A 144,179-nucleotide genomic window follows, 5' to 3' on the forward strand; every position below is an offset into this window, starting at 1 on the left:
AAAAGAAGAAGGGGGTAAGGGGAATTGAATGTGAATATGAAATGAGAGAGTAGGGTGGAAAAAGTTTCTGAGGGAGAGAGGAATGTGGGAAAAAGAGGGGAAAAAAATAATATATATATATATATATAAATATAAGATAAAATAAAATAAACAAAAATATGGAACGTAGGGGTAGGAGACAGGTGTATATAACCAAATGTTTCTGCTGTGAGTACAAATGGCATATGATGAAATATGTTTTGTGGATGGTAACTCCTATTTTATTTTATTTATGTTTTATTTGGCGTGATACTTGCATGCCGTTGCCACTGGGGTCTGGGCTCCTGAATAGGCGATTTCAACGCCAGGTATGAAGGGTGGGTTCCTCACGGGAGGGTGTGGGAAGGGTCATAGTGGGGTTAGGAAATTTGTGACATTGTCCTAGTATTTTGCAAGATTGCTTTTTCGCGTTAATTGCTATAGATGTTTGGTAAGATCAGTATTGTATGAGTGGATCAGTTAGCATAAAATTTCTCTCCTGGAACGTCAATGGTTTAGGATGCAGCAGGAAACAATGGAGGGTCTGTGAGTATTTAAGGAGTACGGAAGCCCATCTCATTTTGGTACAGGAAACACATTTAGAGGCAAAATTATGTGAACAAGCCTTCCGTACATTGGGGTGGGTTCAGGATGTATTATGTTCACATCAGACAGGTTGCACCAGAGGTGTTGCCATAATCATTAGATCGAACAAAGGAATTAAGGTCCAGAAATGGGAAACAGACAATTCAGGTAGATGGCTAGTGGCGGCTCTCTCTATAGCTGGTTTGGCCTTTACGTGTGCAGTGTATTACGGCCCGAATGAGGATGATTCAGGTCCCATTTTAAAATTGAATGCATGCCTCTTACAGTACCCTGCCCCGGTTATCTTAGGGGGAGATTTTAATTTGGTTTTTGATGGGCAGGTAGATCGGACCTCAAGGGCTAAATATTGTGTTCCAACTAAAACTTTAATATCATTGAAGAATATTATGAAGGATTATAATCTATTGGATATCTGGAGAGTGAAAAATCCAGTTCAAAGAGAGTATTCCTTCTACAGTAAGAAATATAAGCAGTTTTCAAGAATTGTTTTTTATTTGGGTGGATCAATCCTTGCTTTCCAATACTGTCTCTGCCGCTTATACCTTGGTGGGCCTTTCCGAACATTCAGTGGTCGGACTTGTTCTTAGTTTAAGACTTACGAATACAGTAACTAGATGGGCACTCGATAGATCACTCCTCACGGATGACAAAGTGAAGGTCCTAGTAAATGCGGGAATAACTGATTTTTTTCATTTTAATCTTGGTTCCGCCACAGTACAAATGGTTTGGGAGTCGTTCAAAGCTTATTTAAGAGGCCTGTTAGGCTCGCAAATGTCATACAGGAGGAAAATTCGTAAGAGAGAAGAAATAGATGATATTAAAGCTATAAAAGATAAAGAATTAGATTTACAAAGGGCTGCTTTGGTAGATAGGGAGAGGATTCCCAAACTTGAGAGAGAACTGCTGGAATTACAAGCAGCGTTTAGCGCGAGGTGCGATAAGATTAATATAGAAAAATGGGAGGCCAGCAGGCTGAAAAATTTTGAGTATGGAGAAAAGTGTGGAGCTCTCCTAGCCTGGAAATCGAGGGTGGATAGGGTTAGGAATAATATAAAGGGTGTAGTACAAAGGGAATCTGGCTTATTAACTTCAGAGGATGAATTGATTAGAGATGAGGCCATGGGTTTATGTCTACTATATATCAAGAGGATACTAGAGTTGGATTGGGCGAGGTAGATGAATGGCTCAATTTGGGTAATCTGCCTCAACTGACAGAGACAGAGAAAATATATTTAGCCAGCGAAATTAAAGAGGGCGAAATACAGGAACAATTAAAGAAAATGAGCAGAGGGAAGCCGCTGGCCCAGATGGGCTCCCGATAGAAATGTATTCTGATAATCCTGAAACGGTTGTTCCCGTCCTTAAGACACTTTTTAATAGTATCCTTTTACAAGGAGAGCCTATCCCCCCATCTTGGTCGGAGGCTACTATAACCTTGCTAGTTAAACCAAACAAAGACCCCAAAAAAATGGAGTCGTAGAGACCAATTTCGTTGTTAAATTCGGATCTAAAACTTTTCTCTGGGATACTGGCTACTAGATTGGCGAGATCCATTAAAACAATTGTACACCCTGACCAGAGAGGGTTTATACCAGGAAGGCAGCTCAACGAACTCACGTTTCAGGCTTTAGGAGCAATAGATTATGCTGAAGTGAAAGGGCTGCCGCTGGCCATTATAGCAATAGATGCAGCCAAGGCCTTCGATCGGGTCAATTGGGGGTACCTTTGGGCCTCTTTGAGGAAGTTCGGCTACCCTCTATTTTTTATAGAGGCGATTAAATCCTTATACTCTGGACCTCGTGCAAAAGTCTTAGTGAATGGGGGGCTGTCGGACTGGTTCAATATCACTGGAGGTACAAGGCAGGGTTGCCCCTTATTCCCATTATTGTTTAATGTTTATTTTGAGCCTTTTGTTTGTACACTTAGAAGAGATAATACAATCATTCCTTTTAAAATCGGCAAACTGGAGTTGAAAACCGCACTGTATGCTGATGATCTTTTATTATATACCTCTAATCATGTCGAGGCAATCCCGCAGCTTTTTGAACTAGCGGAGGGATTCGGAAGAGTCTCGGGATATAAAGTTAATAAGGAAAAAACGGATATAATGGGTTGGAACAATTTAATCCCGATAGATGGGGCCAAACAAAAAATCAGATACTTAGGAATATTTTTAACTCAGAAATTAGCTGATATTTCTAAAACTAGTTGGTTGCAGGTTGTCAAGGAAGCTTGTAAGCTAATGTTGAGATGGGGAAGTATCCCGCTTAATATCTACGGGAGAGTAAATCTCATTAAAATGATTATCCTCCCAAAAATCACATTTCTTTTTAATTCTATCCCATTACTATTTAACTATAAGGATATCGCCTCTCTTCAAGGAAAGATAAGTTCGTTTATAATGGCCACTAAATCGCCCAGGATAGCGTGGAAGAAATTGAGGAGGGGTATGAATGTAGGGGGACTGGCTCTACCAGACTTGCTAATATACTGCCATGCCTTTCACTTTAAGAATTTTAGAATTCTAGTTAACAAATTGGACTCTTCCTCACAAGGGCGCCTTTTTCAAGCTCTATTACATGATCAACCACAGGGTCTCGAGTGTTTCCTTCTTAAATTTGGAGGCCAAAAATTCTTTGAAAAGGTCCGCCTTAAGATTTTACAAACAGCACTTAAGAATTGGGGATTTATTCGGAAAACTCTCGGGATCCCTTATTTCAATCTACACGCCCCAATCTGGGATTCCCCAGGCACTTCTGAATGTCTCCTAGATCAACTATCTCAGCCTCTTAAATTAGCGGGGGTCAAAATATGGGGAGACTTGTGTTGTGAGTCCAGGCTTATGGATTGGGAGTCTCTAGCAAATCTAACGAAATCTAACAAATGGATCCCTAACTAGGTTTAAGTTTTACCAACTGTCTGCGTGGTGGGTTAGACAATCTTGGGGATCGACAGTGGATTTCTCAATCTTGGATTCTATTTGTAGGGTGGGAGGCTGGGAACGGGAAGTCTCTTTTTGGTATCAAACACTGGTTGGTTTTGGGGACAGTTTAACTTTAGAGGTAGAGAAACTTTGGGGCAATGGCTTAATAGGGAATACGGAGGAGATACAAAAAATTTGGAGAGACTCGTTTTTTATGTCTCAGAGAATCATTAAACCCACTAATTTGAGGAGAAACCATCTGTTTACAGCTTATAGGGTTTATTGGACTCCGGCTAAACTGTCCAGGGTATCATCAGACAGTTTTTTTTGTCCAAGATGTAAATTTCCGGCAGCAGATGATACCCATATGTTTTTGGATTGTCCTAAGATCTCCTGTTATTGGGGGCCCGTTTGCCGTTTTCTTGAAGAGCTCTAATGTGTACCAATTACCTGTTGTCCCAGACTGATCTTTTTTGGTGTTTTACCAGGATATAATACGAATATTGCTGCACAACTCGTGTTTTATGTGATTGTCATTGCCAGGAGAGAAATCTGTAGACAATGGAAGTCTGAGATCCCTCCTAAATTTGCCGACTGTTTGAGAAATATTATGTGGATTAGCCAGTCAGATATTGCGTGTGATCAAAGGAGTACGGAGACGTTTTGGTATCCACTTTTGGCTTGGTTAAAGAAAGATTAATGGGTCCAATGATTAAGCCAGGGGTTTGTGGTCCATCCTTTGCTAGCACCAACGGGATTCCCAGTGGTAAACGGAAATGGGTAAGGAGACAGCCCTTCTCTGGGGGAATCCAGTGGCTGCACATAGGCCCCGAGGGCAGGAAACGAGATGGCCGGTGTGGAGGGCCTGGATAGTTCCCATCTAGAGCAATCACTATCTGGCGTATGTATGAGGACAAAAAAAAGCCTGGAAGAATGAAAAGGGAACAGCTATATAGGTATGCAATGGTTTTCTCTTTGTTTAGACAATTTAGCCCAGTAAATAAAATTGTCCAACTTTTACACGCAGGGCAGAAAACTACCTATTATCATTACTAGAAGTACACTCCATTGGGAGAAATGACAGCAAAGCTCATGTTCCAAGATACTGAGGGCCGCATGTACGACCGTCAGGCTTTGCGATTCCTAAATTGCGATTTTTAGTGACTTTCAATTTGCTAAACCTGATGTATACCAGTGTCTCGGACCCTGATTGCGATTCCCAAATGGTTCGCAAGGGATCTGCCTCTTTAATATTAATGAGGTAGGTTGCAATTGGTGACCCATTAAGAATTGCCAGCACTCACAGGGATGGTGACCTGCTGGGTTCAGCAGACCACCATGTCTGTGACTGCTTTCTAAATAAAGCAGTTTTTTTTAAACACAGCGCATTTTCCTTAAAGTAAAACGGAATGCATTTAAAAAAGAAAAATTAAACGTCTCAGTTTCATTTTATTAACAGGAGGCAGTGGCCCTTGGGACCACTGCCTGCTCGTAAAAAAACATTTTTGCTACCATTCACAAAGGGGAATGTAGTGCCTATACAATTAAACCAGTAAAATCAGTATGTCATCTGCCACGTAATGAAAATCAAAGTCTTTTTTATCTCTATTATGAAGAGATAAAGAAAATAAACTAGTCAATAATAAAAGTACTAGTAAATGCAGTCTCAATTGAGAAATAATGTGAGTCATAGTGAAAATGTAGATAAATCCATCATGTCAATCTCAGTAATCATAGTGCACAAAGATTCTAAAAACATTTTAAGTCTTCATGCCACAGCTACAGAAAGAGAACAGCATTAAATAAAGAAAATTAATTATGCAAAGACTGTTAACAAGGTTGATTATAAGGTAACCTCAATGTGAATGTATCCATAAATATACTAAAGCAAAATTTTCTAAATTCCATTTAAACATTCCTCAATAACTAAATGTAGGAAATGACCAACGTTTGTGTGGTGTACCCCCAGATCCTTGCTTGTTTTTGCTGCCTGTAGAACTCTGCTCTTTATCTATGCTAACTAGTGATACAATAATTGTGCGCCTCCTTTTAACATGATGAAATTGATATACACATAATTGACATATTCAACTTACCTATAAGTCCCTAGTACATGGTACAAAGTGTACCCATGGCTTGTAAGTTAAAAGTCCGTTGTGGATTGCAGTACCCAGTTTATCATCCAGTGCAGTGACAGACTGAAACATGCCTAGCAATTAATCCTGACTAAAGCATCTTTTAAACTGCAATTTAACCTGCTGAGATAAACCGTTTTAAAAGGTTTAAATCTTATCCTTTTTTTTAAACTTTATCATTTTTCAACATATACAAAGCAATGCCAATTACACAGTTGTTCCTACACAATCATGTTACAGTATGAACGTTGGGTACGATCGTGCCATAATATACACAGAAACATATGACGAAGCAACACAAAACTATACAGTGTCTGACCAGTACATTTTAGTCATCTTGTTACACATCATCCCAGGGTTCGGGTGTATCCATCTCCAGAACATACCTGAAAACATATAAACAATACGGTCCAACTGCCAACCTTTCAACCCACGCCAGTTGGAAGTATGCCGTTGGGAGTGTGACTAGGGGCAACAGGATCCAAGTTCTGTAAATATGTCTTAAGCGGATCCCAGATATCTTTCGGTTGGGACTTGGGTGGGAGCAACGTGGCATACAGTTTCCAGTTTATGTTGCAATATGTGAGACTAGCAAGCCATGCACCTGTTGTAGGAAGTCGTTTGCTACCCCATCTAAGATTATCTAGTGTTTAGCCAAAAGCAGCGCTAGTGCGATACATTTGAGTAGCTTCTTGGGGATATTATGAACTTATCCCAGGAGTGCGACCTCGGGGAGGAGGCTATTGCCAACAGAGTCATCTGGGATATTATGTCGAAAATGGCTACCCAGAACTCCACAATCTTGAGGCAAGTCCATGTCAAATGGGGAAAATCAGCATCAGGGCTACCACACTTTTGGCAATTGTGAGGCCAGGACGGGTCAATAGCGTGTTGTTTGGCCGGCGTCATATACGCTCTCCATAGGTATTTAAAATGTATTAGCGCTCCCAGGCTGTTCGTACCTTAGTATTGTGGCTCGGGATAAAAGTTATGGTGGGCTTGTATAACCTAGAAATCAATTGAGTCCCATCAGAGTTAGATATTAAAAGGGATAGAGGTTCGAAGGACTGCATTTCAAGTGGATATTCCGATATTTTAGCACGCAGAGCCCTGAGCACCCTGCTGAAATTAAACTGATCCATAAAGGTCAGTCTGGCTCCCGGATCACCCCCAAAATTATCGAATACATGCCCGTCTGGGAACATGTCGCCAATCTTAATCATGGAATGGAATTTAAGTACTCGCACAACTAACTTCTCTTCTGTGATAGAGAGCCACGGATTGTATGCTCTGGGAATTTCAGAAGAATACAGGGACCCGCTCCCAATCACTCGCGATAGTTTGCTCCACGCTCAGCTCGAGGTAGACACTGTCTGAATGTCTCTAGGGTCACGAGGAAAACCCTGGGGTAAAATGGCATGAAGTGGAGTTGGGAGTACCAGGTCTGATTCAGGCTCACTGTAGGGAATACGCGCATCTGGGTGGTACCATGAATGGGCAAAACTGCTCTGTGCCACTAGGTGATACATTCTGAAGTCTGGGGCCCGCAGCCCTCCCCTTTCTTAAGATAAAGTTGTGGTTTCCCATCGAATCTTAGGTCTTTTGCCGCCCCACGTGAGCCTCATAAGATGTGATCTAAGGTTCTTGAAAAAACTGTTAGGGAGCGGAATGGGGATATTATGAAACATATATAGAAACTTTGGGAGAACTATCATCTTCATGCGTGCCATTCTGCCAGACATAGAAAGTGGTAGCCCTATCCATCGTTCTACCTGCGCCTCAAGTTTGTGTACAGCTGGACCATAGTTCAGCCGCACCATCTGGTCCGCCTCTTTACGAATCTGGATACCCAAATACCTGACCGGATCATGACACCATTTCAGTGGGAATTCACACTCTCATTCAACGGTGCCTGTCATTAAAGGGAGTAGCTCGGACTTACTCCAGATTATTCCCAGTCCCGAATATCCACTAAAGCAAAGAATCTCTCTAATAAGTGGATCCAGATTGTCCTATGGTCGTCAGAGATACAACACAATGTCATCCGCATAAAGCAAGGCAAGGAGTGGGCCTGCATTGAACTGGATACCTCTATGGAGATGTTTCTCCTGAAAGTGGCGGACCTAAGGGTCAAGAGCCAGGATGAAAAGTGAGGGAGATAAAGGGCAACCCTGCCTGATACCACATGTGAGAATGAAGGGGTGGACAAAGTGCCATTCAAGCGGAGTCTAGCCGTGGGCAAGGCGTAAAGCAATGCCATAAAGTCTATAAAACCTTTGGTGATGCCTAATTTACTCATCTCGGCCCATATAAAAGGCCATTCCAAGGAGTTGAACGCCTTTTCTGAATCAAGTAGGACCGCCGCAGCCAGAACCTTCGACGCAATTCTGTGAAGCACTGCAAACAATGTACGCAAGTTTAGCGCCGTAGACCTATGGGGAACGAAGCCAGACTGCACTGGGGATATGATGTGATCCAGGAGCAACACCAGCCTCAAAGCAATCATTTTAGCAAGGATTTTATAGTCCAAATTCAAAACTGATAGCGGTTTATAACTGCCGCAGCTCGATGAGTCCTTGCCAGGTTTGGGCAGCTAGACAATTACCGCCTCACAGAGCATGGGAGGTAATAATTTATTTTCCAGGGCTTCACTATAGACCTCAAGAAGGTACGGGCGAGTATGTCTTTATAATGCTTGTAAAATATGCCTGTAAAGCCATCGAGCCTTGCCGCTGTAGAACCATTTAAAGCATCTATGGCGCTGACAATGTCTCCCTTAGAAAATGGCTCTGCTAAAAACTTCTGCATGTATTCCTCTAACCATACCATAGCAATCTCATTTAAGTATGTCCTGCAGTCTTCATCGTCATGCATTGCGCGTGTGGTATATAAATTTGTGTAATATCGACGGAATTCATCCCTAATCTCAGTTGTGTCTGTGTGAATCTGCCCATCATCAGAGCGGATGAAATGTAGGCTTTTCCTACGCAAGGCCCCAACAGTTGCACCAGCGTGCATCCCCGTCTGTCCCCTTCGCCATATCGCCTGGCGGTTGCATATTTCCCCAGAAAATGTATTCCGCTGTCAGCGGCTTCCCTGAACTCAGTCAGCAACAGCAAGTGACTGGCCTACATAGCCAGGTCTGGGTGCTTAGGTTGTTCTTCGTCCAAGACCCTTAGACAGTCCTCTACGCAAGCAATTTTACTCTGCAGTGATTTGAGTAACCCAGCATGCTTACCAATGCATTCCCCCCTTATATACACCTTGAATGCCTCCCACACAGTTGTCCATGTACTGATGGAGCCCACATTTAGGTCAAAGTATAAGTATGTCACTATTGACTTCCGAATCTCTGCCGAGAAAACCGTATCGTTTAAAGCCTGTCCCGGGAACCTCCTCTGTCTTTCATTGTTCTCTGGTCTGGATAGTCAGATATGCATGAGGACCGGTGAATGGTCAGAGTATGTTCGAGGCAAATGGGTCATGGATCGGAACCAAGGGGCCATTGTATGAGAAACCAGCCAGTAGTCCAGACATGTCCAAGTATTGTGGGGGGCCGAATAGTGAGTGTATGCAGCATCGGTGGGAAAACGCCTGCGCCTTATGTCCGCTAGACCGATAGAGTCACAAATGTCAGTCACCAAGCACCCCACGGGCTCGGGGTTTCATGGTGGGGTAATCTGCATTACTATCAATTTCAGGTTGCAGAAGAAGGTTAAAATCCCCCCCTAAGCAAATGTAATCAGCTCCTAAGGGAAGCAACAGGGCATGCAAAGAGTGAAAGAGTGAAAAAAATTAATCTGGGTCATCCACATTCAGTGCATAAACACACATTAAAGCAATGTTATAACCCATAAGCTTCCCTGTTAACAAAGTGAAACAACCTGCATTATCAGTATGTACGTGATTTAGTTGGAAGCGCAACGACTTGTGTATAAGTATGGCAGTTCCCCTGGAATAAGTGCTGTAGTTCGCAAAGTAGCGGTGCATCCCCCAGCTAGAGGCATACGGTGTGTGGGCAATAGGGGATAAATGTGTCTCCTATAAAAAAACAATGTCAGCCTTGTGGCGCTGTAAATAGTTTAAACATGTTTCCCCTTCCTAGTATTGTTCAAACCCCACACATTCCATGTAAGGATGTTAATGTCAGAGACAGTGGATAGCCTACCCTCCATCATCACAAGTGGTCAGAGCAACAAAAAACATGACTGCGTCAATATTAGCACGTGGAACGTCATGGCAAACAAGGTATGTCAGGATTAAATGATACCCTATAACTATGAAACCCCCGCCTACCCATCCCCTAGTTGAAAGGAAATATCACTATTACCAAGTATAAACATAGCAAAATTGTACGCACGCACGGGGGGAGAGGCAATGCCTCGCCTTGTCCCCGGAACATTTAAACATGCAATAAAAAGTTCAGTGTGGCCAGAGTCCAAAACCTGAACTATCTTGAAATGGAAGAAACAGTGGAAAAATTAAACAAATACACTCAATACTTATTAATCGTTTAGTAGTCTGGGCCGAGCCATCCTCCAAGTCCAAGATTCTACCCTCAGCTGTGTCAAGTCTCTTGTCATGCTGATCTAGTCTGGCCCCCATTTTGTCGAGCCATTTGTCAAGTACATCAAAGCGAGTGTCCAGAGCTCGAAAGCCCGCCTTGAGTTCTGCTATGAGTGCCTCATTGCCCTGCACATGGGGCTGCTGTGGGGCTGCAGTCTGATCTCCTCCCTCCGCCATCGTGCTAGTCGTTAAATCAGAGCCTCTGCCTGCCTTTTCTAAAAGGAACAGCCCAATGTTGTTGTTCTACAATTGCCCCGTCAAGGATTAGATAGTTACAAATACAGTGATCCGACTAATGCATCTCCCACTTCCTTCGTACGCAGTAGCCCCCAATCTTGTCATCCGGCCGTTACTAGCAGAGACCACCTGGCTGTCTCCAGCACAATTCGAGGATCACTCCGCAGTTATGGCCACACAGTGCGGGGGGTCGTCTTCAATCAGGCATATGTACGAGGAAGCGTAGGCGCACAGACAGTGTAGGCACACTAAGTGCCTCCAAGCTTTCCCTTGCTAATCAGTAGTGGCGGGGGGTGTTGCGGCAATTTTGGCAATGGTGGGAGCCCAGTCTAGCAGGCTGGAGGCGCTCCTCAGTCTGGCCCACTAGGAACGTTTTACAGCCTCTGTGGGAGGGCGCAATATGTCCTGGGTCATGGGAGAGATATGCAAGCTAACCCTCTTCCCAATCTGGGAGCCCGCTATGTCCCGAAATGCCCCATAGTGTTTGCAGCAGTAAGGTGCAGCAAGCCTGCAACATGCGCCTCACCGTCATTCCTCACAGTCAGGTCACGGGTGTGCCGAGGTCATGGGGAGCGCCGCCCTCTGATTCCTGACAGTGCGTGAGCCGCAATTGAAGCCGCGGCTCAACGGCAACATGCAGGCCACAGCACGCACATCCATGGTGCTGCGGCTCACGACCCCCAATTGGCGGTAGAGAGGTGTTGCTGTAGTCCGGGTGCCATGCAGAGGTCAGTCGCACCAACGCTGTGTTGTTTTTCAGCGCGTGGACTCTGGGATGGCCGTTTGCTCCAAGGAGTACGGTGCGGCTCTGAAACTACGCAGCCATCTTGGTCAGCGGTTCGGCCACGCCCCCCAACAGGTTTAAATTTTTCATTCAAATATGAATAACCCACCCCTAAGTAGGGCTCACTGCCAATATGTCTTGATGCATGGTAATTAAAAGTAGTTCAGTGAAGAAAGGTCAGGTTAAACACGTCCTTACAGTGAAAAGCTGCAAAAGTTACTTTTACTGTGGCAATGCAGGCTGTTTCAGAGGAAAATATAATAAGTTTATCTCTGGCTAGGAAACATGTAGAACAGTGGCTCTTAACCTGTGGTTCAGTGACCCCCTGGGGGTCCAAAAAGCCTATTTAGGTGGTCTGCGACTGCTTAGAAAATTAAATAATATTCACAGATTAATAAAGCGCATATAAATAAACTAGAAAAGTGTACAATTGACACCTTTAAAACATTCTGTAAATGTGACAGAGTTAGGAATTGGAGCCTAAAAATTTACTACTGCCATATTGATTCATGGGAGCAGTGCACGTACATCAATCAGAATACAGAATGGATGATAATTGGCCACAATTGAATTTAGAAAAGCTCCACCCTTTTTATTAAAATTAACAGTGTGTTTTATTTTTATATTTTTGGTTGAATTAAATAAAATATTTATTCATTTGTGTATTTGTTTGATTAATGGTTCCTTCTGTATATTTTGTGTATTGTTTTACAGTTTAAATAATCAAAAATGCTTAGGCAAGAGTCCCTGGCTACCAGTAATGACTCAGTGAAGGTCCCTGGATTCCAATACTGATTAAGTGGGATACCTGGGTCACAGTAAGGATTAAATATGAGTCTCCAGAAGTGAAAGGGTTAAGAAACACTGAGCTAGAAATTTCATTCTTCTACTCTGTTTTTTTTATTACCAGCCCAGATAATTGGTGGTTAGATTTTTAATAAATATTAATGAAAGGGGACTTTTAGAAAATGACCTTTCCCTGCCTAAACCCTCTGCAGGCTAAACTGCATTAATATCCAGCTGCAGCCCCTGAGTGCTCAGTCCTGCATGAGGTGTGGAAACTACTCCCAGAGAGGGAGACAAAGGTTTGGGTGTGGGAGGGGTTTCTGTTCCTCTGGTAGGATTACCAGGAACCTACCCTGTCACAGGCAGATGTCAGAGCAGTGGCGGTTCCTCTTCGGGTACCCCCCTACTGAGTGCTGCTAGCCACAAGCATACCATTTTGAATAGATTCCAGACTCAGTCCTTGATGCTTCATGAGAGCAAACTCAGGATTAGTTATGCCATTGCTGTTTAATTTGAGTTCGCATTCTGTTATCTGTTGGTAATTTAGAACTATATTTGATGTGGAACATGACTCGTTATCAGCTAAACTTATTGACTTATTTTAGGCTGAATCTAATTATGCGTGTAGTCTTTTCTAATCTTGATTTTTTTAAGGATTCGGAAATGCCCCTATGTTACTGTGACAATGTCTCGGTCAATGACACCTTGCACATTGATTTGCTCTAAATATAATACTCTACAATATACGTTTTTGTGACCAATTTTAAAATTAATCAATTTCACTCAAGTTAGGCCGGCCTCACTGTATTTACAGTTTTTAAATTCACCCACAGTTTGTTTCTTTCTTGTATATTATCTCTCTGGGGTTTTAAAGCAAGTGGGATTATTTGGGTGTTAATTTCTGGTTTTTTAACTGATATGTGTTTTATGATTTTATTTTTAAAATCGAATAAAGATTATGAATGAATAAAATGAGTTAGCATTCCAGAAATTCAAACCTTCGGTATTCTATCCTGCAGATGGAAAGCCGGAGGCCGGTGCTATGGTGCAGTTCTCAGAAGAGTCCATGACTGCCTGTGCACCCACGCCTCCTCCCAGGCCCCAGGACCCTGCTGCTGTCCACGACCTGCTGGGCAGGGCTCAGCCCTTGTAGGATCAAAGCCACCGCTGTTAGGGCCACAATGCCTGCAGGGGGGACGAAGGAGAAGAGTTCAGAGGTTCTCCGGGGCTTGTCCCTTCTGCAGGGCTTTTACTAGCTCTTCGCCAAGGGCTACATCTTGCGCACCCACGAGCTACAGGTCAGGTCCGACACATTCATGTATTTTTATAGCACACCGAAAAACGGCACCCAACGCAAATGGTGCATAGAGCATACAATACGTTTGTGTTAATGCCCAGCGTGGTATGCCTTCCGGCTGGAGTTTGTGGTGCATGGGGTCATTAGTGACACAAACCACCCCATTGTCAAATTAAAGACATTTACATAATAGCAGTACACTTCCAAAATACCTATGTGCATCCTTGTACTAAGTGCACCTAGAAGCCATGCTACCACTTGTAGTGTACAATTTCTTCACATGCAAGTGACATTTCTAAGCTTATTTGTCAACTGACTTGAGTTCAAGTGTCAGACATGTTTTATACGAGAGAAAGTAAGAATAAAGTTGAGAAATTACATTTTCTCGTACAAAACTGTAAATCTCCCTCCTATCCTGGAACATGTATGCAAATCCTTACTACCACTGGTTTGTCGCAAAAAAGAAATGGACGTCAGTGGAACAGGCTTGCTTCAGACCAGAATATTGTTTCTGCGATTCCATGTCTTGTTTGTAACTACGATACATCTGAAAAAGTCTGAAGCACACCTTGGTTTGCCTAAGTTCTCATTTGTAATCCTTTTGTCATGTTTAGCGTGCATTCACTCTTTATGCGCTCTGTTCCAAATGCGCAAAAGGTAAGAATTCATACCGAAGTTGAAACACACGAAATTCATGCCCCAGAAGAGTTGCACAGCTGGATACACATTTGTGAGACGATTTTACACGTACTCCATAGTGTTGCCAAAGTTCATCCAATTTTATTTCCATTTTTAACCATTTAATCCATCACGTCAAAGAAAGGAAGTTCAAATATTTTGCATTTAAATTACACAGGAATTGCCTTTCCGGGCCTATTCACAGGTACGTAAGAGAACTCCAGCCTTCCATACATGTTGATTCACCCAATGCATTTCGGTCAAATTTCGACCTTCTTCAGGGGTATCTACAATGATTAAAAAATGTACATCAATCACACACAATCAACTGAAATTAATAACAACCCGTGTCCTGTCTGCATAACAATATCTGTACACCATACTACTTCAATGAGTAAACATATATATCCTCAATCATAGTGCTTGTAACCACGCCATGACTGTCTGCGCAATGTTTTTTTTTTCATACATAGTTTGGGAAAGCTCATGATTTTCACCCTCAGCCAGGCTTTTGCAAAGGTTTCCCACCTTTCCTTCACCTGTGTGTTTTTTCCCCTCATATAATAGAACCAGTCATGCTAAACATACGGTGGTGGCTGGCAGGAAACGGGGGGCTGGGAAGGAGGCGAAGGGGGAACAAAACATTACGAAAACAAAAAACACTTACCTCCTCATGGCCGCCTCCGTTTTTCCTCCGTCGTTGCTGACGAGTCCAGGAAGCACACAGGCTCCCCTAAGCCAATCATGGTCTAAGCCACGGTTCTGAGCTCAAACGGGGACAGGGAGCCTAAGCATGTTCCCCACCATGCTGTGTACAGCCTGGTGGGGAGCATGCAAAGTGTACATGACAGTTTGGCCGGACCAAGACGGCGGTGTGTGCCTGAACCTCTCCTCCAAGGCTCCGACACCAGCCTCGCCCTAACACAACCCTGTAGTGAATGAAGAAAATAAAATGATGATAAAGAGGTTATTACCAGGGCCGGACTGGCCGTAGCGTGCACCGGGCAATCCCCCGGTGCGCCGCACGGGTGGGGGCCGGTTTGGGGCGATTTTGTTACTGGGCCGTTTTTGCAGCTGCAAAATCGGCCCTGTAACGAAAACCGGCCCTGGAAAAGAGCTCGGCGGCACCCCCAAGCCCCCGGGGGGGGCTGCCGTGCACTTTGCCAGGGCTGGTTTTGGTTCCCAGTCTGGCCCTGGTTATTACCAATTCATTTTTATTTTTTCTGCTCTGAGCAGTGGGGCGACGCTCCTGTGTTACTGGGATATGTGTATCATAATTCAGTGCTCAAAATATCTGCTGACCTTTCTTCATAGCAGCATTGGAGGACAAGCACAGTAAGACCCTTATTTCATTTTTTCTATTTTATAGAGTTTTATATAGCGCGAACTTGACCCAAATCGGGTATCAGAGCGCTTTACATAGCACCAGTTGCATTACATGGTCACCAGAATTACCTGACTGCCTTTACACATGGCAAGGCCCACCCACACAAGCAGCTTATTCCGCTGCTACCTTTTCCCGTTCACGAGTCCGAATGCCCTTTGGTCCCTCACGCTCTCTCGCTTACGCCATAAAACTCATCCCCAAATTTTACGGCTCACCACTTTCAAATGTCACCAGCCACCACTGATCTCCAGCCAACGTTATTCACCTATTTAAGTGTCGTGACGGTTTTAATGAGCCTGTAGAACCATTAGCATCTCGGGGAAGATTCGCTTTCTTGTTTTCCATGAATATTTCGGATGTTTACTGTCATTCTGTTCAGGCGCCGTGCCGCGTGGGTACCAGGAGTCCCGCGCTGCGGCTGCAGCAGGGGACAGCCCACAAAGTCACGCTGATCTTGTTTTTCCCGGTGGTTATTAAATTCGACCTTGAATAAAATGGCATCCTCACTTTTTGCTGCAGATTCAGCAACATGCCATTTCCGTGTTCTGCACTTTACTGCGAATATCCATTTAGGGCTAATTATTCTCTTCACGGCGTTCCAAAGGCAGCGGTAATGAACGGGAACCGAGACACGGCATTTGTTACCGCTTCCTGAGTGGAGACAATTGTCGTGAATCCGTAGGACGGCGCTGAATGCTAACGAGCACACACGTTCATTAGCAATTATTTCAGGAGCCCTCGAGCTGCAGTGCGATTTTTGCTAAGTATATGTCTTGGAAGGAAAACAAAAAAATTGAGTTAAAAAGATACCTTCTGGGGGTGGTGGTGGCTAGAGAGTCGGAGCGCTGGAGCTCACCTTTCCCTGGAGAATGCGGAAGGTCCGATTTGCAAAGTTCCAAATGACAAATTAAAACATGACTTGCCATTGGCTATTGGCTTACTCCTAGATTTGGAGCTGATTTCACAACTGTATCCACTGATAATTGACGACATTGTACCTTGCGTAATACCTTGTACAAAATTATAAAACTCTGAACCTGCAAAAGGATGCTTTAATGTGCATGTGAACACCTAACATTTTTCTCAAAAGAGAGAAATATTGTTCCCTGTCGAGAGGCCCCTTCTTTGCACTCAGAATAAATATGGGAATGTTCCCTCCCCATTCCCACCTTGGAAAGGCAAGAGCAGTCCTGCATGCATTTCCAAATTGCGAAACTGTCAACATGGCTGACAAACCTACCAGTGTGTGGATCACCAAAAAGCCATACCGCCATAACAGCCAGGTTAGTAAATATAACTTACCGACATACAATCCCACCACTCTTGGTTCCATGAATCAAAAGGTGAAGTTATAGCAGAGTCTTAATGTTATGAGCATTAGGATCCTCCCGGCAGTGGCGTAACAATAGCCCCCCGCAGAGCAGGGGGAGGGGCTCGAGCTCCAAGGGGCCCCATCTGGCACTGTGAATGGGCGGCGAGCACCGGCTCTTGACTGGGTCTGGAGCGTGGGGGCCCTCTCCATGTACTTTGCAGTGTGCCTCCCAGTTCTGAGAGGACCTCAGACAGGAATTATGTAAGATGCTGGGAGGTGTTAAGGTGTGGTTATTAAATCATGAAGTAATTCATACCATTAGGGAGTTGTGTGATTGTATGCTGGGCAGAGGAGTTGGCCTTTACAGCTAGGGCGGTCGACCTCGAATCTGGGGAACGGGGTCCGAGTCGCGGCAATGATTCTGAACATCCCGTGATTGTAGGCAAATCACTTAATCTCCCCGTGCCTAACAAAAAAATGAATGTGTCCTCATGTAACCAACTGGTGCTATGTAAAGTGCTCAGATACCTTCGGGTCAAGTTCGCGCTATATAAGAATAAAGACGTCTGGAATAGAGCTACATGTGTGGCGTGTTACATTTACGTGCTTCTGGGCTGGGAGGATGAAACAGTTATGTTCACTACATTCTTTTTTACGGCTAAGTAAAGCTTAACCCCTTCGACGCGCATGACGGAACGATTCCGTCATGCACGTCGGTTGCGCTGTGCGCATGACGGAACCGTTCCGTCATGGCCCCGCCCGCGCACGGAATCTTCAGCGTGGCGCGGAAATCCGCGCCGCGCTGAAGAGGTTAAGGCATCAATATCTATGAACCAGGATATACACAATTTTAAATGAACGGAAGCATTATGTTTTTGTTACTTTAAAGATTCCTATTGGCATGCCACAATATATAGCATCTCTATGTGCGGTGACAAAATGGTGAACGTAATAAAGGAATTTGGTATGATTGCAATTAGTTGGTATAATTTGCACAACACTGGCATTGACAATAGATCATGTCACAAAGTTCCAGTGAAGCACTCACGCTGCACTTCTCACTCTGCACTGCCTGCAGTGGAGCTCTCTTACTCAATTGATGCCAGCACAGAACTCGCCCTGGACTCCTCATCCTGTGCTCAAGCATCTGTTACAAGCTTCCAGTACGGCCTTGATTGCCTTGATTCCTCCTTTGTTCAGTCCTGCTTGCTTTTTCAAAGGGAACTTTACTTGGGCATTGTGCACAGAGCATTGTGCAGTCGGTGCACAGTGTGAATGTTCTTCAAATGTACACCGTTTGACAATAATTCAATTCATTGGGGGAGGTCAGATTTCTCATTTAGGTTTTTGGAAATTCACTGCGATAGGGCCTGATTACGATGTTGGTCGGAAACTAAACCGATTATGATGCTTCACAACACCGTTCAGAAGGACTCCCATTGAGTTAAATGGGTGCCTGTGTTCTGACCGACAACACAGGCTCCTATGGGGAAAATGGGTGTCCACTGAAAACCTTGCACCCTGTTGCGGGCACCCCATGGGGCCTGCCACACTGGGCATGGTTTTACAGGGGGTCCCTTGGGTACTCCCTTGGCACCAAACCGGAGGATTCTGGATGAAGGGGGGCCTACTAGAGGCCCCCAAAGTCAGTTTGCAACAGCCTTTTCGTGTCGGACAGACCAAGTCGGAAAGGCTGAAGGAATCCGATATTGTAATTGGCCGGTCTGAGCCTATTCGTACAGCTCAACGGACAGCGTTTCCGAGGGACTCGGAGCCCCTTCTGACCACGAGCATCGTAATCAGTCAGTCGGAATTGTTTTTGACCGAGTCGGGCAGATGGGTTCCGACACAGTCTAGGGGAATCCAAATGTCGGTCAGAGGCTTTCCGACTGATATCGTAATCAGGCCCTATATTATTGTAAATTATATTTTATTTTCAATATTTGGGGAGAGGAGTTGGCCTAACGGCTAGGGCGGTCGATCTCGAATCTGGGGAACCAGATTCGAGTCTCAGCAATGACGCTGAACATCCTGTGATTCTGGGCAAATCACTTAATCTCCCCGTGCCTAACAAAAAAAATGAATGTGTCATCATGTAACGCAACTGGTGCTATGTAAAGCGCTCTAATACCCGATTCGGGTCAAGTTCGTGCTATATAAAACTCTGTAAAATAAATAAATACATATTTTTGTACTTACCTCTTTAAGTATAGCAAGTCGATATTTTTGTATCTTATATTTTTCCCTCAATATTTTTTTACCTCGATATTTTATAGGTCAATATTCTGTCAGTGAACCCCTAGCTGCCTCTGCCTCGCCTGTGCTCCCATTATTGTGTCTTGATTTGCTTTTCACTCTATACTTTTGTCTTTAGTTGCCCTTATTGTGCATTGACTCGTTTCCTGTTCTGCATTTGTCTTTCTGTTGTCCTTATTGTGCCTTACTAAATTTTGTTCAAACTTTTTTATTTTTGTTGCCCTTATTGTTCCTTGATTCACTTTCGTTCTGCCTTTGTCTTTCTATTGCCCTTATTGTGCCTTGCCTTCTGTCGCCCTTATTGTGCAAGTGGTGCTCTGTTGTGTCCATTTCAGCCTTACCCTTAGTCATTTTGTTTTCTGACCGTTCTGCTGTCTTTTCTGCCCTGCCGCCCCTCGCTTTATCTGCCGGTGCTGCAGTTTTTTCCCTCCCGTCTCTGCTAACCCCACCCAGTGCCTCTCCCTCCTCCCAGGACCTACTTAATGGTCTTCGCAGCACTACCCCATTGAGCAGGTCTCCATGTCAGCTCCCTGCTGCCTTGCTTGTGCTCCCATTATTGTGTCGTGCATTTGTCTTTCTGTGCCCTTATTGTGCCTTATTCGTTTTTGTTCTGCATTTGCCTTTCTGTTGCCCATATTGTGCCTTCATTCATTTTCCTCCTGTATTTGTCTTTCTGTTGACCCTTATGTTCCCTGCCTTTTGTTGCCCTAATTGTGCTAGAGTTGCTCTGTTGTGTCGATTTCAGCCGTAGCTATCTTGTTTTATGACTGTTCTGCTGTCTTGGCTGCCTCCGCATCCGCTAGCTTTTCCCACCATTGCAGCTATTTTTCTCCTCCTACTTCCCACCTCTGCTAACCCCACCCAGTGTCCCTCCAAGGACCTACTGAATAGAGGCCACACTGTCATGCCAAAGGCAAGCCTGCTTGCGCACGTCCATGCCTGGACCACACCTAGGGCCAGTAACCCCAGATCTCCCGTCACACGCCGCTACACCAACAGCGAGCTAGCACCCTTGGAACCCAGACTATGCAACAATAACTGCTGCCACACTTCTCCACATTCAACAATACGACATTCATCATCCCACCACTGTCTCTTCTACTGCAAAGCCAGAGCATCCGCGCACACAATTGCCACCACCACGCCTTCCATGACTTTGCCTGAACAACTCCACTGCCTCCTGCTCAAAGCCTGATCACTTTGCAAACATGTCACCAAGATCTGGGGCACCATCCCCTCCCTGACACCGAAATCATCTTCCTCATCGAGACCTGGCTCGACCCTGCATCCACTCCCGAAATTGCCACAGCCACACTCAGCGGCTACAAGATAGCACGCCGGGACCTTATTAACAAACACAGAGATGGAATCAGCATCATCCACAAAGAAACCATCCAATGCATTTCTGCCTTAGGTGACACCACCTCGATCATGAAACACCTCAACTTCCAACTCCAAACAGATGGGAAAACCAGCATCAGAGGCCCCTTCACCTACAGACCTCCAGGACCCCGGCCCAGCTTCCATGACGCCATCTAAGAGTTCAATGCACCACAAGCCATCGACACTGAGCACTGCATCTTCCTCGGAGACTTCAACTTTCACCTTGAAGACCCGAATTACGCCAACACAGCCAAATTCCTCAAAAGCATGAACAACATCGGCCTCACCCATCTAGTTACCAACCTCACACACAATTGAGGACACACGCTTGACCTTATTTTCACTGCCAGCAGCAGAGTCAACTTAGCCATGTCACTAAACTCACCTGTATGGACCACTCTATTGTCCAAATCACCATCACAGCAGCCTCCAGCACTGCCACCAAGCTGCCCAGCACTTTACCTCGCAGCTGGAACAAAGTATCTGAAAACCAATGGACCGACACCAATGGACTGGCATCAACCTCTAACAGGCTTTCAAGAACTGCACTGCCTGGATCACCAACTGTGCCGCCAGAGCCGGCCCCATAAAGCACACCAAACTTAAGAAAGCCACCAAACACGCCAGCTGGTACCCCCCGAAACTGAGAACCACAAGAAACTAGAATAGAAATGGTGCACAAGCAAGGAACCCACAGACTGCACCACTACAAGACATTATTCAACTACTCCTACCAACTCCTGAAAGAGATAAAAATGAATGCCCTAGCTGACCACATCGGAGTTAGCTCCAACCACAGCAAAGAACTCTTCAGCATCGTCAATGAGGTCTCCAACCAAAAACATAATCACTCCTTCCCAAGAACTCTGTGACACACTGGCAGACTTTTTCCACAACAAGATCTCCACCATATACCAACACTTTGTACCCCAACCCACCGTCTCTGACATCCTCAGTCTCCTTGCCCCCACAGATGCAAATCCCGACTGCCATATCACCACTTAGAACCGGCTTACCATGAAAAGCACTACCGCCATCATGCACTACATCCACTCAGGAGCACCCATGGACCCCTGTCCCCACCACATGTTCAAACTCGGAAACAGGACAATCAATCAATCAATCAATCAATCAATCAATCAATCAATCAATCAATTAGGAGCTTGTAAAGCACAGCTACTCATCCGTGAGTGTCTCAAGGCACTGGGGGTGGGGGGGGGGTGCTGGTCCCTTTGTGTGGAGGATCATTCAAAGAGCCAGGTCTTGAGTTCCTTCTTGAATTGGGTAAAAGGCGCGGATTGCTTGAGGTGGAGTGGCAGGGTGTTCCAGGTCTTGCGACGAGGTAAGAGAATTAACTTTCTTCGGTTCTGGTCTTGTGGATCCTGGGGACGGAGGATAGGGTGAGTTGAGTGGAACGGAGTTGTCTGGCGAGGATATGGAATGCAAGGCAGTGATTCAGGTATGCTGGTCCTTTATCGTGGAGAGCTTTGTAGGCATGTGTGAGGAGCTTGAAGGTGATTCTCTTGTTGACTGGGAGCCAGTGTAGTTGTTGGAGGTGTTGCGTGATGTGGCTGCAGTGGGGGATGTCGAGGACCAGTCTGGCTGCAGAGTTTTGAACGTTCTGTAGTTTCTTGAGCTGTTTCTGGGTGACGCTGGTGTACGTTGCCAACATACATTGCCGTAGTCGAGTCAGCAATGCACTCACAGCCATCAAAACATCCATCACCTTCTCTGAAGAATGGAAACACCCTGCAGTCAAACAACCCCTTCAGAAACCGTCCACGACCCCAACGAGTCCAAGAACTACCAGCCCATCCCTCTGCTCCCCTTTCCCGCCAAAGCCCTCAAAAAAAGACCATCAACCGCCAACTCATGAAATACCTGTAGAACAAAGATCTTCCGGACACAGGCACTGATGGCATCAGAGCCCTCCTAGACCGGGGATAAAAGGCCGTCCTAATTTTCCTCGTCCTCTCAGTGGCCTTCAAAACAATTTTGCACAACACCCTGATCAAGAGGCTTCCTCAGATCGGAATCCAAGAAGATTCCCTCAAACGGATTGTATACTTCCACACCGGAAGATGCCAGAGAATTTGCCTACCACCTTTCACCTTGGAACCCAAGAACGTAATCTGCGGCATCCCTCAAGGCTCATTCCCACTCTGTTTAAAGACTACATGAGCCCCTGGCCAGCATAGTCAGAACCCAAGGACTGAACATCATATCCTACGCAGAAGATACCCAGCTCATCCTCTCTCTATCAGAAGATCCATCCACCACGAGAGCCAACTTCCTCCTGTGCATGACCAGTGTCGCCATCTGGATGCAAAACAACTGCCTCAATCTCAACACAGACAAAATAGAACTAATAATCTTTTAGAACAACACCTCTCTGTGGAACTACTCCTGGTGGCCCACTGAACTAGGACCCTCACCTACTCCTACAGACCAAGCCCGTAACCTCAGCATAATCCTGGGCAGCAAACTCACCATGAAAAACAAGAGAAACAAAGTCTCCTCTGCCTGCTTCCGCATGCTTTGCATGCTCCGAAAGATCTTCAAATGGCTCCCCGTCAGCACTAGATCTACCATCACGCAAGCCGTCCTCACTAGCTGTTTGAATTACAAAAACGCGTTCTACACAGGAATCACCACATACCTCCTGAAGAGACTGCAGACCATACAGAACTCAGCAGCCAGACACATCCCTGACCTCCCCAGATAGGACAACATCACTCCCCACTCCATTAAACTCCACTAGCTCCCTGTCCACAAGAGATGTTAATTCAGGATGCTGACCTATGCCTACAAAGCTCTGCACAATCAAGGTCCGGTATACATCAACCACCACATGAGCTTCCACCAACCCACCAGACATCTGTGCACTGCATCCCTCACCCTCGCTCACACGCCCACACATCCATCATAGCAACAGTGGAGGATGCTCCTTCTCCTTCCTAGCCGTGAAGTCTTGGAATGGCCTCCAGGTCTGGACCTCACCATCTCTTCAGGAATTCAGAATGAGACTCAAGACCTGATTGTTCAGGTGATTCCTTCCGAGCAGATTGGGTCTCAGGTCCTGGATCGCCCTGTGGGGATTAGGAGCACTTCAAAAATCCTATTTAATTGATTGATAACAAAAATCTAATGTTGCATGATGTAAATACTACATATATGACTATTAATGGAGTAAGCCTCTTATGAGATCCTTCCAGAGGCTCATATCTAAATCATAATAAGTCAATATTCTAAAAGAAAGGAAGCCTATTCTTTATCAATTCAATGAGAAAGTGCATAAAATAAAGGGTGAGACAGTTACATTTTTACCACTGGTCTCACTACCACTGGGGAAAGTGCAGAAATTTGAGGGAGGAACTGTACTTTTGTAAATCCAGTCTTAGTAGCATGCCAGAAAGTGCAGGAGTAAAAGAGGGCAGATTTACTATTTTAACTCTAATCTCTCAAACTTTGATGAAATGCATGATTGGAGAGATCTGAAATTAATTCTACATACTGTAGTGTAACAAACATTATTTACATTTTAGGAAATGGAAGGAGATATTGTTGAAATATTATATCACAGAACCCCTCCAGAGGAGAGAACATTGAGGAAGCAAGCAACATCAAGGAAGTTTGTCTTTCCAAAGGTCTCTATTAAGGGAACAATAATGCATTTCCGACTCAAAAACAATTACATTCACTTTCAATTTGCTTGAGTCAGAGTTTATAAAAAACAAGGCTATCAGCACTAATGACGGACAAAACAGCAATGCATTAAAAATACCCAAGTGCATCAAAAAAGAGTGATAGTTACATAATCAAACATGCAGATATGGATAATTCATTACTGTCCAAAATCAATCTACAAGATTAAACTATACTAAGTCTACTTAAACAGGAAAATTAAATTGAATCATTTTGCAATTGCAATGCCCTTGAAATCTAACAATCCTCATTTTTATAAAAAGAAATAGAAAAAAGACTATGAATGTTGATACTACCTTGCTAGATTGATTGCATTTAACACAACAAAGAAAATGAAGCAACTCTCACCACCTTATTAACAATTACATTCTGTGGACAAATAAGCTGACATCAAGAAAAAATACATCTGTTTGATTGTTTTATACAATATAAATCAATAGCATCCAAAAACATGCATAAACCTAACTATGTAATCACATTTTTTGATAGTTAATAGTAAATCAATATATGTCTATATCCGCAGTAGCGTATAGTTAGTGTTCAATCAGTGAGATCGTAGTCAGTGCGGCTCACTTCCTCGACGGGTTTCTGTGATATTAGGAGTGGGTGTCTGGACTGCACATCATTGCCCCTCCATCCCGCTTGCGGGACATTTCTTCCAGCATCTCAGTGGAACTTGAAATAAAAAATATATATATATATGTGTATATATATATATTCAATGAAAAAACCAAAGGTTTCACACATGTTATAGTTAGCTGGACATTTCACTCGTAAAAAACCATTGAAATTCCCCCGTTATAGTTAGTTCAGCTAACTATAACTCGCGCGCCCGCAATGCACTACTGATGACGTCACATATTACATCACTCATGACATGGTCAGTGACATCACTCATGACATCACTGATGACATCTCAAATGACATCACTGATGACATCATCCAGTGAATGTGTGTTTTTCTGAAAATTAAATATGTTTAATATATGTATATCTCAAGGTCGATGGAAGAATAAATGGGTATATAAGTGTCTAAATGGATGATTTGTTTTTGAAAAATTGATTGTATTACTGACTGATTAAGTGTATCTTTTTGAATACATGGCTGTTAGAAATGGGATTTCTGGTTGGCTAGGGCTTGCGCCAAAGTCAGGCAGAAACCACCACTCTAGTCAGGGCAAGGAAGTTACACGCCAAAGATAACCCCTGCTCACCCCCTTGGTAGCTTGGCACGAGCAGTCAGGCTTATCTCTGAGGCGATGTGTAAAGCGTTTGCGCGCGCACCCAGCAACAACACCCAAGGCCCACCACAAAGGAAACTCCACACAAGGTATTCTATAAAAATAGCCTTTGTATTATACACAACACATTAGATAAAAACACACACTTTACAATGTGCCAACAGGCACGGGCAGAATTTACAAGGGATTATATATACAGGGGACAGGGCCACATGGACCACTGTCAGGAATTAGCACTCTTTAGAAATAGCACTTAGAATGTAGGAATAATATTTTAGCACATAGCACATACAATCACTGTAGCACTAAAAATAGAACATATAGCACACAACCAGTAACTACTGGTAACCAGAAAGTACCACCTACGCAACCCTAACCACCTTTAGGAATATCACGCAGGGAACTAGGACCTTACTAGTACCACCTGTACTAAGGAGAAAACAACCACCTAAGTATCACTCTACCTGTAGGGGTCTAAGCACATAAACACAGGATGCATAAAATACATTTAGAGGTGTAAGAAAATAAAACACATGATGCATAAAAACATTTCAGGTGCAAACACAAGGCACATGACGCATAAAAGCACAACCTACACTAGGAAAGACCTTCCCCTACGCATAGGTACAGCTAGCAATCAACATAGCATAAGGGCATTGCGCAGGCGCAAAAGTACATATGTAAACATCAACAGGTACCCTAGGTGAGGGCACGACACAGCAAAACTGTCCCCAGGCCAACTGGCCTCTCAGGGGTGCAGAAATGACCAATAGCCGATAATGTCAGGCGCGACTGCGCAGGCTGCGCAAGCCAGGCGCACAATGCACAACCTAAACGTTGCAGCTGCCCACTAAGTGCTGGGCAGCTGGAGAACATGAGCGTGGGCACTAAACAAACAATGTGCCCCGTCGTGGGAGCCTTCTAGACTCTAAACAAATATGCCCCCAATGATGGAGTCTCGTGGGCTCGAGACAAGAAATGCCCCAACGTTGGAGCGACTCGCGCTCAAGAAATAATGCCCCCGCATGTGGTGGAGCCTCGTGGGCTCTCAAAGAATGCCCTCGCAACGTTGGAGCCCTCACGGCTCTTTATCCACGAAGAACAATGCCCCCAAACGTTTAGAGCCTCCAAGCGCTCTACAGTAGAGACTGCCGACACCACGGAGCCCCCAGGGCCCTACCCTACTCACCGGGCTGCTCGCAGGGGGACTCCGTTCCTCTCGCTGCCGGTCTGCTTCGTGTAGGGAGCCTCCGGCGCTCCCGTCACACCGGACTCTTTCACCGGGGCAGTGCGAGGCGGCACCAGAGAGCTCCCGCTCCTCGGGGCTCTCTCGCTCTCTCTCGGGTTCTTCCTGCTTTGCCCGGGACAGCGCGGGGTAGGCTCCCGGCTGCTTCCGGGTCAAGTCCCGCCCACGTCTCAGCGAAGGCTGCCTGACTTCCGGGATTTCGGCCCGGGCTGCAGCGGTGATTATCTCTACGGCGATAATGAGGGGTGGGCTCCCTCAATAAAAACGGCCATAAGCGGGGTGGGCACCCGCGCCAGAAATACTTGATTATGCGGTGTGGGCACCCGCCGATGTCCACGGCAATGTCCCTGGCAGGGTGGGCACCTGCCAGGAGACCCTAGAATCGGCAGAAACGGGGCAAATGCCGGGTGGGCACCGGCTAGCAGAAATACAGCGCTCCTAGCGCTAGGGATCAAAAGTGAAAGCGCTCTCAGCGCTAAAGCATAAAAAGCACCACAAGTCCAGCAAGTTCTTCCCTGCATGCAGCAGGGTAGGGGTGGGGGGCAAGGCTGGACCCAGAGCCAGCTCACTGGGCCTCCAGGCAGGGAGGTAGTCCAGGTGGCGGTCCTCTGGTCCAGCAGCAGCAGCAGCCCCCCTCAGGTAAGATCCTGGCAGAGAACAGTTTCTGTGGGGACACAGCCCCATTTTTATACACTGAAACCCTTTGTTCTTGATTCAGGGTGAGGGGGAAAACCAGTCGCAGCTGGTTGGGGAGCACCCTTGATGTGCTCAGCCACTCACTCTATTCATTGGCAGGGCTAGGGTCGTCAGTCGCACCGCAGGTGGCGGAGCCAGCATTGTGTGTGGAAATCCCTGCCCTATTCAGGACCCAGGTGTACTCCTCCCACCCATCTAGCTGCTGATCTCCCCATTCACCACTGGGTGACTCATCCTGACTCGGGGGAATCCCTAGCCCGTCACATGACATGACCAGCCAATCACGCGACAGACACACTGCACACAGAAGTGCCCACTTCTAGAAGTGGCACTTCCACACTAGGTACATGCACGCCGCACACATCATCGCGCAGCATTCACTCCCACGAGTCCGCACATACCAAACTCGGGCCTGCACACCCCACGCATCAGGAACTACTAGGGACACATACATTCCCCATGCATTCCTATGGGAGGGCAGGCCTATCTCACCACATGCACTCAGAGCACGCACGCACTTTACCCTGGGACACAGGGAAAGTGCGCAGGAAACCAAAAAATTACCACACCAAGTCATCAGTAAAAAGAAAAAAAGTTCAGGGGTGAACCTGCCAGAAGGGCCAAGTCCAACACAACCCCCTTCCAGCCAAAACGCAGGGCAGCCCAATCACCACCGTGATGGACTTCCCTGCTTGGGGCGATAGAACACGGACGCGGGCCCGCAACTGCAGGGACACCCTCCGGTTCTACGCCACGGTGAACCCATGGAACTCTTTCTAACACCACTGTCTGGACCAACTGGGCTACCCCACTGGTACTCCCAAGCTGTCCGCGGCCAAGACCAGGCCCTAGGCCACCCAGGTGCCACTGGTCTTTGCCTAACCACAGAGTGGGGGGTAGTAACCCCTGGCACATAGCGGCCATTCTCCACTCTTCCTCTCTGAAAGACAGGACTAGACTGCCACTGGTTCTCCAGCCTAGGGTCTACCCCCTCAGGCGGACCAGGAGTCTCAGGGAAGGCTCTCCTCCCCCTACCTCTTCTCCTAGGGTTCCTCCTCCTCTGGCGAGGGGTACACCTAGAACGCCATTCCAACCCAGGGTTTAACCCCTCAGGTTGTACCGGGGGCAGAGGTGGGCTCTCCCACCCTCTGCACCCCCTTCCAGAACCCTGCTCCCTACCAACTGGGGCGGTACCTCTGGAAGAAGAACTGGTCGGGACGCTGATTACAGACGTCCCACCCTTCAGGTCAGGCTGATCCCGAACCTGGCCTTCCAACCTCCGGCCTAGAACCTTTGGTGGAATAATTGCCTGGCACTCCAGGACTTCTGGGGATCTCCACTCCATCCCCCTGAGGCTATCAAATGACACGTATGTCGAGCGACTGTCTGTCTGGCGCTGATCTCCCGTCCCCTGTCCACCTGACAGTGCGCGGAGATCCCCCAGAACAGAAGTGGTGTCACCCTGGTCACTACACGGGAACCTAGCCCAACTGGGAAGTCCCTGACCCACCGGCTCTTCCACTGGGGAACTCATCCCCCAATCACTCACGCTGGACTCCTGTACCCTCCCTACCGGAGCGGTACCGCCAGACTCCAGAACCACAGGAGCCCTGGTTACAGGTGCCCCAGGTCCTCCACTCACTAAGAGATCTTCCTCAAGTGGACTAAAATGGACAGCCTAGGTCCCCAACTTGGTGTTCCCTCATGAAACCATCCAAGTCCTGAGGCAGGGTTTCGGGCGTCTGGGGACCCTCGGTCACCCCCTCACTCCTGCTCCACTGAGCCAGGCAGCGAGCCCCTACACCCTCCTCGCTATCCTGGGACCTAGCTGGGCTACACTGAGCCTCCTCCACCACGCTGGGCTGGAGGATCTCTGACCCACTATTGTTGGAATCACTCACTAATGACACTAGAGAACCTCTGGCCCTTTCCCAGCGGTCTGCTTCCTCTGCAAGTTCAAATGGACAAAAAGAGTTATACCTCAACAGGTGTTGGCGCAACCCTGGAGAACAACTACTGAGCATCTGCTCCTTGATAATCATATTTAGTACTCCATCCAAATCCTGCTCCGGGTTAAACACCAACCAGTCCACCAGGGCATCATGACATTCCTCCACAGCCTCCTCCCAAGACTGGTGAGACAGCTTCTTACTGCCCCTGAACTTCAACCTACATTCCTCCTCTCGGGAACAAGGTACCACACTCGGGGAACTGGGACTGGGACTCTCTATACTGCACTTTATATTGCTGCCCCCCCTGGACTCCACCCTCACTGGGGAATCCAGAAAACTACCACTGCGCTCAGGGGACAGGGAAAGGGATGAGGCGCCATCTTCTACGCTGGACCCAGCAAGGGACTCCCTACCTACGGGGTCCTCACTCTCTACTGGCGTCCAGGTACTGTCATCTTCTTCTGAGTCTTCAGGGCTCCCCACAGACCCACCACCCTCCAGGTGCGAGGCCCGGGCCCTGTCTTCCTCACTGCGCTCACGTTTCCATTCATCTGCTTGCCATCCAATCATGTAGTTCCTCAATTCGTACACAGTGTCTGACTCTCTCACCCCTATGTTTCTCTCTCTACAGAACTTTTCCAACTCCTGCATACTGTAATAAACTAGATCACTGAGATCAAAAGCAGGCTCCATTCTGGCAGACGTTCTAGAGAAAAGATCACACAGGGAACCTAGGGGTCTGAGTTTAACAGGAGTACACAATTCACAAAAAGATTCAGCAAGCTCTCTAACCCAGAGAACTCACACTCACTTGCCTAGTGCCACTCACCACTCATCCACACACAACCCTCCCCTCGGACTGGTAAGGCAGTTTCTACCACCCCTGATTCCTCAACCTGACCACCACGTGACACAGGTACCAACTCTGGGCGCAGGGCGGGGGACAAATGTACAGGACACTATTACGCTGCCACCACTGGATCCCACCCTCTGGTGAATCCAGAAAACACAATGCACTAAGGGGGATGATCTACCCTCCCGAGCTAGGGACACCTAACTCACAGTGCACAAAAACACATTTCCAAGGAAATGACAATTAAAACAATTTTAAAACAATAATCCCTATACCACGTGATTTATCTAAATGCAGAGTTTTGTAGTGCGGCCAGTTGCCGCTGTGGTACAGCGCAAACGCAAGTCCAAATCCCACCGCTGATCACCAATGTTAGAAATGGGATTTCTGGTTGGCTAAGGCTTGCGCCAAAGTCAGGCAGAAACCACCACTCTAGTCAGGGCAAGGAAGTTACACGCCAAAGATAACCCCTGCTCACCCCCTTGGTAGCTTGGCACGAGCAGTCAGGCTTATCTCTGAGGCGATGTGTAAAGCGTTTGCGCGCGCACCCAGCAACAACACCCAAGGCCCACCACAAAGGAAACTCCACACAAGGTATTCTATAAAAATAGCCTTTGTATTATACACAACACATTAGATAAAAACACACACTTTACAATGTGCCAACAGGCACGGGCAGAATTTACAAGGGATTATATATACAGGGGACAGGGCCACATGGACCACTGTCAGGAATTAGCACTCTTTAGAAATAGCACTTAGAATGTAGGAATAATATTTTAGCACATAGCACATACAATCACTGTAGCACTAAAAATAGAACATATAGCACACAACCAGTAACTACTGGTAACCAGAAAGTACCACCTACGCAACCCTAACCACCTTTAGGAATATCACGCAGGGAACTAGGACCTTACTAGTACCACCTGTACTAAGGAGAAAACAACCACCTAAGTATCACTCTACCTGTAGGGGTCTAAGCACATAAACACAGGATGCATAAAATACATTTAGAGGTGTAAGAAAATAAAACACATGATGCATAAAAACATTTCAGGTGCAAACACAAGGCACATGACGCATAAAAGCACAACCTACACTAGGAAAGACCTTCCCCTACGCATAGGTACAGCTAGCAATCAACATAGCATAAGGGCATTGCGCAGGCGCAAAAGTACATATGTAAACATCAACAGGTACCCTAGGTGAGGGCACGACACAGCAAAACTGTCCCCAGGCCAACTGGCCTCTCAGGGGTGCAGAAATGACCAATAGCCGATAATGTCAGGGCGCGACTGCGCAGGCTGCGCAAGCCAGGCGCACAATGCACAACCTAAACGTTGCAGCTGCCCACTAAGTGCTGGGCAGCTGGAGAACATGAGCGTGGGCACTAAACAAACAATGTGCCCCGTCGTGGGAGCCTTCTAGACTCTAAACAAATATGCCCCCAATGATGGAGTCTCGTGGGCTCGAGACAAGAAATGCCCCAACGTTGGAGCGACTCGCGCTCAAGAAATAATGCCCCCGCATGTGGTGGAGCCTCGTGGGCTCTCAAAGAATGCCCTCGCAACGTTGGAGCCCTCACGGCTCTTTATCCACGAAGAACAATGCCCCCAAACGTTTAGAGCCTCCAAGCGCTCTACAGTAGAGACTGCCGACACCACGGAGCCCCCAGGGCCCTCCCCTACTCACCGGGCTGCTCGCAGGGGGACTCCGTTCCTCTTGCTGCCGGTCTGCTTCGTGTAGGGAGCCTCCGGCGCTCCCGTCACACCGGACTCTTTCACCGGGGCAGTGCGAGGCGGCACCAGAGAGCTCCCGCTCCTCGGGGCTCTCTCGCTCTCTCTCGGGTTCTTCCTGCTTTGCCCGGGACAGCGCGGGGTAGGCTCCCGGCTGCTTCCGGGTCAAGTCCCGCCCACGTCTCAGCGAAGGCTGCCTGACTTCCGGGATTTCGGCCCGGGCTGCAGCGGTGATTATCTCTACGGCGATAATGAGGGGTGGGCTCCCTCAATAAAAACGGCCATAAGCGGGGTGGGCACCCGCGCCAGAAATACTTGATTATGCGGGGTGGGCCCCCGCCGATGTCCACGGCAATGTCCCTGGCAGGGTGGGCACCTGCCAGGAGACCCTAGAATCGGCAGAAACGGGGCAAACGCCGGGTGGGCACCGGCTAGCAGAAATACAGCGCTCCTAGCGCTAGGGATCAAAAGTGAAAGCGCTCTCAGCGCTAAAGCATAAAAAGCACCACAAGTCCAGCAAGTTCTTCCCTGCATGCAGCAGGGTAGGGGTGGGGGGCAAGGCTGGACCCAGAGCCAGCTCACTGGGCCTCCAGGCAGGGAGGTAGTCCAGGTGGCGGTCCTCTGGTCCAGCAGCAGCAGCAGCCCCCCTCAGGTAAGATCCTGGCAGAGAACAGTTTCTGTGGGGATACAGCCCCATTTTTATACACTGAAACCCTTTGTTCTTGATTCAGGGTGAGGGGGAAAACCAGTCGCAGCTGGTTGGGGAGCACCCTTGATGTGCTCAGCCCCTCACTCTATTCATTGGCAGGGCTAGGGTCGTCAGTCGCACCGCAGGTGGCGGAGCCAGCATTGTGTGTGGAAATCCCTGCCCTATTCAGGACCCAGGTGTACTCCTCCCACCCATCTAGCTGCTGATCTCCCCATTCACCACTGGGTGACTCATCCTGACTCGGGGGAATCCCTAGCCCGTCACATGACATGACCAGCCAATCACGCGACAGACACACTGCACACAGAAGTGCCGACTTCTAGAAGTGGCACTTCCACACTAGGTACATGCACGCCGCACACATCATCGCGCAGCATTCACTCCCACGAGTCCGCACATACCAAACTCGGGCCTGCACACCCCACGCATCAGGAACTACTAGGGACACATACATTCCCCATGCATTCCTATGGGAGGGCAGGCCTATCTCACCACATGCACTCAGAGCACGCACGCACTTTACCCTGGGACACAGGGAAAGTGCGCAGGAAACCAAAAAATTACCACACCAAGTCATCAGTAAAAAGAAAAAAAGTTCAGGGGTGAACCTGCCAGAAGGGCCAAGTCCAACAATGGCTAAGTGAGTAATGTTTAAATGTGTAAATACCTGTATCAGTCTCTCACTTTGTGTATAAGTGGCTGCATGGGTTGGTGAGTAGCTACATGGGTGTTTATATAGGTTATTATTTGGTTTTTTGAGTCTCAGTATGAGTGTCTGAGTGTCTTCATGGTGCGGTGGGGGGTATTACGTAGTGCATAGATGCATGAATGAGTGACTCACTGTTTGTATGTGTTGAAGACAGCATGTGTGCAGGACTGTATGGGTAGATGAGTGTGTGCATGGATGTGTTAGTGAGTGAATGACTGTCTCAATAGTGTCTTCATAAGTAACTACATATGTTTTAAACTAGTATATGTGACTATTGGTGTTTATAAGTGAGTATATGTGAGAGTGAGAGATTGGAAGAGTTCCTGTATGAATAAGTATGTGTTTCTATAAGTGATTGTTTAAAAGACTAAGTATGTGTAAGTTTCTGTAAAAGTAAGTGTGGTGGTGTGTGTATAACTGTATATGCAAGTAAATGGATGTTTGATTCTTTATTAGCATGAGTGACTATGTGTGAGTAACTCTATGGATGAGTGGCATTGTGTTACAGGATGTTTAGGTGTATGAGTACATATGATGTGTGAGTACATGTATGAGTGACTGTATAGGACTGTTGGTGGATGAGTGGATGTGTATGTGGATCTTAGAATTACTGAATAGGTTGTTGTAACTGGTATTGGTATGGCCATTTTTTTGAAAATTTCAGTCTCTTTTTTTGAATGTTTGTATCAAAGGTTATATTAGGGTGAGAGGAGGTCTACCACTCTGTCACAAGGATGATGTCATCAGTGATGTCATTTGAGATGTCATCAGTGATGTCATGAGTGATGTCACTGACCATGTCATGAGTGATGTAATATGTGACGTCATCAGTAGTGCATTGCGGGCGCGCGAGTTATAGTTAGCTGAACTAACTATAACGGGGGAATTTCAATGGTTTTTTACGAGTGAAATGTCCAGCTAACTATAACATGTGTGAAACCTTTGGTTTTTTCATTGAATTTCTAAGGTTTTTTAAATGCTAATTCCTAACTATAACGTGTGTGAAACCCATGGTTTTTTCAGTGAATTTGCAAGGTTTTTTAAATGCTAATTCCTAACTATAATGTGAGTGAAACCCATGGTTTTTTCAGTGAATTTGCAAGGTTTTTTAAATGCTAATTTTTTTTTTTTTCTTCTTTTTTTTTACATATTTTTATTTTAATTGTCTATCCTTTTTTAAAGACTATGGTTAAATTTTAAAAATTCTACAATAAGTTTTTATTTTACCATTTTTTTAAAATAAACAGGTAAAATTTATTAGTATTACATATTTTTTTTTTTTTCCTTTTTTTTTTTTTTTTACCGTGCGCGTACGGTAAGCGCACGTCTTGCTGTAATTCCGTTAGATTTCTACGCTGTTTGCATTCATTTACGCAATTTGCGTAGACGCACGTCACGCGCGCACAGCGCGTAACGCGTACGCTGCAAGCGCACGTTACGCGGAAGTGAAGGGGCGTGCCTGTTTTGCGCATGCGCGCGTGCGCGTGTCTTTTTTACGCGCATGCGTACTTTTGCCTTAAGCGCACCGTAAGCGCACCGTAAGCGTACGGTGGGTCATGTGATCATGAAACACAACTTTTGATTGGTTGAAACTACTTTCAGTTCTAGAACTCTCCTACACCACACCCATTCCCCTCATTTCTGCTTGTGATCCCTTAGGAGAAGGAGCTGGGTTGTCTTTGTGATACGATGGCATAACAGCAGAGCCCTTCTGAGAGTGAGGCTAGCAGCACTACCTTGAGGCAGAGAGCGAGGAAACAAAAGACCTCTTTCATATGGGAGTATTTTTCTTTTCCAGAGGGCCAGCAAAAGGTAAATGCACCCTTAGTGACTTGTAAGCTGTGTGGCCGTGTACTTTCAAGAGGGAATCCCGACAGGAAGTATTCCTTTGGGAATCACACCATGTTGAGACACCTTAAGGATGTACACAGAAGGACACATGCTCGACTTACTGAAGGTAACCCTTCAGTAAATCAACCAAGCACATCCACAGCAGCTCAGCCTGGACCATCATCTGCAGTGCCGAGTCCTTCTTCTGCAGGTCAGGTGAGCCCTTCATCTGTGGGGGGAGCATCTCCTTTTTCTTCTCCTCAGGAAATTAACCCTCGGTTTCTGAGGGTTGAAATACGGTGCGCCACTTGTCATGATCTAATTTGTTATAGGGAGACCAGTATTTCCCTAGTGAACAATAAAATAGATCAGCACACTTGTCGTACCGTCTAATATTCCCATTCTTTCTTTCCTCTGTCCCTGCATGAACACAACGGCTCTTTTAAGAGCCAACCTTACCTTTCATCTATTTTTTATATATGTTTTTAAAACTTTTTTTGGGTTTTTTTTTTACCGTACGCGTACGGTACGCGTAATTTTTTTTTTTTTTTAAAAAAACACTAAAAATAAATTATCACATTACAAGGTCCTTGAGAGACTACAATGAAAAACTGAAAATGTGATTGTGGAGAAGTGGAAAAAAGGGACCATGATATTTTTGACTTACCATACCCACTCAAAAAAATATTTATTCATTTAAATTTTTTTTTAATTGCTTTAAAAATGGTTCTAGTTTTCGAAAATTTTCTATCTCAATCTGAAAAAAAAGAAAAAGTATTAATATTTAATAAAACATTTTATAATACAGTACACATATTTACATATTTTTCCAAAAAAAAATTTGCCTTTTTTTTGCTGTTTTCAGAATATATTGCATTTCACTATAAATTGTGAAAGCAATTGCATTCATCATTTAACAGCGGGCAAAAAAAAAATTAACAATCTCAAAGATTGTTTTAAAAAGCCCACAATCTCTTTTTGCATAAACATAACTTTATAGAAATGCATAATATTCTTAAAAAATATCATCTAATATCAATACTTATTTCTTTAAAATACCGTCTGATATTTTTGTTTCAGAAGTATAATCACAAAAATATATCTCACATAACTCCACAATACATCTGGTTCCATTTCCTTTAGGCCAAATAGTAATTTTAAAATTCTTTTTTGATTAAATTTCCAATGTTAATCCAATAAAAATCTAAAGTTTAAATTGTACAGATCTCACCGATTCTCTGTAACATTTTGGTTTCCGAAAGATTTATTAATAATTAAATAAGTCCACAATCGAATTGTTTACCTTTCCGCATGGCCAAATAGTAATTTTAAAAATCTTTTTTGAATAAATTTCCAATGGCAATCCAATAACATTCTAAAATTTAAATTGTGCAGATGTTACCGATTTTTTCAAAATTATTGTTTTTCCAAAGTTTCATTTAAAATTGAAAAAGTCCACATTACAATTGGTTACCTTTCCATTAGGCCAAATGGTAATTTGTAAAATCATTTTTTTTTTAAATTCCACTGGTAATCCTATAAAATGGTAAAATTTTGTGTCCAGATGTTGCCAAATCTCTCTAAAATTTAGGTTTCAGGAAGATTAGATAGGAATTTGCTAAATCACAAGGCAAACGTTGCTTAAAAATCAATTGGGAATCATTACACAGTGTCCAGCCTTTTTCACATTTAAGATAAACTGTGTAATGTCCAGAAGTTACAGTAGGTCCATCATGGAAAATTATTGCAACTGTTACAAAAGTTTTTCCTGAAATTGATAATTGCTGTCCTGTAAACTTCTTTATTAAAGTATCTAATTTTGAACCATCAGCTTTACAGCGTTGCATCAATAAAATTACATACTGTCCGTATTCCTTTAAAATTAACGTTGAAAACATGTCAGATTGACACTCACTGCATTCCATGCTATGATTAGCATCTTTAACTAATTTAGCAAAAGTGACTGTTTTACTTTCTGGCAATGTTAAATAAATAAACCTTTCAGAATCAACATTAGAGCCACATATATTATAACAGTTTTCACAACTATGTTCCCATTTATAAGAGAGACCAAATAAATTTTCAATGGGAACCCCTTCTTCTTCCAGTACCTGAAGAAAAAACATCAAGAATTCCTGTGCGTCTTGCTGTACATTTTGAGATAAAACTGTGTTCGTCCTGAACATACATCTAAAAGTTTTCTAATTTCAGTAGCACTTTCTATTTGAGTTTTATCATTACTCAGCTTTTGAAAAAGGAGACTCAACTCAGAACAGAATCTTTTTCCCTGATTTACTATTATCTGCTCTTGCACACTTTCCAGATAAAATGCAACATTCAGCACTACATTAGCGTAGCAGTTGACACCAGAGCTATTTTCAAAATGACATCCTACAACCTGTTCTTCATTTTCCTTTTTCTTTTTGCTTGCAATTACATCACTCCTCTTTTTTTTCCTCCTCTCTACATCTTCATTAGAGATATTCTCATTTCTCCTTTTACGAGAAACTACACGTTTCTCCAACACAGGATACTGACCTAAATGAGGAGCATAGCTTCTTCTTAATCTATTATACTCTTTTACACAATTTGCATCAGCACTAACTTTTGAGTCATCAAAGTCTATCATGAATAAACCTGATAATGTTTTCACTCGTGACAAAGCAACATATGCCATACCTTCTTTGAACACAGTTGAACCAATGTTCACAAATGCACAATCTACAGTCAATCCTTGAGACTTGTGAATAGTTACAGCATATGCTAGAGAAAACGGAAACTGCTTCCTACGTATATATAAATCTTTCACAAGCATGAAACGAACTGAACAATGACAAATGTCTTTAACTTCTTCTATCTGATCAAATTTTATTTTTAAACATTCAATTCCATATTTTTTCTGATAATTAATAAAACCCACAACTCTTCCCATAGCTCCATTAACTAAACCTTTTTCAACATCCAAATTTCTCCTTAAAAATACTCTACAGTTCATGCAAACATATAGATTTTTTTCTAATCCAGCTGTTTTGGAAATGTTCTTCTCTAGTGAATCCAATTTATTTTTCAGTGTGCCTGTTAATGTGACAGTAATTCTTCCATCCTCAATTTTGTCCACTGCTTCCAATTTCCTGATATCTTCCTTTTCCAATTTCAAAAGCTCCTCATTGAATATTGAGCATTCACGTAGAGTTGGCATTAAGCAGATGACACTTTTCTTTTCTGCAATGTTCTTGTATATCTTCTCTGCAACTATTTCTTCCTTTGGAAATAAATTATGTAGCAGCCGACTCTGTAATGCTTTTTTGCCAGCTTCAGTGAGTAGTCCAATTCTGATATCTTTCAGAATACTTCCATATTCTTCATCGTTTGCTTGCCTCATATTAGTAGTAAGTTCCTTGTACTCAAAGAAGGACCAAATATTTGCATTACCGATGCTTCCCAATGACTTCTTTGTGTCTTCATGTGTCACAGTATTAAACACTGGTTGTCCTTTAACTGGAGTAAGTTGCAAAAGATCTCCAAAAACTATGACGTGATTTCCTCCAAATAACACGTCATAGTCTGTCTTCAGAATTTGCTGCATTCTTAAATGCACAAAGGCAAGCATTAAGTTTGATACCATGCTCACCTCATCAATAATGAGAACTTGCATCTTCTTCAATACTCTTGAAACTTCCAAGCATGCTTCTCCAGTTACCTTGTTGTATTGTATTTTGTTCTCATGCTCCACTGGTAACATTAGCAAACGATGTAAAGTGATTCCTTTTATGTTATATGCTGCTAACCCAGTTGGAGCAGTAACCACACAAGACAAAGTAGAATCCGTTTTTTGCTGTAGGTAGCTTCTGATGACTTTTATAAGGAAACTTTTTCCAGTTCCAGCTTGTCCGCTTACATACATCCTGATTGGATGAAATGATGTGCATGAGCACTCTTTTTTTTCATGTAGAAATCCGTGATCAATTTTGTTTCTGATCTCTTCATAAATTTGTTGCTGCTCTTCGTTCAGTTGTCTTTCCAAATTTTGTAAGTCTATAAATTCTTCTTCAGCTTGATTCATAGCTGTTTCCACTTCATTCATGGCTATTGATGCTTCATTTTCAACGATTGGTTGTCCTAGGGGATCTTGACTGAGTGTTCCTGAACTTTGGCTGTCCTGAGAACTGTCTCTAGCTATTTCTGCTGCAATTGTAGTTTCCTGTTCAATTTCTTCATTTAACATTTGCAGATAAGTTGAGAATGTACTGCATTGTATGCTGTCTTTGCAAGCATTAAAAGAATCTTCATAGCTTTGAAATTCTCCCAGTAGTTCATCCTCTGTACGCCATGGTTTAAACAGCTGTAAAAGAGCCAAGTAGTAAAATTCCTTTTTGTCAGTAGTGTCGCAACTCAGCTTCCTGTGATTTATCAAACTTCCTTTTGTTTGCTTCACCAAACATCCTTCCTCACCAATAACTTTATATTTTCCATTGTTGATGTCTTCTGTGGCTTTCCGTGAATAAATGTAGTTCTGCAGCACTTCATAGAGACACATGTTCTCCAGATGATGACTTCTCTTGGGATAATATGTGTCCAACATGTTTGATTTCAAAATATCTGTACTTTCTGGGTCATTCTCGGCCAAATATTCAATTTCTCCAACAAATTTCAGTACCCGATTTCTCATTGCTGCAAGGCCTAAACTTGCTCAAATTATTCTTCTTGATTTCGAGTAGAGACTTGAAGAAGATAACCTATCTGAACATTCGTAGGATCCAATTTCTCGATGCGATAACATCTTCAAACTGAAACTGTACAGCTTCTTACTGACAGTCTTCTCGTGAGAAATCTCTTCCCACATTTCCTTCAATTCTGTTTTTTCTGATTTCGTAATGTAAGACGTTACATATCGAGCAACAGCAATGGAATTGTCAGCTACATACTGTATATCCATGTTAGCATTCCACATGGATAAAATGACTGGGTTGTAGTCATTTATATTTTTTGATTCATCTTTTCTTTTAAGGTTGTAGGTATTCTTAGGTGATTTTCTTGTGATAGTATGTCTCACAGATGACATAAAACTGTTTACTCTTCCATTTGAAAGAACAGGTCTAGGAAATCCAAATCGACATTTAGTGTAGTATTTATCTTTGCTCTTGTATTTCCGTCGACACTATTTTCCACACCGATGACTTTGGAAACGTAAAACTTGCTCCTTTAACTTTTTATCTTCTGTGCTTTTTGGTATAGCACATGTTGCATATTCTTCAATGTAAGATAACACTGCTTCATCAGCATCTGTTCCAAACTTTGGGGCATCCTTGATCCACAACAGCATATGAATATGAGGAGCACCTCTTGCCTGGTACTCTTTTCTCCAAAAGAAATCCACTACTTCTCCTAGAGGTGGAATTTTTTTATTGCAGATGAACGACATCATAGCCTCAAATCTATGATTGAAATATCTGCAAACATTAACCGGATCCAATGAGCACAGTTCTCCTGCTGTCTTGTATTCGATGTTTTTAATGTTTGAATTTGCCTCTCGTAGAAAATCCAGTAAATCATCCCAAGCGTACTCAGCACAGCTTAGGGTAACGAACCATGTTGGTGTTCCTAAATTCCGTAACATGCATTTTAATTCACCATGACGTCGGTACCAATATTCATTTGTCCCACGCTGACAAGCCATCAGATTGATCAGTTGTGTTTCCAAATGATCATCTCGGTGCTGCACTTTCTCCATAAAATCCTTAGCAGACACATTTTGTAAATGTACTCCACTTTTTAAAATGTGATTTACTGCATAAGACAGTGCAGACAAGTCGCTTTCAAATAAAAGATGGAACAAATAAGGAATACTTTGTCGAAATCTGGGATCTTCAGCATATAGTCTTGTAGTCCGATACTCAGAAGCTGGAATCTGTTCCGGACGTTCATCGTATCGTCCTCCTTTTCCTGTAGGAAACAGCTGGGGAAAACATCGAGCTTCCAAGCTCTCCTCCCATACACTCACGGGAGTTCCTTTTGCTTTCTTCATCTGAAACAGATCAATATTGTCTCCCATAACTTCTTTTGAATGAAGAGGATGTATACTAAAATGTTCATAAATTTCTTCTTCCTTTGACTTGTCCACTTTTTCAATTTGTCCAGTTGGTGTTTCTGTGTCTTCTTGTAAATCTTCTTCTTCTTCTTCTTCTATATAAATTGATTCATACCATTTGTTATTCCTTTTCAAATACAAATTTGCTCTTTGTACTTTCCGTACATCTACCAGCTCCTGCCAAATCTTCTTATTCTTTGTAGGTACACCATTAACCAGAATAATTAATGGTTCAGTTTCCAAAGTATCCGCATCAATAGTTTCCATATTTTTTTTCAAATCCAAGGGCAAATACACCACTCTACCTTTTAAACCTCTCAGTAAATCTGAAGGAGGTAATTTACCAGTTTTGGGCTCCATACGTACTATGGTCTGGAACGGATGAACACATTGAATGAGTATAGACTCATATGTATTTAATTCAGAAAGTTCAGCAGGAATTGCATCCAATTCTAAATTATTATGTACAGCTCTGGTCGGCATTCTATTTTCTTCTAACTTATTATAACAGTATCTACAAATACGCTGAACTTCACCCAATTCAAAACAATTTTCAAGAAATATATTTGTGGCAAAATCCTTCCACTTATAATTATCTTCATTTTCACTTTTTCTATAGAGATCAACATACCTGGTTTGTTTTCTATAATGAGTTCTGCGGCAACAAATACAAGTAATATTTGGTCTTTCATTAGAGATTATTGCAAATTTTGTTATGTGATCATTAAATGTCTTACTTACAGAGGGTTCTACATTCTCTTCCACTTCTTCCTCATTTACTGTGTCCTTTTCTGCACTGTTTTGTTCAGGACCAAAGTAACAAAACTGAATTTCATCAACAACCTTCTCTACATCTGATACCGATCCACGGAACAGAGCCCTATTCAATTCATCTAACTTTATTGCTGGACTTTTAGCAAAATACAACCGTCTCACAAACTTTCTCATTTCAGTATGATGAACAGCCAGCATCCTAAAATGATGGAAAACACTATTACACACTTTTCTAGATAGACAAGCCAGAGAATGACCCTGCAAACCAGTATTCTCTCTCACTCTGCATGGATCCAGACTTTGAAGCACCTTAATCTTCTGTTTTACACTTTTTTTTACTATATTCTCTTAGAAACTCACGAAATTTATCAATAGATTCCTGACGCACAGTGCAAATACTACTACAATTCCAAGTGTACACTGGGGCTTTAGGACGTCTCCCCATAGCCTCATCCGCCATCACTTGTACCTCATCTCTTGGAACCATTATCTCCTTCTCCATTATGCAACCATTTTTCACTTCGTAAGCACGACCTCTGGTGTCAACTGCATGCAGCAAACTATTACTTTGAAAATAGCTCTCTTCATTAAAAAAAGGTTCACTACTTGAACTATGCATCCATTTTCCTAAAAACACTTTACAAAAGTTTGTTCTGTTCACTACTCTTTTCCTTTTGCTTTGTGATTTCAGTACATTAACCATTTTATCTAATGTACGCATCCTATTCAAAATTAAAATGAATAGTTTCCTTTTTAATTCTAATGCCTTTGCTGCAATGGCTTCAATTTCTTTTTTTCTCTTATAAAACTTAGCCTTTTGCTTATATTTCTTCACATCCTTTATCAAATTGGACATAACTCTTCTCTGAAACATTTTTCTACGTATCTCTTTAAACGCTGTTTTTCTGTTTAAGTTTATCTTTTAGTTGCAGAAGGTATATTTGCATTAACTAAATGCTCAATTTTTTCCTCTCCTTTTCTATTGAAAACATTTTTTCCAGTACAGACATTTTGTACATTTTTCCTTTTTTTGAATATGTTCTTTAAAAAATCTTTTGTTTGCTTACCAGAAGAATTTTTCTTTTTCCCAACATGAGCATCTCCAACTAACTTAGGTCCTCCAGTTGTCTTCAAATATAGGTTTTTTTGTGGTCTTTCTTTACTCTGGATTTTGTAGGCATCTTAAATTTTGTTCACTGCTCTTCAGCAATACCTGAAAAAAAATAAAAAAAAATTCCTTTATTTTATTTAAATATATTACTACATTTTTTATGTTCTTTAGAAATCTTAAAATACTATAAACCCCTTTCCTATAAATGAAAATCACAATAACACCTTCACAAATTAAATTTCTAAAAATAATTCCTGTGTGCACACAGAGTCATGCTTTGAAATTAGGCAGAAAACGATGGTTTTCTTACTACTCTTTTTTTTGGCAAGTGATAAACACTTTTACAGACTGACACATTATGAATCCACTTTTCAGATTCTTAAAAAAGCACATGTCCAAACTGCTTTTTCAGACCAGCACCATGTGTAACCTGGGTAACTGCCTACACTCCAGCAAGGGCAACCAGCCTTAGTGATGCTGAATGTATTTGCATTACTGACTGAAACCTCAAACCCCACTCGCTTGTGAATACTGTGCATGATTCCACAGGGTAAGCAGCTGGGTGTGTGCTAAGAGTCTGCTTCTGCACCAAAAAATGGCTCCCCCTTTCCATCTAATGCAACTGTGAAATCACCAGAGCAATACGCAATAAATCTCTGCCTGTAATTCCTATATGCACACAGAGTCATGTTTTCACATTAGTCACAAAACGAAATTTCTTTGCCATTTTGAAAGCACACTTACTACTCTTTTTTTTGGCAAGTGATAAACACTTTTACAGTCTGTCACATTTTGAATCCACTTTTCAGATTCTTAAAAAAGCACATGTCCAAACTGCTTTTTCAGACCAGCACCATGTGTAACCTGGGTAACTGCCTACACTCCAGCAAGGGCAACCAGCCTTAGTGATGCTGAATGTATTTGCATTACTGACTGAAACCTCAAACCCCACTCGCTTGTGAATACTGTGCATGATTCCACAGGGTAAGCAGCTGGGTGTGTGCTAAGAGTCTGCTTCTGCACCAAAAAATGGCTCCCCCTTTCCATCTAATGCAACTATGAAATCACCAGAGCAATACGCAATAAATCTCTGCCTGTAATTCCTATATGCACACAGACTCATGTTTTCACATTAGTCACAAAACGAAATTTCTTTGCCATTTTGAAAGCACACTTACTACTCTTTTTTTTGGCAAGTGATAAACACTTTTACAGTCTGTCACATTTTGAATCCACTTTTCAGATTCTTAAAAAAGCACATGTCCAAACTGCTTTTTCAGACCAGCACCATGTGTAACCTGGGTAACTGCCTACACTCAAGCAAGGGCAACCAGCCTTAGTGATGCTGAATGTATTTGCATTACTGACTGAAACCTCAAACCCCACTCGCTTGTGAATACTGTGCATCATTCCACAGGGTAAGCAGCTGGGTGTGTGCTAAGGGTCTGCTTCTGCACCAAAAAATGGCTCCCCCTTTCCATCTAATGCAACTGTGAAATCACCAGAGCAATACGCAATAAATCTCTGCCTGTAATTCCTATATGCACACAGAGTCATGTTTTCACATTAGTCACAAAACGAAATTTCTTTGCCATTTTGAAAGCACACTTACTACTCTTTTTTTTGGCAAGTGATAAACACTTTTACAGTCTGTCACATTTTGAATCCACTTTTCAGATTCTTAAAAAAGCACATGTCCAAACTGCTTTTTCAGACCAGCACCATGTGTAACCTGGGTAACTGCCTACACTCAAGCAAGGGCAACCAGCCTTAGTGATGCTGAATGTATTTGCATTACTGACTGAAATCTCAAACCCCACTCGCTTGTGAATACTGTGCATGATTCCACAGGGTAAGCAGCTGGGTGTGTGCTAAGAGTCTGCTTCTGCACCAAAAAATGGCTCCCCCTTTCCATCTAATGCAACTGTGAAATCACCAGAGCAATACGCAATAAATCTCTGCCTGTAATTCCTATATGCACACAGAGTCATGTTTTCACATTAGTCACAAAACGAAATTTCTTTGCCATTTTGAAAGCACACTTACTACTCTTTTTTTTGGCAAGTGATAAACACTTTTACAGTCTGTCACATTTTGAATCCACTTTTCAGATTCTTAAAAAAGCACATGTCCAAACTGCTTTTTCAGACCAGCACCATGTGTAACCTGGGTAACTGCCTACACTCCAGCAAGGGAAACCAGCCTTAGTGATGCTGAATGTATTTGCATTACTGACTGAAACCTCAAACCCCACTCGCTTGTGAATACTGTGCATGATTCCACAGGGTAAGCAGCTGGGTGTGTGCTAAGAGTCTGCTTCTGCAATTCCAAGTGTACACTGGGGCTTTAGGACGTCTCCCCATAGCCTCATCCGCCATCACTTGTACCTCATCTCTTGGAACCATTATCTCCTTCTCCATTATGCAACCATTTTTCACTTCGTAAGCACGACCTCTGGTGTCAACTGCATGCAGCAAACTATTACTTTGAAAATAGCTCTCTTCATTAAAAAAAGGTTCACTACTTGAACTATGCATCCATTTTCCTAAAAACACTTTACAAAAGTTTGTTCTGTTCACTACTCTTTTCCTTTTGCTTTGTGATTTCAGTACATTAACCATTTTATCTAATGTACGCATCCTATTCAAAATTAAAATGAATAGTTTCCTTTTTAATTCTAATGCCTTTGCTGCAATGGCTTCAATTTCTTTTTTTCTCTTATAAAACTTAGCCTTTTGCTTATATTTCTTCACATCCTTTATCAAATTGGACATAACTCTTCTCTGAAACATTTTTCTACGTATCTCTTTAAACGCTGTTTTTCTGTTTAAGTTTATCTTTTAGTTGCAGAAGGTATATTTGCATTAACTAAATGCTCAATTTTTTCCTCTCCTTTTCTATTGAAAACATTTTTTCCAGTACAGACATTTTGTACATTTTTCCTTTTTTTGAATATGTTCTTTAAAAAATCTTTTGTTTGCTTACCAGAAGAATTTTTCTTTTTCCCAACATGAGCATCTCCAACTAACTTAGGTCCTCCAGTTGTCTTCAAATATAGGTTTTTTTTGTGGTCTTTCTTTACCCTGGATTTTGTAGGCATCTTAAATTTTGTTCACTGCTCTTCAGCAATACCTGAAAAAAAATAAAAAAAAATTCCTTTATTTTATTTAAATATATTACTACATTTTTTATGTTCTTTAGAAATCTTAAAATACTATAAACCCCTTTCCTATAAATGAAAATCACAATAACACCTTCACAAATTAAATTTCTAAAAATAATTCCTGTGTGCACACAGAGTCATGCTTTGAAATTAGGCAGAAAACGATGGTTTTCTTACTACTCTTTTTTTTGGCAAGTGATAAACACTTTTACAGACTGACACATTATGAATCCACTTTTCAGATTCTTAAAAAAGCACATGTCCAAACTGCTTTTTCAGACCAGCACCATGTGTAACCTGGGTAACTGCCTACACTCCAGCAAGGGCAACCAGCCTTAGTGATGCTGAATGTATTTGCATTACTGACTGAAACCTCAAACCCCACTCGCTTGTGAATACTGTGCATGATTCCACAGGGTAAGCAGCTGGGTGTGTGCTAAGAGTCTGCTTCTGCACCAAAAAATGGCTCCCCCTTTCCATCTAATGCAACTGTGAAATCACCAGAGCAATACGCAATAAATCTCTGCCTGTAATTCCTATATGCACACAGAGTCATGTTTTCACATTAGTCACAAAACGAAATTTCTTTGCCATTTTGAAAGCACACTTACTACTCTTTTTTTTGGCAAGTGATAAACACTTTTACAGTCTGTCACATTTTGAATCCACTTTTCAGATTCTTAAAAAAGCACATGTCCAAACTGCTTTTTCAGACCAGCACCATGTGTAACCTGGGTAACTGCCTACACTCCAGCAAGGGCAACCAGCCTTAGTGATGCTGAATGTATTTGCATTACTGACTGAAACCTCAAACCCCACTCGCTTGTGAATACTGTGCATGATTCCACAGGGTAAGCAGCTGGGTGTGTGCTAAGAGTCTGCTTCTGCACCAAAAAATGGCTCCCCCTTTCCATCTAATGCAACTATGAAATCACCAGAGCAATACGCAATAAATCTCTGCCTGTAATTCCTATATGCACACAGACTCATGTTTTCACATTAGTCACAAAACGAAATTTCTTTGCCATTTTGAAAGCACACTTACTACTCTTTTTTTTGGCAAGTGATAAACACTTTTACAGTCTGTCACATTTTGAATCCACTTTTCAGATTCTTAAAAAAGCACATGTCCAAACTGCTTTTTCAGACCAGCACCATGTGTAACCTGGGTAACTGCCTACACTCAAGCAAGGGCAACCAGCCTTAGTGATGCTGAATGTATTTGCATTACTGACTGAAACCTCAAACCCCACTCGCTTGTGAATGCTGTGCATCATTCCACAGGGTAAGCAGCTGGGTGTGTGCTAAGGGTCTGCTTCTGCACCAAAAAATGGCTCCCCCTTTCCATCTAATGCAACTGTGAAATCACCAGAGCAATACGCAATAAATCTCTGCCTGTAATTCCTATATGCACACAGAGTCATGTTTTCACATTAGTCACAAAACGAAATTTCTTTGCCATTTTGAAAGCACACTTACTACTCTTTTTTTTGGCAAGTGATAAACACTTTTACAGTCTGTCACATTTTGAATCCACTTTTCAGATTCTTAAAAAAGCACATGTCCAAACTGCTTTTTCAGACCAGCACCATGTGTAACCTGGGTAACTGCCTACACTCCAGCAAGGGCAACCAGCCTTAGTGATGCTGAATGTATTTGCATTACTGACTGAAACCTCAAACCCCACTCGCTTGTGAATACTGTGCATGATTCCACAGGGTAAGCAGCTGGGTGTGTGCTAAGAGTCTGCTTCTGCACCAAAAAATGGCTCCCCCTTTCCATCTAATGCAACTGTGAAATCACCAGAGCAATACGCAATAAATCTCTGCCTGTAATTCCTATTTGCACACAGATTCATGTTTTCACATTAGTCACAAAACGAAATTTCTTTGCCAATTTGAAAGCACACTTACTACTCTTTTTTTTGGCAAGTGATAAACACTTTTACAGACTGACACATTATAAATCCACTTTTCAGATTCTTAAAAAAGCACATGTCCAAACTGCTTTTTCAGACCAGCACCATGTGTAACCTGGGTAACTGCCTACACTCAAGCAAGGGCAACCAGCCTTACTGATGCTGTATGTATTTGCATTACTGAGTCCAACCTCAAACCCTTAAAGTATTCTTTATTTTTACCAGTACACCTTAATTTATGGTGAAAACATAGTACATATTATTTTACATGTTCTCACATTTAAATTTCTCCCAAAACAGAAAATAATAAACACAACTTCAACAAAAGGAATTCCATTTCTATTATTCATTTCTTAATTTACCATATACATCCCCTCTCAAACTCTAAACTCACCTTTAAAATTAGTTAGCTGTGAAAGAAATGTGGCACTCAAACAGCAGATTATCAGAGCCAGGATCTCTGTTCTTTACACCTCTCTCCTCTCAGCAGAACCAGATAATGGCAAAGTTTCCCTCTCTTTTTCCACACATATACATGTAAGTTTCAAATCTCAGTGCTTCCCCCTTTTTTTCAAATGTAATCACACATTTCTATTGGTTGAAAACCAACCCTTTTCCAAAAGTACCCTTCCCCCAACTTGACTTCTGCCTAGTACCCTTCCCCCAACTTGACTTCTGCCTGCTACCATAGCAACAGCTCATGGAACACTGCTGTGTGGAGTTAGGTCAGAAGTTCACCAAACAATGTTTCAATTCCACAGAGCAAGAGTGCTTGACTTTTCAAACCTAACAGCAAATCCATAGTACTGTTCTTTGGTAACACATTTTTCTGTACCAATACAAAACATGCTTCTATTAATTTACACATACAGCCTAGTTTTTATTCTAGAATGGTATGAAACAGCCAATCAGTTCTTTTTTTTATGAAAAAAATATGTATGCCTCCATTTCCAAACTGTCTTTCATTTCTTTTTACCATTCTACTGCATTACACCTCCTGAGTGTATCCAGTTCTCCTTTGAAGATGTTCACAGTGTGGATTGTAGGGCACAGCTATGTCTTCTGGAGTGAAAAGTATGCAGAGAAAACAGGTATGGTGAGAGACCTTGCTTTACCAAATGTAGACATTAAATGGATTGGTCAGAGAGGGTTAAAGTGGCACCAATTGATGCCATTGGTGAAATCCTTCATGCAAATCCAACACCCTGACCTCATAAAAGTGCACTGTGGTGGCAATGACCTAGGCACTTTCACTGGGGTAGGTCTGGAAATGCTTATGAAGGAGACCTTTGCACAACTGTTTTCACTTTTCCCAAAAACTGCCTTTGTGTTTTCTAACATATGCCAAAGGCAAAAATGGAACTGGTCCAATCATTTCTGTCCGCAGATTGACAAAGCAAGAAAGCACGTCAACAAATCTGTTTCTGCTTTCCTCCGTGACTATGGTATGGGTTCCATTTACCACAACAACTTGCGTTACGACATGCAAGACATTTATAGAGGAGATGGTGTGCACTTCAATGATGAAGGGAACAGAGTCTTCCTCTTGAACCTTAGACTCTGCATCGGTACTTACTTGTAGGTACCACTAAAAAATCACTTCATAAACACAGCGGGCCCGATTCACAGAACTAACTTAAGACAAAATCCTAAACTTACTACCATTTTGGTATTCACAGAAGGCACTTACTCATTTTGGTATTCACAGAAGACACTTAGGTGCCTATCACGATCCGGCAAAAACCGGGTACGAACCGTCGGACGGAGCATAATCTCCGCCCGACGCGTACCCGGTCGTCAATTTTTACAAACAAGGAATTACGATTCGCACGGGTACACCATTACCGTACGATTCGTAAAAAAGCCCGACCGAACAAAAAACACCTACCAATGCGATCCGGGAAAGCGCCGACCTGACGTCGGGACGCTCGCAGCCAGCCATTCACGACCCAGGAATCACGATTCGCACCGACGTCACCCCGCACGGTGAATATTTTGCGGCAGCCAAAAACTGCTGGGAAATCAGGACGACGCGAACAAGGACCACCAGTACGCGACGGACAGACGACGCCGCGAACAAGGAGGACCAGTACGCGATGGACAGACATGGACCCGAACCTACGAGTCATCCCTGCCCTCATAGCAGTACACCTCCTCTACAGGTTACGACGCAGACGCCGCAGAAGGTCAGAATAACTAAGGGAGGGGGGAAAGTGGGGTGGGGTGGGGGTGGCACGACCAGGGCAGGCCACAAAACAACCACATAAGTCACACACCACACATGGCCTGGACATACCTGACTCCCATGTCCTGGTCACCACGAGGGGGTGGGGGCGTGTCCTGATAAGCCAGCGACCGCCACAACGGAAGTCCGTCACCACGCGAACCGGCAACACAACCAGACAGGTACGTCCCGTACCCACGCCTGAAGAGCGTGGGTACGAGTCGGACCACGCCCACACACGTCACCCCAACAATGGCGGGACGGATCGCACCCACGTGGCAAAGGCCTGGGTACGGGCCGCACAAACATCACATAGCGTGGGGACGGATATGTACGGACCCTACCCCCACCCCGTATGCAAGGAGCGTACCCCCAGCCCAACAGTGCAAGTACGACCCGTACCCCCACCCGCGTATGCATCGAGCGTACCCCCACCCCAACAGTGTAAGTTCGACCCGTACCCTCACCCGCGTATGCATGCAGCGTACCCCCCATGCCAACAGTGTAAGTACGACTCGAACCCCCACCCACGAATGCAAGGAGCGTACCCCCCATGCCAACAGTGTAAGTACGACCCGTACCCCCACCCGCGTATGCAAGGAGCGTACCCCCCATGCCAACAGTGTCAGTACGACCCGTACCCCCACCCGCGGACGTACGGAGCGTACCCCCACCCCAACAGTGTAAGTTCGACCCGTACCCTCACCCGCGTATGCATGGAGCGTACCCCCCATGCCAACAGTGTAAGTACGACTCGAACCCCCACCCACGAATGCAAGGAGCGTACCCCCCAGCCCAACAGTGTAAGTACGACCCGTACCCCCACCCGCAAATGCAAGGAGCGTACCCCCCAGCCCAACAGTGTAAGTACGACCCGTACCCCCACCCGCGAATGCAAGGAGCGTACCCCCCAGCCCAACAGTGTAAGTACGACCCGTACCCCCACCCGCAAATGCAAGGAGCGTACCCCCCAGCCCAACAGTGTAAGTACAACCCGTACCCCCACCCGCGAATGCAAGGAGCATACCCCCCAGCCCAACAGTGTAAGTACGACCCGTACCCCCACCCGCGAATGCAAGGAGCGTACCCCCCAGCCCAACAGTGCAAGTACGACCCGTACCCCCACCCGCGTATGCAAGGAGCGTACCCCCCATGCCAACAGTGTCAGTACGACCCGTACCCCCACCCGCGGACGTACGGAGCGTACCCCCACCCCAACAGTGTAAGTTCGACCCGTACCCTCACCCGCGTATGCATGGAGCGTACCCCCCATGCCAACAGTGTAAGTACGACTCGAACCCCCACCCACGAATGCAAGGAGCGTACCCCCCAGCCCAACAGTGTAAGTACGACCCGTACCCCCACCCGCAAATGCAAGGAGCGTACCCCCCAGCCCAACAGTGTAAGTACGACCCGTACCCCCACCCGCGAATGCAAGGAGCGTACCCCCCATGCCAACAGTGTAAGTACGACCCGTACCCACACCCGCGAATGCAAGGAGCGTACCCCCCAGCCCAACAGTGTAAGTACGACCCGTACCCACACCCGCGGACGTACGGAGCGTACCCCCACCACACCAGTGTCAGTAGACTCGTACCCTCACCTCGAATGCATTGTGCGTACCCCCACCGTGTATGTGCCAAGCGCACATATCCTGAAATCGGAGGTGTGTGTGCAGAGTCCACCCAGCAGTGCCCTGAGACAGGAGGGGTGGGTGTGGAGTCCTCCCAGCAGTGCCCTGAGACAGGAGGGGTGGGTGCCTATCACTCCCAGCAGTGCCCTGAGACAGGAGGGGTGGGTGTGGAGTCCTCCCAGCAGTGCCCTGACACAGGAGGGGTGGGTGCAGAGTCCTCCCAGCAGTGCCCTGAGACAGGAGGGGTGGGTGTGGAGTCCTCCCAGCAGTGCCCTGACACAGGAGGGGTGGGTGTGGAGTCCTCCCAGCAGTGCCCTGAGACAGGAGGGGTGGGTGCAGAGTCCTCCCAGCAGTGCCCTGAGACAGGAGGGGTGGGTGCCTATCACTCCCAGCAGTGCCCTGAGACAGGAGGGGTGTGTGCAGAGTCCTCCCAGCAGTGCCCTGAGACAGGAGGGGTGGGTGCCCATCACTCCCAGCAGTGCCCTGAGACAGGAGGGGTGTAACACATGTGTGTGAGGCCAGAATTATCCACATGCATACTGGCTACAAGGGAACATGTCCCCATGAACTCATGTCAACAGACTCCACACACAAGTACAGTGATCACCAAGGATGCCACGATTGTCGCAGGTGGAGACATGGCCCTGCATGCATGGCCAAAGTAGAAGGGCTCCGTCACACACACAGCTCATGTAGACACAGCTCTGCGCTAAACATTGGGAACACCCTGCAGGGAAGAAAGCTGGGTACACAGAGGAAGGAATACACCCTGGGACAAGTGCACCATGCAGTAACTGCTTACATGAACAAAGAAAGTTAGCCAACACCTTGTGATGGCACACAGATCACAGGGTCCCACCAATGAGCAGTACACTACTACATATCCCACACACCCAAACCCTTACACACCACCCAAAACCATGTAGCAGCCCCACCAACACCAATACCAGCATAGCAGTAGTGTGATAATGAAAACAAAATTAAGCTTTATTCAGCATGAGCACAATGTCCGTGGATCGCAGGCAGTTCAATCTTCACAAAGCCCATAGGGCAGTCAATGATTCTCAGCTGGATGGGGGACACAGTGGGATGCGTGTCCCCTACCTTGCCTGCACAGTCAAATGGCATCGTCTTCCACACTGGTGAGGGCATCAGGGGGGGGGGAAGCAACAGGCACCGCAGGGACATCAGGGCAAAGGGGCGGCGTTGTGGGTGCAGGGATGGAGGACTCCACCACAGGGGGTGGGTCAGTGCCAAAGGCGGAGGCCAGGATGGCACTACACACCTTTGCAAGGTCCTCCAGGGAGTCCCCTGCACCCGAAGGGACCTCAGGCCCCAAGGAGGGGGGGGGTCAGAGGGATGGGTCGCAGCGCCACCGGGGGAGGGTGGAGACAGGGGGGGAGACTCAACCACCCTGACCGGGGACCTCCTTGACCGCTTGCGTGGTGGTGTAACTGTGGGGCTCAGGGACAGAGCGGCCATGAAGGAGTCCTTGGGGGAGATGTGGCCAGGAGAGCTGAGGGGAGGGGATTTGGAGGGAGTGGACTGGGTGGAATGCGGACTCCCACTATGGCTGCGTGTCACACGTTTGCCCCCCGACCCAGTGGGTGTGCCTACCTCACCCTGTGTGTGCGTGTCAGGAGGAGTGCGGTGGACCTTCCCTGCTGGTGTGGTGCCCGTGTCCGTTGATGTGGGTGCATGCCGACGTCTGGGTGTACGTGTGACAGGCATGGGAGTGGGAAGTGTGGATGGGGCAGGGGTAGGTGGGGGGAGGTCGCGCTGCAGGAGACCCACTGCTGCAGTCAGTGTGGAGTCGATGGACCTCAGCAAGTTGCGTTGGTCAGCCTGCGATGAATGAATGCCCTCCAAGAAAGCCTCGATGTTGGTGAGGGTTTTGCCGTGGGCATGGAGGACATTAAGGATCGCAGCCTGACCAACCTGCAGTTGCCGCTGGATGTCCACAGACTCTGCATTGGCGGCAGCAGTGGAGACAGGGGCAGGGGGTGCGGTGCCTGGCAGGAAGGAGACATGCTGTGACCGGGCACGCTGGGAAGGGACACGAGCAAGTGGGAGGCGGCTGGTGGAAACTGAGGGGGCGGTGCGAGGTGTTGTTCCGCTGTCAGCTGCTGGTGCAGCCTCCGCCCACTCGGAGACATCGTCCCCGGACCTGTCAGCTTCGTAGTCTGATGTGCCAGTCGACAGGTCCTCGGCCACACTCTCCTCCGCCTCTGTCCCACTCGATGTGCCAGACCCGATGTCACGGCTGGCACTGGTGCTCGGTCCCTCCGCCTGGTCTGTGTCCATGTCTCCCTCTGTGTCCCCCGACGATGCTGTGGGCAGGGTGGAGAGACAGAAATTAATCAGACACCTGTACACATCTGTCACATGAGTCCAATCTACATAGGTAACATTGCATGGCCTGAAAAGGAAGATCCCTAACATCTACTGAACAGGGTACCGATGTAGGGCATGAAACACACAGTTGGTTGAGCCACCATGCCACTGAAATACCATGGAGAGCATGAGACAATAGCTAAACACAGGAAAAGGAGTCTGACATAGCACCCAGGCCCTGGGAACAATCCAGCACTGCATCTGCACCACACAGCGTTGGCGAAAATACCGATGACCAGGGACCATATCCATGAACTTGAGACACATGCTGCATAGGTAATGCTGAAAACATGCACAACATGACTCGGTCACTGCACATTGCGTGTGTGTCCAGACACATCACACACTGCCCAGACCCAGCAAGTGGTAATCAGGATTTAACACATAGGCATTGCCCGCCCCAACAAGACCCTACACGAGGCAAATTGTTGAGACACAGGTGGCACCAACATCTCATAGTCTGGGTGATACACACAGGGGCAGGCAAAAAGCAAGATTGGACGCCAAACAGCCAAGGTGCGCCTGTACAAATAATGAGGTACCAGTGCCCATCCTCAGATGAGTATAACAAGACACACAGGCACTGGCAACTGTGAGTATGAAGAAGGACAATCAGGTCAGGCTGCACAGTGGACACCTGTACAAAATAGCACGTCTATATACATGGTGACAGGGGACAATGGCACAGAGCACAACTTACGCTGTAGACACTGACAGTGGCCACGTTTATGATGACACATACACCACTGAGGAAAAGGTGCCCCAGGGGACAGTAGTGGGCACGCAACTACATGCTACTGAATGGTAATGACTGCAACACACGTCACCATCCCTGCACTATGTGTATCGCACACTCATGCACATCATGTCACAGGCCACTACATGGGACATGCGCGCTGTAAGGCATGACACATGAGAGACCAACTCCCATGTCTGGAGTCAGCATCAGTGCCAACTGACATGGAACCCACATGCAGTGAACTTGACAGTGCACAGGCAAGGTCCCACAACCTGTTACACACCACCCCCACACATGATGCTACAGACATTGTTCCCGTGGACAAAGCGCCAGCCTACATTACCCTGTGAAGGAGTGACTACACACAGACCAGGGAACACATTGCAAGGAGGGGAAGGGTGGCAGGGGCACAGCGCTATACTGGGGCAAACAGGATCTGCACAGCACCTTTAAACCCTGCCAGTGAATTCATGCTACTGTGCCCTTACAAATGCCGGTGACACACAACAAACACACATGTACCTACCCCCTTCCGGCTGCTGCATCGCCTGTAAGCGCCTCTCCAGGTCTGGAAAGACCACCGGCAGCACACGCCTGTGGAGGTGGCTCAGACGGCGGCGGCCGCGGTTCTTGTGGCTCTCAGGTGAGTCCCCCAGCAGGAGCCGTGCAATCCTCCGCGTCCAGCACCGGATATCCTGCCAGCGTTTCCTCACCTGGGGCAGGCTCCGCCTCCGACCATCCACACCCCTCACGGCACTGACGGCGGTCAGCCAGATCTGCTCCTTGGCAGTGGCGCCTACCTGTGAGGAGGAACAAGTGACACCACATCAATACACCAGCCACATGTCACAGAGAGACATATGGGTACAAATTAGCTGGTTACAACAAGGCATGTCATGCAGCCAACGCATTGCACCTTTGTCATAGGGACATCATCCCCTGGTGAGGGAAAAAGCACTACGTGCCACAGTGGGTACACAGGTGGAATGATGGCAATGTCACAATCAATGATCAAGGCTCACACTGTGCATCACTCCACCCCTCCTGTCTCAGGGCACTGCTGTGAGTGATAGGCCCCCACCCCTCCTGTCTCAGGGCACTGCTGTGAGTGATAGGCCCCCACCCCTCCTGTCTCAGGGCACTGCTGTGAGTGATAGGCCCCCACCCCTCCTGTCTCAGGGCACTGCTGGGAGGACTCTGCACACACCCCTCCTGGCTCAGGGCACTGCTGTGAGTGATAGGCCCCCACCCCTCCTGTCTCAGGGCACTGCTGTGAGTGATAGGCCCCCACCCCTCCTGTCTCAGGGCACTGCTGTGAGTGATAGGCCCCCACCCCTCCTGTCTCAGGGCACTGCTGTGAGTGATAGGCCCCCACCCCTCCTGTCTCAGGGCACTGCTGGGAGGACTCTGCACACACCCCTCCTGGCTCAGGGCACTGCTGTGAGTTATAGGCCCCCACCCCTCCTGTCTCAGGGCACTGCTGTGAGTGATAGGCCCCCACCCCTCCTGTCTCAGGGCACTGCTGTGAGTGATAGGCCCCCACCCCTCCTGTCTCAGGGCACTGCTGTGAGTGATAGTCCCCCACCCCTCCTGTCTCAGGGCACTGCTGGGAGACATCAGGCACCCCCCCCCTGGGACCCCCCCGACAGTACATGGCATGTGTGTTACACCTGGACGCAATGGCAGAAGTCACAGTCACCACATAGGGACAGTCTGTGGCAGTGGCCTATGCACTCACCTGATACCCTGGTCGCCCATACAGCATGGAGTACTGTGGGAGGATCACATCCAGCAGAGCCATGTTCTCCTCCAGGGTGAATGGCTGTGTCCTCTCCACAGCCCTTGACATGGTTCCAGGGAATCAGTAGCAGCAGCTGGGTCGACGAATGCAAAGATGTGCAGGCAAGTGCTCCCTCATGGGACCTGGCTGCCTTATATGTGCCCTTCTGCCCAGTCTCATGCACAGGAGTACAGAGAGATTGGTCACTCACATTTGCATCCTATGTTTCCACCAATCCCTTCAAACCTAGCAGTCTGTGGGTTCTCTATCGGTTTCATTCTCCTGCATGATGTCAGCCCCACAAACACATTGCAACAAAGTAGACAAATTCCAACTGACTTCTGCTGTGCACCTTCCAGAACAATTTCGAATTTTGAACTTGGTCTCCATGACAACCAGCATGCATGTAGGCCTTAATACTTGTCCCCTATGTAATTTGGAGCATCACACACAGGTACGGTGCGTGTGGGGGCCCTAGGGCACCCCAAATGCATGGCAACGGCCCGTACATGCATGCCTACGCTCTCCATCACTATGGGTCTGCACGCGTATGCGTACCCGTAGTGGTACGGACCGTACACTCGCATCTACGCTCTCCATCACTATGGGTCTGCACGCGTATGCGTACTCGTAGTGATAGTGAGCGTAGATGTGAGTGTACGGTCCGTACCACTACGGGTACGCATACGCGTGCAGACCCATAGTGATAGTGAGCGTAGATGCGAGTGTACGGTCCGTACCACTACGGGTACGCATACGCGTGCAGACCCATAGTGATAGTGAGCGTAGATGCGAGTGTACGGTCCGTACCACTACGGGTACGCATACGCGTGCAGACCCATAGTGATAGAGAGCGTAGATGTGAGTGTACGGTCCGTACCACTACGGGTACGCATACGCGTGCAGACCCATAGTGATAGAGAGCGTAGATGTGAGTGTACGGTCCATACCACTACGGGTACGCATACGCGTGCAGACCCATAGTGATAGTGAGCGTAGATGTGAGTGTACGGTCCGTACCACTACGAGTACGCATACGCGTGCAGACCCATAGTGATAGAGAGCGTAGATGTCAAGTCAAGTCAAGTCATAAAATTTGTATAGCGCACTACGTACCCAGAGGGTTTCAAGGCGCTTAGGAAGGGGAGGAGGATTATTTGTCAAATATCCACGTTTTAAGCTGCTTTCTGAACGCTAGGTGGTTCTGGGTGAGGCGAAGGTAGGCGGGGAGTGAGTTCCATGTTTTAGCAGCCAGGTATGCAAAGGATCTGCCTCCCATGGTGGTCTTGTTGATGCGAGGTATAGTGGCGAGGGCTTGGCTGGAAGATCGTAGTTGGCGGGAGGGGGTGTAGAAGGACAGTCGAGAGTTGAGGCAATCTGGTCCGATGTCGTAGAGTGATTTGTGTGCGTGGGTAAGCAGTCGGAAGGTGATCCTCTTATTGACGGGTAGCCAGTGGAGGTCTTTAAGGTGATCAGAGATGTGTTCGTTGCGAGGGATGTCTAATATGAGCCTGGCTGATGCGTTTTGGATTCGTTGGAGTTTCTTCTGGAGCTTTGCGGTAGTACCCGCGTAGAGGGTGTTTCCGTAGTCCAGTCGGCTCGTGACTAGAGCGTGGGTAACTGTTTTCCTTGTTTCGAGGGGGATCCAGCGAAATGTTTTTCTGAGCATGCGAAGAATGTTGAAGCAGGAAGAGGATACGGTGCTGACTTGTCTGTTCATTGAGAGTGAAGAATCCAGGATGACGCCTAGGTTCCGTGCGTGGTCTGTCGGGATGGGTGCTTTTCCGAGGGCTTCAGGCCACCAGATGTGAGTGTACGGTCCGTACCACTACGGGTACGCATACGCGTGCAGACCCATAGTGATAGGGCCGTACACTCGCATCTACGCTCTCTATCACTATGGGTCTGCACGCGTATGCGTACTCGTAGTGGTACGGACCGTACACTCACATCTACGCTCTCCATCACTATGGGTCTGCACGCGTATGCGTACTCGTAGTGGTACGGACCGTACACTCACATCTACGCTCTCCATCACTATGGGTCTGCACGCGTATGCGTACCCGTAGTGGTACGGACCGTACACTCGCATCTACGCTCTCCATCACTATGGGTCTGCACGCGTATGCGTACCCGTAGTGGTACGGACCGTACACTCACATCTACGCTCACTATCACTACGAGTACGCATACGCGTGCAGACCCATAGTGATGGAGAGCGTAGATGCGAGTGTACGGTCCGTACCACTACGGGTACGCATACGCGTGCAGACCCATAGTGATGGAGAGCGTAGATGTGAGTGTACGGTCCGTACCACTACGAGTACGCATACGCGTGCAGACCCATAGTGATGGAGAGCGTAGATGTGAGTGTACGGTCCGTACCACTACGAGTACGCATACGCGTGCAGACCCATAGTGATAGAGAGCGTAGATGCGAGTGTACGGCCCTATCACTATGGGTCTGCACGCGTATGCGTACCCGTAGTGGTACGGACCGTACACTCACATCTACGCTCTCTATCACTATGGGTCTGCACGCGTATGCGTACTCGTAGTGGTACGGACCGTACACTCACATCTACGCTCACTATCACTATGGGTCTGCACGCGTATGCGTACTCGTAGTGGTACGGACCGTACACTCACATCTACGCTCACTATCACTATGGGTCTGCATGCGTATGCGTACCCGTAGTGGTACGGACCGTACACTCACATCTACGCTCTCTATCACTATGGGTCTGCACGCGTATGCGTACCCGTAGTGGTACGGACCGTACACTCGCATCTACGCTCTCCATCACTATGGGTCTGCACGCGTATGCGTACTCGTAGTGATAGTGAGCGTAGATGTGAGTGTACGGTCCGTACCACTACGGGTACGCATACGCGTGCAGACCCATAGTGATAGTGAGCGTAGATGCGAGTGTACGGTCCGTACCACTACGGGTACGCATACGCGTGCAGACCCATAGTGATAGGGCCGTACACTCGCATCTACGCTCTCTATCACTATGGGTCTGCACGCGTATGCGTACTCGTAGTGGTACGGACCGTACACTCACATCTACGCTCTCCATCACTATGGGTCTGCACGCGTATGCGTACTCGTAGTGGTACGGACCGTACACTCACATCTACGCTCTCCATCACTATGGGTCTGCACGCGTATGCGTACCCGTAGTGGCACGGACCGTACACTCGCATCTACGCTCGCCATCACGATGGGTACACATACGGCAGCACTCCCACAGTGATTTGGGAACATGCACAGGCCCTCTCAGCAGCAGTACGGCGGATTTTACACATCACTGTGGTGATAGGCGACACACATGTAGGAATAGGGCGGACATACTTGTCCATGGATGGACATACTTGTCCAGGAATGGACATCAAGGCATCGTCTGTGCATTACCACATGTGTGGGGCACAGGTGTCACAGGCTGTGATGTGGAACATGCCTCCTGAGTGGAGAAGGCACCAGATGTATGATGAGATGTGTACATGTGTACTGTGTGAGGGTGCAATGTGTGCCAGGCATGCCCTTGACTCCTTTGACATGTGTGCATGTGGGACTGCGCACTTGGGGTGAGCGTCACTGGCATGGCACGGACACCAACACACGGAAGTGTCCCATGATGCCCGGAACAGGGGTCATGACACATGACTTATCACTACCCACAGTGCACAATGTGACTATGCCATATATGTGTCCGGGATTTACATCAGGTTGATGTTGTAGCACCCTCAAAAGCTGCAGCCGTTGCAGCAACCAACATGTGGCTGTGTGTAGATTGTCATTGCACACTGTTCCCAACACCATGCCACATGTGTTATCGGATGTGAGGTGCACATGTATGCAAGGGACACGGAGTAGCGTGACAAGGCCATGTCAGCAAACTCACAAGGAATGTGTGGTGAGTCATGACATGTGCACCTTCATGGCAAGGTGTGTGGGCTGGACTAGTGTAATGTCATGTGACCTGTGGCTCAAGTGTTCCGCTGCCAGTCTCTGCAATCGGCATCACACTTCTGCTGATGTGTGGGTGTATGTCACTCCTGTCTTGCGTCGGGCAGTGCACTTGCACTGGGACACAGCTATTTCCATGGCGTGGCATGGGGAGGTTCTCAATCACCGTGTGTAGCTGGGTCTTGGAAGGAGTGTCACCTTGCATCCATACGTGTCCTGGGCATGTAGCACATGCCTGACTCCCTATGTGGCATGTGTGTATTGCCAGATTTACATGTGCTCAGTAGACATGAGTTGTTCTCGTAGTGCACTCACTCTTCCTTGTCACTTCCAAATTACTGCAGAGCGCCTCCTGTTGCCCGAAGAATTCCAGACTTGGCCACCATGCAGGAGAATGACAGGATCCGGCTCTACCGCTTCACCCAACCGTTGATTCTGGAGCTGACGGCGAGACTGGCACCACACCTGCAACCGCAGCACAGGTATCCTACGGCACTGACACCCCAGCTGAAGGTAATGGCTGCCCTACATTTCCTTGCCACGGGTACCTTCCAAAATACCATAGCTCATGTTGGTGGCATGTCCCAGAGCATGTTCAGCGGTGTGCTGCATGATTTCTTGGAGGCCATGTTGATTCACCTGGATGACTTCATCAAGTTCCCAACCCCTGAACAGATGACTGAGGTCAAGCGTGGTTTCTATGCCCTGGGAGGGATGCCCCATGTCATTGGGTCCATAGATGGGACACATGTAGGTTTGGTACCACCACACGCACGGGAGGTGGCGTACCGCAATCGGAAGCACTACCACTCCATCAATGCCCTTGTGGTGTGTCTGTCCAACATGGTGATTTCACATGTCTGTGCTCGTTTCCCAGGATCAGCACACGATGCCTACATCATGAGGCGTAGCGGGATGCCTGATATGATGATGCAGCTGCGCAACGAACGGGCATGTGTTGTTGGTGGGTACAGTCTGTCTGTCCTGTATTCTGTTTGGCCGAGCAGCACTACCGCTTCGCCAGTTCTAACGATATCCATGTGCTTTCCATTTAGGGGACGCTGGCTATCCCAACATGCCTTGGCTGCTGACACCTCTCCGCAACCCCATCACGCCGGCCCAGCTCCGCTACAACACCGCCCATGGCCGGACAAGGCGAGTGATAGAGAGGACGTTTGGCATGATGAAGAGCCGATTCTGGTGCCTCCACAAGACCGGCGGCGCACTCCCATATGCCCCGGCAAAGGTTTGCAAGATCTTCATGGTCTGCTGCATGCTGCACAACATGGCAGTTGAAAGAGCTGTGCCACTCATCCTGAATCAACATGACGAGGACCATCCACCCGTGGAGGACGAAGGGCTTGGCAATGGGGCTAGTGATGTGGAGGATGTGGAGCCGCAAGAGGACATCCGGACTCGGCTCATACGCGACTTCTTTGCTTAGTGGTGAGTACCAGTGTCTGAGTGTGCACGCCTTGGTCCCCGTGTGGCATGTGTTGTGATGCGTGTCTCCACCTGCATGTATGGCACGTGAGTCAGAGGTGTGTGTGGGTGTGTCACTGGAGTGATGGTGGCAGTGATGGTAGTATTTCCCCACTCATAATTGTGATCTAGCATGTTGTCATCCATACATGTGTCGAGTCAATGCACATGCAAGTGGCTGTGCTTTTTGTGGCTGACTTCTTGTGTGTCTCTCTTCCCCAGGTACCTGCGCATGCCGTCTTCTGGTTGCATTGTTGTGAAACTGCTATTCCTCATGGACATGGCATCGTGGGCTGACTCAGCGTTACAGGCACGGACACGTTTGGAAGTCTCCATGGGGTAAGGGATGCATCTGGGGTGTATTGGGTGTGGCAGTTGTTCACGATGTGTGCACACTGCCCCGGTCGGGGTTTGGTTCCTCTGCAGACATGTGGCATCCCCATGGGACACGACATGCAGCTGGGTACACCTGAATAGATGGGCTGCCTGGTTGTCAGTCATCAGTGATGGGATAGTGGATTGTGATGAAGGCATCAATGTGTGTGACACTGCCCTCGGACACATACGGTTAACATTGTCTTGACATGGCGTGGGACTTCCACATCAGCGGATGTATGGTGTATGGCAGTCTCTCCGTGAGCAGCTGTGGGTATTTAGCTGTTAGCCGACACTTGTGTGCCAGTTCCATGGCTATCACGCATTTGTGCTGCAGAAGGGGGGTGCCAGTGTTGGAGCCACATGTTACTCCACATGATGTGTTCATGTGTACTTCAAGTTGCCTCTGCAATCCCAAAAACATGACTATTAAAGGTGTCCCTATGCCTCCAAGGTGCCTCTTCTCAGTCAACGCTGGTGTGTTGGCACGGTGCATCCTGCATGTCTGGCATGGTATTCCCTGATTGTGGCTATGTGTCAATGTGTCGAGTGGCAAGATGCAAGCTGTGTGTGTGTGCTGAGACTGTGTATTGGGCATGATGTCCATGACTGTGTGGGTATTGTGACATGTGCCATCCCCATGCATCCAACGTTGTCCATGACCCCATTCTCTGCATCCAACGGACTCAAGCTTGCAGGACATGGTTCTGCCACCTGTCTACACGTACCTGGGTGCCCCCCAGGACACGGGCCAGGATCCCTGACCTCTGCGCATGACTGTTGCTGTACTCAATGTGTCTGTCAGCACGGTTGTTCGGCCACCCCCTCAGCTGGTTCTGACCATCACGGGTGTGTATGGTGCTCCATGTCTGTCTTGCCTAAAAAACTGTGACCCATGTGTCCTGTGCCAGACTCAGGCCCCAGGGTGTGGATGGTTGAAGTGAACAGATGACTCAGGCATGTTTAGACTGTACAAGACACATGTTAGGTAATAATGCTACCAGCAGGCATCTACTCTTAATAGTGTGATTTATTATTGGGGGGGGGGGGGGGACAAAGTGAGGGGCTTTCCGGGATTAGGGATTCCAAAGTTCAGTAGGGGAGTTGGTGTCCTTGCCATTGGAAATCCTCAGAGTCCATGCCACAGTCTTTGTCAACATTGGTCAGCCAGTGACCAGCAGGGCCATGTGGCAGAGAATGTCTCTTGATGCTGTGATGCTGTTGCTCCAGTGGGCCAGGTGCCAGGCCAGGTGTCCTGGGAGATGGTGATGTAGCAGCCACCCTCACGGTCCTTTCCGTGGACGACCCGGCTTCCTGCGGGGAACCTCAGCAGCAGGCCGTGACGACGTCTGGGATGCTCCGTCGGATGTTTCCTCCTCCTCCTCATGATCCCTCCCTGTGGGTGGTGATGTTCTCCGCCTTCTGGCACAGGGAGGGTCGGCCATGGTGTCGGCCATCCGACGGAGTTCAGCGTGAATCCCCTGGGACGCCGTCACTTGCTCAGCCTGTCTGTCCTCCATCCTCCGTTGGTGTACCTGTAGACAGGCTATTAGCTCCGCATGTTACTGGGCCTGCTGGACCTTGATCCCCTCGAGGACGGACACAACCTGGGCCATGCCCGTGGTGTCCTGCCGGTATGAGTCCAGGATGTTACGGACATGGGAAAATACCGGATCCCCAGCCAACTGGTCAGGCTCGTGCCTCCGCCGTCCTCCACTCCCACCACCCCTGCCCACTTGCGTCTGGCCTGCACTTGTGGGCACATCGGGTCTCCGGGACCCCTGAGGGGTGGCATTGGCGTTGTCGCCTGCCTCCTCCTGGGTGCCCGGGACACCGTGTCCCTCCTGGCGAGCCTGGCTGCATTGTGGTGTTGGGGCAGGGATCCTGGGTGTCTCCTGGGATGTGGGGGTGGTGGTTGGCACGGTTGTACCTGACGCAGGTGCTGCAGGTGGTTGGACACCAGAGGGGCCAGGTCGGTCGGGGTCGTCCGCAGAGTGGTGAGAGTGGTCGCTGCCGGTGGGATCGGTCTCCTGCAGATCCGGGTCCTGTGAGTGTTCCCCCCCAGTGTTGGGGGGTGCAGCACGACGTTGACCTGTGTGTGAGAGAGAAAATGTTAATTTGGATCCATGCAACATCCATGTTTCATCCGTTACAAAGTTGGCACATTTCCTCTTGGAATTAGGATCTGTCTTGCATTCCACTCACAGTGCACTTGTGCATGTGTGTGTCCCTTGGGCACCAATTTGGCCCCTTTAACTATGTGTGGCACAGTCTTACTTGCTGCGTCAAGTGTGACTGCAGTCAGCAGTGGAGTGTGCATGTGTGCCGAGCTATGCATTTGCGCCTTCCTTGTAGCACTGTACATGTGCACATGGAGTGGATCCACACACTTATATGATGCAGGTGGCTGTCCTTGTGCTCGTGTACAGGTTGTGACATGGCCCTGCGTTTTGCCATGATGAAGAGGGGGGGTTCTGGCACTGGCCACCCTTGTCTACATGCACGCAGTCCACCTGCTGACGAGCAGACATTCCCACACACCAAAGGACTGATTTGCTCTCCCTGTGTCTCCCTCCTTCTCTGTCCCCCTCTCCCTCCCTCTCTGTCCCCCTCTCCCTCCCTCTGTGTGTCAGCCTCCTCCCTGTGTCCATCTTCCTGTGTCTCCCTCCCTCTCTGTCCCCCTCTCCCTCCCTCTCTGTCCCCCTCTCCCTCCCTCTGTGTGTCAGCCTCCTCCCTCTGTCCATCTTCCTGTGTCTCCCTCCCTCTCTGTCCCCCTCTCCCTCCCTCTCTGTCCCCCTCTCCCTCCCTCTGTGTGTCAGCCTCCTCCCTCTGTCCGTCTCCCTCCCTCTCAGTCCCCCTCTCCCTCCCTCTGTGTCCCCCTCTCCCTCCCTCCGTGTGTCACCCTCTGTCACCTTGGCCCAGCTTCCTGGGCACACACTGTTAGCAGATCTTTGAGTGGCCCTTGGCCTGTTGATGTGAGTTTGTTTCTGATCTCCAGGCACCCATTTTGTCTGCTGTGTGTCTGTGCGCTGCTGCTGTGGTGGTGTGTGCTGCCACTCTTTCACACTGTTGGCTGTTCATTAGCTGCTGGCATGTGCAAAACAGTGCCTTCACCCCCATGTGTTGATGCAAGGCGTCCGCCATTTGCTGGCAAGTCATTCCTGTGTTGGGACACAGTGTTTGTCTGGCTGTGACCTAGGCCATATGGGCAGAGGGCATTGTTGTCTGCTTTGGAGTCGCACTATGTGATTCTTGGTGCCCAGCCTCCCGCCATCCGGGTTACCGTGTCATGTGTTGTTGTCTTCTGTGGCCTGTGACTTGACATTGTCCAGCTGGGTGCATGGGGCATGGTGGCAGCAGTGGCATGTGCCTGCTCATGGAGTGTGGTTGAGTAATGCGATGGCTTGTGGTGGTTGCGTGCCTGTTATTAATTTTGGTTGTGGTTGCAGTTCCCCCCATGTGAGGTGCGTTGTTTGTGTACTCACCCGGGTCTCGGAGTCCTTCTACTCCTTCAACTGCCTCCACCGGCAGTATGGCCATCACCCTCTCCTCCCAGGGATGGTACTGTACGGCTCTGCGGGAGGGCCCTCCTCCGGTGGCGTTGGCCTGGTCGTGTTCCTCCTGTCTCTTGGCTCTGACCCTCCTCCGCAGATCGTACCACCTGTTCTGGCAATCCTGCTTGGTCCTCCTGGTGTCCGCAACAGCATTCACAGCATCGACGATGGTCTGCCACATGGCTGTTTTGGCTGCCTGGCTGGTGCTTCTGACCAATGTTCCAAAGATCTGTGGCTCGACTCTGAGGATTTGATCAACAAGGACCTCCAACTCTCGGTGACTGAACTTTGGATTCTTGGTAGTGGGCATGGTGAGGGGTGTGGGTGGGGATGGTGTGGGTGTGGGGGGGTGTGGATGTTGGGGGGGGTGTGGATGGTTGTGTGTGTGTGTGAATGTGATGAGAGGGTGTTTGTGAGGGTGGTCGTGTGAAGGTGTGCAAGTGTAAGATGTGGTGTCGCTTGTAGTCTGGTTCTGTGGTGTCTGGCAGCAGTGGGTCTGTTGCAAAGGCTCATGGTTTGTGTGTGTGGGCCCTTTTCATTGGTCCATGGGTGGGTGTGGCAGTGTTTGAATTTTGGGTGGGTGTGTTATAAGGAGTGGTGGTGTATTGGGCCTCTGTTTGTTTTTGACAGTTGCAGGTCAGTGATTGTGTTATTTTAGTGGTTGTTGGCCATGTTTAGTGGCTGTGTGCCTTTCGAATGGTGTATTGTTGAGTTGTTTTGTTTTGTCCTTGTTGTGTACGTGCGTTTTGAGCGTGTGTACGGTGTGTACATGGGCCATTTGGTTGTACGATTTTGTCCTTGTGTGTGGCTTTGTACGACTCGTACATGCGGTTGTGATGTTGGGGCATGGGGTGCGCTCCGTACTTAGGAGGTTGTGTTGGGGGTGCGCCAGGAACGTACTGGGGTGGGGGTACGACTGGAACGTACTGGGGTGTGGGTACGACTGGAACGTACTGGGGTGTGGGTAGACGGGGCTATGACACGTCCTGGGGTGGGGGTGTGGCTCGCACGTACTGGGGTGTAGGTACACGGGGGGTACGACACGTACAGGGGTGGGGGGGTGTCCATGGACGATGGTACGACACGTACTGGGGTGGGGGGGTGTACATTGACGGTGGTATGACACGTACTGGGGTGGGGGTACGACTGGAACGTACTGGGGTGTGGGTAGACGGGGCTATGACACGTCCTGGGGTGGGGGTGTGGCTCGCACGTACTGGGGTGTAGGTACACGGGGGGTACGACATGTACAGGGGTGGGGGGGTGTCCATGGACGATGGTACGACACGTACTGGGGTGGGGGGGTGTACATTGACGGTGGTACGACACGTACTGGGGTGGGGGTACGACTGGAACGTACTGGGGTGTGGGTGGACGGGGCTATGACACGTCCTGGGGTGGGGGTGTGGCTCGCACGTACTGGGGTGTAGGTACACGGGGGGTACGACACGTACAGGGGTGGGGGGGTGTACATGGACGGTGGTACGACACGTACTGGGGTGGGGGGGTGTACATTGACGGTGGTACGACACGTACTGGGGTGGGGGTACGACTGGAACGTACTGGGGTGTGGGTAGACGGGGCTATGACACGTCCTGGGGTGGGGGTGTGGCTCGCACGTACTGGGGTGTAGGTACACGGGGGGTACGACACGTACAGGGGTGGGGGGGTGTCCATGGACGATGGTACGACACGTACTGGGGTGGGGGGGTGTACATTGACGGTGGTACGACACGTACTGGGGTGGGGGTACGACTGGAACGTACTGGGGTGTGGGTGGACGGGGCTATGACACGTCCTGGGGTGGGGGTGTGGCTCGCACGTACTGGGGTGTAGGTACACGGGGGGTACGACACGTACTGGGGTGTAGGTACACGGGGGGTACGACACGTACAGGGGTGGGGGGGTGTCCATGGACGATGGTACGACACGTACTGGGGTGGGGGGGTGTACATTGACGGTGGTACGACACGTACTGGGGTGGGGGTACAACTGGAACGTACTGGGGTGTGGGTAGACGGGGCTATGACACGTCCTGGGGTGGGGGTGTGGCTCGCACGTACTGGGGTGTAGGTACACGGGGGGTACGACACGTACAGGGGTGGGGGGGTGTCCATGGACGATGGTACGACACGTACTGGGGTGGGGGGGTGTACATTGACGGTGGTACGACACGTACTGGGGTGGGGGTACGACTGGAACGTACTGGGGTGTGGGTGGACGGGGCTATGACACGTCCTGGGGTGGGGGTGTGGCTCGCACGTACTGGGGTGTAGGTACACGGGGGGTACGACACGTACAGGGGTGGGGGGGTGTACATGGACGGTGGTACGACACGTACTGGGGTGGGGGGGTGTACATTGACGGTGGTACGACACGTACTGGGGTGGGGGTACGACTGGAACGTACTGGGGTGTGGGTAGACGGGGCTATGACACGTCCTGGGGTGGGGGTGTGGCTCGCACGTACTGGGGTGTAGGTACACGGGGGGTACGACACGTACTGGGGTGGGGGTACGACTGGAACGTACTGGGGTGTGGGTAGACGGGGCTATGACACGTCCTGGGGTGGGGGTGTGGCTCGCACGTACTGGGGTGTAGGTACACGGGGGGTACGACACGTACAGGGGTGGGGGGGTGTACATGGATGGTGGTACGACACGTACTGGGGTGGGGGGGTGTACATTGACGGTGGTACGACACGTACTGGGGTGGGGGTACGACTGGAACGTACTGGGGTGTGGGTAGATGGGGCTATGACACGTCCTGGGGTGGGGGTGTGGCTCGCACGTACTGGGGTGTAGGTACACGGGGGGTACGACACGTACTGGGGTGGGGGTACGACTGGAACGTACTGGGGTGTGGGTAGACGGGGCTATGACACGTCCTGGGGTGGGGGTGTGGCTCGCACGTACTGGGGTGTAGGTACACGGGGGGTACGACACGTACAGGGGTGGGGGGGTGTACATGGACGGTGGTACGACACGTACTGGGGTGGGGGGGTGTACATTGACGGTGGTACGACACGTACTGGGGTGGGGGTACGACTGGAACGTACTGGGGTGTGGGTAGACGGGGCTATGACACGTCCTGGGGTGGGGGTGTGGCTCGCACGTACTGGGGTGTAGGTACACGGGGGTACGACACGTACTGGGGTGGGGGTACGACTGGAACGTACTGGGGTGTGGGTAGACGGGGCTATGACACGTCCTGGGGTGGGGGTGTGGCTCGCACGTACTGGGGTGTAGGTACACGGGGGGTACGACACGTACAGGGGTGGGGGGGTGTACATGGACGGTGGTACGACACGTACTGGGGTGGGGGGGTGTACATTGACGGTGGTACGACACGTACTGGGGTGGGGGTACGACTGGAACGTACTGGGGTGTGGGTAGACGGGGCTATGACACGTCCTGGGGTGGGGGTTCGACTGGAACGTACTGGGGTGTACCTAGACGGGTGGGGGTATACATATACGGGGGGTACGTGTCGGACGTACGGGGGCTGGGGGGAGTGTTGGGCACGTATGTGGGCACATGTCTCCATGGTTGCTGTAGGAGTTCGGTGCGGACGGTGTTTTTTCCATAGGGTTGTAACCTCGGACGCACGGGATGGATCGTGATTCCTAGGTCGGACTTGGTTTTTCACGTTTGTAAGGTAAATCGTCCGAGGACGTGTCGGACACATTTTCCGACCCGGGGACGTGTGGGGAATGATTCCCAGTGCGGTTCGTATGGACTTTTTACCATGCGAATCGTGATTGCCAGTTCGTACGGCACTTGTACGATTCGTACGGTAAAAAGACCCGATACGAGTCGCACGGGGGAATTTTTTACCGGATCGTGATCGGCACCTTACTCATTTCGGTATTCACAGAAGTTAGGAGTCCTAACTTTAGGACTCCTAAATGCCTTCTGTGAATACCGAAAGTCTTAAAATTAGGATTTTTCTCAGTTTAGTAGTAGTATAGTTAGGACTCCTAACTTTAGGACTCCTAAATGCCTTCTGTGAATACCGAAAGTCTTAAAATTAGGATTTTTCTCAATTTAGTAGTCCTAAATTTAGGACTGCTAACTTTAGGACTCCTAAATGCCTTCTGTGAATACCGAAAGTCTTAAAATTAGGATTTTTCTCAGTTTAGTAGTAGTATAGTTAGGACTCCTAACTTTAGGACTCCTAAATGCCTTCTGTGAATACCGAAAGTCTTAAAATTAGGATTTTTCTCAATTTAGTAGTCCTAAGTTTAGACTTAGGACTACTAAATTGAGAAAAAAAGAGTAGTGAACAGAACAAACTTTTGTAAAGTGTTTTTAGGAAAGTGGATGCATAGTTCAAGTAGTGAACCTTTTTTTAATGAAGAGAGCTATTTTCAAAGTAATAGTTTGCTGCATGCAGTTGACACCAGAGGTCGTGGTTACGAAGTGACAAATGGTTGCATAATGGAGAAGGAGATAATGGTTCCAAGAGATGAGGTACAAGTGATGGCGGATGAGGCTATGGGGAGACGTCCTAAAGCCCCAGTGTACACTTGGAATTGTAGTAGTATTTGCACTGTGCGTCAGGAATCTATTGACAAATTTTGTGAGTTTCTAAGAGAATATAGTAAAAAAAGTATAAAACAGAAGATTAAGGTGCTTCAAAGTCTGGATCCATGCAGAGTGAGAGAGAATACTGGTTTGCAGGGTCATTCTCTGGCTTGTCTATCTAGAAAAGTGTGTAATAGTGTTTTCCATCATTTTAGGATGCTGGCTGTTCATCATACTGAAATGAGAAAGTTTGTGAGACGGTTGTATTTTGCTAAAAGTCCAGCAATAAAGTTAGATGAATTGAATAGGGCTCTGTTCCGTGGAACGGTATCAGATGTAGAGAAGGTTGTTGATGAAATTCAGTTTTGTTACTTTGGTCCTGAACAAAACAGTGCAGAGAAGGACACAGTAAATGAGGAAGAAGTGGAAGAAAATGTAGAACCCTCTGTAAGTAAGACATTTAATGATCACATAACAAAATTTGCAATAATCTCTAATGAAAGACCAAATATTACTTGTATTTGTTGCCGCAGAACTCATTATAGAAAACAAACCAGGTATGTTGATCTCTACAGAAAGAGTGAAAATGAAGATAATTATAAGTGGAAGGATTTTGCCACCTATATATTTCTTGAAAATTGTTTTGAATTGGGTGAAGTTCAGCGTATTTGTAAATACTGTTACAACAAGTTAGAGGAAAATAGAATGCCGACCAGAGCTGTACATAATAATTTAGAATTGGATGCTATTCCTGCTGAACTTTCTGAATTAAATACATATGAGTCTATACTCATTCAATGTGTTCATCCGTTCCAGACCATAGTACGTATGGAGCCCAAAACTGGTAAATTACCTCCTTCAGATTTACTGAGAGGTTTAAAAGGTAGAGTGGTGTATTTGCCCTTGGATTTGAAAAAAAATATGGAAACTATTGATGCGGATACTTTGGAAACTGAACCATTAATTATTCTGGTTAATGGTGTACCTACAAAGAATAAGAAGATTTGGCAGGAGCTCGTAGATGTACGGAAAGTACAAAGAGCAAATTTGTATTTGAAAAGGAATAACAAATGGTATGAATCAATTTATATAGAAGAAGAAGAAGAAGAAGATTTACAAGAAGACACAGAAACACCAACTGGACAAATTGAAAAAGTGGACAAGTCAAAGGAAGAAGAAATTTATGAACATTTTAGCATACATCCTCTTCATTCAAAAGAAGTTATGGGAGACAATATTGATCTCTTTCAGATGTCATTTGAGATGTCATCAGTGATGTCATGAGTGATGTCACTGACCATGTCATGAGTGATGTAATATGTGACGTCATCAGCAGTGCATTGCGGGCGCGCGAGTTATAGTTAGCTGAACTAACTATAACGGGGGAATTTCATTGGTTTTCCACGAGTGAAATGTCCAGCTAACTATAACATGTGTGAAATCTTTGGTTTTTTCATTGAATATATATATATATATATATACAGAGAAAGAGAGAGAGATATTTATTATTTATGGTTCACATATCTTAATATCTTATACTTTCATTAAAAAAGAGAATAGCTTTGTAGTAAAATATATCAACCACAAACCACAGTAGAAAAACAATTAACTATATTATAACAAATAAAGTAAAATATCAACATTAATTTATGTTCAAATTTAAAAATTTGAACTCTTGAAAGAAATGTATGCATTTTTATTATTTAATTTTAACATAACCACACAGACAATAGTTTAATAAACAACGTAAAATGTTTCAAATATACATTAATAAAACTCTACCAATCCAAGCCTCCGGTGAAGACATAAATCCATAATTTAAACATAAAAAGAAAACAACACAGTTGAAAATATATGAACCCCGAAATTAAAAAACAGATATAGATTTCCTTTTTGAATTTGTGAAACATATATTTAAAAGATCAATCTAAAATGGTGTAATTTTTAAAATATGTACTGAATAATATTTAAATGGAACACAGCCCACACAATATGAACCCCAAAAATGTACCTTATTTTTGCAAAATATAGAAAGAACAAATTCCATAATTATATTTGAACCCCTGAAAGAACACTCCAAGTCTGATTTAGATCTTAGAGCATCAAGTCTTGCAGTGGCTTTTTCAACAGTTTTTCCGCCTCCTGTATTTAGATGTTGGCGGGTCTCTGGGGGTAAGACCATTGCAGTCCCGCCACCGCAGCCATGAATCTTCAACCACATCGACGGCGCCAAAGGCAGAAGCGGCTGGTGACGGGACTTCAGCCAAAAGTCTTGCTGAGCTGGTTACAATGGGCCTTTCTGTTGAGGCAACTGTGGTGGGAATCCCTCCTATTTTCAGTTGGCAGAATCAGAGGAAATGAGGAAAAAACGTACCTTTTTTCTAGTTTCCCGCTTCCATTTCCATTTTCATTTTGTATGCCATCATCCAGGTCGCTCCTTTGCTTCTCCGACTCCAGCATGATGCCAAAAGACTTATTTGTCACCGAAATCTAAGGTAAGCCACTTGTACAATTGTCCTACTATATGTGTTGTGTGTTGACAATTGCTATAGACTTGTGTATTTCTGCATTGCTCTTACATGCAATATTTTTTTAGGTGTAATGCAGCAGTGTTAATTTTCCTACTTATCAAGGTAAATTGACACAGCTGTATTGAGACTTAAAAAATATTTAGTGTTGTGGTTATTGGGGGTGTGGTGCTTGTGGTGCCTGTGGGTGGGCATTCAATTGTGCATGTATGTTGTGTGAGTGGCATGCTATATGTAACACAAAGGGACATGACACATTGCCTACATATGTTTTTCATGCAAACAGGACAGATATGTGTATTGACACGTTAATAAATTGTACTTACCAGTGGCAACTCCACCACGGCCTCACTCCGTAAGGACTCCGTCACCAGAACACCGCCAACACAACAGAAACATCTAAATTTGCTGGCCCAATCCCGCTGGCCTGACAGCAGCAGAGTACTATTAGCCAGCAGGGAAGACTTCTGTTACTGCGGTCTACCGTCTATTGCTTCAACATCTTAATATGGTGGGTGGACCACCGTCAGCATGACGGAGTACTAGGAAGCACCACTGCGGAGGGATGATGGCAGTTCAGTCTAGGTCTAACCTAGTCCCTATCTATCCAATCTCCAACAAATCACATAAACAATAAAATAAACAAAAATACATTTAAGAGCCCAAAATAAATGAACTCCAATTTTCTAAAACAATTTAAACATATTAAAAGTTTTATGTAAAAACATTGTTAATTGTTGTAAACATGTATAATAAAATTATAATTTATTTAAAGCCTTTAAAATAAATCACTGCCTACCTAGCCCCCAAACTAACCCCCAACCTAAAGGCAAATAAAAGGTAAGAACAAATAGAAATATTAGCATAAAAACATAACACATATCAAAATAATAATTGAATTAAAAAGAACTATCAACCATTACAATTACAACATTAAAATAATTATGTCTAATACCACAATATTTTAGTAAACAGTATGCTAGGCATCAATATTATTGACAATTAAAAAAAATACCAACTCTGATTATATGTCCCTCAATATTTTTTTTAGTCATGATATTTTGACCTCAATGCTATGGTAAATGATATTTTGGAGTCAATACTGAAATAGCATGACAGTTTGGCCAATCAGTATATGTTTGTTGATGTGTCCCCCTCTTATCTAGTCATAGTGCTTCTCTTCATTCTGTTACTTCATAGTTTCTGAAATTTAAACCTTGCTAACAAATCCGGAGATTTTACATATCCGACATATTGACTATGTTTCTGTTTCAGAAATTCAACTTGCAGGACACACAAGTAACATATCCTATGTAATTTGATAATCTTTTCTAGTAACTCGAATATTCTATCATCTCAATTTATTGGTGTCAAAGTACTATTAATGCTCTTCAGTGCATTTTGTTCCAAGTTAGGGCTATGGAGCACAGAAAGCATTTGATAGCAGAATAAAGAACATATTTTTCATTTATTTTACAATAGTTGTCGATAACATTTGGTACCTTCCTCAGAACGTATATGATATATTTGCATATATTTATTGCCTTGGTTTGTATAGTAAGAAAGTCTTTCTTTTCATTTCCATTATTGCAACCTAATTTTTTTAACGCTTTCTTTATTTTATAGTCTGTTTTAGTTATTTATGTATGCCGATGTCTCTGGAGGTTAGCAGTTCCTCATTGTTGTTATCTGGTAAAGGTAATTGTGATTTTGATCTATTTTCTAGAGCTAATGTATAAGGAGGCTGTATGAAATTGGGTTTTTGATTGCAGGAAAGTCACAATCGCTGTCATGGTAAACCGCAAAAGTCACTGGATTAACATGTTCCTAACACTCTTGCAGGCACAAAAGCAGTCGGGCTTAATTTAGAGACAATGTGTAAAGTATTTATGCAGTACTCAGCAAACAGTAATAAAGTGACAAAACAACACAAGAAACATTTCACACCAATGTTGAAAAATTGGGAACATTTCATAAATATTTAACACCAGGGCCGTATCATACATACAGGGCAATTTCTTGATTGCGTTGGGCACACCTTTTAAAAGGTGTGCCCCGCACCAACAAGGAAAATGCTCTGTATCAGGATGAATGCGTTGCCCCCAGGGAAGCTGCAAACTCACACTGCCCTGAAGGGCAGTGCATTCATGTGAAAAATGGAGCAGCTGCTTTAAATCAGCTCCGTGTTTCAAAGTGCAGGTAGCAACACACCTGCACTTTTAAGGGGGATTAGAGATCCCCTTGTAGGCGGATGCAGTGAGCAACTGCAGTTGCCTGCATGGGCATATCTGTGGGTCCATGGTACTCCCTCTCCCCCTTCAGATGGCTGCCATCAGTAATATGGCATGGGCAAAGAGATTCCCTCATTTGCATGGGGCCACACACCCATGCAAATGAAGGAATGCCCTCTGATGATAGCGCTGGTGCTTTATGAGCACCAGTGCTATCGGTATTACAGAAGGGGATGCGCATGTGTCTGCAGCCCCTTGTGTCATTCCAAAGTGCCCTGGGGAGCACTAAGCGGGCGCAAATGCCCATTGCTCCCCCGGGGCACTTCCATTATACGGCCCAGAATGACAAAAGTTAAATCAGCAGAACAGGAGTAATATATTTTAAAACCTTTTAATGAAAACAGTGTCTAAAAGATCATAGTGCCAACCGCAGGGATCTAGTTGAGCAAGACCAGTGCAAAGTCATAAGGTATGGCCTTTTGCAATGAAGTGATAGAACGCAGTTTGGATGCACGAGGTGGATAAGGCCCAGCCTCGATTTCTCTTCGTAATCTGCTGATATTTTGGAGAAAAATGTCTTAGGAGGTAAAGTTCAGTGGAGCAAGGCAGCTGGTGGTGTTTGAAGAGGACGTGTCATCATCTGGGAGCCGCTGGACAAAGTTCCTGTGAAGATTTCTATGTTTCGACTAAGTCTCTTTTATGGAAGCCAAAAATCTCTAGTGGGACGAGACTGCAGGCTGTATCCGATGAGGGATCGAGGAGGCCGAATCCCCCTCTGAAGAGTAGCAACTGAACAGGATTTGCAGCTGCTGAGAAGAATGTAGCAAGAGCTACCGCAAAGTCAGGTTGATTGGCAATGCACCTAAAGTGGTTCAGAGAGCAGGTGAGTCCCATTCTCCTGTCAGTTCTCAGAGCACTTTTTGTTGTAAATTTCTTTAAGTCCCAAGTTTTGGATTTTGCCTGTTTGGGTACCTCTGGTAAAATGTCTGAGGGTACAGGACTAGTGGTTCACCACTTGGAGGGCAGGACTCACTTCAGGTAGGTCCAGGTAAGGGACCCTGTGGGTTCTTGACATTTTTTGTGTCCCTGTAGATCAAAACAGGTGGCCAGCTAGCAGTCCTCTGAGAGTGCAAGGCAGGCTTCAAGCAGCGGGGTAGTCGTCTGGTAGCAGCAGGGCTGTCCTCTGAATAACAAATCAGGCCTCAAGCAGCAGTTAATCCTCTTAAGTCCCTGCAGTCCTTCTGGGGGGTCCCCTGCAGGTCCAGGAGGGAACTCAGAAGTGGGTCTGATGCTCCTATTTGTATACCTGGTGCCAGCTTTGAAGTGGGAGCCGTTTTTAGAGTTTTACCTCCACAAATGGTGCTGGAATATCCTTCCTCTCCTTCCAGGTTCCAAGGCTTTAAGGGCCTCATTACGATGCCATTCGGGCTCCCATTGACTTCAATGGGAGCCTGTGTTCTGACCGACAACACAGGCTCCCATTGATAAAAGGGGTGGTCGCAGAAAACCTTGCACCCTGTGGCGGACACCCCTTGGTGCCTGCCACACAATGCATGGTTGGAAAGAGGGGACCTCTGTGTACCCCAACAGGCCCCAAATGGAGGCCTCCGGGTGAAGGGGGGCCTGCTATGGGCCCCCAAAGTCAGATTCCAACAGCTGATTCGTGTCGTACAGACCGATTTGGAAAGGCTGTCCGAATCCGACATCGTAATCGCTCTGTCGGAAAGGTGATCTGTAGAGACGTACAAGTCGGCCCGACTGACTCAGTGTCTCCGAATGCCATTCGAAACTGAGTCGGAAAGTCTGAATCGTTTCCAAGCATCGGAATAGATCGGTCGGAAATGTTTCCGAGCCTGTCGGAAACAAGGCTTCTGACACGGATTCCGACAAACTGAATGCCGTTCGGAGCCTTTCTGACTGACATCGTAATCGACCCCCTTAGTGTGAAGTCCTCTGTGAGTGATCTGCGGCAGCTCCATTGAAATGTAAGTGGAGCAGGGTAAAGCTGTGCCCCATATATCTTGGTAGGATGGCCTGTCCTGCCAATGCCTAGTCTGCTTTTATGTTACTGTTTGGGAGGAATACACAAAGGCCAACTGCCATGCTAATCATAGCCATGTGACCAATGACACAAGCTGCCGGCACCAAATGGTGCCAACATTCTAAAAGTGGCATTTGCAGAATATTGACCTTAACATTAAAGAGGATTTAAAATTATTTTGAGAGTAAACATGACATTCATACCTGCTCCCCACCAAAACCCAGGGATATGGTTTCCACTAACAGGGCATGCTAAACTTAAAAGTACATGCCTAACATTTTAAATGCACTACAACCTGCAATATGTGCTGTTTAGGGTTTGCCTTGGGGTGATTTATTTGCATTAAAGAGGAAGTTAGGTCTGGCAAAAGGTTTATTTTGCCAGGCCGAATTGGCAGTTTAAAACTGCATACAGGTTGCAATGGCATGCTTGAGTCATGTTTTAAAAGTCTACTTACGTGGGTGGCACAATAGGTGCTGCAGGCTCACTAGTAGAATTAATTTACAGGACCTGGGTACACATTGTACCACTTTACTAGGGACTTACATGTTAATCGAATGTGCCAATCAGGTATAGGCTAAATTTACCATATTCTGAGAAGTAAGCACAAGCACTTTAGCACTGGTTAGCAGTGGTAAAGTGGACAGAGTCCTAAATACATTTCAGCAAACAGCAGGTGAGTTGGCAAAGGTTTGAGGAACGACTATCCTAGGAGCTTCAGGCCTAACAGGGACTAATTAATTTTTGGGAGATCTGGTAATCCTCCTCCAGGGTGATGGATTATTTTACTCCGACACCCTGTAGGACCCCACTGCCAAATTTAAGAATGTCTGTGGGGGCGGTGGACATTTAATGCATTGACAGGAACCTCTGTCAAATCAAAGCTTTGTAACTTTGCAAAGCTACTTTTATTTAATTTACAAAAGTGAGATTTTGTTATTGAAAAAAAAGCAATGCATCCTTCACCATGGGAGTTATCTACCAAGACGTAGGAGGGGGTTGGGTTTTACAGTTTTGCAGTTATTTACTGTCCGTTACCACCAGGGTTTTATTGCAGGTGGGTGGCACTGAAAATTGACCCGTATGTCTGCCCATCTAATTAGGTGGGCAGATACAGGTCAACCTCTCATGGCCCTTACTCCGTTGGGCTGTCAGAGGGGTCTAACCACGTCAGAGACAGAAAAGTTGTTTCCCATGGTTACCCCAAAAATTCACCTACATCTAAATCTGGTAGAAAGGGTACTCCGTCACCATTGCAATGGAGTACCCTTTGCACCAACAAATAAATCAGGCCCTATGTTGGGCAAAGACTGTTTCTTCCCTCAAAGAGGTAAAACAATCTGCAAGTAGATCATGTCCACCTCATTTTTTTTGTATTTTCATGATCTTTTCTTTCAGATACTGTTCATGACATTTGCCACTTGGTCATTTGTCTGGTAGTAAAATTGTTTTTCAAAAGATTCAATTGTGTGGTTTCACATTTTCTAGTTAGTTGTGAGATCCTAATGGCAGAGGAGGTAAATACATTACAAGCAGCTTGGCCTAGGGTCTTTTCTACACCTTTCCGCTGATTGAAAAGGAGGAAGCCAGACATCATTCTGGTCCTTCGTTACAAGCCTGAGAGAAGGTGGTTTCTGTTTGCACTGCGGAAGTCTAAAGTTGGTGATTTTGAGGCTGAAAGGTTAGCGTTGGTTCAACTGGAGTTATCATTGGAAGCATCTGTGGCTGTTCAGGAGTTGAGGTGTATGTCCACTCAGAGGGTACATGCTCAAAATTGGGGTTCACTGCAGTCGTTCTATTTGTCCAAGGAGGGTAGCTCTCTGTGCTGTCCTCCTGGACAGATACTAGATTTTCTTCTTGATTTGGTTCATAAGAGTGTACCAGTTGTCACTCTTAAGCTGCAAAGGATAGTTGTTCAGACATTTAGGTCCCCTTAATGTGGTCTGGAGCTTATGGCTATCATGGTTCCCAGATTATTGAATAATGTTCTACTCCCCAATTCACGCAGATAGATTATTCTTCCTTCTTGAGATTTTTTCTCTGTTCTGGGAGTGCTTCAAAATCCATCTTTCGAACTATTGGATCATATGCCATTTGATGTTCTTTCACATAAAGATATTGGTCTGGTGGCTGTTAGACCTGTCATTTTTTGGCATGATTATCCCTGACCTTTTGCCTCTACGTCCTCTATTTTTGGTGCTGTGATAGATTTTGTTTTGCCAACTTAGATGCTTTGGGCACTTTGCCACTGCTGATCAGTGTCAAAGTGCAAGTGCTCCCTGTGTAAAGTGTAATGGTAATTGGTTGCCCAGGAGTGGTATGTTTGCCTTACTAGTAAAGTCCCCAGTAAAGTGCACTATGTGTGCCAGGACTGGTAATGCAAATGCTACTAGTGGGCTTGTAACAATAATTGTGCCACCCACACATGTAGCCTTAAAAAGAGAACTCAGGCCTGCCATTGCAGTGCCAGCGCGCAGTTTGTTAAACTGCCATGTTGTTCTGACAAGTGCACCCACTTGCCAGACCTTACCCTTCCCTTTCTAGGCACATCATACTCCCCTATGGTAGGTCCAAGGTAACCCCTGGGCAGGGTGCAGTGCATGTTAAATGTAAGACATGTACTGAGGTGTGTACTATGTCCTGGCAGTGAAATAATCTCCTTTTCGTTTGTCACTGTTGAAAGGCCATCTTGCCCATAGGACAGAATGGGGAGGCTGTGTAATGTTTTCCAGCCTATCTTCCCAAAGGTTTAAAATGGAGAGGTGAAGTTTAGTGTGTCTGAACTCACAATGTAATAACACATCTTTTTATGAGGTGGTTTTTGCATTGTGTGTTTAGAAGCCACTCTTTTAGAAGTGGCTGGGTTTTTGTTCTTTAACATTTCTGTGTATCTCTGCCTGGTTGTGGAGAGACTGTCTGGATTTGAAAGTGATAGGATCTGGGGAATGTCTCGACCCAGAGGAGGAGCTGAGACAGCAACAGGCTGACCTGCATCTGGAGTGAGTGATTGAGAATCCAGAGCCCCACTAATCAAAGGAAGAAGGTGTCACTGGCAGGGAGGCACCCAGAATTGGTTTGAACAGTGGTCAGTGCCCCCCTGAATACACAGACTTCAAAGAAATTTAGGGGTATAACTATGAGAGCTGAAGCCCCTGAACTTTGGAGAAATGGATTGATCAAGTTTGAACAAGACAGAAGCTACTGTGTGGTCAAGAGGAACCTTTCCCAAGGAAGAAATAACTAAAGAGACTGAAGGAAAGGACTGACCCTTGCTGAGTGTTCTGGGGCTGGCCTGCAGTTTGCTCTTTAAACCAAGGAGAGGCTAAAGGGACTTTGCTGTATGCTGTGTCCTCCTGCCTGAAAGGAGTTTGCTGTGTCCAGAAGTAACTTATCCCCTAGGGCCTGAGGTGAGCTGGCTCCCTGTTGCGGAAACTTAGGAACACAAAAGTTTCCAGGAGAGTCTCAGCGACGCTGTGTGCGTGTGCTTTGTGCAGCCTGGGACCTTCGGGAGAATTGCCCTGTGAACGTGGGCACCTGGAGTCCAAGCGAGTCTCAGCGACGTTGTGTGCGTGTGCTTTTTGCCGCCTGAGCCCTTCATGAGGATTGTCCTGTGATCGTGTGCACCGGAATCCAAGTGAGTCTCAGTGACGCTGTGTGTGTGTGCTTGGTGCAGTCCGAGACCTTTGTGAGGATTGCCTTGTTATCCTGCACACCTGGAATCCAACATGAGTCGCAGTGATGCTGTGTGCGTGTGCTTTGTGCAGCCTGAGACCTTCGTGAGGATTGCCTTGTTATCGTGCACACCTGGAATCCAAAGTGAGTCTCAGCGACGCTGTGTGCGTGTACTTTGTGCAGCGTGGGACCTTCATGAGGAGTGCCTGGTGATCATGCACCCGAAGCTCAAGTGAGTCTCAGCGACGCTGTGTGCGTGTGCCCTGTGGCAGCCTGAGATCTTCGTAGCATCAGTGGCCGGGACCGGCAGCCCCAGAGGGGCTGAGCCACCGGCCCGAGCCCGCCGTTGCCAGAGCGGGACCTCGAACCAACCTCGTCGAGGGAGGGCCCGAGTCCCACTGCCCGGAATTCCCAAAGATTGCATCGGAGGCCCAAGTCGCTGGAAGAGGAGAGGAGAGCGATGTCGCACCCCACAGATAATATGTCGACCCCTGGGGTGGGGTGCGGGCTCGGAGGGAGACGCTCTCGGACTCTCCCATTTCTGCAGCGCGAGGCTCTGCTTTGGCTTGTATCGCAGCCCGTACTGGCCAAAGGAGTGGCAGTGACAGAGCTGCACTTTTTGTTCACACCATACCCGTGTGGGGGCAACTGTTGACAGTGGTTGACTGCGAGTCAGCACAAGTGGCGGAGAGACCGCCTAAGGCACCGTGATCGGTGCGGGAGCATATTACGCATTGCATTGTTTTGCATAACGAACTACCTGATTGTCGTATTACGCATTGCATTGTTTTGCATACCAAACTATCTGATTAGTGTATTACGCATTGCATTATTTCTGAATAACGAAGTACCTGATTGTCGTATAACGCATTACATTATTTCTGCATAACGAAGTACCTGATTGTCGTATTACGCATTGCACTGTTTTGCATAACAAACTACTTGATTAGTGTATTACGCATTGCATTATTTCTGCACAACAAAGTACCTGATTGATGCTCTACGCATTGCATTATTTTTATATTGCAAAGTGCCTGATTCTTGCAGTACGAACTGCATAGCATTGTATTAGGATGTAGTGGAACATTCAGAATTGCTCATTAATATCGCCTGAACTTACAAGGGCTGGCTGCCCGAACAACCGGCCAGGAGGAATGTTACCAATACGCAAATGTTGGATTGTTATCGTGTGGTCTTATCGTATATCTTTTATATAAATTTACACTCGTTTTTATGAAACTCGTGTAGAGTCCATTTGTGGTGTCATCATTGGCTTGCTGGGAGCATGGTTGCAAATACTTTACACATTTGCCTTGAAGATAAGCCTGGCTGCTTGTGCCAAGCTACCAAGGGGGTGAGCGGGGGCTATCTGAGAAGGTGTCCTTCCTTTCCCTGATGTGGAAACACGGGTCCCTGTCTGGCCTAAGTAACATATTTTAGCCAAACAGGGATCCCGGGTCTAACAGTGGCTATTTAATCTTTTTTAGGAGACTTGAATTCTTTGATGTGTTTTCCTCTTACTTACCAATAATATCAGATGCCTTAGTTTTGCATCTTGGGCTGACATTTTTATTCTATGGTTCTTCCCAAGCTTCATCTGGATCAGAAGGCTGCCCTTTTGTCATTTAGTATTGATGTTCAGCCTGCTTCCGTGAGGGGATTAGAAATCATAACATATTTTTGTGTTACTGATTCTGCATGAGAGATTTCAGGGCATATGAGGTACTTTTTGTTAATTGATGACCAACAAAGTGTGAGTTAAAGTCAGTTACAGAAATCCTTAACAGATGAATTCATACACTGATTTCTAAAGAATTGTTACGTGGTATCTGCAATTATGTTATGCCATGTGCTTTGCTTACCTAGCGCAGTACAGTGTGTGATCCTTGAGAGTATGGCATTCTAAGTTCTATGTAAGAATGTTATACTTCAAGCTCAGATGACAGTTGTCTCCTAGTGCTGTAATTGATGGATGTGAATAAATGTTGCGCTGAATACATTCTGTCCTGTGTGGTGAATTTGAGTTCCACTAATTTGGCGACGAGGATTTAACCAGTGTTGAACAGCTTTCCCCTTTTGCTTAAGGTCTATTCAACAGGGGGATGGCAAAATCTTGGTCCTTGGATGCAGATATTTCTCTTATGGGTGCTGGTAGAGCAGCAACCTGAGCCTATTGCTTCCACATTTGAAACTCATTGATGTTTACAGATGAGAGGCAGCGGTGGCTGTAGGACATGTGAAAATCTCGAAGTATTGTGTTGGTTGCTGCATTACAAGTTTGCCCATGGGTGTGCATCAAAGGTTGTGTGTTTTGTATTTTATATTTCATGATTCAATCACTCAAATGCACTCCTTTGGTATAGCCATATGTGGTAGTGATGATAATGAGGAACAACATGGTTTGGCAGTAATGTTTGGATTATAGGAAGTAATCCTTATTATGCCTAGTATTCTCTTCTTCTTTATCTTTATGACACACTACCCACTGGCCCAGAAGGGTTTTGGTATGATGTCGTGGTTGCTTAAGGTTATGGACATGCAGATAGAATGAGGTTGGGGCAGAGCAAAGAGCAGGATTAAGGAAGTCAAAATAAACAAGCATTGGCCATGCCAATAGATCTTGCCTGTGTGTGTGAACTATTATTGGCTTGGGCACTAGGGTGGGTAATGGAGTGAGTGGGGCAGATGTTTGTGGGTACAGAGGTCGGGGTGCAATGGTTGGATAACAGAACAGTTAAAACAAACAAAGGTAAATACCAAGCTCCCTTGGAAGACAGAGCCATATATTTAACCTCCTTCTTTGAATGCACAGCAAATGTGAACAGATGAGAAGTAGATTTAAATGTTTTTTTTACAGAAAGTGAGCACTTTTTTTTGTTTACATTTCTTTATTGGGAGTTTTACATTTCATGGTACATAGTTACACATCATTATTAAGTGCAGGCAGTTGAATGGTATACAGAAAGTGAGCACTTGTGGAAGAATACAGTAAATAGGCTATGCTCAACAGGCGGAACAAACTCAAACTTGACAGGCTAAAACAAATTATGCCAACAAATTGAAACGAAGCGAATGTAAAGTACAAAACACAAAGCAGTAGGTGGAATACATTCCCAAGGAAGCTTACAGAATGTCCCCAAGAAGTTGTTAGCAAACCAGACAGCAGCCCTGTCTGGTAGGCTTCGACCTAAAAATGACTGTATGAAGTGGTTGTAGGACAAAGTGCCTAGGGGTCTTTAATTTGAATTGAATTTATATGAGGATGGTTTAGAGGCCATATAATAACAGATGTTCTCAGAGAAATCACATATGTATCAGTATGTGGACGTATTTTGAGTATGATGACTGGATCTCTAAATTCAGAAGGGTTATGAATGTATTTTGGCCATGTGGCTCGAGAATGTCTGTGAGGTAATAAAAGGGAAATTGTGGCATTACCTTTGTCAAGTGTAATGAATGTATTGTTTTTATTAAAATCATGATGTATATATGGACACCTCAGGGAACCACTACAGATTATTGTTGCAGATAAAGGATTTCTCCCTTTTAAAAGAAACTTGATGTTCACAACAGTGAATGGCAATAAGTCAAGGAAATTGTAGAAAAATACATTGTATAATTGGAGGTAAATTTCTTGCCAACGGAGCTCTACAAGTCTGGGAACTTTTTGGAAGTTCTATAAGGTTGAACCTATGTTTAGTCATCCACTGAAATTTGTAAATACAGTCTTTTTCAATTTATCTACATTACACTGTCCAGTAAACCAGCATTTAAAGGCCCGCATTTCGTTGTTCCCCTTTTCCTTTCACCATAAAGAATGATCAACACTTTCTCGAAAGCCTATCTCGAAACAGTCCGAGAATGTAGTTCATAACCTGGGTTGTAACATCCTGTAATATGAATTTGATAATCTGTTGATGAAATTCACAGCTGAAGACCTCATTAACAACTTGGTTCATTGCCTTTACAAAGCTGCCAGTCCTCATCTAGATCTGCATCTCCTATCCAAAATTGTCTAACAGCTTTTGCAACAGTCGGGTTCTCGACAACTTTCCACTATAATACCAAATATCTCTGAAGCATGATGACCAGAAAATTAAACCTTATCTATTAACAGGGCCACTGGAATTTTGAGACAGGACAGAGCTAAAATATGTGGCAGGGTTGAGCAAATTATGCAGCAACAAAAGGCAAATTATGCAGCAACAAAAGGCAAATTATGCAGCATATTGCGGCATCAGTATTAAACTTGGTAACACTTTCTGGGCCTTGGTTGCATTACATTAGTACCAATTTAACACTCAAATATATCAATAAGCAAGAGAAATGTGATCAATCCCACTTTGCAAAGGTCCTTCCACTGTAGGGAAACACATCATCGCATTTTTAGTAACATTTAAACAGTTTGAGCTGGAAACAAAATGTTTTTTTTAAATCTGAGGATTATGCAGGAGATGGTGGACTATGAGGCAAAATCAGCAAATCTATCATTATGCGAAAATAACCGCAACATTCCAGTGGCCATACCAAGATAAATTCTCAAAAACACACACTGACACACACCAAATTTCTGTGGTACTCTATTTCTGCAGCCATCCAGATGAGTAATATATTTGCGCAGCCTGAAAAGCGCCTTCATGTAGACATTAACAACAGCTGAACTGTGAAGTCATTTCTCAAAGGATCTCAGTTCACTAATGTTTTAACACAGAAACACAAAGGAGTAGTGAAGAACAGAACAATATTGTAAAAGAAGCCTCGTCAGCTGCGAGGACACAGTAGGGCACACTACTATTAAGCGTCACATCCCCTTTTCAGTTTGTGAAAAAGAGAGTAGTTGCAAGACAGATACTATCACCTTTAGAGGAAGGATGTAATTAGGGTAAAACAAATCCCTAGACCATTGAGGAATAAGGCTGGAATGTGTTCACTTGCCCACACGGACACAGTCTTGCTTGCACTGTGCTACTAAGTGAGCAGCAGTATTGGTCGGAGTTATGATGTATGCCGAAGGTTGCTGATGCAGAGAATGTAGTAAGAACAACAATTGGTCCTGATGCTCCTCTATAGAAGAACCACAGAGGACCTAACTTATTAAATTAATTCACTCTTTTGAGTATCGGTACCCGACTCCTCCAGGACTTGTAGTGAAGACCCTTTCTTTGAGCATTACAGGGAACACGGACAGAGGAACTCCGCTCCGTCACTCTTTGGCGGTAAGTCACCACTGATGCAAACTTGGTCAAATTATCCCAGTTTTGCCATATTTTGTTACAATTTTAAAACCACATGCATTTATGTTACTGATTGCACATATGTTTGGAGAAATTATGTATATACACTATGGATTTCCCCAGTAGGGAAAATTTGGATTGACCTGGTTAGCCAGGTCATGCAACCACAACAGTCAGTAGACCCCATTATTTATTAAACATGTCTATGATTACGTATACACCAGGGAGACAGGTCATAATTGCATTCTATTTAATTTAGGTTGTCTCTGTATCTTTTCTTGTCCTGATGAAGACCTGACTGCAGAGGTTTTAATCCACCCGCATTGCCCTAGCCGGGTCGAAACATCGACACCTCCCATCACATGGCCTGAATCACACTATACTTTAGATTGGATTGAATGATGCATTTATAAATAGCAGCATCATTCTTATAAACGGACCTTGAATATTAGAAGATAGTTGCTCTGTAGTCAGGCCTAAGAACACTGGTTTGCTTTTTTCATAACTATGGTAACCAGTACTGTCTGTACAAAATCAAGATACTGTGACTTACTACTGTTTTTGTCTGAATTTCCCTCCCTCTACACACTTTACACACAAGCACTTCTCCTTGCACTTCTTACTAGAACAACCGCTCATGGATGCAGAAGTACCCTCATTATGGAACATGATTGGTATTGCTACTATACACAACAGATACTGATACTGTACAATTCAGAATGAGGATTGTATTTTGGGCTTACTATTTTGGGCTTTCCTGCAAGCAGCTTTGCGTACAATTTATACAAAATGGCAACCTTAATTTATCAACTCTGACGTAAGGATATCCTGGACTTGGTCTCTGCTAGAAAGAGACAGAGGACTCTTTTATGCTAGAAAGAGACAGAGGGCTTCTTAAAACCATCCTAATAGAAAATGAAAGGCTCACACACTACAAAGGAAACAATGATAAGACTACACCCATGGGGACCCACTAATGGAAAGAGTGATAGGACTTACTCATAGGACCAATCATCTAAAGCTAACGGGGCGGCCATCTTGGGCTAATTCACCTAAAGTCAGTTGGTGCCCATACAACACTGTCGCTATCTTCGTGGTCATTTCCCTCATCCCCACAGGAGCTTAGTGACTGATGAGGATTATAGAAGATAGCAAGTGTAATTCCAAAGTGGAATATCTAACTGGAATTTAGAAGACAGAAAAAAAATTGATTCACATTTCAAGGATACCCCAGTAGGGCAATAGGGAGAAATAATTACCTATATTTGTAATCATACATGAGTATTCTGTAAAAAGGATTGGGGTAAGGCTAGCGAGGATGAAGACTGTACCCAGTTGAGTAAAGAAACGAGAAGGATTGTTGTGTACTATAGAGTGAGTGTTTGGAGAGCAGCTGACCAAAGCCCCGGAATAAAATGGATAAAAACCTAGAATGGCCACCATGCCTTCACCATTACCTATCCTTCCGATCTCTCCAAAAATGCAGCAAAGACGTTCAAGCACAGGCTAATGAAAACTCACCCTGAAACTCTTATTTCAGATCCATACTTCTGCGTCAGCAAAGGCATAATAACGAGCGATCTCATCTTCCACACAAAGAAACGTGCTCAGTGGAGAACCATCTTCCACTCAATGCTCCGAATCTCCAATGTAAAAAAAACCCCGCAAGGTCTTAAATTGAAGATAACTGACTCTGAACTTTGCTCTGTGAATGCCACCATTTCCATATACAGCAATGGTAATATCCTTATACAAGCCTCCAATTCCAATCTCGCTACCATAGGCAAGATCTTCCCTACACTCAAGAATGCAGTGAAGAGCAAGATAATCACACTCCCCGACACTACTCAACCCGACTATTCTGTTGACACAGCAAAAACCAAAGGAAATGATGGACGGAGTGTTGAACATTGCAAGCACTCACCCCAGTCAACTGATCTGGGTTTAATCCATCACCGTTCTTTAGCCCACTCTGCCACCATTCTGTTGACACCCCAACTCTTCCACAAAATCCCACAACGAATGCTACTGAACCAAATTCTCCCCACACACCAATTGACTCCTACCCCCCTGTCACAGCGGTCTCAACCACACCGGGGTCCCCTGGCACGGGAGAGTCAGGGATACTCTTAGCTACTGGCCACCCCATTGAAAACACACCATTGATGTCTGTGATGTCCAAGGGAGAATCCACCTACACCAATACCACCCACGACATACCCCTCCCCCCACCTTCAACTGAGATGGCATGCAAAGCTCCCCATGTCCTACCGCCTACCACGATATCTGATCGGCTCCCAACTCCCTTGATACTCACTCCACTCATCCAAACTCACCACTCTACGTCCATACCCCGAGCGCATGCGTCAGTCCCCATCATGCTGCCACATCTCGAGGCCATCCCCCACAATGATTCGGACCTTCAAACAATCCTCCATGATCAACTAACCCCATTGATCCCTATTAACGATATCCCCAGGCAAACAGATAGCGAGATCACACAACCAATCCTTTCTTGCGGACCTCCGCCTATAATAGACCACACACATATACACGCAACTAATTATCCCAATTCTGATTGGATTGCACGTTTCAATGAGCTAGCCACTGGCCTATCCCATCTCAAGATCGAGTTCCAAAACCTATCAAGCATCACCAAGGAAATCCTAAACACACACAGAGCCACTAGTGCCACAGTAAACCGTATTAGTCACCAAACTAGAAGATACATCGCCAAGAAACCACACTGTGAGGACTCTAGGCAGAGTAAGATACCCTCCCCCAATGACCCATCCCGTCCCAGGAGGGAAACTGCTGAACTATCTGACAATGACTTAGATGACCTCCTCCTATCCTATGCCAGTCCGAATGTCAACAGTAAGCCCCGATGTAGCGTTATCCAATCCATACAAACCAACCCCTTCAGAGAACCCATTCACAACTTCAGATCCATTAATAGAGAAAACCTCACTAATATCAACTTAGTGCAGACTACTCTATGCCATTCATCTAGCAAGATGGAGTGTGCACTCATCAATTGCAGATCCACTTGCAAACATGCTCCTGACATTTACGTCTTCATCCTCGAGAATGATCTAGACATTATCGTCCTCACAGCAACATCGCTAAATAGCTCTTTTTCTCCCATCCTAGACCTACTGGTACCTCCTATTCATGATATAATCCGTCTGGACAAAAACGTGAACCCTGGCGGCAGACTAGCCAGCATTTATCGTAAAACAATCACAGTCAATCAAGCAGACCCCATCTCTCTATCCTCCTGTGAATATCTCTGAATCAACATCGCCAATGACAAGTGCATCGCCAGCAAACTTCACATAATTTACCACCCCCCTGGTGACAATCTGACGTTCATCGATGAGCTGATGGAAGTCATTACATCCAACGACAACTCACAAGTACCACAGATTTTCCCGGGCGACTTAGAGCTCCACTGGAATAACTCAAACAACCATGTTGTAAGCTGTCTCAAATCTTTTCTGTCAGATCAGGATCTTTCTCAATTCTGTGACAGTCCAACCCACAACAAGGGAGAGACACTAGACCTCATCATAGCGAAAACCAACACTGTATCACTAGAATCCATCACCCCATGTGATTGGATGGACCATTATCTTTTTCATCAATATTGAGCTAGCTACAAAAAGGGGCCTACCCCCAAAAACAAAACAGTGGAAAAGGAATATTCAAAATATTAACCCCACCGACCTAGTAAACCAATGCATCTCCGCCCTAACCCCCAAGACAGACATGGTTGACGCCCATGACCTCACGGTCTTTTACAATTCCACTATGCTTGAAATTCTTGACTCTACAGTGCCCCTCCAAGAAAAAAATGTTTCTTACAAAATCTCCAAACCATGGTTCAACGAGAATATGAACTCTGACCGGCGAAAACTAAGATCAGCCGAGAGACTATGGAAATCAGCACCCTCCACTGATCACCTATATCACCTTAGAGTGCAGAGGAATGCATACAACAGGAAGATCCTAAAGGCTAAGGCAGACTTTTTCAAAACCCAGTAGAACCAAGCCATTAACCACCCCAAGAAACTATTTGAAATAGTGAAACAACAAGCGCGCAACATGCCTAAATCTGTGGAACTAAATAATTTGGCTATTCCTAACTGCGATCAGCTTGCCAATTTCTTCCTTGAAAAAACAAAATGTATTGAACTCAACATCCAATCCAAGAAGGTCCTTCCACAACCTATTGCTCAGGACACTAAATTTTACGCTCAGATCATGGCCCATTCTAGTACTCTGACGGAAACCCCCAATAAACAATGCCTCTTGGTGCGCCTTCTTGCCCATCCCTGGACAAGAAATCTACAACACTCTTCTAGCAATTAACCCTTCCAATCACTTTTCTGACCCCCTATCTCCTTCCCTATTCAAAATGATCAAAACCTCTATCATACCCCTATGGTCGAAGATTGTAAACGGCTCTCTGAGACAAGGCTCGATACCGGACTGTCTTAAAGTAGGGCAGGTCACACCTGTACTAAAGAAATCTGACTCCCTCCCATCGGATCTAAACAACTACCACCCGATAACCAACATCCCTACTCTAGCGAAACTGCTGGAAAAATGTGTACAACTACAACCATGTAATCACATCGAGAATTTTAACCTCCTAGACAAACACCAATCTGGCTTCCGGCAAGGTCATAGCACAGAATCTGCTCTCACCCACATATTGGATGACATACTAAAAATGCTAGACCACATAAAATCATGCCTATTGATACTTCTTGACTTATTCTCCGCTTTCGATACGGTTAAGCACGACAACCTACCGTCCCTACTGGAACGAAGGATGGGCCTTTCTGGACCAGTGTTAAAATGGTTTACCTCCTTCCTTAATATCAGAACAAAAAGAATCAAGATGAAGCATTCACTTTCTCAACCCTCCTTGGTCACCATAGGGGACCCCCCAAGGCTCAGCACTCTCTCCCATTCTCTTTAATCTATTCATGGAGCCCCTGGCAAATGCATTGAACTCTGCGAACATCCAATATCACCTGTACGCTGACGACACCCAACTGTATATGAAAATCTCCTCACCAGAAGACTTCATCTCTCTCAACTCTATTCTACAGAACACTCAAAGTTGGCTCACTGGCAACCACCTTATGCTTAACACCAAAAAAACACAATTCCTTCTCATCTCTCCTCCCAATCACACACCCAAGATAGACTTATGTTTGAAGCTTCTAACTTCCTTTGACTGTTCTCCCCACATCATTGACTCCGCGAAATCCTTGGGAGTCACCATAGACAAACACCTGAACATGCAAGCGCAAATCACAAATGCCACCAAGGGAGACAATCACCAGTTGAGTATACTAAGGAAACTTAAACCCTTCCTCCCAAAGACTGACTTAAAAATGGCGGTACAAGCCTTGGTGTTACCAAGATTGGATTACGGAAGCACCACTCTATGCGGTCTCCTCAAATAAAAGCTGGTCCCGCTGAGGGCTTTGCTCAACGCTGCAGCCAGACTGGTCTCAGGGATTAAAAGAAATAACCACATCTCTCCAACCTTGAAAACTCTGAACTGGTTGGCCTACGAGGCAAGAATACACCTAAAGGTTGCCTGCATGACCCACAAAGCCCTGCATAACAATACCCCCACGTACTTATCACTTAAGTTAAAGCGATCGGGAGGATGCAGACAATTGCGAAGTGCGAGGTCACTACTACTGAAACTAAAATCCTTCCATAAAAAGAGAACTGGTTGCAGAGCTTTTTCAGGAATCACACCGAAGATTGGGAACTCCCTACCTCCATTGATAGGTGGAATCTCATCCTTTACCTCCTTAAAAAATGAAGTAAAAATGCTTCTACTGAACAAATTTACATCCTAAGGCTTTAATTCGATGTTGACTAATAGTTATCTATGATATCCAGATATTTCTGTCTACCTCTTTTGGATTGTATGGAAAATGTATATATTCTACCTCAACCTCCTAATGTCTAATAACTGTGTACTGTGAAGTGCTCTGATGCCCTTGTGGATCATTCTTTGTTGTCTACTAGTCACCTATGCTGTCCATGTAATACTATATACCTCTTCTGTACTGAATAGCAAATACCAAATGTTTATATACTACATCAACCATCTAATGTTTAATAATTGTATGTTGTAAAGCTCTCTGATACCCTCGTGGGGCACGTTCACGCTATATAACACTTTATAAAAAAATAAATAAAATGGATATCTTTCCATATGTTTTATTGAATATGTTATTTGCATAAGTAAAGGAAATTAAAAAGGGATTTATTTCCCCTGATTTTGATTTGTTAGGTCTCTTTTTCTGGTGTATTCATGAACAGTATCTACTCTCTTATTTAAATGATTATTCATAAATGACTAAAGTACTTAGTAAATAAATGTCATAAATTAGGTCATCTGTGGTTCCTTCATAGAGGGGCGTCAGGACCAATTGTTGTTCTTACTACATTGCACCCAGGTCTTCTGGACGTGTTCTGGGTTACCCCATTAGTTTGTGATGGATGCAGAGAATGTGGCAGTGATCAGCCGCATAAAGAAAACAATACTGTGCCGTGTGAGGAGCTGTAACTTTCTGCAAAGTGAAAACTGCACACATTTAAAAGACGCACAAGTAGAGACCAAAGAACATAAAACAAAAAAAACAGACCTCGAATGCATCTCAAATGTGACTAGATAGGAATGAGATTTATAGCCCTGTTTGCAGCAGAGCTTGGTAAGCGTCTCAAATGCTCTAGACCAGATTAAAGAATAAATATAGGTGCATGCACTGGGCCAGGGTTCTAACTGACATTGCTGCAGAACGGCACACACACAGGTAGCAGAGGGCAATTTAAAAGTGCCAATCAGGCAGTCACACAATTAAGAGGCAGATTTATGACGTCTGGCGCATCTCTCAGCAGAGATGCGCCAGAAGAGTTGCGATGCATCTGCCCACCCGTGCGCCACCATTGATGCGCCGCATTTACAAAGCGGTAAACCGTGGCACTCGGATGGGCAGATGCGTGACGCATCTCCTGTCGGAAAGGGGGCGCATTGCTGGAGTTGCGTCGCAAGTGCGACGCAGCTCCAGCAAGGCTCGGGGGTGCCCTATCATTACAATGCTGCGTCAATCCTTACGCCTGCTTCAAGCAGGCGCAGGGTTTTGACGCAGCATGGGCTCAAAAGTGTAGATTTCACTCAGCCACTTTTAGGAGGCGTTCCTGCGACGGAACGCCCCCCCCCTGCACAGGTACGTCTACTGCTGGCACAGGGCTTTAAAACGTGACGCATCTCCCAGATGCGTCCCGTTGTAAATGCCCCACAGCATGGCGCAGGATTTGCGCCGCCGCTGCGTCACAAAAGTGACGCAATGGCGGCGTAAATGAGGCGCAAGGGGCTCATAAATCTGCCCCTAAGATTCCCCATGCAGTCTCTCCATGTGTGTTCCTGTCTTGAGCTTGTGGCACAAGCAGAGCAGGGACACATGGTCAATGACCGAAGCAGTGCTTAAAACATTTCTTTTTCCAGCTAAATAACAGCATAGATGTAGCACTGATGCTTGAGCCATTCCAGTTACACCTGCACCCCTGCAAAGACCATGCAAATATCCAGCCCTTACCTATCAGAATAAATTGTAAATTTGTTAAAGGTAAAACGTTATTCATTTCAGCATGAAAGGTGACACTCTTTATCGCTATTTACAGCACTAATATAGACCCAGCCTTTTGTGTAATACTTTATTTACAATAGCAGCATATTATTGTATTAGGTAAAGGCAACATATTTTCAGGTGGAACGCCATTTTGCAACATTAATTCAGTGTAGCATCTCTGGAAAAAGGAAAAAACGGACAGTGAAGTTATAGAAAAACTTGCTGCATTTGTGACCCGAACCAAAACCTTTCGATGTACGGGTTGGGACCCGTATTCAAGAATAAACTCAGCATGCAAACAGGGGGCTGCCACGCACTAAAAATAATAGTCAGAATGGATCAAACCATCATCGGTATGCTCAGGGTGACGCCGCAGTTACTGCACTGTAGCAGCATGCTCTTTACAGTTCCGTCAGCCGTGCAGCTTATGTACATGCATAAGAAAAGCTTCTAGAGCATGTTGTTGCGAGGCGTGCCTACCTTGGAGTCACACTCTCTCCTCAGAGCTCCCCATGCACACCTACCCCGCCCTTTCTGCTGGAGTGTAATTCAATCAGCACCAGTCATAAAGTGATTGAAGTGAGCGAGGCCGCAATGGGAGGTGGGTGGGGTCTGCTTTGGAGGAAAGCCACAGACAGAACATTCCAAGCACATTAGCCCAGAATGTAAAAAAAAAAAAAATACTGAATGAACAGATGGACAACCAGAAGGAACCCAAAGGCTGCCTTGCACACACAGGAGGAGGGGCCTTTGCACACCGTGGCAGGATGAACCATGAATGCATTGTGATGGACAATAAAAAGAGGACTAATTAGTGAAAATGCTTGGGAGGGAACCAAGCACCCAAAGGAGGGACAATTACAACAAATGCACAAATAAAAATGCAGCATTTCTAAATGGCACATCAAGGAACGAATGGCAATGATGGGTGTGGTAAAAGCCCACAGTGGAAATACAACAAGTCTTGCAGACAGCGTATAAGCGCAGCCTAGGCTCAACCTAAAAAAGACTTCTGAAATAGATGCCATTGGCATTTAAAAAGCAGGTCGAAGTAGCAGACTGCCACATGAGATTATGAAAATAATGAGAAAGCGATGACTAGATGCAATGAAGATTATATTCTTGCGTCTCATGTTCATGTCCCATGTAAGGCTAAGAAAGAGTGCTTCAGCTACTGTAGTTCAGCTGTCAGAATTGTCTCTCAACAACACTCGGATTTCTCTCTTTCAACCATGTCAAAGCCTGGGTATGAAATGTTGTTAGCAGCACTGCCAATGTACAATTTTATGTTGACATTCCGAGAAGCATCAGAGGTGACTGATTTAATGTCCTACATGGTCGTGTGTGCAGCTACCACGATTGTGCCAAGCAGTGCTCCCTTACCACATATACTATGAGCCTGCACTAATGTTTCACTTAATTCTCCTGAATAAGGAGTGGCCAGAAATTTAGAAATTATATATACTCATGCTTACCTCCACATGTAGGCACGTGTTGAGTGTCATTCGAACGATTCTCCCTCTACTCCCAACATCTTCGAAAGTTACAGTGGTCCGAGTTTTGATACTTTATCAGCTGGGCTACTTTAACTATTTATTGGTTGGTCCCCCAAAATACCTAACTCATAAAGTAGAAGTCGTTTTGAATGTGCCAATAAAATTGGTCCTTGGACTGAACTGTAAATCATGAATTTCATATCATCTCCGTTAGCTTCACTGGCTGCCAGTCTCAAAGAGAAGTCTTTTTAAGGACTATGTTAATGTCAGAAAGCACTCTATGACAAAAGAAGAGACAATTACATGTCCTCCATTTTTGTCTGCCATACACCATCACGGATTTTGAGACCAGCATCTAAACATCTACTTTGCATTCCACGATACAAAAGACTTAACACATGAGGAACATCTCTCTCAGTAACTACCTCTAAGGCTTGGAATGCCAAGATTGTCTCACTCAGGGCAGAACACATTTATCTGAGTTTTCATAAATAGCTGAAGATTTACTAATTTGACTTAATTCTGCAAAAGCTAATGAGATGTTGGTGTTTCCTTTCTATCTCCTTTTCCATTCAAGAATAGGGTGTACAAAGTACCTGGATACCTCTTGCAGACGTCAATGGTGCACTATATTAATGTCATATTCATGTATTTATTTATTGAGGAGTACTGTCTGGTGCTGGCTCCAGCATGTGTTTTCTCCTAGTCGGAGCTATATTTGTAAAATAAAAACAGCAGGTGCCCAATTCTTTCTGAGACACCCGCCAGTGCTACTAACAAATGTTGGAGTTGCCGAATACCAGGGCTGCCTAGTCTTTATATCACTTCATCCCTCTTTCATCTACCAACATACTCACCCTGTTCTTCTATCGCATTCTCATAGGTTACTTTTCATCCCTGCTTTCCTCCTTTGCCACTGTTTTTCCATCATTCTCTTCCTCCATCTTTCCTCCCTTGCTGCTTTTCTCTTGGCTGTTTTGGGTCAAAGTCTGATGATTAAAAATAAGTCCGCTCCACAAAAAAGGGTGAGCCCCACCTTCAACCACTGGCCCAAATTAAGCACTGCCACTGCTACTTCTGGGCTTTCAGCACCAGGTCTGCAGACATGCAATATGTTGTTCTTACTGTGTGATTCATGCAGAGCACATTACTGTATAGTTGTCATACATTACATACTGTATCAAGTACAGTGTTGTCCTCCTAGATTTGGCTAGCAAAGCATTATATAAAGCTGCACACTGTATTGTTCTAGACAGGCATGGTTTATACTTCTATACTGCAGTGCATTTTACAATACCTTGAACTTCTCTCCATGGATAAACCAAGCTGTTTTAGTTACACTAAATCCTCCTCTATGAGAGAGGAATTATCAGTGATTAATCCCCTGCATTACAAGAACACAGAATCAATTTGTAACACACCCAGTGCCTTTCCCACTGAAAACAATTACGAATAATTAGTATGCACCATTCGTGCTTGAGGTTTTACTTGAGGTCAGGCAGTACAGCTCCACCATTTTGAAACATCCGTCTCTTTCTTTGAAAAAAACATGCAATCCAACGTGCTGAATGGAGTAGGGTATATACTGTGAAGAATAAGGAGAGAGATAAAAACAAGCATTGGTAAAGCCAATTGGGCTCACCTTTATAATGTAAGTGCAAAACTGTTGGATTGTACAATATTTGTCTATAAGGCATTGTTTAAAATATATATGTATATATTTTAAAATTCTGTAGGAACACATATCCTATGGTATCTCAAAGCTGTAGTTTGAATTCATTGTTTTCAATATTTATAAATTGCATGGTGTATTTTGCAAATGCCTTTCACTCGTCAAACATCAGCTCCACATCTTTCTCCCCTTGGCCAACGACAAACCTGGCATCCCTCTGTTGACTGAAACATGGCTGACACTTGATTCCTCCCCTGACATGCTGGGGGTGCTACCCTCTGATTACTATATTATCCACGCCAACCGCCTGCCCGGTAAATCAGGGGGCGGGGTTGCAGCCATCATTAGCACTTAACTCAAATTCAGTGCTTTGACCTGTCTTTGCCTCCCGGAGGCCATAGTAATTAAACTAGAATCAGCCTCCGATACTTTCATATGTGTGCTAATCTACAGGGCCACGCACCAGATGCCCCTATTTCCCCTTTCGCTAAGTGAACAGATCGCTAACCTTGTCGTCAACCATGCCAAAATCCTCCTTGTGGGCGACTTCAACTATTGATATAATGACCCTCACGAAGGACCACAGTCGGCTGAACTAACTGATCTCCTTACTAATATGAACTTCACCCAACAGTTCTCTTCACGCACTCATCTTAAAGGGCACATTCTGGACCAAGTCTGGACCAACTGGCCGATAACTTCTGCTCCCTCTACTCTCCCCTGCATCTGGTCCGATTAGCATCTATTAAAATGTACCCTTCGCAACCTCGCCACTGAGAAGACCCCCACATTCGCTGGCGGGCTGGCTAGGAAATGGAACTCCACCAACAAAAAGGAATTCCTCGACATGCTGGTCAGCACTGCCCCGACACCTGACCCAGACATCAATACAGCTGAAGCGAATCTCGCAGGCTGGCTACTCGCGGCTAGCGATAAGCATGCTCCCCTAAAAAAAGTTAAACTGGCCCACCGCGCCGACGCCCAGAGATGGTTCTCTCCGGAACTCAAATCCCCAAAACAGGCTCTGCGCCATCTAGAAAGGCAGTGGCGACCAAATTACTCCTCTGACAAAAAACTCCTGTACACTATAGCACGGAAAGAATACATGAAGGCTATTCTCTCGGCCAAAGCCGCTCACTTCTCCTCATGAATCCTCACTTCTAGCAAAAGTTTTCTCAATCCTGAATGAGTTGTCCAACCCGGACAGACTCCTACCCAAGGCCATCCCTTACCCAAGCTCTGTGCGACTCATTGAATTACAATTTTATTGATAAGATCACTGCCATCAAAGCTAGCATTCCTAAAGACCCCCTACCGTGACCCCTTTCGTCACGCTAAGGAACAACCGCACGCTCAGCTGCTTCCCAACCATCAGCACCGAGACCTTCCAGGACCTCTTGGCTAAAGTCAAATCAAGAGCCCCCACGGACTGTTGCCCTCCTCACATACTAAAAGACTCCCTCTCAACATTCCCGGGCCCTGCCCTCACCCTGCTGAATGACTCACTTTCGGCTGGTCACGTTCCTACTGCGTTTAAAGAAGCCATAGTTGTTCCTCTCCTGAAAAAACCTGGAGCTGATCCTACTATTTTGTCTAACTACCTCCCCATCTCCTTGCTCCCATTTTAGACGAAAGTACTGGAGACCAATGTAGCAAAATGTCTGTCCAACTTCGTGGAAGATTCAAAATACCTTGACCCTCATCAGGCGGTCTTCCACCCTACACACTCCACAGAAACCCTGATACTAGCCGTCTTGGACACACTCCGCGATAACGCTGACAGAAGCTCCCATCAGGCACTAGTACTGCTTGATCTTTCCGCCGCCTTTGACACGGTCCACCACACTATATTGGCAGACCGTGTCAGGCAAGCAGGCATTCAGGACGTTGATGCTAGTTAGCTTAGTTCGTTCCTGGAGGACCGGTAGCAGGCCGTTCGCTCAGGCCACTTCACTGCCCCCAAACAAAGACCTACGTGTGGTGTTCTGCAAGGCTTCTCACTCTCCCCCCACCTGTTCAACCTCTACATCCTTCCCCTGATTCAGTCCCTCAAAGACAGAAAGGTGACTGTCTTCAACTACGCGGACGACCTGCAGCTGGTTTTCATGGTTGGTAACTCCCACAGCTCTGTCACCAAATTTCAGGCTACCATGCTGCACATCCAACAGTGGATGGATCGCAACCACCTTAAGTTAAATCTGGGCAAGATGGAGCTAGTCCTCACTGGAGACAGCCATAAGTTCTGGGGACCACACTACTGGCTGACAGAACTAGGGCCCTTGCCCATTCCCTCCTCCTCGGCTAAAACACTCGGACTCACCCTAAATAGTGACCTCTCACTTACAACTCAGGTCAGGTCAGTTATATCTAAATGCTTCTTTCAACTGCGAAAGATCGGGAAGATCCGCCGTTTACTCACACAGGATCCCTTTCCCCAGGTTGTAATCGCCACGGTCCTGTCGCACCTGGACTACGCAAACTCTGTCTACCTGGGCATGCCACTGTACCTGTTTAAACGGCTACAGATGGTCCAGAATCAGGCCGCCAGATTGATCCTCCAACAACCCAGGTGGCAACCGGCGACTCTACTCCTGAGGAAACTGCACTGGCTCCCCATCCTCCAACGCTGTACTCTTAAAACTGGATGCTTGATTTTCAAATCCTTGCACGGTCAAAATCCCTTATTCATAAATAACCTGATACTTAAGCACACCCCATCCCGCAACCTCCGATCAGCTCACCTCTGGCTCCTTTCCTCCCTAAGTTCAAACGGTAACGGTTGTGAGGCTGCAGATTCGCGGCTCTTGCCCCCAGACTGTGGAACTCCTTTCCCCTGGAGTTCCGCTCTTGCACTGACCATCTGCAATTCAGAAGGTCACTCAAAACTTGGCTATTTGCACAAGCCTACAACTGACTCCTCCGCAGGTAATGGACGGTACCCTATCACAGCGCCATGAAACCTACCGGTGTACGTACGCTTTACAATTATTCTTAACATTAACATTAACATTAGCTCAGGAAACTCTTAACAGAATTTTAAAAAAGAGTAAGTGTCAGGATGTAAAGGACATTGCTTTCTAAGGCCTAATGTACTTTCCACAGGATTCAACCATTTGCTCCTCTGCACTAACTCAGGGAACGGATTTATGAGCCTCGAGGTGAAGTGTCATGCTAGGGCCAGATTCTGCAGCTGATGCCAGCTGAGTGAATGCAGCAGATGTCCCATCTCCTAGCACCATGAAAGCCTTTGTGTGCCAAAGGTTGTGCTTAGTGGAATGCATGAGATAAAAAAGCTCAACCCTTTAAGCCATTTCCCAGCAGAGACATTTTTTTATAGATAAGGTGCATCAGAGCATAGGGGAGAGCATTTGAGAGTTGAAGCAGCACAAGAGGGAGAAAGCTAGTAAACACATGCATTCTCACGAGGTGCTGGGTGAAAAAAAATGAAGTAGTACCTTAAATGTGAGCAGAGGAAGGATACAAGTGAGTCAATCAAAAGGATTGAAAAAGACTATGCTCCAGGGGAGGGTAAAACACAAGAAGAAGGCAAGCTATCAAATAAGAGGTAAGCAAATAAGACTGGAAATAAAACCAGCCAATAGTAAACAATGGCCGAGCTGTAAGTCCACTGTACTCTCAATAGTTATTTCAAACCAATCAGCTTGCACTGTCTGGTTGGCACGATCTAACACAAAATTCTAGAGTATGTGATGTCGCAGGGTGGGAGGGCATTGCCATATCATAGCATGCCATTTACCACTGAGGTTTACCAGCTGTGATGTCTTGGTCACAGCATCGGAAAGTCAGACACATACCATCTTAGTGATGCCAGCTCAGTACTATTAAGCAAACCAGGAGCCTTCTGAAGTCTTTCTAAATGCTGTAATATGCAAAGTGTGATTGCAGAGTGGCACCAAAATAAGCTGATTATTTTGGAAGGACACTAGGGATTTGCAGGAAGGTGAACACAACTATCTGAAGCTGCCATATCATAGGCTGCTTACCCTATCAGCACAACTATTGTTGGAGAGAATGTGGCCTAATGGCTAGAGAGGTCTACCTTGAAGCTGGGGAACCAGGTACGAGCCTCGGCAAGGACACTCAGCATCCCGTGTCTCTGGGCAAATCACTTAATCTCCCCGGGCCTAACAAAAATGAATGTGTCCGTCTGTAATGTAGCTGGTGCTTATGTAAAGCACGTTGATACCTTGGGGTCAATTTTGCGCTATATAAAACAAAAACAGTTTACATGGTGGGCTTACCTTTCACCGTTTACTGATCAAGTCTAAATTGCAATCTCTGCGCATGTCGCCCTTCGGTATTCGAAAGTTTTTCGGCTGTTCCAGCCAGAGAGATATTTCACCAGAGTATTATTCACAATTAAGTTTTTAATTTTGGCTAATGAGCCCCCTCCGCCTTCGGCATGTGTTGCGCTAAGGCTGTAATATCACCTGAAGGTGATACAGGGGTTTCATCATGCAATTAAAAAAGCATTGACGTACATCAATCACTAGAGAAGTCATGATTTACCGAAACGTCTCGTTCAAAGCATGACAGATCCCTTTTAACCTTCTTTTAATGGGGGGTGAAATTATGTATTAATTTATAGAATGAAGCAATCTTACATTTATAATTTGCACGACAGAAAAACGATAATTAATATTGGCGTTCTAATAGTAAGTTGCAAACCTGCAATTAAGAAGGATTTAATGAGGCAAAATGTTGAAAGTCAAGATGAAAGTAGAGCAGTGGGCATGTGCTAACTTTAAAGAAAAATAGCCAACTATTTGGGGATTAATGGTCTCTGGGTAGAAATATCATTCACATAAAACACTCTTTGACATACAGTTAGAGTGCTTATGGTTTGTGAAGAACCTTTCCATTTTTAACCCATAACCAAGACTAATATTTGACAAATATTTCACTCCACCTGTCACAACTATGACTCCTTTCATATATTGCTCCGCGACCGATGAGTATCAGTGGCAGGCCAAGTGCTAAGGGTGGGGAAAACCCTGTTTTTTTCTGAGAAATATGCATTATTATTGTGAAAATACAGACACGTCAGCCTTAGGGTGGTCTTTCGTCGAACTTTTTGCCTTCTCCCCTGTTGTTTTGTTGAATTCATTTTTGTTGGCCTTCGCCTTATGTGCACTCTACCACTGCTGACCAGTGCTAACGTGCTTGTGCTCACTCCCTAAAACCTGTAACAATGTCTTACTCGTAATTGGTCTCTTTTAATTACTTATCAGTCCCTACTGAAGAGATATACCATATACTCAGGGCTAGTAAATTAAATGGTACCAGTGGGCCTCCAGCACATATTATGCCACCCACTCGAGTAGCCCCTTTAAACATGTCACAGGCCTGCCATTGCAGCCTGTTTGCAGTTTTAAACTGCTAATTCAACCTATCAAAATAAACTTTTTGTCAGGCCTAAACCTTATTTTTTAATAACATATAAGTGACCCCTCGGGTAGGCCCTTAACAGCCCATAGGGTAGGTTGTGTTGTATTTAAAAAGTTGGATATGCACCTTTAAGTTTTACATGTCCTGGCAGCAAAAAACTCACAAATTGATTTCCACTACTGTGAGGCCTGACGCTCATTTAGGATAACATTGGGTTACCTTTATACATTTAATAATTGACAACTTTTGTTTAGGACCAGGTGGTCCAAGGATTTGTAATTTAAAATCCTCACAAATGATAACGTTGGATTTTAAGACACAATTCTGAAAATGCCACTTTTAAATAGTTTTCATTCTCTTGTTCTCACAATTTGGTGCCTGCAGCCTGTTTTCTGGTTCACATGACTAGGTGTAGTTAGCAGTTAGCCTTTGTGTATTCCTCCCAGACAGTCACACAATACAGTGACTGGGTGTTGGCAGAATGGGCCATATAGATAGGATGGGAGGAGCAGAGATGTGCACAGCCCCACTTGTACTTCAAAGACACTGCCTCAGCCCACACACAAAGAACTTCGCACCAGCCTTTAGCACCCCAAACATCCCGGTACCAGGTCATGAAGAGTAGATATTCCTTCACGGTTGGACATACCTTTTGACTTCGCCCCGGTCTCATGCAACAAATTTTCTACAGTTGGCTCTTTGATCTTTTGGGTGCTATTTTTCTCTTTTAACTTTAAAAATTCATAACTCTGTTCTATAGATTTTGTTTTTTTGTCATTTTGGTGTCAAATTATTTATTACATTTTACTCTACTTTTCTACATTAATGTGAGAGCCTATGACATCAACATAGTCTCCGACAGCACACAGTTCATCCTCTCCGTCACCGACTAGAACAATACCACCAGGACCAACTTCATCTCCTGCATGCCCAAAGTGGCCAACTGTATGAGGGAGAGCTGCACAAAACCCCACACAGACAAAATGAAGATCCTGATCTTTGGAAACAAGCACTCCCCCCTGGGATTGCCCCTTGGTTACCAGCCAAGCTGGACCTAGATGACAAACTCACACTGAATACACAGGAGAAAGCAGTGACCTCATCCTACTTCTTCCTTCTCAGAATTCTCTTCAAGATTTTCAAAAGCTCCCCATATACATAAGACACACTGTCACCCAGGCCCTCTAACCAACAGACTAGACTATGCAATGCGCTGTAAGTTGGCATCTCCAACCAGCTCACTCAAATACCCCAGACCCAAAACACTGCTCCCAGACTCACCCTGAACATCCCCAGAAGCAATCACATTGCTCTCTACTTCAGAGAACTACACTGGCTATCCAACCAGGAACAATGTAAATTCAAGCTGCTCATCCATGCCTACAAAGCCCTCCACAAGACCAGACCTGCATACCTCAACAACCAACTTCAACTCTAACCGTCCAACTAGACAGCTACGCTCAGCCTCACACACCCTTGCACGTGTCTCCAGCCTCTGCAGAAGCAAGTCAGGTGGTCACTCCTTCTCCTACATCGTGCCCATGATATTGAATGAACTTTCTCATTACATCAGGATGCCCCCTTCGCTACTCAACTTTCGCAAGACACTGAATACCTTTCATTCAACTAGGAGCTCTGTCCGACCTACAATCCTCCTCCAGCACCTGGATACCCTCACGGATGATAAGTTACGCCATACAAATCGACCTAACAGGTGAACTAATGAAAATTTTGCACATTTTATGTCAAATGGAATTCAGAAACTAAGTGACATTACACTGAAGTAACAAATATTTCACAGAAACTGAGTGCACATTGCTTGTATGATGAAAATTGATAAGAACTGAAGAATATCTGAGGTTTATCAGTAGCACCGCACTGGAGTGCAAGGGAGTGATGTTCTATCAGCAGGAATGTAAGTGAGTGTCAGCCTACCATAAGGAGTGTGAATATGTGGAGGCCTATTAGCGGGAGCACAAGTGACAATCTACCAGCAGTATTAAAAGTAGACCCCCTTATTTGTCACAAAGGACTCCATGGACTTCATGGATACTACTTCTTCCACGGCATTGAATAAATAACTATTTTGACCTGCAGAAAAATAGCATGTTTTTAAAGCATTTATCTCAGAGGTACTCATTTTACTGAATTCTCAGATTTGATCATCAACATTGTGGTACTGTGCTGTATTGTTCAGCTTATATGCGTCATAGTAGCCTAAAAACTATAGTACAGGGGATGTGAAGTTAACCATAAATAATATACCGACATTTATCATTGTTTAAGAGACCCATATTAGGATCAGTAACACTTTTATACTTATACTGACCACAAATTAAGCTATGTTTTCTATTTCACAAGTCTGTCAGAAGCATGACACCTTCATAGCATTTCCGAAAGATAAATATTTACTTGCTCACCAGTGCTCCCCTCAGCACAGCTGTATTTCTCCTTACTGCCAGCATTCTCATGTTGTACGTGTTAGGGGGAGGAGAGGTTCTGGGATCAGGGACCTTCTCATTGTGGAATGCGTCCCTTCACAACTGAGCAGTGCAGACTTTTGTGAAAACCTCTCTTTTCATCCCTTTGATACAGCGTTTTCTGGGCCCACTTATTTACCATTGGTCCTCCGACAGACCTTTCTATCTGACCGAGAGGTGACAGGAGCTAGCATTAATCATCAATGAAAATTAATTAAAGGTGAAACCCATTTGGCTACTCAGTGAGGACCAGAATTCGGTAGCAATGGGTTAAAATGTTTATTACAAATTCAAAATTAGGTTCACATACACAACCCTTAAAACCATGCTATAGAAATACATGATAGACACAGGCAAGCCAAGCCTGAGAACGAAATTAAGGCAACTAGTATAAGACAGACAAGCAATTCAGTCACAGCAGTACAAAAGATTAGCAATAAACCTTGATACTCAGAGAAGAGTCGCAAATTGTGTTGTCTATGCATTAGTAATCTAGATTTCCTAAATCTAGTCCAAACTAAGAGGATGGTTAGATAACCTAAAGGATCTAAAAAATCTGAGCATTTCGATGAAGAAAAACAGAACAAGATGCTCAGTCAATAGTCTTTAATGGGTCGGGGAGTAAATGTTAACCTAACCCACACTTAGGAAAGAATCAAAGTAGGCATAGAACTCTAAACCTCTATAAGTCCATAGGCAGAAGGGAAGAAGTCTGTAAACTCGAAGAGAAAATCTGCATGAAATCAGGAAAAGACCTGAGTCTCTGGTGGGGTGAATAATAAATGATAACACCCAAAGTCCACTAGGTGACACCAATTTTGTACACATCATAAGGGTTACATTTTTCTTGCCCATTTCTCATGTTACAGATTGAAACATCGACAGGTTATCCGACACTGGACATGGGAACAAGATCTCCTTCTCATGTACACATCAGTTTGCTACATTTGCTCAAAAGGCCTTTCAGTTGACTCTCTGGTTCCCCTTGTTCCTTTGTCAAGGTCTTCTTCTCAGGCTCTCTCATCTCTCTCTAGTACAGTAATGTATCTATTCTACAACTAACAATGCATGTGAATACCTACAAGAAATGTCATGTTATCAGAAAATGAAAAACAATCTTTATGCAGCATGGTGAAATACAGGCCTACTTAGGACATGTTAAAGCATTTACTCAATGGTGCACATTTAATATGTGTGTGCACATTTAAACACAAATCAATATAGGTTTCTTCTGGATTAGATTTCACATCACATATAACATTCAGTAAATCTTCAAAATAATCGCATGTCAGTATGGCTAAGAACTACATTTTAATCACATATATGAAGTATTAATGCACAAATTACATAATTATTTTATTGTTTTAAGCAAAATCACATTCTACATATGTAAGGATGATTTCTATCCAGTTATTTAAACAGCCAGTGCTATTTAAACTGTCAAAGCACACATTATTAAAGTTGAATTTCATTTTATAGTGAATACGCCATCCACTAAATGAGGCTGGTTTAATTACCACAATCAGTTATGATATATTTCTCTAAACCTACAGTGAATGCACTCTTTCATAATGAGGTCAAGTGCAACATTTACATTAGTTTGTTAAGCCATACAAGAAAAATGTGCCAAGTGCACTTTCATACTGTGTGTCTGTTAAGTATCTGTGACGTATTTGTGATGTATAAAGGGTGGGCAACATTAGTGCTGCACCACCTTCCACATGTGTCCCTGTTGTGTATTCTAAACATATACTGTCTGAGTGCTGTTGGGATTCACTATATGTTATACAATATACCAAAGCAGAGGCAAAAGCACCCTATCATGTATGCTGCTGAAGTTTCTTGCTGTACTTGGCATTTATTTTATTGATGTATTGTTTAAAAGCCCTTCGGTGACATGTGCTGTCTCAATGTACAGGGTCATTGTACACTGAGAGCAAAGTGGACTGACTGTATTAATAGTCACAGCATTCAATCTTTCTACGTTGCCTCTCTTTGCCTTCGCTGGCACAATTTGTCTGCTTGACTTGCAGTCACAAAAGTATAAGTACCAGGAACAAATTTACGTCATTAACTATCGTTTAAAAAGTTCAACCTCTAGGTATGACTAAGTTAAACAAAAAAAGTTATAGGGAAATGCATAGAATTATTTTTATAGGGCACATGAAGATGTATGCAAGATGAGTCCACATGTCTTCTTGTGAATGAACAAGTGTCCTTGGGAACCGAAAGGGCAGGCATTCATGTGTTGCAAACATTAACAGAACATAGCCCTGCCAATCGCATGAGCTACAAACACCTTATCAATCAATCATCGCTCCTCTTCTAATGCCTGCTCTTAATCTATTAGCTCCTTCAATCTGCACCCCTCTACTTGAGCCTGCCATTGTGAAATGAGGATGGGTGAAAAAATAGTTCCAAAGCGGCCTTACCACTCTCTCTGTTCCCCTATATTGCATTGCATTGTATTGTATTGTATTGCATTACATTGTATTGTATTGTATTGTACAGTGGCTTTCATATTGTGCTTAAAACCCCTATGTGGGGCACTGAAGGGCTTGCCTACATGGGCAGCATGCATCACTGTGTAGGTTGTGTAACTGGAAGAGTATTGCCGTTGTTTACATCTTATGTGGGCAGTGTTTCCATGTCGTGCATGATAACCACTGAGTTGTGGTTATCATGTTATGGGATGCAGTGTGTAGTTGTATGGTGTATAAAGAGGCATGAGAGACAGGCACACACTCTATGGTTTTCTGTAGACTGGCGTCTTTGAGCAGCTCTGCAGGACCCTTTATGGTATATTTTATGAACATAATCTACTTAGCCAGTTATTGCACTGGGTAATGATCTATGAGATATTTTCTTTAAAAGGTTATATTCCTTAGCAGGCATGTTTTTTTTTTATTTAGTGCGATTTTATATAGCGCAAACATTACCCGAAGGTGTCAGAGCGCTTTACAAAAGAACCAGTTGCGTTACATTAGGACTTTGGATTACATAAGAGATACAAACAGAAAAAAATTGCAAATGTAAAAGTTGTAAAGTCACTCAAGGAAGAGATAGAAACAGATAAACTCTAAAATCACATAGGAATGGTAGTAAGTACAAAGGTCTACTACATATACTAGTGGTTTGAGTTATATATATACAAATTGCAAATTCACTCAGGATTACATTTAACAGCGATTAGGCTTGGACAAATATATATTACATATTTACAGAGTAGGGAATTCTTGCCATCCTTCAGCCAGGTGTTCAGGTGGTCTTGCACTCAAGGGTGGTGGTCTTGGGTCTGGAGAGAGCCGCGAGTTGGAGATGTCCATAGGGGTAGCTGGCCGGATGGCGATGGGGGAAGCAGCACTTTGGATCCCTGGGCCGATCCCAAGGTCATGCTGGGCTCCATCCCATGTTAGATGTGCGTATCTCGCGCCGACCATGAACGGAGCTGCGGTTGCTTTTTCTCTCTCGATTGGCCGCCATGTTAGGGTCAGTCAGGCAGGTATACATTGGCCGAAATCAGTGGTTGGCAGTTCAAAATCAGATCCAATTAAGCCTATTTAATAGCAGATCGCAGTGATCTTTCGTTTTAGCTGAAGAGACTGGCTATCCACATACGGCCGCACTTCTAGGGATCACGATCAGCTGCCATTGGTTGGAGAGATAAATGTCTCGGAGACCTGCTGGGATGGGCTCTAATACTATCATTTAATATCAGATTGTGTTTGTGAAATGTAAAGAAAAAGTCATAGTGAGTAGCTAATTGGGACCTGCAGTGGTGGACTGGATTAAATCCCTCTGGTTGGTCATCAGTATGTAGCAGATTTCTTTATTTATTCCATGCCTGTTCAGTTGGTGGCCGCTGGTTTTGGGCTTGTACATCAGTAGGTGATAGACAAGACCCATAGCAGATACGTCTTTTGGTGAGTGTAAGACAACTAAGCAGTATTAGTGAGTTATTATGCAGCCAGCAAGAACTACAGTTAGCTGCTCACCGATGAGTGTTATGGTATCAGTGTGTGCCAAAGGAATTATATATTAGTTGACATTGCAATATAAATTACAGTATAATACCCAGGTTATCGGTAGGTCAGCCCTTCATAATTTATATTAACATAGAAAGTAATGTGATAGTTGGACTGTTCTGCAACTATGGACTGTAGACTCTGTTACAAGGTAAGTTTACCATTCCAGGGTCTATCCCAGGGTTGCTGCATGATGTAGTCCTTCATCTCTGCTGTTTCCCACAATGTACTGCATGTTCTTTAAATATGCCAGCCTTTTCAATATTATATGTCAAATATTTTCAATCTCTAAATATACACTATATCATGAATATTTTCCCCCGAAAGACAAGGTTTAATACATTTGATCAATCTAATCAGTAGGTAGAGAGTGCAAATGTGACTCAGGTAAAACAAGTGCAAACTGTCTATTTTGCATTGTCATTGGATCTCAGAGGACCACGAAGAAGTATGGGTGGACCCAAAAAGAAGCATTGGGGGTGAAAAGCATCAACAAAGTGTTTGTGCTGTTTTAAACACTCACAAAAATCTGTCCCTGGAAATGGATGTTTACATATCTTTATTTATTTTTTATAGTTTTATATAGCGTGAACGTGACCCTACAGTATTGTGGTGCTTTATATGAGCACCAGTGAATGTATGACGTTACAACGCAAACATTTACAACACATGCATTTACAACGCAGTTTTTACATCGCAACATCCATTACAACGCATGCTTTTACAACGCATGCCATTATAATGCATACCATTACAACGCATACCATTACATCACATAATTTTGGGGGGGTAACAGTAGGGTAAGTGTTGGATAGTGTAGGGGTAAAAATTACTATTCCCACTCCAGTACGTGCAACAGTAGGGTAAGTGTTGGATAGTGTAGGGGTAAAAACTATGCATTGTAATGGTATACGTTGTAATGGCATGCGTTGTAGTGACGTGTTGTAATGGCTGCGTTGTAATGGCATGCGATGTAAAGGATGTTGCGAAGTAATGACTGCGTTGTAAAGGTAGTGCATTGTAATGACCACGTTGTAAAGGTTGTTTCTCGCACCAGTTACATTATACAAGTACACATTCAATTTAGTTAGGTACAGGGAGATGAAGTGATTTGCCCAGAATCACAGGATGTTGAGCCAACACCGAGACTTGAACCAGCTTCCGCAATTCCAAAGTCTGCAACTCTGGACATTACTCAACATCCTCTATTAATGATGGTAAATCATGAATATTGCAGTACTAAACTGCTAGTTTTGTTGTTTGGTTACTCTTCGGTCAAAATAACATGAGCATTCCTTATAAAATGTAGTATAAAAGCCCACCTAAATATCTGTCTGGAACATATGCAACTAAATCGAATCCAATGTACAATCACCCTTCTGATGTACATTCAGGGGAACAAGTGTAGATTTATTGAAGCAAATATACTTTTGACAGAACACAGAATATTTTAATGTACAATTGCACCAAAGAATAAATATTTAGACCAATAAATGTGCATTTTAAAAACACAAATGTGCATTTATAGGGTAACCGCACATCACAACTTAATGTACCAAGTAAACCGACCATATTAGAATCCTTATTTATTCATCAAAACAATACTGCATGTACAGAATATTTTCTCTACTAAACAATCCTGAAAAAAATACATACTGAGGTTATGCAAATGTTAACTGTGTGCTACATCACTGTTATGTATTTAATGCATGACCTTCAATTGGAGATATGGATGCAATGCCTGCAGAACGCAATACATACCATATATTTCAAAGGTACTGACATGCATTAGTTAAGTTGTTTTTGAAAAAGAATAACCTAATGGTGCTATACAGAATTCTTAACAAATTCTGAAAGATCACCAGTATTTCATTACATGACTTTCTTCATTACTTTTATTTTCCAGGTGCCGAGCTGCATGACTTTTATTTTCCAGGTGTTTTACAGTAATTAAAACCTGTTATTTTTATGTGCGACATATTTTCATTTGATAGTATTCACTTGTTGTAACTTTACCCACTTGACTTCCCTATTGACTGATATGTATCATTACAAAATGCACACAGTACACCCATGTCACATATGCATATGTCGTGAACATGAAGCACAAATGTTAAGGCTCAGTGCCCATACAAATTGGGGTGTTAATCTTTTCACAATGTTAACAGGGTTAACTTACATTGAAATGTTTGTTTTTCCACTAACACACATATAACAGCTTATGTTTGTAGAACTTTCTACTTCAGGTGTTCCATTTTGTTCTCGAAGTGAATTCCTTGTTATCATTTTGCTTGAAAATTTCACTTTTATGCCACATCCATGTCTTCATTGACCCATGCTTGGAATTTCAACCCCTAAAGAAAAACTTGAGAAACTGACCCTCTCCAGACAATAAACAGTGCCATATATCATATTCCAAGTGAATCGTGGTTGGGAATGTTCAACATCATCGAAAGTCTAGAAATTGACCTATTTCAAGCCATTTAAACAACTGGTTTGAGACCACCTCTAGGTGATGCCTAAGAGAGAGTATGATTTTGGCTTTGACTATTAGAACATATGGATTCAGTGGTAAGACTTAACAATTTGCCATAAAGCCATTAAATGCCTAAGACAGGCTTGACACTTTTACTTAAACTGCTGCATTGATATTTGTGGATAACTCAAACCGTGTGCCATTTCATGAGCTAGTTCTCAGTGCACACAAATTCACATATTTCTGAGTGATCGATGCCTAACTATGAAAGGTTCACATCACAGTACCATTACCATCCTTCATCGTTGTTATGTTTTCATTTTCCCTTTTTAAACAGACGACCTGTGACTTAGGTCTAGTTAGTTTGCTGGCCAAAGACTATATCAGGGTTCAACATTCTAGAGGCACCGAAAGTGATAAAACTAGGGGAACACCTTGGATTTCACACAGATTGTACTATTTGTTTGTCTATTTTTAGAAATTATTACTTTAGCCGCGAACACTACAATTGACATATTTATATGGACTTGAAGGGAGAGTATCACACTAGCTGTGGCCTCAAGGATTCCCACTGATTCATTCGATGAGGTATGTTTTTATAGTGAGTCAGGCGTGCAGTGCTTGCATTGTTGTCGGGGACTTTGATCCTGAAAGTTCCCTGTTTGCCTTGGAGAGTAATTTTAGGCCTGGTGCAGTCCAAGGGACCCCTCAGTCTTGTGTGGTTAGAAGCAACTTCATGATGGGTTAGGATGGCAGAGCGCACAATGCAAGAGGGGGCTCTGGTGCTGGGAGTCTCTCTTGTGCCCTTGCAGTGTATGCGGCACCCTACTGTGGTTTTAAGGATTCTTGCAGCTTTACCTCGCAAGGTGCATCTCAATTATGGGTTGGGTGGCGAGGCTTGCAATGATGCAGAGTACTCTGGTCTTGAGAGTCCCTCATTTGCCAATGGGGTGCACTCTTCACTCACAATGAGGTCTCAAAGATTCATAGTTTTATGTGGTCAATATGTAGATTTTTGCATCACTACCATTCCGCTCTGCCAAGAGATATGCTAGGAGCGGTTGCCATGTGTCTACAGTCTGAGAAGCCGGCGGCTGCAGCTGCGCATATGTGTCGCTGGTAGTGTTACAAAACGTCATGCTATGCAGCCATGCAGCAAGCGTGGAGGGCCGCAAGCAGGATCAGTTGACAGCAATTTCATGCTTAGCTAGCAGCAGTGCTATGGCAACAAAATGGCGTTTAGATTTAGGAAAATCGTGAACATAGCCTATTAATGCTAATAGAGGCGATGACGGAATCTCAACCTCCACCATACGGGATATCTCCCTAAAATTTGATTACCAATAATCCTCAATTCTAGGGTAGGTCCACGTCATGTGCGCAAAATCGGCCTCCGGGGAGTGACACCACGGGCACGCCTGCGGACAATTGGGGTCCATACGATGCAACTTACTAGGGGTCATATACACACTCCATACAAATTTGAAATGCAGCAGTTTGTGCCTGTGATTCGGAGAGACCCAGCGTATCAGAACACACCACCGCCCCCACTGCACATCGGTTACTGGATACCCAAGATCGCACTCCTACGCTGCCCGCACTTTTGCATCGTGGCATGGGAGCAATGCCACCGCTGCCTTGTACATACAGGCCACTAAGTGGCTCCTATCCCCCCCTTAATAACCCCAGTTAAAATAGGGAAGTCAGGGAGCTCCAACAGATAACTATCGATACACGCGCGCAGTGCCCTCTGCACTCTCAGTAACAAAAAGTGGTCCATTGTAGTGGCGGAGCGGAGGCAGGGGTCATCAGTTCGGGAAACAATGTGCCCACACGGAAACAGGTCACCAAATGTAGTCATCTGGAACTTGGCCAACGTACGCCTGACCAAGGTCTCCTGCAAAATGGGAATCCAGTTATTCCCTGCCAGTGGTAGTGCGGTAGAGTATAACACATGAGCCCCAGTCAGACGCTGCAGCTTGTGCCAAGCCCAGCTAGTCGTGGACACCGTCTGGATATCCTGCGGGTCCGTAGAGAACCCCCATGGCAGCAGGGTGTGAAGCGCAGCAGGAAGGACCTGATCAGCTTCAGGCCTATGGTACGGAATCTGAAGATCAGTGCAGTACCACTATAGCGCAAGGCTCACTTGCGCCACCAAGTAGTAAAGCTGTAGGTTAGGCACGCCAAACCCACCCCTCTCATATGGGAGTGTTAAGGTGTCCCAGCCAATGCGGGCCCGCTTACCTCCCCACACCCACCGTAGTAGCAGCGTTCGTAAATTAGTGAAGAAGCTATTGAAGAGCGGGATGGTTATTTAAAAAGAAATACAGAAATTGTGGTAATGCCACCATCTGAATTATAGCTATCCTTCCAGACATTGACAGGGGTAGTTGCAACCATCGTTCAATGTTGCGCTCCAACTTCTCTACAGCAGGGCCATAGTTCAACTGCAGAATGTGGTCCCTGTCCCTATGAATGTGAACCGCTAAATATTTCACAGAGGTCAAAGGTTGTTTTACCTGCCTTGGGCAGGCTGCCTCTATCAATTGGAGCACCTCCGACTTTTCCCAGTTGATATGAAGGCCTGACTTGGTGCCATATCTCGTCACTTCCTGGAGTAACGGCATTAGGTTATCATCCGGGTGCCATACATAAAGGATAATATCGTCTGCTTAGGGAGTAAGTAACAAGGGCCTGGTGTTAAACTGCAATCCCCTGTGGCCGTGCCTTTCTAACAAGTGGCGCACCAGTGGGTCCAGCGCTTAGACGAATAGAAGTGGGGACAGTCGGCACCCCTGCCGCGTAAGAGGAAATACCTTGGTCAATGTACCATTCAAACGGATACGAGCTGTAGGCAGCGTGTACAATAGCCGAACTACCGCCAAGAACCGTTCCGGCATCCCCAGCCATTGCATGGTGGCAAACAAAAAGGGCCACTCAAGGGAACCGAACTCTTTCTCCGCGTCAAGGAGGACAGCGACCGCAGGGACTGACAGCAAAATCCTGTTCAGAGTAGCAAACAGTGTACGAGTGTCCATGTCGGTGGACTTCTGGGGGATAAATCCCGATAGTGCTGGGGAAATCAGTTTCTCTACTATCAAAGCAAACCTTGCTGCTAACACCTTGTCCATGATTTTATTGTCGAAATTCAGGAGCAAGAGAGGCCTGTAGGAGCCACTCCTCAGTACATCCATAACAGGCATAGGCAGCAGGATTATGACAGCTTCCCTCAAGGTAGGTGGAAGCATAACAATTTTAATGGCCTCCTGATACATGTCAATAATATCCGAACCAGGCCAGGGATGGATGCAGCAGCAGGGGGGAGCTACTGCGGGCAGCTCTGTACTCGGCCAGGCAGCCAATCCCCAGCCCACCCGCGGCCCCTGATGCCACGGGCCTTCTGGGGAATGCCAGCACCCCCGGCAACGATGGTGTCAGCGTACACCCCCCACCATACTGCTCACCGCATCCTAGGCGCAATCCGGCAGCTGCTCCCCGCAGTCTTCAGGCCAGCACTCCGGGCAGCACTCCACTCAAGGCCCCGGCTTCCCTTGTGGCAGCAGGCCGTGCCGGAGCCCATCCAGGGCGATAGGCGCCAATCCGCACCGTGACCACAAACAGCTCCGCGCATCCACCATCCGCCGCACGAAAACCCCACACGCCTCACACAATGTCGGGGAGTTTCAGGACCGCCATAGGATCGCCAGGACAGGTCGAACTTGGGGAGACAGTGGTGGAGCTCCAAGCCTACACGGCCATCACGGTGGTGGCCTGGCCATGCCCCCATAATTTAAACATGGTTAATCGCATTTCCCAAATGCACAGTTTGCATTTAGAAAATGCTTGGATCATGTGCTAAGGTAATTGCAATTTTTGCGCTTACCTAAAATTGCGACTACAAGCCTTTCATGAAAGGCTATTTTGCATTCGCAAATGGGCGAATAAACCAATTTGCACAGTTGCGAAGGCAAAATTGTTTGATACATGTGGCCCTTAGTTCTGAAATTGTTCTCCTACACTATATCTAGTTTATGATATTTTCAGACGCTAGATCATTTGTAAACATATGCATATATTGCTATTCACAGTTGATAGACCCTGGAGAATACACATCTGACTTTAACTTACCCATGGACATGTTCATGCATGATAAAAGGAAGGAAACATTCTGAAGTCAGTCAGTTTCTGTGTGGACACCTGGCCAGCACCAAAAGGAGAAAAGTCTGACACTCACTAATATAGCCTGCAGGGTGTGATGAATGTTATGTTATGTTATATCCATTTGTAGCGCGCTCGCGTACTCGTGAGTGTCCCGGCGCGATACCCGAGGGGTGTAGGGAGAGACCATCATACAAAGAGATGTGTTTTAAGCTTCTTTTTAAACACCACAAGGTCTTGAGTGGAACGAAGATCGAATGGGAGGGCATTCCAGGCCACGCTAGACTTAACCACAAGGGAACAGCCCCCCAACCTCTGGAGCTTGAAACGCGGAACATGGGCGAAGCGAAGGGACGAAGAGCGAAGGGCCCGCGAGGGGACATAGAAGGAAAAGTGCCTCTGAAGATAGAGGGGACCATAACCATGGAAGGCACGATGGGCCAAGACCAGAAGTTTAAACTTGACCCTAACCGCCACGGGCAGCCAATGGAGAGAGTGCAATTGGGGAGCGACACTCTTCCTTGTCGGAATGCCCAAAAGCAGTCTAGCCGCCATGTTCTGGACCACCTGCAGGTTTTTAAGCAGGTAACCAGGGACACCGGCATAGAGAGCATTGGCATAATCCAATCGAGAGAGTATCAGCGCACAAGTAACAGTTTCTCTAGCAGCCTGCGGAAGCAGTGGAAAAAAGTTCCTTAGAGTTTTGAGAAGTCCATAGCAACAGCCAGCAGTTTTCTTGATGTGTGTAGAAAAGGAGAGACTCTCATCGAACCATACTCCCAAGTTCTTAGCAGGCTGGCCCGAGGAAAGGGGCAGTGGGAAGTCCTGCGGCCACAACTGCTCACGAAAATCAGCGGGAAATTTGCCAAAGAGCAAAATCTCAGATTTTTGTTCATTGCACTTAAGCATCCGCCAACCAATTGAAGATGAAAACTAGGCAATGTTGCGCCGCAAGGACAGAGTCCGATGTTTTATCCCAGGTGAACAACAGCTGGGTGTCATCCACATAGGCCAACACCTTAGCCCCAAGATCCTCTGCCAGATGTATCAGTGGCGTAACATAAATGTTAAAGAGGAGAGGGCTAAGGGAAGATCCCTGCGGGACTCCAGTGGTGACCGAATGGGGGGAGAAGGAAAATGGAGGAAGCCAAATCTGCTCAGCCCGCTCCTCCAGAAAAGACCTAAGCCAGCCCCAGACAGCCCCAGACACACTAAGCTCTGCGAGACGGGCCAAAAGAAGAGCATTTGGGACTGTATCAAATGCCGCTGAGAGGTCCAGCAGAATTAAAGCTGCCCTTCCCCCGGCATCGAGGCACTCCCGAATGGCCACCACCACCTCGACCAAAACAGTCTCGGTGCTGTGGGCAGTGTGAATTAGAAACTAAATGTTCCTTAGTTATATTATGGTCCTTGGATTGATACCTGACTCAAGGAATATGTTCACAAATCTGCATTTCTACCAAAATTCATTCATAACTCATGTGCCATTCAACATCTGATTTGAATCATTTAGGCAACATAAACCTATAAATATCTACCATCTTCACACTCTGAAGCAATAAGATAATGAATCGCTACACCCACCCTCCTAATTTATCGATTTATGTGTGGAGCTAGAACATAGATTGGACCTTTTTTACAACTCAAATCCTCGCGCTAGTCTGGTCTGTCATTCAGAATAAGGATGTTCTATCGACTATTGCTCAAAATCTTAAGGGATGCAAATATATACTTCCTACAGCATCACTGAAGAGAAGAGACACTGTTACCTATTGATAGATCCTGCAATGTGTACATAATTATCAGCAAATATAAGAATATTTCTTTGCATATGTATTGTCTGGATGTTCATTTCTGACAAGTTATTAGATCTCGAAACCACCAATTTTGTCTGATGTCCTTCTGTTAGACTTTGCATCTTTGGCATGGTTTCCCCTGACATTTTGCCTCTACCGCCTGGATTCTTGATACTGTGCTGGATTTCGTTTTTGCTGGCTTAAATGCTTTGGGCACTTTGTCACTGCTGATCAGTGTCATAGAACAAGGGCTCCCTGTGTAAATTGTTATTACAATTGGATCTCCATGATTGGCATATTTGATTTACTTATATGTCCCTAGTAGGTTGTGCCAGGGACTGTAAATCAAATGCTACTAGCGGGCCTGGTGCACTGATTGTGCCACCCACATAAGTAGCCCTGACAAGGTATCTCAGACCTGCCACTGGAGTGTCTGCGCGCAGTGTTAAACTGCCATATCGACCTGGCAAGTGCACTCACTTGCCAGGCCGTAACCTTCCCTTTTCTTACATGGAAGACACCCCTCAGGTAGGCCCAAGGTACCCCCATGGGCAGGGTGTAGTGTATGAGAAAGGTAGGACATGTACTGGTGTGTGTAACATGTCCTGAAATACTGCCAATTTCGTTTTTCACTATTAAAAGGCCATCTGTCCCATAGGATAGAAAGGTACCTACTGTGTAGCATCTTAGAAGTATAACTTCGTATTGGGGTAAAGATAGAGTAATAAAGTTTAGGCTCTCTGAACTCAGAATTTAATAACACATCTTTTAGTGAAGATGGTTTTTAAATTGTGTGCTGGAAAATGCCACTTTTAGAAAGTAGGCATTTTCTTGTTTAACCATTCTGTGTGCCTATGCCTGTTTGTGGATTGTCTGATTTTTGAGTAACAGGGGCTGGGGATGTGCATTCACTGTAGACAGCCACTAGGGGGAGGGTGTGCCTGGCCCTTCCTGGATGACTCAGAGCTGATCTGAATGGGGCTTGGCTACATTTAGAGTGGTAGGAGGAATTTTCTTTGCACCTGAATAGGGCCTGTCTCCCTTGCACTATGCTGTTTCCACCCCCTGTGGTCATACTGCACCAGTGAGGACAGAACTGGGTTGGACTGGGCTCAGAGGCCCTTGCACAAAGAGAACAAAGACAAAATAGGGTATAAGTAGCGGGCCTTAAACCTCAGAACTTTAGATCACCTCTGGACTCAAGAGGAGTACTGCCCCTTTGCTGTGTGCTGTGTGGGAATGGCCTGTAGTTGCTGCTTCTGATAAGGAAAGGACAAAGACTGTAACTTTGCTGTGAACCTGCTTGAAGAAGAATCTCCCAGGGCCTGAGTATGCTCTCCTCCTGTTATGCAGTCTCAGGGATAAAATAACTTAACTCCCAGCTCCCTTGAGAGTTCTGACCTTCCAGGAGGACCCTGTTCCAGTCTTTGGGCCTCTGGAGGTTGTTCCTGCTGTTGGGAGCTAGAAGTAACTTGAAAGAAACAAGAAAACCTGTCTCTGACACCGTCAGCGATGCCGCTGTTACACCTCGACCTACACCAAGGCTAGGGGCACCGCCTGTGAAGTGCATGACGCACCACCCGGCCTGCACCGCAGATCCGACGCCTGTCGACACCTGCTGACGCCTGCAGTTATCAGCATTCCAGACACCAACACTCGCACTGATAAAGGTACCTCCCTCTGCCAACTAGAGACCCCCATTCTAACACCTCCTGAATTTGTCTACCTGCAGTGCATCTGGTTAAGATCTTTTTAAGGATCTAAAATGTACTGAAAACCAATGCATGGCTGGTGCCCCCGCCCCATCTCAAGAGAATGATCTGAATATACATGTGGACTCATTTCCACTTGGGCATTCTTGTGGGTGAAAGAGGCAGATGAGAAATGTTGTTTGACAGATTTTGTGAAAATTCAAACCTAGTTATTTTTTCTGAGGCCTCCTGCCCATCTAGTAGAGGAAGAAGTTATGAAACTCTCTACACTGGACTAGAATATTGAAGTAACCACAGTGACGGTATGTTGGGGGCATAACGGGTTTAGAATGTAGTAGGTGGCAGTTGGGAGGAAGCGTTGCAACAGGAGTTTGATGTTCCATTCCGTCTTGTTGTATTGCTGCACATAATAAGGAAACTAACCTGAAGAACTGCGACCCCACAACTCTGTCATAGGTTTCTAAGGTGTGCAGTAAAATGGCGTATCATTTGTTATGTTTCCACTTGGTACTGGGTTGACGTCTGTCACCAGAGATTACCAGCCTAAGATTGGTATTAATCCGGAACTCCTTCTGAAATCAATAATTCAGGTTTAGTCCTAGGAATGCTCCAAAGTAATGAAAAAAAACATACATTATGTTTATCATCACATTTTAGAGAGCCCTGCTACTACACTAGGAAATTCACAGAAACGCTACTACTCTCCTAAAACATGAAAACAAAATGTTACTCAAGCTTTCCTGGTCATTCATTCAGGGGAAGTACTGCCACTCACAAACAGCCTCCATGTGGGGTGCAGAATTAGAAAACGTATGGTTTTCCTGTGTTGCTTTGTTTCTGGATAGCCCACGTCATCAAAACCAGTGATTTCGCCATGATTTGCCAATATGTTTTATCTTATTTATTTATGGTACAAAGAGGTACTGCCAGGGGGGTAATATCACCAAATATCCTGGAATGAACCAATTGTCATATTGTGTCTTTATGTAGGGCGAATTAAAGGAGGGAAATATGTTTGGATTTGCTTGTAGCCAATCGTTGGAAAAAATCTGGCCTTGGACCTGCAGTGGTGCTAGAAAGATGGTGGGTGTCTCACACGTGATTTTAGGTCCTTTAACTGTGCAACAATCAAGGTTCTTCCAAGAGGTTGCACTGTCTATTTCACTGCTGAAATCTTGAAAGCAGGTTATGGCCCTAATTCAAAGTCATGTAGAGTGGTAATTCCATGTGTATTTGTGGAATTACCACTCTGCAAGGTTACGAGGTATAACATATTCGGAAACACACCAGTAAAACCAAATGAATTTCCACGAGCAGCTGTTAAAACAGTGCTTTAAATGGGCCGGTACTCACAGGTACTGAGTACCGGCACTTCTTATTTTTATCGCTCTGAGTGCCGGCACTTCTCTGCTGCCAAGGAGAGTACCAGTAATCATCAAAGGTAGGCTCATCGTTGCTAGTACTCACAAGCACGAACAAGGCTGTCTGACAGCCAAAGAGCCTCTAGCCCAAGCTGAGCCACCTCTAAACAATTCAGCAGGGCTCATTTGCATAATGTCAGGTGTTCACCATCACGCTGTGTTTGACAGAGCAGGGTCCATTCAGGCCATGTGCTGTCAGTCACATTCACACTATCCTGTACATTTGTGCACACACTGAAATCCAGGCATCCCGCTGACAGCAGCAATTAAGAAAGCCGCCGGAGATAAGGAGTGTAAAATGCCATTTATCCCACCTGAGTCTTTTCTATGAGCGCCTGCTTGTGTCTGGGTGTTTGCCTGCTTGTGTGTGCATGGTTGTGTGTGTGAGAATAGTGAGTAAAAGAGGGAGAGAATCGAGAAACTCTGGAGGTTAATGGACATTCTTAGAATGCTTTGTGTGTGCATGTCTGCCTGTTTCTGTGTGTGCGCACTCAAGGATATTTAAGTATTTGGCCACATCCAAGCATATAAGAGTATGGCATTAAGAAGCTGCAGATATTACAAAAGCAGGAAATATTAACATATGATTGTGATTGGCCTTCATGTGTATAACGAGGTAACCTATTTTATTAAAAGTACATTTCTCATGTGTTTTAGTACATGCAACTAATATTGAAGTCATTAATGCTGTTATTCCAGTCCGTCTCCAGGAGCACACTGATCATTAACCCTGTGGGGCCAATCTCTTAGCTGCATTAATAGTGATGTAGGGCCTATTCCCAGCAGATGTTCACACCACTGTTTGTTAACATAGGAAGTTGAAAGTCTTCCCATTTCATCTTGTATAGAAAGGCTGGCCCCCAGAAAGCATCCCTATCACAGCTTATTTGCCGTGTCCAGCTTCATCCAGTATGGGACTCTTCAGGCGTTTTCAAATGCAGCAACCAGAGAAGAGAACTAGGGGCACTTTCAGTTAATTTAATGAACCAACTCAGTAATATGCCAATTGCACTGCAACTTCATAACAATCATTGAAGATACACATGCCTCTACATCAGGTACAATCCAATATACTTCTCCTTGAAGATGGTAAACATTTAATAAGATGTATAGTCAATTCCCTGTACATAATGTTGGTGCATTAGTAGCACTTATCTCAATATACAGTGTTGGCCCAGTCTACCAATATTGAAAGTGGTAGGCAAGATCACTCAACGTTGTGACAGTATCACAAAAATTAGGCCAGGTATCACAAAGTGCATACAAATTACACAGCTCTTGTCCAGTATATAGCAATGGACTAAATTCACATACTGTGCTATCAATAATCAAACTGGCCAACAATACTGTCCTGGTCTAATGTAACACACAGTGATGGCAGTGTGCACCTTGCAAAATCTGTAAAATTCGCTCTAAGGATCCTTCGGCAGGGCTGGTGTGGCCAGTCCACATAAATACAATGGGCCTCATGAATATGCCCCTTTCGTGCAAGAGAAAATTAGAAAAAGCCCTTAAAATGAGAACAACTTGAAAACTGTGGGGCTAAAGGGAGTGGGAGCCCAGGACTTCACAGGTATGAATTGGTGTTGCCTGGTTAAACAGAAAAAGTTGAGAAAGCAGTGATGAGTGAGTGTGAGCGTTGAAACGGCTCTACTGCAGCTGCACCCTCAGGGTCTCATTTATGAGGTTTTGCCGTAGGCAGTGCAGCAGGCCTTCCTGCTGCGCCTCCCTATGGTAAAAGAAAAGGGCAGGAATGCACCGTATAACATGCAGAATGCAGCACACATAGAAAGCGGAAAAACGAGGAGGAATAAAGATATTTCTCCTCATTGTGGCTCCCTTACGCCTTCCCTGGGGAGGCGTAAGCTTTTGGCACTGCCTCAGATTTACAATTCCTCGTAAATCTGGAGCAGTGTCAAAAGGCCATGGATGTTTCTGGGAACGCCCCCAGCAACACACATTGCACGCCCCTTTAACGCAGAACACTGTGGTAAAGGGACTGATATTTATCAGGCAGCATTAAGCCTAAAAAAGTGGCTTAGTGATGCCTGATAAATATCATGCAGGCTTCTGCGCCACAGAACATCACAAAAAGTGATGTGCCAGAGGTGCAAGGAGTCTCATAAATGAGGGCCACAATCCTACTCTATACATGACAACATATTGGGAATACCTAATAGTTTTAGAGACATATATTACAAAAACTGTATTTTCTTCTTAGCTTGAATCAGAATGAAGACAGTATGGAGAAGATGAAATATAATTTTAACTTCCCCACATGAGGTTTTGCATGCATGCAATCAGGAAATGAATGGTGGTCTTCATCAGCTCACCCTGATCTTTTCATTATGTCCTCTGTGCTAAACAAAGCACTGAGCAAAGATCTAAAATGACTGAGCCAAGATCAGACAGGGCTGAGCTAAGACCTCATCACTGGCGCGAGATAGTAAATCGATGGTTCAGTATTATTGCTGCCCTAAATCACAGCAATGGCTCAGGATCAGATAAGGATGGCTTCAAAACAAGCTCTTTTGAGCCATGTCCACTGGTTACTAGCCTAGGACAACACAGCATGGGTCAAGATCACACTGTACTGAGCCAATTTCACACACTGTTGGGCCAAAATCAACCACTCACTGGCCCCAGATAATACACTACTGGACCATATAACGCAGAGCGAAGCCAAGTTCACATACTAGTGGATAAAAGTCATCAAGAGTCTGCTGATTATTATGTGCAGTTCTAAACCTGGCAAATTGGCACTGAATCTCCTGAGGCATCAAGATGATTATGCAGTCTAACCTTTCCCTTCCAATGGACTGAATACACATTTCTGAAGGTCATGACATCATACTAGCGGTTAATTACTACATGTGTCTTGTGCCACATGTGCAGAGTGAATCTGCACATACGGGGAATTAAAGACTACTATCAAGGGCAATATGAATACTCCATAGCAGAAGTGTCTTATATGTCTTGTCCTTAGCCCCACCCCTAGCCCCGCCCTCTTGCCACACTCATAGCTCATTTTAATGAGTGCCAGCACTTATTTTTTCCCATTTAAAGCACTGCATGTACAACGAAAAGAGCCTGGAATTGTGCATCTGCATGCAGAAATCGGCTGGTAATTCTGGCACATGCACGTTATTCCACATTTCTGGCAATAAACTTGTGATGTGTTCACTGGGGTGAACATACCGGCTAAAACTAGTAACTCCTGGACCCTCATCCCCAGTAACTGGCTGTCTAGTAAAGGGGCCCTGTGATCTGAATGTGTTATATTTACAATTACATAAACCTTTACATCTAAAAGCAGCTTTAAATGTTGGATTTAGGCTGCTCTATGAAATACAGAGAGCCACACAGAAAGTGTATAAAATAGCCTCGCGGGAGAAAGCCCTGTATTTATCTTGCAGCAGTGATATTGACACCTTAATTTACATTTTTAGGCTAGGCAAAGAATGAAATTGGATTGTTATTATTTCTTTTTTTTTTCAAATCAATTTCTCTCCCCTCATGAATAAATGTGGATCAGCGAATATGTTTATGAAAGAAGACACGTTCAATATCATCGGCCTGGCTGCTGGGGGGAGGCTTGGATTTTGCTTTTCAAACAGTGCAGCTAAATGTTGAGATTGTTTGGGCTCCTTTGGGGGAGGAATTGGGTACAGGGATGAAGAGCTAAGTCCTGAGTGGCGCATATGGGAGTTTATGAATAATTGTGCATTTTTATTAAAGTAAAGTGCACGCTGTTGATGCAGCGCAAAGGACGAAATTTACATATTCTCCCTATGTCACAGATTCTTAACCACAACATTCATTCATAGACTCATTCATTGGTGGGGCCCATAACACCAACACTCACTCGTCATTCGATAAATCTCACCCGAATCTGTACACAGGAGAAAAGCGCTGGACATGTGGGTACCTTATTATTTATCAGGATTAAGTTTCTCTACCTTGTTTACACATTGTACAAATACTTTTTCAGAATCCTGACCTTGACATCAAGGCACTCCACCACTTGGTCGATGGACCAATTAGTTGGACTGGTTGATGGTGAATTAGAACCAGCTAAAACACAATTAAAGCCTAGGAAACATTTGGTATTTTCTGTAATAAATTAAAGAACCACAAACTAATTTCTTATTATTTCAATAATTGTTCATCTAATAATACATTTCTCTGCGTTAGCATTTATTCACTACAGCTCATAATATAAATGTAGTTTTATTTAATGGAGAAATCAAACGTTTAGTAAATAACCATAACTTTAGAAAACACAGACAATTAATCACCAAATTGCCCTCTATGATGGATTCTGATCAAACAGACTCATCCGCATTCTCAGGTAAAACTCCCAGGACAGGCTGTCTGCTCCACAGCAAAAGATCAAACCGTCAGACGAAATATAGGATGCACTGCAAACTTCTCTCCCAAGAGCAAAATAAACCCAAGGCAAACCATTAAATCGCCACCAGCTCAATGCAGACCCAATGCCATGAAAGATCAAACCCGATGACCACCCCCCAATGGCGGATGAGGGCTTCAAATACCCTTTTTCCCTCTTACTTCATATTAACGTGCAACATTTTAGGGGCAGAGAAAATGTTCTGATTGGACAGTTCAGGGTTATCTGTAAGCTTCTAAAAGTTTCCCAGGGCAAAACTAGTTCTTCATGAAGACTTGGCATAGGAAGGCGCAAATTAATATGTTTCATTTAGCTCCCAGGCGAGACATCAAATGTAACAGTTCGAGGAAAAGAAGTCATCTTTCCACAGGTTCTGTATTGTCCTTTCCTCTGTTCCCATACCGTCATCGATTGGCAGGCAAACAAGTCCCTATCCTTGACAGGGAACACGGTGTCATAAATTCGGGTCGTTTGGTTATCTCCAGAGCAGTTCGGACATGCGCAGAAATCATCGCGCTCACGAGAACGCCATCTTGGGTACTGCGGCCTAGTATGCCCGAATGCCAAGTTAAGCAAAAATAGACATAACAGTAATTAAAATATAGAAATGAAGATGCTAATTTTTAAACCCACACGAATACCATTATATATTAGTATTTTCCTACCTGTAGCAACATTTAAAGCAATAATACTTACCATTTAATGAATTTAAAGCACAGACAATCACAAAGCAACATAAATCATGCAATTCTACTATTTCACCACTAGCTAAGATTAGTTTGCGTACCATAGTTAATTAATTAATTATTCTGCCATGTAATTAGCAATTTAGTCCCACGTGTATCTCATGTTTATCAAGGTGCAAAAGTTGATTAATAAATTTCACTGCAAACATGTTACTTAAATTAATTTTAGAATGATTATGTAGTTAGTTACATGCAAATTAGAGGAGGTATACAAAATGTTGTTTTACCTGCTTCATCAATCCCCCCTTTGGTGATTTTTAAACATCACCACTACTCAGTAATTTCACTAAATTTATCTACGGAAATGGTTTTATTAAGTTCCACTTGCATTTGTAAGTTTAAATCATAGTGATCTCCATACTGTTCTCTATTGTTTTCTTGAACACATTAACTTGCAACTCTTCTAATTCTATTTCTTCTATCTCTCTTTCTCTTATTTCCTTCTCTTTCTTTTTCTTGTTTTCTCTTTTTATCTTATTATGTAATTTTCTTCTTTTCATGCACACACATCCTAATCTTAATATTAATACTAAAACAATCACAAAGGTCACAGGTATCGGTATTTTTCCCACAAAGGAGCTACCTAGTTTTGTTAATAGATTCTTAATAGTGGAAAAACCCTTACCAAGTTTCTCCCATACACCTTCAACCTCCATTGGAACAATTTCTTCATGCAAATCAGTTATATTCTTAATATATTTCTTTAGGTTCTGACTTTCGTCAGGAATATAAGTACAGCAATGAGGTACTTTCAGCATTCCACAGACTCCTCCCTCTTTTGCCAATAAAATGTCAAGGGCAAATCGATTTTGCATTACCATAGCTCTCATGGTAACCATTTCGGTATTTACCATTAAGAACCCTCCAGCTGTGCTTGTTGATAAACGATCCACAACTGTAGACAATTTTCTAATTTTATGTGCATTCAGAGATATTCCAACTGCCGGTATCAGTGCTCCAAAGATATCCCCAATAATTTCTGACCAACTCTCCATCCTTCTACGTGTTAGTTGTCTACCTATATCATGCAATCCGTCATCTCTCCTTTCCACATGAAATATTTTTTAAAAGACCAGGCCTACATAACAAGTCCCGTACCGGTGGTCCGGCAACCTATAATAAAGCTCTGTTCCCACAAATGTAATATATTCCAGGGAATACTGGATCTTTTCCTCCTTTAAATCCCCATCCTCCTATGATTCTGTATAAATCATGGCATTCACTTGCACCTACAAAATAATTATCATATACAGTATTATCTCTACTAATACATAACTTCCCTTTCTTGGGCCAATCTAAAGCCATTGCTGGATTTGTTTCTCCCTTTAAATGATTTTCCTTCCCAACATCCAAAAATGTTGTTTCCATCTTTTCCCCAGTCACCTTCTTTTGCATTTTGATTCTCCTTTCCTCTACCATATTCAGGAAAGTTTTCTCTTCTTTTCTTAAACTACAAGTAAGGTTATTCTTAAACACTTCTTCTAAAGTTAATTCTCTTTTCTCTAGGAAAAATTCACCAAGAGTTTTATCATGCTTCACCCTATTTAATTCAGGAACTACAGGAATTTGTGAGAAAATGTTATCTATATCAGTGTAATAGTATTCTAATTTTCTTGTTTCATAAAAACAAACTGGCTAAAACACTACAAGTTATCCCATATGATATGATACAGATGTGGGTAACTGCATACAGACGTAGCAGTCTCTAACCTCCATTATTTTTACATATTCCTACAACAACTTTGAAAAAACATTGTTAGAAAAATCGTTTATGGACTTATCCTTGTGAAATTCTGTTCTATCTACCAGTTTCATAATATGACTTTCATCAGCCTTTTCATTATTAGTTCCGTTTACTGTGTGTTCATCTATATTTTCGAATGTTACTCTGAATAAAATTGTTATTGCTAATATGATCCAGACAAGCATTAGTAATCCTGTACAACCAAAACACATTTTACACCATCTTCGGAGAAATCCATATGTTAGATTTCTATTTTCATTGTTTGCCATTTTGGTAATGATCAGTGTCTTTTGACTTAGCCTCTTTTCTTCAACAATTTACCTTTGTCTAAACCTAAGGCTTTGGTTGCCTACTTGGTTCTTTTCTGGTCACGAGTCTTGTCTGGGTTTTAATTCCATGTATGAATCGTCGTGCAGAATTTCCTGATCATCCGTTTCTTCTCTGGTGTCAGACAAGATAACTCTCAGGATTTCCGAATCTTCTTCTCCTTTGTCCACTTCCTGCACAGTCATTCTTAGACTTTCTTGGCTATCAGCTTCTTCTTGTGTATCAGGAAGTGCCACATATGTCCATTCCAGTGACTTGTATTTTGGGTTTGGTTTCTTTATCCTCTTTGTGCTTTGCAAGTGCTTATGATCTGTGTCTTTTTGTTTCTCCTGACTAGACACTTCATTCACTTGTTCAGCATTATCAGACTTTATTCTGGTTAGTCGGTATCTCAACCTCTTGATTTTGGTGGGCCAAATATCTTCTTTCAATGGCTTTTTCAATTTAGTTCCTTTCGTTTCTCGCTCTGTTTTCCAAGCTCTTTTCCTCAAAATTCTTCCACCTTTATTCTCTTTTTCACTTTCTTCTGATTCTGTCTCTGTCTGGATTTCACTTTCTTTCGATTTTATCCTCAATATTTCAGATTCAGTGTCTGTATCTATCCCTCCTCGTGTTTCTTCCACACAATCTTCCTGCTGACTATCTGTCCCTTTTTCTACCTGTGTGTGCTTCTTCCGCAATTACTTCACCCTCACTCTCTGTATCTAATTCCTCACCTTCTATCTCTATGATTTCGGGAGGAATTTCTCTTGTGCTTGTACTCGAGATTTCTTTTCCAAAGATTACTTGTTTAGTTTTTCCCGTATCATCATTTATTCTTTCTTGTATTCCCACTGATTCTGTCTCAGACTCAGCTCTTGCATCAGAAATTTGAAGTCGCCTTCTCAGTGGTATATTTTCTTGTCCAACAATTTGACTTGGACCCTCTTCCCCTGTTTCTGGGTTCCGTCTTGTTCTCGTTTTTTCCGATTCTGATTCAGAACTAGTATCTGATACTTCTCGTTGTTCCTCTTCAGATTGATCTTCCAGATTTGGGACTCGAAGAGTGTGACTGGCATGAATCCAGTTCTTCACCCCTGCACACTTCACAGCAGTTGTTGTTGTCGGAACCACTTGTTGTGGTCTTCCCCAGCGTGGAAACAGACAATTTCTTCTTCTGTGTACTTTTGTGCGGACCCAATCTCCAGGACTCAAGTCATGAGCTGGTTTCTTTTCAAGAGTTGTCGCATCTGGTCCAACCTGATGAAACACAGAATGTACCATATAGCCAATCCTTTGCAATAATCCAAGACAAAGTCATCAGATATAGGCAGCAGCTTGTTGACGGGAATAAAAACATGTCTCATCGCTCTACCCATGATAATTTCATGGGGGCTCAGACCAGTTTTCCTATCAGGAATCGATCTAATTGTCATTAGAACTAGAGGCAAGACATCTGGCCATTTTAGACCTGTGGCCAAACACATTTTTCCCAATCTGTTCTTTATGGTGCAATTTATTTGCTCCACCACTCCTAGGAATGAACTCTCTCAGTAGGAGTTTTGATACAGTAACTCCATCATTCCTTCTGGTCGGGTAAGCCTCAACCTAACGTGAGAACAGACAGACAATCACCAGTATATATCTTAACCTGTTACATGCGGGCATTTCAATGAAATCAAGCTGCATTCGAGTGAAAGGACCTCCCTTCCGTCCTATGGTTCCCAAGCTCACCACAGTTTTCCTTCCTGGATTAAATTGCTGGCATATGAGACATCTCTGACAAAGGCTCTCAGCTATAAGCCGAAACTTTGCATTATACCAGATCTGTTTAAAAAGTCTAATCATGGCATCCCTGCCTATGTGAGCCTGCCCATGGTACATCCGTGCCATGGTAGAGATCATGCTATTAGGCGTTACTGGTCTTCCATCTCTGTAAACCAAAACTCTGTCTACTTCTCGTGGTGCACATCCTGTTTTTATCCACTGTTTCTTCTCCTCTTCCTCTGCCTCTTCCTGTAACTGTCTCACTTCATCCCATGTACTTACGGTGTTAGTAAAAAGCAATGGACATAAATCCATTTCCTTTTCTCTGTTACGATTTAATGAAGTTTGGTTTCGTGCACAGTACTGCGCTAGATCATTGGCAAATTCATTGCCTGCTGACACGTAGTCAGTTCCCTTTCTGTGTGCACTACATTTAATAACAGCAATCTGTTTAGGCAGCTGTATCGCCTCAAGTCATTTTCCAACTATTTCTGCATTTCTGATTGGATTTCCACTCGATGTCAAGAAACCTCTTTGAGACCAAATTTGCCCAAAATCATGCACCACTCCAAATCCATACTGACTGTCAGTAATCACAGTGACTCGCAAATTCTTTCCCAACTTGCATGCTCTAATCAGTGCAAAAAATTCAGCAACTTGAGCAGATCGTACTCCTCTCAAACAAGATGCTTCCAAAACAGTCGCTACAGTACACACAGCATATGCAGCACTCAAAATTCCTTCTCCAGTTCTTAGGCATGACCCATCCACAAACATCACATAGTCACTCTCTTTCAAGGGCACATCATTTATGTCCGGACGTGGTTTGGTGCAAAAATCAAGCACTTCCAAACAATCATGATCAACATCATCTTTCACCTCTGCATTCTCAGCATCAGGTAGCAATGTCGATGGGTTCACATTAGTGCATCTTATAAGACTCACATTTGTAGCACCCAAAATCACCTTTTCATACTTAGTTAGACGACTATGCGTCATGAACTGTGTTTTACTTCTTGTCAAAAGGATCGCCACATCATGGGGAACAAACACTCTCACAGGGTATCCCATTATAATTCCTTCACTTTGTTCCAAGCTCTTAAGGCTGCAACGGCTTTCAAACATCCGGGCAATGCTACAGTTACTGGATCTAGTACAGCTGAAAAATAAGCAATCGGTCGTCTCAATCGCCCATGTCTCTGCACTAATACAGAAAGAGCACATCCATCTCTCTCGCTGCAATAAAGTTCAAATTCTTTTTCATAATAGGGCATTCCAAGAGCCGGTGCTTCACACAAGCTGTCTCTCAATTGTTTAAAAGATTTCATCTCTTCTTTGTTTAGCTCAAGGGGATCTTTCACATCACTCTTTGTCAACCGTACTAGTGGTTTTGCAATCAGCGAGAAATTGCTGATCCACTGACGACAGTATCCCACCATTCCAAGAAACATTCTGACTTCCCTCTGTGTCATTGGGGCTCTCATTCCTGTAATTATTTTAATTCTGTTCATTGTTACTTTCCTCGGGCCTTTTTCAATCTTATTACCTAAGTATTGTACTTCTTTCTGACAAAACTGCAATTTTGAGGGGGTTACTTTAAGTCCTCCACCTGCCAAATGATTTTATACCACACATGCTTCTCGCGTTTCCGATGCCACTAAAAGGTCATCGATATAATGAACAAGCACTGAACTTTCTGGCATTTTTAAATCTTCCTGTGACTTCTTTAGAATCTGATTAAATATTGAAGGACTCTCTGTATACCCTTTAGGGATACAGCACCATGCCAAAATACGCTCACCGAACCGGAACGCAAATATTTGTTGGCTATCAGGGTGCAATGGAATAGAAAAGAAAGCATGACACAAGTCAATGACTGTGTACCATTCTGCATCATGGGAAATCTGATATAGAATTACCGAAGGGTTTGGCACAATGGGACAGCAAGGAACAACAATTGTATTCACTTTTCTCAAATCCTGTACTATCCTAAAGCTCCCATTTGGCTTTTTGAAACCCATGACCGGAGAGTTACATGGACTGCTCCATATTTCCCTCAGAATTCCTTGTTCAATTATTCTGTCAATTACAGGCGTTACTCCTGCAATTATCTCTGCCGTTAATTTATACTGAGGAATGTTCTGGTAATTTACTCCGTCTATTACAGTTATTTCTACAGGCCCTACTCTTTTTATTAATCCAACATCCTCTCCTGTGAAATCCCACACTTCGGTTTTCACTGTTTCTTTTCATTCTTGAGGCAATCCTTCCGGATCAAATACAACAAATGCCTCAGTAATTTAAGGTTCTAAGTTTGCCATTGTCATTCTATACAGTACATATTCATTTGAAGTTTCAAAGGCTATACCATCAGGTGTACAAAAGATGGTGTAATTCATCTTGCACAGTAAATCTCTCCCCAACAGATTTACAGGACTGGTGTCGCATACGACAAATCAATGCATATCAGTGAATTTCCCTATTCTAACCTTTACAGGATCAGTTAGATAAGCTTTTATCTGTCTGTTTGAAACTCCAACTACTTGGATTGTTTCACCCGAGAGAGGACGATTTTTCACTTCAGCTGATCTAACAGTTGAACGAGTATCACCAGTATCCACTAGGAAAGTAATGTTTACTTCATTCACCTTCCCATCCACAAAGGGTCTTGTCTTGTCTACCTCTAGAGTTGTGCCAAGTACGCACTCTTCTTCCTCTCCTAGGCACCGTCAATAATTTTCTTCTGACTCACTCTCATTGCGTTGCAGCCAATACTGCGAAACGGCACCAGCGCACGGTAGCTTTGTTACCTGTTCTTCATTGTAGAATCCTGTCTCATTACTGTATCTTTGAGGATTTACGTTCTGTGGAAAAGGTAGCTTTGGCACCTGACACTGTTGGGTAACAACCTGCTGCTGTCGCGGCGGTTGGCCACTCACCTCATTCTGCACCTGTGGATTTAATGATGAATTATCACCATTGGCTTTCGGTGGCAATTTACTCTCGGATTTCCAATGCCCTAATTGTCCGCAATTATGACATGGCCATTTCTTTTTAGCTTCATCTATGCTGATCTGTCCTTTTTCTTTCCCATTATTAGGTTTTGGTCTTGCTTGCCCTATTCCATTGGCTTGTTCAATTAACTGGGCTTCTTGTCGTTCCGCTACCTTAACCTGTGCCCACATTGCCTTTTCTTTCAACTTACGTTGTTTGGCTTCAATTTCATCACTAAAAAAATTTGCATGTCGCAACACTTTGTCTATCTTTTTGTTTTGCCAATCTACTGTATGCTGTTTAATCATTTCACTAACTTCAGGCCTTAAACCATAAACAAATCTGTACACAAAATGACTCAAATCCTTTTCACTTAATTTCTCATCTCCACTGTATTGTTTAAAAGCCAACAATAACCTTTCGTAATACGCGTGCACTGATTCTTTAGCCTCCTGGTGAGTTCTGTCAATCTTTACCCAATCAGTTTCTTTTGGAGGTACTTTATTTTTCAAAAAAATAATTTCCTGATCATATTTTTTCATTACTTCTAGATCTGGGGCTCCCGTCTTAGGATCCCTAGGATACTCTTGTGTCCGCCAATCTATTGTAATCTTACATTCTGCCCATAAATCTGCAGGCACAATTATATCAAAAAGACCATGCAGATCTATCCACAACTCCTTTGAAAGTTTGACAAACCTTTCTACCTGTCGGTACCATTCAACTGTTTTTTCTCTTAACCGTGGAAAATCATTGGTAAATTACAAAATATCCTGTCTAGTCCATGGAACATGCACATATCCTCCTCCAGGAATTTCTCTCATGGGACATTCTGTTACCACTGGCTCTTTTTCTCTCCCTGGGGAAGCTAGAGAGGCCTTATTTGTAGTTTCCTCTCTCCTTCTAAACTATCTACTTTTCCACCGATCCACATCACCCCATTTTCTTAACAATGCAATCAGTTCTTTAATTTGGGTCACTCTCCCTGCAGTATTCAAGTTTTCAATATCCTTTTCAGAAAAATCTACCCTATATGGCTTCTGTAATTACCTTATTTTCTCAAAATCAATTCCCATTTCACTCGCTGTCTTTTCTAACTTCTCATGCAAAGTCCTTGCTCTTCAAGTTATGCTTTTACATAAAAACATTAACTCCTTGGTATGCATTCAATTTTTCAGTTGGAATTGTTCCTACAATTAACTCTTCTCAATGTTACTTTTAATTTTGCTACATCTAAAGGTTTTGGTTCTGCATCTTTTTTCTGTAAAATTCTTAACCAATCACTTAATTCTTCTGAAGTTGGTCCTACAGGGATTGTCTCTATTCTCATTTTATCTGTCATTCTCTCTGGGGTTTCTGTTGCTGATTCTGTTGCAATAGATGTCTTACTCACTGGACTTTGATTTACAGTTACATTTTTAGGTGTACTTAATCCTGATATTCCTGCCATAACCTTTCATTCATTTTCTCCTGAACCATCTTTTCTTTCTCCTTTTGCATACCGCAATTATATAGGACTGTTAAACAATGCTCACTATCTTTTTGTTTATCAAAGACAGGTATCACTGGTCCTATGGTTACAGGCACAGGCACTGCTTCCATATTCTTAGTTAATTCTCTAATCGTTTCGGTTAATTCCACTGTAGTTTTAGCTAACTCTGCAGATTTTTAGTTTTCAGTTCTTACGGTCTAGGACATTTCAGAATCTTTAAATGGATTATTTTTTCCCAAATTAGATGGCATTTGCTCAAACTTTTTATTCATTACAGTCTCCTTTGCCGGTGCACTCTGCGTCACCAACGCAGAATCCTGTTGATATGGAGGTTTTTTTTTATAAAACATGTCCTCCACAACTTCATCCTCTGATTCACTCACTCCATATCTGTAACCCTCCAACCCTGTGTTATTTCTCTTTTCTGTGCATTTCTTGCCACTCATCTCTCCAGAATTTCTCAGAGGAAACATCCCATCAGTCATGCAATCATTTTGCCATCTTCTCATTCTGTCATCATGACTTTCCTGACCACAATGTCTACCAAATATATAATTATACCTTCTCCCACTCCGTGCCTTTCCCTTTCATACATCTCTTCTTCCCATTCAGTCAAAGCTTCGAATTGGGTAGGTCTGGGTTTTGGTTCTAACCTCATCATTCTATCTTTTAAATTTCGTAATAACGCCATTATAAATGAACCATTTTCCGGAAACGCTAGCGCGCCATCATCTTTGGTATACTTTGCCCAATTCTCCAAACAAATACGTGTATGATAACCATATTTCGCTACCATAAAAGATGCAGGCGTTTTCGGTGGAGGAAGTATCTGTCCTTCCCTCATTACAATTTGCTTATCCTTTTTAAATAGGTCTTCAATTTTTCCAAACCATGATTTTTTCTCTTTCTCAGGTGGATCGTAGTACATCATTGATAATTTTCAAAAGTTCTTAATCAACTAAGCCTTTCGAATCACTTCTCCACGGCTTTTTCGTATTCTGACCAATCCCAGCGCGACTCACACTAACGCACCAATCCGGAGCGTCTATGTCACTCTGGTAATTCTCCACTCCCAGCGCGTCTCACACCAACGCATCAATCAGTGAACGCTTCGTTTGTCTGCAGCTGACCAATCCCAGCGCAGTCTTTCTGACATCAGCCTTTCTCGCTACTCCTTCTCTTGCTGACCCCTCCTTTACAAAATTTTTCAGCAAACTTTTCTTTTGTTTTCTTTAAACAAACCCTGTTTGTAACAACATAAAACATCGCCATTGTCTGTTTCACTAAACGAAAGAAATAGCTTTGTTCATCTACACAAGAATTCTGTCTTTCCAGTAGGCAGCGCTTACCTCTACCCTACCACAGAATTTTCTGTTACGTCGATATAGTAGCACTTCCCTCTACCTTACCCTTCTATCAAGCAAAAGGCAAACTGTTTCTCTGGGGATAACTACAATGCTCCTGAGAATTAAGACCAGAGTTTCACAAGAGAACCTATTACCATACCACTCACACACATTCACACAGGGATTTCCCTAACATAACACAATTCCGTGTTATTACAATTCATGAAACCAGGCAATGTTCAATTCCATGTGACTTCTCTTGCCACATAAATCCACTCCCTACTTCCCGGAAGCTTCAAATTTCCGACTACATTTAACATAAACAATACTCAACATAAAGTGTTAAACAAAAATCGATAATCACCAAACCAATACAATAATAACCATCAATCTGCTACCAAGAAAACTGATGCAGCGCAAAGAACAAAATTTACATATTCTCCCTATGTCACAGATTCTTAACCACAGCATTCATTCATACACTCATTCATTTCTGGGGCCCATAACACCAACACTCACTCGTCATTCGATAATTCTCACCCGAATCTGTACACAGGAGAAAAGCGCTGGACATGTGGGTACCTTATTACTTATTAGGATTACATTTCTCTACCTTATTTACACATTGCACAAATACTTTTTCAGAATCCTGACTTTAACATCAAGGCACTCCACCACTTGGTCGATGGACCAATTAGTTGGACTGGTTGATGGTGAATTAGAACCAGCTAAAACACAATTAAAGCCTAGGAAACATTTGGTATTTTCTGTAATTAATTAAAGAACCACAAACTCATTTCTTATTATTTCAATAATTGTTTATCTAATAATACATTTCTCTGCGATAGCCTTTATTCACTAGAGCTCATAATATAAATTTAGTTTTAAAGGAGAAATAAAACGGTTAGTAAATAACCATGATTTTAGAAAACACAGTCAATTAATTACCAATTTGCCCACAATGATGGATTCTGATCAAACAGAGAGTCATCCACATTCTCAGGTACAACTCCCAGGACAGGCTGTCTGCTCCACAGCAAAGGATCAAACCGTCATACGAAATATAGGATGCACTAAAAACTTCTCTCCCAAGAGCCAAATAAACCCAAGGCAAACCATTAAATCGCCACCAGCTCAATGCAGACCCAACGCCATGAAAGATCAAACCTGATGACCACCCCCCAATGGCGGATGAGGGCTTTATATACCCTTTTTCCCTCTTACTTCATATGAACATGCAACATTTTAGGGGTAGAGAAAATATTCTGATTGGACAGTTCAGGGTTATCTGTAAGTTTCTAAAAGTTTCCCAGGGCAAAACTAGTGCTTCATGAAGACTTGCCATAGGAAGGCGCAAATTAATAAGTTTCATTTAGCTCCCAGGCGAGAGCAGCGAATGTGACAGTTCGAGGAAAAGAAGTCATCTTTCCACAGGTTCTGTATTGTCCTTTCCGCTGTTCTCACACCATCATCGATTGGCAGGCAAACAAGTCCCTATCCTTGACAGGGAACACGGTGTCATAAATTCGGGTCGTTTGGTGATCTCCAGAGCCGTTCGGACATGCGCAGAAATCATCGCGCTCACATGGTAGCATCTGCTTCAGAGAACGCCATCTAGGGTACTGCGGCCTAGTAGGCCCGAATGCCAACTTAAGCAAAAATAGACATAACAGTAATTAAAATATAGAAATGAAGATGCTAATGTTTAAACCCACACGAATACCATTATATATTAGTATTTTCCTACCTGTGGCAACATTTAAAGCAATAATACTTACCATTTAATGAATTTAAAGCACAGAAAATCACAAAGCAACATAAATCATGCAATTCTACTATTTCACCCCAATCTAAGATTAGTTTGCGTACCACAGTTAATTAATTAAATATTCTGCCATGTAATTAGCAATTTAGTCCCACGTGTGTCTCGTGTTTATCAAGGTGCAAAAGTTGATTAATACATTTCACTGCAAACATGTTAAATTAATTTTAGAATGATTACGTAGTTAGTTACATGCAAATTAGAGGAGGTATACAAAATTTTATTTTACCTGCTCCATCACTGTATGTATATATGTTTCAATGTATGTATGGGTATAGATAGAAAGCAACAGCGCCCTGAATAAAATCAGAATCTCTCTCATATAAATCAGAATTAAAGTGCAATGGCCATAATTCTCATTCCTTTATGAGTGAGGTTTATGAAAGAATGTTTACATGCCTTAATATTGTATAGATCCAATTTACAGAATCATGGTACAGAAACTCAAGTCTGATTTAGAGAATGTTGGTAATTTTATACTCGTCTGAAAAGCAGCTGGAATGTTATTGCTCTGGGAGTGTAATGGTGTTGCTTAAATTACCATTGGTCAAGTGGTAATACCTCCAGCAGAGAATACAGAAAAAATTACCACCATGGAGGATATTAGAGAATGGTGACAAATATAATCCTGTAAAATCAGTGGTAAAATATATTCCCAGTTCAGTGCAATTTCCTCAGAGAACTCTTCCGACTATGGTAATTTCTCCACTTGGATAATCCTCCGGTTAATATGGGGGTGAAAAAATTGACCTCACTTGTACTTTTCTGAGAGCTATATTTTACCACTGTTCTTTACATCAGGACTTTGTTTGTGCTCTAAAGGGTGAGGGGCACAGTTGTAATGCCCTGCCTAGAGGCATTAATGATGAATTAAAGCACCATTTAAATCCAGCGTCTACTTTCTGTAGATGCTGAGGGGGAGCGAGCGACCCCCAGAGTCTGTGCCTAACGAGACATGCCTTGTGATTAATTCGTCATGACGGGCTGCGGGATAAACGATGAAGCAGCGCAGTGACGCAAGGCCTCGAGGGATGATCCGTCCACGTAGAAAAATACACTGCCAGAGAGCACCCGTTTATTACATGTCCGAGGGTCCCCGAAGGGAAAAGTAAGACAACTCTCAGACGAATGGCAAGGCCCCCATGAATAATGAAAGGAACTGAGACTTAGTCTCTGTTACACAGGGATGGAAGCTGAGTAAAGGGGACATTCCTGACATGTCACATCTTCATGAACAATTCATCTGAAATAAAGTTCCTATACAAATCTGAATCTCACTAGCTCATTTTTCAAAAAAATATCAACACTAGTTTCACTGCAAGTCACTGGAGGAAGGAGTGCAAAATATTTCATTTGGCCACGGTGTGTCTTGCAGCCTTACGTAGGAATGCAGCAAAATGTCTCTAATCTCAGTCGCACATTCACTAGCTGCATCCTTCTGGCGTTTAACTATATCCTCATCACGCCTAGTTATATACCTTAAGGTTATGGTTTGGTCTTTCATAATGCAGAGGGATGCCTGCATCTGGATGGCACAGACCCAAAATCTGGTCTGCTTATAATTGTTTATTCATATTTTACTATGATCAGTGCTTGAAATGGAAAAATAGAAGTGCAGGTACTCTGTACCAGAGGCTTGTTTTTGAGAAGTGGCGGTAATCTTCAATTAAGTGTATAGCATTTCTCTTGAGAAGTGCCGGTACTCTACCTCTCAAAATAAAAAAGTGCCCGTACTCCGTAGCGGACAGTACCGGCCCATTTAAAGCACTGAACAAATGACTTACATGTAGGCGCTACTTGTAAAGACAGAAGTCTTTGATCTTGATTGCGAGTTTGGTGGTAAAAACCACTAAACTTGCACACAGGGGAAATATTGATTCGCTGGCTTTGATAAATAACACGTGTTAAATACCACTGATTATGAGTTTTTACTGTGCACCACAGAATAGTTATTTGCCCCATATGTTATATACAGAATGGTTGTTATGTAGTGCATATGGTAACTACTGCACTCAATAAATAGCACATGTACAAAGCATCAGGAAGTGCCCATTTTCAGGCATTGGAAGTTCCTGGAGTAAAGAAATCAATCCCTAGAGAACAAAAGCAGCCAGAGTAACGCACAAAAGAATCTAACCCGAAAATACACAAACAACTCCTTCTTCTGTGAGAGTGTGAAGCAGGGCCGGACTGGGAATAGCAACCACCCCTGGCAGATTGCTGCTGGACCAGCCCTGGTTGGGGCGCTAGCAAGACGCACCGCTCCTGCTTTTGTTACAGAGGGCAGATGTTGCAGCACTGCTGCAAAACCGGCCTCCAGTGACAAAAAAGGCCCCACGAGCACAACACCGGCCCCACGGTGGGAAATGCCCAGTCCGGCCCTGGTGTGAAGGAATTAATTTTCAATCATTCACCTTGAAACAAGGCTAACAGAATGCACTGCCATCTTCTGATCTCACTTGTTCATCACAAGCAGCAACCTTCTACTCTTTTCCATCATATACCCAGGCAGGAAAAGGAAGTACAAACGTATGGATGCTGCATTGGAGGTCTTGGCGAAGGAGGTGGTAAGACACCATGCTCATGTAATGTAGCATCTCATCCTGCAGAAGGAGATATTGGACATAATAAATGCTGAATCAACATATCATCATGATGTTGAGAACATTACAATTAAGTTCCAACCCTTGAAATTCTAGGTAGTTAAAGGAGTTGTCAAGAATAAGCACTACAGCATGGCAACTGGTGAAATTTCTCCACCTCAGTTCTACTTCAAGCTGTGGTAATAAAAAAAATATGACCACTCTTAACATGTCTGATGTGGGACACAACAAAGAAAGGCTCAAAGTCAGAGGTCAGAGGAATCCAAGGTAAGAGATATGAGAGTTGTATTGCAGGTACATATAGTTGTCAAAATATTAACTTGGATGGGAATCAACATCGTTGTGAAATGTGACCAATGTAATTTGCTACAGTTATTCAAATTGATGTGTGTATGTGATGTCATAGGCAGTGGCGTAGCAAGGTCAGGTGGTACCTAGTAAGGAAAATTGTGATGATGAAGGGTTGATTTGTCAGTGAGGGTGATGTCTTACTACAGTATAACTAATGTTGGTTCTTGTTATTTGCCCATAAATAGTGTTCCTCGCTATACAGTTTCAGCACACTTGTTCCTGTCTACATGAGCTTCCCAGGTGTACATGAGTGTCGTCAAAATTGACCTAAGTTGTCACGAAATCCTGCTTTGCTGGCATTAGCTATGTGGGTGTCCAAGGGGAACTATATGCTGCTCTACCACTCTCTTCAAATCATCCATCACTTATTTGTCTACATGCCATGCACCAATCTAATATCTGTTTCGTGGTATCTCTTGCAAGGAATTCTAACACGGTTGGCATTTTTGGGAAGGTGGGATGGCAGTGGACCCCTATGTTGGGCTCGACAGTTTCCATAATGATGAAAGTGTATTTTGTATGGGGCGCATATCGAGCCTGTTTATCCTTTGGATCTCAAGCTGATGCATCTGATTCGTGTTTATGGGTTCCAGCCTTACTCATGTCAATCTTGGCTCTTATCCTGTGTTGCTGCATCATTTGAGGTCATTGATCGGTGGCCTAGATTCCATCCTCATTTTACATGGTTAGTTATTACATGATATAGTGGTCTAGCAGTGCTGCATTCATGGTGGTATACTGCAGAATGGAAGTGTGAGCTTCTGCTATCAACATGTGAGAGCTTCATCTGTCAATGACTGCTTATTTAGGTCTCGCCATGTGTACAGGTGTGTGTAAGATTTTCTTTTCTCAGCTCACAATGTACGCATTGTGTTTTTGTTGTTGTAGTGGGCTTAGATTTTTTTGTATTGTCTAATTTCTTTTCTTTCATTCCCTAAACTTTCAGGAATTTTTACCCACTGTTTTTAACAAGACATATTTTAAGGTGATATTTTCCACTTGTTGTTAATGACCTGTCATACATGCAATTGGGTGTTATTTGCCACATGTGTAATTTTCCATATGTGGTAAGTATCACATTGGTAAAATAACAAATTCATTATATAGTGTATGTGGACCTCACACATACGGTTTTTAGCATGTGTTAAATATCACATGCAGTTTTTAGCCTGTGATCAGACAAATTGTTAAAGTCATGTGTTATTTACCCTGGCATAACCACTACGCCTAACCGGAATTAGTGGCGTTTTGAATAGCTGTGAGACTGTAAAGGGCATGCAGGGACTTTCAGGAAAGAAGGCACAGACTTCAAGACAGAGAACAGAACGCTGCTCAGATAAAGCAAGAGTGTAAACTGCCAGACAGACTACTGCAGAATGGCATACTGTGCATATATGCACTGCTGTTTTCTGCCAAAGAAGGTCTGGGAAGTTTGAGAGACTCATAGTTGGAGCTCTCAAGTTTACCTTGTCCAGGCATGAGCAGCTCATGCTGTCCAGGATTTTTCATTGCAGTCTGGGAATTGTAGTCCTGGTTTTGTAATGAGCCACTCTGGACTACAAGTTACAGAAAGTAAAGAAAAAATATGTACTGGATGAGTTATGCAACAGGGGGCTTGGCTATCAAAAGTGCGGCAGATGCCGTGGCACAAAAGCTCAAGGGTTTGAGGGGTCTACTGGACCACTACCAAAATAAGGTATAGGAGACCCTATTTCTTGCTTGCATTAGTGCCCATGAAACATTTGCTACACTTCTGTTCTCAAAGAAACAAACAACAGGAGTAGACCCGTTGTCCCAGCAGAGACCGGGCGATAATGTTTAACAAAACAACAATGTCTCAACTGGAAATCATTCAGAGGCAATTTTAAGAACAATAATGAAATCGCAAGGGAAAGGAAGGGAGACCACCAAGAAATTAGAAAAAAGGGTTTTGTATTGCAGGTAGTTATAGCAGCACTACGGTACAATAAAGGTACAAATGACCAAAAACACAAATGTGAGCACTGGGCGTGCTAGTGATAGTGAACGGCGCAGTGAGCACAATAAGTGAAGACAGCGTGAACGGCGATAAAATGATAATGACAATGTGATCAAAATATGATTATGTACAAACAAATTTAAACAAATTTGTAAATGACCACAGAAAAAAGCCAAAGTTCTTTGCTGGGGGTTGTCGACGGCGTTTCAGCCTGATTGATTCCAGGCCATCATCAGGACAATGGTCATAGATAAACGTGTGCTGTGGAGGGAGAGAAGAGAAAAGGAGGGGAGGGGGGGGGGGGGGGGGGGGGGTGGGGGTTGTGTTTTAGTTGTCTAAAAGAGAAATTAAGAGAAAAGAGAAAAACCTTGAACGTATAGCCCACGAAGAAGTGAAAAAGAGCTAATTACCTGGGCGTGAATTTCGTACACGAATTCCAAGGGTAGAAATAGTCCAAGTCGTGAAACAATCGTAATTTCTAAAAGGAAGAGAGGGACGAAGGGATTCGAGTTACTTAGCCAAGTAATCTTAAAGGGGTAGAGGGGGAATTGAGGGCCACACAAGTAATTACCAAGTTGTCAATGAATGTTGGACATCAAGGAGCAATGAGGCCAGGGAATAACCGGAAATCGGAAGCCTGGCATGGGCATCAAATCAAGCCTGGGGAGGGGAGGAGAGGCAGAGATTAGGGAAGGGAATAATTGAATTAAAGGCGCCAAAACGGAATCAAGAGGCGTCTTCTACTTGGCCTGTTCTTACCTCCGGTGAAGTGACAAGGGACTTAATCGCTGGGGATCGCGTGAATCGGAGGACAGGAACAAATCCTATGGACGGACGAATCAAACGTCCATGCCGGTGGCGGCAACCGCTATGAAGATATCACTAAGAGCAACGTGTCACGTGATCGGAATAAGTCCGGGAGGGAACTAGACCCGTTACTAACATGGGTTGAGCGGTGCCCCGGGGGAACAAGTCAAAGGGAAGTGAAGGCGGAAAGTGAGAAAGGTAGAAAAAACAACAACGAGAGCGGACGGTTCGAAACTGGAGTCAGCCACAATGGAGAGTAATAACCACTTGGGTAATACATCAATTTAAAAATTAAAAGTAATCAAAACTGAGGAGGGATAAAGGGTGGGGGGTGAGTCGGGGGAGAGAGAGGGAGTGGGTAGACAGCAAGAGAGGAGGGGTAGGGACGGGGGGAATAGCATAACAACATACAAAACGAACATTTTATAATACAAATAAAAATTCCAAATCATATTAAAACACCTCATATATGCAATAATCAGAAATAAATAAAGCAAAACATGGGAAGGAAGAACAATTTATAATTAGAGAAAAGACAAAAATGAAATAATAATAACGGGCACCAAGATAATATATATTTTTGCTCAAGATTATATCAATTTGATACAAGAGGTACCACGAGGAAGGAAGGGAAGGGAAAGAAGGGGGGGGGGGGGGCGGGGGGGTGGGGGGGGGGGGAGTGTTGTGAGGAGAAAGAAGAAAGAGGGGGGGGGGGGGGGGGGGGGGAGGGGGAAAGGGGAGGGGGAGGGGGGGTGTGTAGGGGGGGGTTTTGGGGTGTGTTCGAGGGAAAAAGGAAAGAAGGGGCAAGGGTGGAAACACAAGGGAGGGAGATTGACAGCATGAAAGAATCAACCATTATAAGCCAGATTCGGATTTAGCAACAGAGAGTTAAGATGTATTGGTAACTGTATTCCATTCATCTAAAGTGTTCAATCCATGATTTACTGAGTCACAACGTGCGATCCAGCGGCATTCGCATTTGCTCAGCAAGAGTTGAAGATTACCACCTCG

The sequence above is a fragment of the Triturus cristatus genome, chromosome 6 (genome assembly GCF_964204655.1).
Source record: "Triturus cristatus chromosome 6, aTriCri1.1, whole genome shotgun sequence".
NCBI lineage: Eukaryota > Metazoa > Chordata > Amphibia > Caudata > Salamandridae > Triturus > Triturus cristatus.